Source organism: Arachis ipaensis, chromosome B7 (assembly GCF_059453495.1).
Source record: "Arachis ipaensis isolate K30076 ecotype BB chromosome B7, ASM5945349v1, whole genome shotgun sequence".
NCBI lineage: Eukaryota > Viridiplantae > Streptophyta > Magnoliopsida > Fabales > Fabaceae > Arachis > Arachis ipaensis.
This window is the reverse complement of record NC_142442.1, coordinates 1,485,481-1,610,174: the sequence shown is the minus strand read 5'-3', so window position 1 is coordinate 1,610,174 and position 124,694 is coordinate 1,485,481. Positions and strand designations below refer to the sequence as shown.

The window sequence follows — 124,694 nt, the reverse complement described above, 5'->3', positions numbered from 1 at the left end:
CAAGTTAAACACTGCAACCACACATACATGTTAAGTTTTGAGATAGAAATTGGAGACACATAGGTGGATATATTGTTAGTCACTCAGGTGTGCGATTAATATATAATGTGTGATGCAGCGAAGCTATAAGAGGGATATTTATTTAACTAATTGTATGTTGGTGTGAGTCAAACTCAAATTTTATATAATTTTCTTTTTTTGTATTGGAAGATGACATAAACCCCAAAGAAAACCTAATTACAAACTAAACGGGTAAGGTATATATCCCCTCTTTCATCTTAATAAGTTTTCGTTTCATGTTTTGGCGCTCTTTTTTTTTTTTTTTCTTGGTCATAATTCTTTCCTTATCTCTAATTTATGGCTTTTTCTTTTTTCTGTATTTTTGAACTTCTTTCCTGGTCTTTTCTCATTCTTGAATGATCTGGGCAAGTGGCAACTATAATATGGGCTTTCTTCAAGTTGGGATGAGTGGTATCTTGACATGGTATTAGAGCATTAGATCTGAAAGGTCAAGAGTTCGATCCTTGGTGAACTCCAAAATCAGTTTAATCTTTTGGGAAAATGTTTATTATTGCTAGTACTCGGATGATTATTCTAGATAGTATGGGGGATGTTCATTTTGTAACTCAATAGCCCATTGTACACATTGTACAAATACTCCATTGTCTCCCTAGCGAGATCCCTTACTTAAATAAGTGTTGGGAGTTCAAATCTCACTTTGTGCATGCAGCAACCCATTAATTAGCGACAGACTCGATGAATTAGTCATTGACCTATCGGGATGGAAAATACCGTAAACTCTATATACCACGGGTTGGAATGGAGTGGCAAGGGCTAGGATTCCGAAGTTTGGGCTTGGGTGCGTGTTAGTTGGTTTGAGCTTCTGTCCTTTTATCTGTTTTCAGATTCTATCAAAAAAATAAAAAAAATTAAAGTCATTATTTATATAAAATTATTTTCATGTAAAATTGATAGATGAGAATTATAATAATTTAGTTAGATATTTTAAATTATTTAATAATTTTTATTTATCTATAATTTTCATATAAAAACAACTTTATATAAATGGTGATCATCATTAACTAATTATTAAATTTTAATATGTAGATGACAAAACGAAACTTTGAAATAGTTTGTCACAAACCATATATATTCCGAATATTACCACTCATTGTTGCTAGGATCAAATTTTAGTTTCTATCGCCGCTAAAAGAGAAATAACTTAAAATAGGAATAATTTGGCGGTTTTCGCAATAAAATTCTGTTTTACATACAATAGTTATTTCAGTGGTTTATCAAAACCGCCACTATATTTGTCGCTATTTGTATAGTAAAATATTAATTGTTGCATTATTTGTTATATATTTAGAGCCGGTCTATAATTAGCATAGATATGTAATCCGCTTGTAAATATTTGGTATAATATGACCACTGACACTTATTACGTAAGTTGAAAAAGGAAAATGGTCATTGAATCCATGCACTTGATTACAATCACAGATCAGATAGATGTTTAGTTAAGCAACGTTATCTCAATCAATAATGAAGAAAATGATAGAACAACACCGAAAGGTTGTAGAAGACTTCCGACTTTACAAATAATATAAATATTAAATATGGATTTGATTGAAATGATGTTGTGCATGTTCATTTGAAATATATCAAATATTTTGGGGAAAGATTTTGACACCAACTAACAGTATGATGATGAGAAGCAGGAATATTAAATGTCTATAGTTAGTTGTTAGAGATTTTAAATGATGTTTGTTTTTATTATAGGTAGTTTTATATCATTTTTAGTATTATTATACACAATACACAATTATTATCTAATAATTAAATATTCTCAAATAAAACGATTTTATTTTTAGCTTTTTTTTTTAATATATAGGAGAAGTTCGATCTAATAACTTTTAAGAAAGAGAGAGAACTTAAGTGCCACTTTAACTAAAGTTCTTTGACGATAGATATTATTTTTATTTTAGCACAAAAGAAAAATCAGTTGAGATAGAATAGGGTGATTTAGAATGATATAACCAATTTGGGAGTACTTATTAATACTTAAGAGTGGTTAAATTCTTCCTTCCCCATTATTCTTGTAAGACCTAAAAAAATTATATAAGCACCACTATTTTTTGCTTCCTACACAAAGAAACATATCTATGGTAGGTCTTAGTTGAGATAATGTTATGGAATCCGGCATTGAATGATAAAGAAATTATGAAATTAGTTAAAATTTTGATTAGAAAAAATGACACACTTTTCTTAAAATATTTAAATAATAGTTTTTTATTTATAAAATGTACGCTCTTTTTTTTATTATAAACTTAAAATAATTATTCTTTTAGTTTATTTGACCAAAATACTCGTCAAAATCATTATAAATTGGTAATAATTATTATTATTTGCTTGAATCAAATAATAATGATAATAATAATATATGTATGATTAATGTAGTAAATTTATTTATTTTTAATATTTTATTATTAATTATGAGTTATATGAAAAAGTAAATTAAATATTTTATACTATATGATAAAATATTTAAAATAAATAAAATTCATTACAATAATGATAAATAAATATTTTATATTATTATTATCATTATTACACAACAGAGCATTTAAAATTATCTGAATCCTCCACTCAACAGAGCTACAGCTAACTCTATTCCTTTGTCACTCTAATCCTGCCACAAGTTACAACGACAACAACTTAACTATCTCACAGAGACTTTAGATAGCACTATCGTTATCAATGCAATTAAGTTATAGAAGCTCCTCATGCATATATCATATATATACTGTTTACCCATACTCATATATAAATTGTGTATGAGTTGACTTGAAATAATTGGTACAGTGCTTAACATTTCTTACTATATATAATTGATTCTAGAACAACCGCAAAACTTACATTATTTATATAAAAAAAAAAATCAGTAAATATTATTATTTTTTATCAATATTTTATTAACAATAATTTATATTCATATTTATAAGAATTTTACGTATAAAAATATATAATTTATATTTATATTTATTAAAATTTATACATATAAATTAATATAATTTATATTTAAAGTTTTTAAATTTATATATATAATTAATAAAATTTATTTATTAAAAATAATTTAATATTTATATTAATTAAATAATAATAAAAAATATTAAAAATTATTGACCTCTAAAAATTTCTCTTTATAACATAAAAACTAAGCTAAAACATACCGTAATAGTTACATGTAAGATGATAATTGAGAATTATTATATTATAATTTAATTTTTTTTAATAATTTTTAACTATTATTTTTATATAAAAATAACTCTATTATATCCATATATGATCACTAATATATATAAAATTAGGTGGAAACTCAGGTGCAGTTGACTTCACATTAAGTTGATACCTGAGAGTCGTTAGATGATTTGACTGATTTGATTAAATTTTTATCTAACGGTTCTCAAATATCAACTTCACATGAAGTCGACTTGACCTGAGTTTTCACCGTAAAATTATTAAGTATTATTATTATTATTCGATGGAATTGGAACTAAGATAAGATCATTCTTCCTTCTTGCTGTGCTTCCCAAATCTTCAATCATATCCAAGTCTCCATTATTCGGAACTTGCCAATCGAAATAATACAAAAGTTGTGCAACACAAACTTCAATGCTGGAAACAGCAAAATACAAGCCTGGACATATCCTCCTGCCAGCACCAAAAGGTATGAACTCAAAATTGGAACCTTTGTAATCAATGGAACATTCTAGAAACCTTTCAGGACGGAAACTCTCAGCGTCTTCTTTGCCTCCCCAATATTTAGGATCTCTTCCTATCGCCCATGCATTTACTATCACTGTGCTTCCTGCGCCTATTGTGTAGCCGTTGATCTCACATGTCTCTCTACATTCTCTTGGAAGCAGTATAGGAAATGGAGGGTGTAATCTCATTGTCTCTTTGATAACTGCTTTTAGATATGTTAGATTCTCAATAGATGATGATGATGATGATTCTTTGGCGCCAAAAGCTTTTCTAATCTCTTCTTGAGCTCTTGCCATTGCTTTTGGACTCTTCATTAGCTCAGAAATCGTCCATTCTATCACTGCAGATGATGTTTCAACTCCGGCAACAAACATGTCCTGAATCATGTAATAATCAGTTGCTAAACTTTTGTTATGGATATCTAATCATATATAATAAATTTTATTTTAACTCTACATGTATATATACAGAGGTAAAAATTTACATGTAGTTATCTTCGTATAAAGTTACTAATTAAAAATTATTATATATATAATTTAGTTAAACATAATAAATTATTGAGTAAAGTATTAAATTGGTCTTCTATATTTGGGTGTAATTCTGTTTTGGTACTTAAGGTTTAAAGTATTCTATTTGAATTCAAAAAAGTTTCATTTAACATCAATTTAGTCCCACAGTGAGGTCAAAGTTAAATAATTAATGGAATGTCCTACATAACAACAATACAAGAACAAAATCAATAATCTCGAGAACAAGTACAAGCTCCAGAGGCACAAAATCAACCATTGATGCATCAATACACTTATTTATCATTCTCTTTAGTTCTATAAAAAATATTTTATTTATATTATAAGAAAAATAATAAATAAATGTATTGATGCATTTACGGTTGATTTTGTACCTCTGGAGCTTGTACTTGTTCTTCAGATTATCATTTTGTTATTGTATTGTTGTTATGTAGGACATTCTATTAATTATTTAATTTTGACCTTACTGTGGGACTAAATTGATACTAAATAAAACTTTTTTAGATTCAGATAGAACACTTTAAACTTTAAGAACCAAAATAGAATTACGCCCAAATATAAAGACCAATTTAATATTTTATCCTAAATTATTTAATAATTTTACCCTAAATTATTTAATAATTTTCAACTAATTAATAACTTCGGTTAAAGACAGCGGCATATTTTTTATATATATAGATAATAGTTATACACAATAGTTAGAGAAACTATCATTTTTTCCTCTTATATATGCATGCATGTACTAGAGTCATAAATATGATGATGATGATTAGGTCCCAAACCCTAACTAACAGCTAATAAAAGGATAAAATAAAATATATGAAAATTTGCGTGTAATTATCTTCATGTAAAATTGTTAGTTGATGATTGTTAAATAATTTAATATGTTTGACTGAATTGTTATCTAACAATTCTCAACTAATAATTTTAGGTTAAAATAACGGCATATAAGTTTTCATCTATAAAATATAAAAATATGAAGAAGAAAAAAGATGTATACATACAAAAATAATAGCTTTGACGTTGTCCATTGTTAAGGGATACTCAAAGGCTTCATGATCTTCAACAAGATTTAGGAGAATAGAGAGAAGATTCTCTTCATTATTAGATTTATCACTTCCATTTCTCCTTTTTACTTTTTCTCCAATGATGTTTTCCACAATCATATCAAATTCTTTATGCAATTTTTCTGCTTCATACTGAACTCTACTTATGAGATGAAGCCACGTGTAAGATGGAAAAAGAGTAAACACAACAAATAAACGTTCGGCAATTTTTCCAAGATTCTTCAACAGTAAAACGAACTCTTCTTCATCCTTGCACTTTCCTCCAAAAATTGCTCTAGCAGTGATTGCACACGTCAAGGACACAACTTTCTTACTAAGATTAACACAAGATCCAGTGTTAGCAGAAACCCATGTTATCAAATTCGTTACCTCTTCTTCCCTTATTGATTTGAATGAACGAACACGCTTAGGACCAAGAAGTTCCACCGAAGATATTCTTCTTAATTGCTTCCAATACCCGCCATATCTTGCCATGGCTATGTCCGTGGAACCATAGAACAAAATATCTGCACCAATTAATTGTTTAGGCCTTTCAGCGAAAATGGTGTCGTAGGTTTTAAACACTTCTTCGGCAACTTCTGGAGAAGAAACCACCATGATTGATGCTTCGCCGAGCTTAAGGTGCATGAGAGGACCATGTTTTCGTGCTAAGTCTCTTAATCGATGATGGGATAATGATCTTCCAACGAAGTGGTGTATGCTACCGATTAAAGGTAGTGTCCATGGCCCCGGGGGAAGGTTGTTATTCCGTGTCGTTTTCTTGCTTGTGGCTTTGGATTTCTTAGCTAACAATTTGAGGAGTTGTGATATGAAAAGGATGATGCTTATTAATGAAAACAAAAAGGGTAAGGAAGAGATTAGTAATGAGGAGAAGTGATGATGTTCCATGAGGAAATTAAATGTTTAGAGAAAGAGATATATACTCATGTGATTATAATATGAAGTTCCAATTGATTAGTGCTTCTATATTTATAGGGTATGAAACGGATGATCCATGGATAAATATGATTTAATTTGTAAAAGGAATTATAATTCTCTTTTTATTAAATAAAAAATATTTTTTGGATTTATTTATTTTTTCATAAATTATGTCAACATATTTTTGTTGTGCACTTTATTAATATTTTATAGAATAGAATAAATATAAGAAAATTACTTAAATAAAGATGTCAAAAATATCTTTTTTTTTAAGTTTTTTTAAAAATTAAAATTTAACACATATAATTAATTAAACTGTGTTATTTTTATTAAAATTAGACCGGACAAATCAGTTTAGTCGAAAAATTAATAAATTAAATTTTGAACTGGTATAAATTAATATTTTTTTATAAAAAATTAACTATAATATTCCTATTATAAAAATAACTAAAATACTCCTATATATATATATATATATATTTTTTTTTTGAAAACTCTAAATCCTAACCCTATAACGACAGAGAAGAAAAGGGTTAGAATTTAAGATTCCCAAAATTAATATATATAACAAGAGTACTTTAGTCATTTTTTATAATAGGAATATTTTAGTCATTTTTTATAAAAATAATATTAATTTAGACCGATTCAAAATTTGATTCACCATTTTTCGATCAAATTAATTTGTCTGCCTTAATTTGGACAAAAATAACAAGATTTAATTGATTATATGCGTTAAATTTTAATTATTAAAAAACATCTTTAAAAAAAGATATTTTAGACGTCTTTTTCAGAGTGACTCCCTAAATATAAATATTAGAAAACTAACACTATAATAGTCAATTTCAACAATATTATAACAAATTATTAAATAAATTCATAATGAAATCCATTAAAAATAATTTTTTGTCGAATTTAAATTTTAAATGTAGGGGTGGCAACGGGGCGGGTAGGGGCGATTTTTGCTCTACCCGATTCCATCCCGCCGTACAACAATCCACATAGAACCCGTCCCACTTCTACCCACAGGTAGTAAAACATTGAACCCTAACCCGCCCCTGCAGGTACCCGTCCCGCCCCTACCGTCTCTATAATTATTAAAATCTAATAAATAAAATTAAATTTCAAAATTTATATAACTATCATCACATACATAACATAAATTAAAGTAAAAATTTAAATATGATACAATATTATTAATCATTTACTAATTATTTTATATATATTATACATATTATATATTAAAATCCTATTTATTATATATATAGCGGGGCAGGTATTACCTAAACCCGATTCCGTCCCGCCCCTCTCAAAAACTCACTCCGCTAAAAATTCGCCCCGATGCGGGACGAGTAATTACCCGCCCCAAGCGGATAGGGGCGGAATGGATACCCACAGATTCGAGTGGCATTTCCATCCCTATTTAAATGTTTCTTTGTTGAAAATGTTTTATGCCTTCTATTAAATGTTAGTCATAATATTGACGTAAAGTTGACTCCAAAGTTTTTTATCAGTTAAAGGTTAATTTATAGAAAAATTTATACGCACAAGTGTTTTGTAGACTCTATTAATTTGAATACTCTCACTCCAACTCTTTTTCTCCTTTGACTCATTCAAAGACTAAAATGAAATCATTTTCTAACCCATCCATAACGCTATATATTTTCATATGTAGTTTCCATTCATTGCATGCATGGATCTCTTTTGTCTTGGACATCTTTTATATATTTCCTATGCCCATTAATTTCCACATATAACATTTTTGTATTATATATTGACTTAGGTTTCAGCTTGTATTACAATAATATTCCCGTCTTATATAATTTGTTCCTTAGTCCTTGGAAGAGACACAAGAAACAAACATATAACTATTAACGTGAATTCATAGACAAAACGCTCGTTCAGTCAACCAAATTAGGATAGCCACAAAATGTCTTCGTGTTGAGTTTGAAAAAGAATAAGTAAATGTCATAAGAAAAGTCACAAAAATACAAAGAATAAAATTGATATTTAAAAAATAAAAAATAAATATACAATTCATTTTTAATTTATATATAGTAATACAAATATCGTATGCTAATGATAATAAAAAATAAAAAATAAAAAATTTAATGGAAAAAATCTTTACAATAATACATGGTTACTAATATATTTGTTCCAATAAAAAAATATTAAAACTCAATCTCTATTACAATAAATAAAACAGATAATATTACAAAAATTTTAATTACTCAAAAAAATAATTTATATTACTCATTTATACATATAAAAACAGAATAAAAAAGATAATAAAAAATACATACAAGTTAATAGTTCAGAAAAAATATGTCCTCACAAAAATATATGATAAAAAAAGAAAGAAATAACTTAAACAACAGCTAAAAATAAAAAAAAAAAGACAAATACTATATAAGAGGACTAAGTCCATCAATTAAAATACATGTGAAAACAAAAATAAATAAAAATATAACTATATATAACTTTAATATAAAAAAATTTTATACTTCAAAATATTTTAAATAAAAAATACAACCAAATTTTACATTAATTTATATATATTTTAATCAAATTTTAAATAATATAATAATTATTAAAATATAGTATATACTATCATCATTATTGGTATTGGATTACCATCCGCACATTGCACAAATCTTATTCTAGTATTGTAAAAATTTTACTCATATATGAAAGTATGTAGTCAATAATTAAAGGCAAAAATTAACAACACAGCTAAAGAAAGATTTGAGACAAACAATGCATGCAAGAGAATGGAGAAAATCTGATGAGATGGGTTAAGTGAAATTCCTTAATTAACTAATTGATCACATTATATTCCTTCCAAACTTTTTTTTTGTAATGTTAGTTTTTAAATCATTAATAAGAACGAACAAAGCATTTAATTTTAAATTGTTCTCCTAAAATTTCATCATAATTGATAATAATGTATCAAGCTAAGTTCATTTTCATGATTAAAGTATAACGGAAATGCTTAATTATCATCCAAGTTTATGAAAAGAACTTGCATTATTATAATGTTAACAACAAATCTTACATCATCGATTGCTTGGGGAATGGGAAGACTTGGGATTGCGTTGTTGAAGGGCTGGGAAAAAATTGTTCATTTTGAAATAGTCTTTGACATATATTATTGATCACGACGAAGCGATGAAGTATATATATAAAGCAATGTTTGTCTATTATATTGTGTTAATATAATGACCGAAAAGAGGAAGAAATAGTCATAACTCATATGTATAACCGGGTCAAAAATCTGACAATATGAAGTAAAATAGTTAAAAATGTAAAGTGATAATTAAGTCCTGACAATATGAACAAATTTGATCTTTTAGATCTTTACTATAGTAAATGGTGGGTATAAGATGTTTTTCTATCAATTTATCACATAAAATTTAATGGTGATGCTTATATTTATAATTTATCGTTATCTATTATGATGTATTTATCTATAAAAGATCATTATGTAGATAATAACTTTTGAAGTGAAATTTCGTCTATTTTGATAGGATTTATGATAAAGATTATATGAAAATTCAAAAAATAATAAATGTTTTACTATCCAAAATTATATTGTTTTTATACTCATGTGGTAACAACGGCGCACTATTATAGATAATAAAATATATAGATAATTCTATTTCGTTTCACAATATTTATTGGCAAAAGAACATATATATTCAGTATTTCACACTATTATGTGTGAGTTTCTTGGTCCAAAACTTCTTCACTTGCACCTTCCAAGTATGTAGAAGACTAGAACAACTATCATTATTATGCATGGGTATTATATGAGCACGCATCTGAGTTTTTGTTTAGCGGTTAGGAGGTAAGGTGCTTTGAATGTTCATTCTTTTGGTAATTATGTTAGAACAATTGCCAAACTATTAGGAATATCTCCAATACAATCTGATTGTTTTCTTCTTCTTTTTTTTAACTAATGTCAATCTAAAATAGTTTGATAAAAAAAATACTAAATTTCTAGTATCCATCATCAAGTAATAGCTGGTCCCAATTCTCAATGCTAAGTTGAAAATATTTCTATATTTAAAACGAAAATTAAACTATCTATACTTAGTTAGAAATAAGAGGATAAAATTCTGGTGAAGATGGAAAGTACTTTACATACTTTGATTCTTAATCAATTATTTGATTAGTCGGATTAGGTTGTTCACTAGAATTAAAATGTTGTGTCCTTTATAATAAAACTTGGAAATGGATGCTTGGTTGTGAAGTTATTACCAACAGGACCATAAAACTTATTGCCTCTTAAGATCAACACTTTCAAAGATGTCAAATTCTGAAGCCAGTAGAGAAAGGTATCCTCTATTCGATTGTTGCCAAGAATTAAAACCACCAGCTCTGTGCAGTTGGACAAAGATTTAGGCAATTGGCCTTCTACTTGATTTTCATACAGATTCAAATAAGTTACTCTTCATATGTACAATTACTTCCATCAAGAATAAGAAAAAGAAGAAGAATAACAATAATAATTTTTTTAATCCAAAGGTTATACATTTCCAATTTAATTTTCTTATTAACTTAATTAAATATATTAGTAGATGATAATTTGCATTAAAAGCACATAATTTTTTTATTTTCACCTTAATTTCATTTCCATCTCTATAACAAATCCTATGTTACTTTTTCAAAACAAATTGTAATTGAATTATATACTATATTACTATCAATGAATATTTTAAAAACCTCTACTATAAATAATACTCAATTAGTAATTTCCATGAAAGACTGACAGTTCCTAACAAAAAATAATTGATAAAGCGGTTTTAACTATTTACTTTCTTTTTACGCATATTGATTCTTTTTCACAACTAAAATGATATCGTTTTGAGAAAATTGATATTTACTCTAATAAATCAATGCCTTAAAAAAATAAATTTAAAGAAAAAAAAATCTAATTATTCGTTTTTATTTTAGTGACTGAATATTTGTTTATTCTAGTTTTTTATGTACAGTATTATAGCCCATTAGAACTAGTATATTTTGCTTCTTTTTCTTTATGGCGTATATTTCAGTGAGTATAATTACAACAAGAAATCAAAAAAAAAAAAAAGGAGTCAGGTTTCTTACTCCAAGACCCACGTACCACAGCTATCATAATTCATACCCATAAACAAATATAAACAACAAAACCAAGATTCAAAGAAACGATACCAGCCTCTCACTCCAACTATTTTCTCATTTGACTCACTCAAAGGCTAAGCAATATTCTAGCCCAAACAAAAAAGGCCAATAAAAATTGTCGAAAAAGAAAAAAGACTAATCAAATGGAATTATTTCTTAACATGGACCTGGATTGTGCCACTTTTGTCATGGACTTCTTTTTCTTCCCATGCCCATTGATTTCCATATATAATACCAATATTGACCTTAGTTTTAGCTTCTACTATCCATTTTAATTTGGACAAATTGAATGCTTGATGAGTCAAGCTAAGTTCATCCACAAATGCCTTCTATCATGGAAATAAAATTATCTGGGTCTCGGGTTAGAAGAAAACTAAACTTAAATTATGAATTAGTCTTGGACATTGATAGATTGGAATAGTATGAATATTAATCTACAAATCATGCATTGGCTGGGTATAGGTGCTTGTAATTCCAGCTAGAAAAAATATCTATAAATAGATGGATCCTAATTGATGAGTGACATACCAATCCCATTTTCAAGTAAGCCATATATACATACAATAAGCAATAATCAATGGGGTATTTGATGTTGTTGGTTGTTAGAGTGGTGTTATGTGTGTATATGTTTATGATGTTCCATTTTGCATGTTTGTCTTCTTCGCATCTATGCCATTCCCAAGACAGCTCTGCCTTGCTTCACTTTAAGACCCAATTCATTTTTAACCCTTCCTTTTTTGAATATAAATATTATTATGAGTATGAGTATGAGTCTGAGTATGAGTATGAGTGCCCCCATGTTTATCCAAAGATGAGTACGTGGGAGAATGGAACAGATTGCTGCTCATGGATGGGTGTCACGTGCCACTCTGTGTCTGGTCACGTGATTGGCCTCGATCTCAGTTGTGGTGCACTTGTAGGTAATATTCATCCCAATAGCACTCTTTTTCATCTTACTCATCTCCAAACACTCAATCTTGCTTTCAATTTTTTCAATTATTCTCCATTATCATCTCAGTTTGGTAGGTTTGTGAGTCTCACACACTTGAATTTATCTCATTGTCAATTCAATGGTGAAATTCCACCCCAAATCTCACACCTTTCCAAATTACAATCACTTGATCTCTCTCGGAATTATGATTTGATGTGGAAAGAAACAAGTTGGAAAAGAATGTTGCAAAATGCAACAGCTTTGCGTGAGATTGTATTGGATGAAACAGACATGTCTTCCATTAGCTTAACACCAAACCCTTTGTCCAATTGGTCTTTCTCTTTCTCTTTGGTTACTCTTAGTCTTGGTTATACTGAAATAAGGGGATACTTGACAAGTCACATTCTCTGTTTACCCAATCTTTATGAGCTCAAGTTAGATGGAAATGAAGACATTCAAGTCCATGTTCCAAAGTTGAATTGCAGTACTTCTCTTAGTTTTTTGGATCTTTCATCGTGTCAATCCCTAGGATCACAAATTCCTGATTCTTTTTCTAACCTCACACAGCTAACTTTTTTGGACTTGTCTGACAATGGATTCAATGGTTCAATCCCATCATTGCTCTCAAACCTTCAGCATCTCACTTACTTGGACCTTTCATTCAATGCATTCACTGGTTCGTTCCCATCATTTCTTTCAAACCTTCATCATCTTGTTTACTTGGATCTTTCACTGAATACACTTAGTGGTCAAATTCCAAATGTGTTTGATAGGCTAACCAATTTGCAATCCCTTGGCCTTTCGAATAATAATTTCCAAAGGAAGTTGCCATCCTCATTATTTGCCTTAACTCAACTCTCTTCCTTGGATTGTTCTAATAATGAAATTGAGGGACCACTACCTGACAAAGTAGCCTTTTTAAATCTCACTCAATTATACTTAAATGGCAACTTATTAAATGGGACAATTCCGCAGTGGGCCTTATCCCTCAAGTCTTTGAGATCTTTGGATCTATCAAACAATCGATTCACAGGCCACATAAATGAAATCACATCATATTCCTTGGAATATCTAGACTTGTGCAACAATAAGCTCCAAGGAAACGTTCCGGAATCGATTTTTGATCTTGTAAACCTTTCAAATTTGTGCTTATCACCACACAACTGGAGTGATACTGTCCACTTTTCACTCTTCTCTAGACTCCAAAAGTTGAGCCATCTTTCCCTTTCTGGCTGCAATTCATTAGTGCTAGGTTCTGAAACAAGTGTTAATTACACTTTCTCCAATTTGCAGGCACTACAGTTGCGTTCAAACAATATTATTGGTTATTCAACATTCTCTGGAAACTTTTCAGAGTTAGAGTTTCTTGAATTATCCAATAGTAAACTTGAAGGAAAAGTTCCCCAATGGATACATGGTATAGATTCATTACATCATTTGATTCTCTCAAATAACTCGTTGACATCAATGGGTCAATTCTCATGGTATCAACTTGAAGACCTTGATCTTAGTTTCAACTTGATGGATGATGACATTTCTTCCTTCTTTTGTAATGCAACAAGTCTGAGGGATATCAACTTGTCCCACAACAGATTCACAGGAACATTTCCACAGTGCCTTGCCAATAGCTCATCAACCCTTGAGCATTTGGATCTACAAATGAACAAACTTCATGGCAATTTTCCAGATACTTTAAATGGTCTTCAACTGGGGACACTGATTCTCAATGACAACCAGTTCGAAGGTTTATTGCCAAAATCTTTGTCCAATTCCTTGTCTCTTCAGGAATTAAATCTCGGTAATAATCAATTTGAAGATACATTTCCCTATTGGCTTCAGAATATATCACTTTTGGAAATACTAGTCTTGCGAAGCAATAAGTTGTACGGTCCCATTGCAAATTTGAAGTCCAAAATTATATTTCCAAGTTTGAAGATTTTTGACATATCATGTAATAACTTTAGCGGCTCATTTCCAAAAGCATACATACAAAATTTTCAAGCCATGAAGATTGTGGATGATGAAGTGCTTAGTTCGGATTATTACTTTGAGACCCCTGGCCCCTTTGGAGGAGAGGGAATTATTGAAGAAGACACAGATCATTCTATGACTTCAATAATTAAAGGAGTTAGTACCACTTTTACGAAAATTCCCAGAGTCTTTGTAAATATAGATTTGTCAATAAACAAATTTGAAGGAGAGATTCCAAGTATTATTGGAGAGCTTCAAGCACTCAAAGGCCTCAACCTTTCACATAACAAGCTTGTTGGTCATATCCCCTACTCTTTGGGAAATTTGACAAATCTGGAATCCTTGGATCTCTCCTCAAATATGCTTACTGGGAATATTCCTACTGAATTGACAAATCTCAACTTTCTTGAAGTCTTGAATCTTTCCCAAAACCAGTTGGTGGGACCAATACCCAAAGGAAAACAGTTTGATACATTTTCAAATGATTCCTATGAGGGAAACATGGGGTTATGTGGATTGCCATTGTCAATTCAATGCAACAACAATGTCCCTTTGCAACAATATCCACCTTCTTCTGAGGCTGAAGACAAATTTGGGTTTGGTTGGAAACCAGTGGCAATAGGATATGCATGTGGAATGGTGCTTGGAATTGGCTTGGGATGCTGTGTTTTCTCAATTGGAAAGCCTCAATGGCTTGTGATCATCTTTGGAGGCAAAAGAATCAAAAGAAGGAGGCGTGGAAATCGGCATGCAAGAACAACTTAATGGCCACAACTTCTTCTTCTTCTTGGGACCACTCTCAAGTTCATTGTTGCATGGGGAATTTGTTTCAGATGTTGGTTATTGCTGTTGTGTCTTTTTATATTTTATTTGTTTTGAGATTGTATTTTTTTTTTTCTTTAAATGTCTGCAAGTCTTGTTTTATAATTTGTAAGTGTGTTGCTACATATATATGATGATGTTGCAAGTAAATTATGTTTTATGGTAGTATTATAATTGTTTCCCCTATCTCTTTCACTTCATTCCACTGTTTCCTAACCAAGCACACACTTGTCAATATCTTTACTAATCTCTTTATTTAATATAAACTAAACCATCAGCTGAAAGGGAAAGCCTAAGACATATCACACTTGCATTCATTTGTGACTTGGAAACATAACAGAATACCCTGTAGTTGTTAATTAATTATATTGTTGTATGTTTATGAAGTATGGTGTTAATGTATACTTGATGACGTTGCAAAAGAATTCTGAAATTATATAATTGTTCTCACTTTATTCAACTGGTTTACAATCTGACTAGCGTTTCATGCTCATCATTCTTGTGTCATTGACAAGTTTTGATAGCAAAATTTATTTAGTAAAATGATGCTTTTTCATGTTCTAATCCGTCATGGATCTGTGGTTGGCCAATGGATCGGTGTATATAGCAAGTGGGATTCAAACCTTTAACACTTGTTTAAGTAGACGAATGAACTGACTATTCGAGTAACGCATCGTAATTTCTAACTTAATAAAGTTGTATGGGCCAACTATCAGTTTGAAATAGCATGCAATAACTCAAGTGACCCAACACCAAAAGCCTACCTAAGAAAGTGGTGTTGGAGTTGAAGTGCAAAGTAGTTGCAATTACATTGAAAGTGGTGGTTATGGCCCTACAAATACAATAAGCAACGTTGTACCACAATATCATAAGATAACAAGCTTGTGAACCTCACTGAATTGTGTTTGTCATCAGATAACCATGGTGGTTTTGTCAATTTTCCACTCTTCTCCAAACTTCAGAACTTGAGCTCTCTTACTCTTTCAGGCTATGAATCAATATCACTAAAATCTGATGTCAATGCCAATTACACTTTCTCCAATTTGTACATGTTGCGCTTATTTTCCAACACCATTCTTGACTTTCCAAAGTTCTCAGGAAAATTTCCAAGGTTGATTTTACTTGATTTATCCAATAACAAGCTCCAAGGTAAAGTCCCCAAATGGATACATGATTTGAATTCTTTATATCTTATGAACCTCTCAACAAATCAGTTGACATCAATAGATCATTTCTCATGGCATGGCCTGCAATACCTTGATCTTAGTTCTAACTTGATGACCGATGAAATTTCATTTCATCCTTTGCAATGTTTTTATAGTAGTATATAATTGGTTTCCCCTAATATATTTTTCTGTTTTCATGCAAATTAAACAACACTACAAGTTAGTTTCCACCTCTTTCACTTAATTCTACTGTTTTTACTTTTTAGTGCCCAACTCCTAAACAAGCACACACTTGTCAATATCTTTACTAAACTCTTTATTTAATGCAAACTAAGCCATCAGCTGAAAGCAGAGAAGCTAATTGCTATACTAAGAGATGTTAGTGTTGATCAAGAAAAATGGAAAGTAAGAAGCAGTTTTGGCAGTAAAGCTGGATTCTAACTTAATGTATTTGGTTGATAGAAAGGGAAAGCATAAGACATATCAGTATCACACACTTGCATGCATTTGTGAAACATAACAGAATATATACTCTTATGCTTCTAGTTGCATAAAGCTGCATTTCTGCTTGTAGTTTCTTAAGTATGTTGTTACCTATATACTTGATGAGTTGATGTTGCAAACAAAATTGTGCAAGTATATAATTGTCTCACTTTATTCAACTGGTTTACAATCTGAAATTCTGAATAGTGGTGCTCATGATTCTTAAGTTTTAAGGCATATAATGTGTTGTAATGTCTAACTTAAAAACTTGTATGGGCAAATTATTAGCTTGGAAACTGAAGATCAATTTCCCAATTCAATTATTTTGGACATATCATGCAATAATTAACTTCATTGACCCGTAACCAAACTGCAACTGCAACTACATTGAAAGTGGTTATGGCCCTACATTACAATAAGCAAGAGTTGAACCACAATATCATAACATCAATTCATCCCACCAAATACGTTCTTGTTACAAAGTCTTCAAATGTACAATTTTTTCCAACCCTTTTCTAAATGCATGCTTGACTATCAGGATTAGGGAGCTAATGTAAATAAATAAAATAATATAACTACTATTTGATCTCAATCCATATTGACAGATAACAATAATAATAATAATAATAATATAAACAAATCACAATTTATTTTGTTTGATCTGAAAAATATTTCCAATTTAATTTTATTATTAACATAATTAAATATAGTAGTGGATAATTAGTATATATACAAGAAAATTTGCATTGAAAAGCACATTAAAATTATTATTAAATTTTTGTCATATTATTTAATTTTTCAAGATTTATTTGTCGTTTGTATTTTTTGAATTATTTCTTTAGCAATATAAATTTTTGGTATCATTTTAGTAGTTTTTTTTTTTTTCACTTCAACAAATAATCCGAAAAAATTAAAGAAAGATTTGAAAAAGTAGACAATGTATGCATGCAGGGAATAAGGGAGAAAATATGAGATGGGTTGGGTGAAATTGATAAATTTGATCATCACAACAATATTATTATAAAAAAAATTCACAATTTATAATTTGTTTGATCTGAAGAATATTTTCAATTTAATTTTCTTATTACATAATTAAAATGATAGTAAATAATTACTAGATATAAGAAAGTTTTCATTAAAAAGCACCTTAAAATTAATTTTTTGTCATATATACATAATTTTATTTTCATTATATCTACACTAGAAAAAAAAATTATTTTTAGTAACAATTTTTTAGTTTTGATAACATAATGACCACTATATATCTTATTTAACTTATATTTTTGTAATAATTATATATTTACTGTTATTATTTTATGTTATAATAATTATATATTACATTTTTTTAGCGACAATGTATAAGACAACTAATGTTTAATTGTCGATAAATATATTGACGGTTATTTTTACTGCTGCTAACAGCACAAAATAAGGCTATTAAAAATAATTTTTTTAGTAATGATATAACTAATATTCATGTGTTATTTTTTAAGTAAATGGACATTTTTTTACCATCTAACAATTTTTAACTATTAATTTTATATGAAGACAACTACATATGAATTTTTACCATAAATTAATCCCGCCAAAGACGTTACGAAATCTTCAAAGTAAATGGTCATTTCTTCTACACATAGTGGGTTCTACTTTGTTGACTTTGCATGCGCTTGTTTAGTTGTTTTATTTCCACTTTCTTTCTCAATTGTCCATTCTATATGGACACCGATCCTGCACTTTTTGTCTTCTGCGCGTCTTCACCATTAACAATAATGAATGAGAGAGAAAGAAAAAAAAAATAAAACAGAATAGAATAAAATAGAATAAATTTACAATTCCGAATGTAAACAAAAATAAATTGGCTGGGTATAGGTGGCCGGTGTTGTAATTCCAATTAAAAAAATATCCATAAATAGATGGATCCTAATTGATGAGTGACATACCAAAACCATTTTCAAGTAAGCCATATATACATACATAAAATAAGCAAAAGCTTGAATCAATAATCAATGGGGTATTTGATGTTGTTGGTTGTTAGAGTGGTGTTGTGTGTGCATATGTTTATGATGTTCCATTTTGCATGTTTCTCTTCTCATCTATGCCATTCCCAAGACAGCTCTGCCTTGCTTCACTTTAAGACCCATTTCATTTTTAACACTTCATTTTTTGAACATGAGTATGAGTATGAGTGCCCCCATGTTTATCCAAAGATGAGTACGTGGGAAAATGGGACAGATTGTTGCTCATGGATGGGTGTCACGTGTCACTCTGTGTCTGGTCACGTGATTGGCCTTGATCTCAGTTGCAGTGCACTTGTAGGTAATATCAATTCCAACAGTACTCTTTTTCATCTTACTCATCTCCAAACACTCAACCTTGCTTTCAATTCTTTCAATGATTCTCCATTGTCATCTCAGTTTGGTAGGTTTGTGAGTCTCACATACTTGAATTTATCTTATTGTCACTTTGAAGGTGATATTCCTTCTCAAATCTCACACCTTTCCAAATTACAGTCACTTGATCTCTCTTGGAATTATAATTTGATGTGGAAAGAAACAACTTGGAAGAGAATGTTGCAAAATGCAACTGCTTTGCGTGAGATTATATTGGATCATACAGACATGTCTTCCATTAACTTAACACCAAACCCTTTGTCCAATTGGTCTTTTTCTTTCTCTATGGTTACTCTTAGTCTTCGTTATACAGGAATAAGGGGACACTTGACAAGTCACATTCTCTGTTTACCCAACCTTTATGCGCTCAAGTTATCTGGAAATGGAAACATTCAAGTCCATGTTCCAAAGTTGAATTGCAGTACTTCTCTTAGTTTTTTGGATCTTTCATGTCAATTCCCAGGATCACAAATCCCTGATTCCTTTTCTAACCTCACACAGCTAACTTTTTTGTACTTGTCTGAAAATGGATTCAATGGTTCAATCCCATCATTGCTCTCAAACCTTCAGCATCTCACTCACTTGGACCTTTCATTCAATGCATTCACTGGTTCGTTCCCATCATTTCTTTCAAACCTTCATCATCTTGTTTACTTGGATCTTGCACAAAATAAGCTTAGTGGTCAAATTCCAAATGCGTTTGATAGGCTAACCAACTTGCAATCCCTTGGCCTTTCTAATAATAATTTCCAAAGGAAGTTGCCATCCTCATTATTTGCCTTAACTCAACTCTCTTCTTTGGATTGTTCTAATAATGAAATTGAGGGACCACTACCTAACAAAGTAGCCTTTTTAAATCTCACTAAATTATCCTTACAAGGCAACTTATTAAATGGGACAATTCCGCAGTGGGCCTTATCCCTCAAGTCTTTGAGATACTTAGATCTATCATATAACAGATTCAGAGGGCACATAAGTGAAATCACATCTTATTCTTTGGAGTATTTAGACTTGTGCAACAATGAGCTCCAAGGAAACTTTCCAGAATCGATTTTCCATCTTGTCAACCTTACTCATTTGTGCTTGTCTTCAGACAACTGGAGCGGTATTGTCCACTTCTCAATGTTTTCTAAGCTTCAAAACTTGGAGTATCTTTGCCTTTCAGGTTGTAGCTCATTATGGCTAAAATCTGAAACTAGTGTTAATTACACTTTCTCCAGTTTGAGGGTACTGCAGTTGCTTTCTAGCAATATTACTGGTTGGTCAAAATTCTCAGGAAAATTTCCAAAGTTATATTCTCTTGAATTGTACAACAATAGTCTTCAAGAAAAAGTGCCCAAATGGATACATGGTATGGATTCATTATTTTATTTGAATCTCTCACACAACAATTTTACATCGATGGTCCATTTCCCATGGTATCAACTTGTCTTCCTTGATCTTAGTTTCAACTCGATGGCTGATGACATTTCTTCCTTCTTTTGTAATGCAACCTTTCTGCAAGTTATCAACTTGTCCCACAACAAATTCACAGGAACATTTCCACAGTGCCTTGCCAATAGCTCATCCCTTTGGGATTTGGATCTACAAATGAACAAACTTCATGGGACTTTGCCAGATACCTTTCAGTATCTTACTACACTAAATCTCAATGGCAACCAGTTCGAAGGTCTATTACCGAAATCATTGTCCAAATGCTCAAGACTTGTGGATTTGAATTTCGGTAATAATCAATTTGAGGATACATTTCCCAATTGGCTTCAGAATCTATCAAAGTTGGAAATACTGGTCTTACGAGGCAATAAGTTGTACGGTCACATTGCAAATTTGAAATCTGAAAACATATTTCCAAGTTTGATTATTTTTGACATATCATGCAATAACTTTAGTGGCTCATTACCAAAAGCATACATACAAAATTTTCGAGCCATGAAGATTGTTGATGATGATGTGCGAAGCCATATGTCTTATATTCAAACATATTGGGCTATTAGTGGCGACACAACAGAAGAATATGACAATTCTATGATTGCAACAATTAAAAGTATCAGTCTTACTTTTAAGAAAATTCCAGATGGCTTTGCAATTATCGATTTGTCAGAAAACAAATTTGAAGGAGAGATTCCAGATGATTTTGGAGAACTTGGGGCCCTCATAGGACTCAACCTTTCACATAACAGCCTCATTGGTCCTATTCCCTGCTCTTTGGGAAATTTGACAAAACTGGAATCATTGGATCTCTCTTCAAATATGCTTACTGGGGATATTCCTACTGAATTGGCAAATCTGAACTTTCTTGAAGTCTTGAATCTTTCCCAAAACCAGTTGGTGGGACCAATACCCAGAGGAAAACAGTTTGATACATTTTCAAACGATTCCTATGAGGGAAACATGGGGCTATGTGGATTGCCGTTGTCAGTTCAATGCAACAACAATGTCCCCTTGCAACAATATCCATCTTCTGAGGCTGAAGACAAATTTGGATTTGGTTGGAAACCAGTGGCAATAGGATATGCATGTGGAATGGTGGTTGGAATAGGATTGGGATATTGTGTTTTCTCAATTGGAAAGCCTGAATGGCTAGTGGTCCTCTTTGGAGGTAAAAGGACCAAAAGGAGGAGCCGTGGAAACCGCCGGCGTGCAAGAACAACTCTGTTTCAGCTTTTTGTTGTAATGTAAATGTGTAATAAGTTTATGTCTTGTGCTCTTGTCTTTTTTGATGTTTTATTTGATTTGGTGTCGTACTTTTCGTTTACTGTATGGATGTCTACAAATCTTAACGGTATTTAAAGTAAGTACTTGTTATATAGTTGTAAGATATGTTGCAAGTGAATTCTGTTTTCAAAGCCTATATATGTGTGCGAGAGTTTCTTGGTCCAAAACTTCTTCACTTGCACCTTCCAAGTATCTAGAAGACTATAACAACTATCATTATTATGCATGGGTTCTGAGTTATTAGGAGGTAAGGTGTTTTGAGTGTTCATTCTTTTAGTAATTATGTTAGAACAATTACCAAACTATTAGGAATATCTCCGATATAATCTGATTTTTTTTTCTTCTTCTTTTTTTAACTAATGTTAATCTAAAATAGTTTGATAAAAAGATATTAATTCTCTGGTATCCATCATCAAGTAATAGCTGGTCCCAACTCTCAATGCAAGTTGAAAATGTTTCTATATTCAAAACGAAAATTAAACCATCCATACTTAGAAATAAGAGGATAAAACTCTAATGAAGATAGTTCTTAGTCAATTATTTGATCAATTCGATTAGGTTGTTCTCTAAAATTAAAATGTTGTGTCCAGTAATACTACTTCTCTGTTTACAATACTAAAAAAAGAACAAATATAATATTAAAAAATATTTATCAGAATTTTCATGAGGCTAAGATTACGTTACATTAATGATTAAAGAATTCAATATGTATTATTTATAAAAGGTATGCTATATATTGTGAAAAAGTATTAGAGATGTGAAGTACAAATTTATATTGAGAGTGTTCCATGATCCCAAGAAGTGTGCAACAAGACATGCATCTATTAATTTATATTAAGATGGTTGCTGGAAAGAGTTTAGATTGGTCAATTCTTTTGGATTCCACCTGTGAGCATATTCGATGAGAGGTCTTATGATTTAAGTTCTGTCAAATATCCCATGGATTGAGGAATAGAACAAATGAGTGTATTATGGGAAAGGTTGAGTGCTATGAGTGGATGAAACTCTCCAATAACATTCGGAATCTCTCCTTCAAATTATAAATCAATATATACAAAATTGTGAGAGTATATAATTTTCTCACTTGATTCAAATGGTTTACAATCTGACTAGTGGTGTACATGCATGATTCTTGTATCAATGAAAAGTTTTGATAGCAAAATGTATTTAGTAAAATAATGATTTTTCATCTTCGATTGTGAAAAAACTTAAGTTAATATCTCTTTTCCCTTCAAGTTTACCTACTAAGGTATCGGTGTGAATATGATCTCCACCAGACAAATGTAACGCTTTAGCTAGTACACGACTAAGCCGAATATTGAAAACAAGCTATAGTCCTTAATTTCGGTAACCATATTGAAGCATAGAATTGGTTGAAGATCACATAGCGTCCACTCCATTAATGTAATAAACAGGATATGAATATATTAACCAAATCAAAAATGGAAAAAGTTTGGTAACAAAAAATTTTCAGCCATAATTAGCCAAAATTTTTCATAATTTACTTCATTTATATAACTTAATAATATTTTAATTTTCTATTTCATTCTCTTGTCAATCTACTTATCATATTCTTATTAGCCCCACTTATTAATGATATTAATTATAATATCATATCCCTAACTATTAGACATTCTTGTAATCACTATTTAATATTTTCTTTTATAATTTGAATGTTATAATGTCATATGATTCTCTCTCCCATACTTAATAAATAGATACCAACGGAATGGCATCTTTGGAGAGAAATTCAAATCTTAGACTTAAGAATACAATAATCATCAATAACAATTAAAAACGATAATAATATTAATTAAATGATTTTAATTGTAATTGATTTTTATTTCCTTTAATTCATTTATTATTATTGCAAACGTCAACAAATATGAAAGCTTGGTTTAATAGGTTTTTTATTGTTAATTTGGATCATGAAGGTTGTTATTCCCTCCAGCTAAAAATCACAACTCTATTTCAATTACAAGCACAATTGGGATATGACAAAGAAATTTACAAGAAGGAGTTGAAAAATAATTTGAACAACAGACAAACTCACCCGATGAGATTATTGTCCGTCAATCAATTTTCGAGAATATGAAAGACTACACTAGCTTTGATGAGGTATGGTAATAAAATGATTTAATTTTTTTATGTGCATCTATAGTTATACTATACTAACTAAGTTCATACACGTAGCATTCATAAGTTCATATACATAGCATTCATAAGTTCATATCCATAATTACATACAACTAACATCTAAAAATTAAATTCATGTTTATTAGATATTACATCCATGCACATTATTTTTTAGTTATTGCATAAGTAACTATCAAATTAACACATGTTTTTAAATTTTTTCATAATTGAATTTGAAAAAATGTCAAATTCTTAAATTAATTTATTCAATTGATAAATTTACTCATAACATCCATAAATTCATACGCATAACATCGAGAATTTCATATTAATAACATCCTTAATTTTGTACTCATAATATTTATAATTTCATACATATGATGTCTATAATTAATAAATGTTTATAATTAATATTACTAAATTTTAAACTATGGGTTTTATTGTATTTTTCAAATTATCTCATATATACACTAATAGGTCATAATTTTAATTATTTTAATATTTTTATTTAATATTCATATGTATGCTTATTTATTGATTTTAATATGATGAATTAATAATTATTTTAAAAAAATTTTAATTTTTTTTATATCTTATCTTTTATTTTTTTATTTTCTAATAGTTTATATGTAAAATATGAGTTGTGCAGTAGAAGTTGTTAAAATTTTTAAATTTAAACTCCATAATTTCTGTAGGAAAATTGCATTTTAATGGGTAATAATGTGAGTGAGGAATTTTAGGGATTTAATTTGGAAAAAACTGAAATTGATTTTGAAAAGAACATTAATAACTCCAAACACGCAGATAAATAGTAGGTGATAAGGAGAGTAAGTGATAAGAAAGTGTATGTCACTTGCTTATCAAGAGAGAATGAGAATTTTTATGTGACATCTATCTATTCTATTATATAAAAATCGGATGTCTGCACTTAATGATGGAGCTGACGTGGCATGCTCTGGAGAGTGTTTTCCAATTTAATTATTTTAACTCATTCAATACAATTTATTACCATGACTTAATTATATCAGCTAATTGATTTGATTAGATATTTAAATATTAATATAATTTATTATAATATATATTACTTAATTAATTTTACTACATTAATTATAATTTGTTATATTAGTTAATTAATTTATTTATTTATAAAGTCAGAAATAAAATAAATAATTTATTATTTATTCTAATTGAATTTATTAAATTTAATTATACATTATATACGAATTAATAATAATTTGTAAATCACTTTATATTATATATGTATTAATAAAATATTATATATGTCTTAATGTGTTAATTAAATATTATATACGCACAGAAAAATAAATACAAAGATGATTTATATAATATTAATAATATTATATTAACACGGTAATTTTTTTTGTTTTGATATCATATAGTATTAATAATATTATTATTATTATTATATAGTATTATATAAACTTTCTAATATTAATATAGAAAATTGGAAAATTATTCCTTATGGCAATCATTGTTAGTAGAATAGTGTGTCCTTTATATAGTATTGATAATTGTTGCTTAATTTAAAGTAATTGTATGTTAGTATCTTAAATTTATTTTCAATAATGACCTAAATAGATAAATCTAATTGAATTGAATGATTATATAAAATATTTTATATTATTAATATACTAAAATTAAATTCATTTTTTGGTACAGAATTTTATAGGTAAATTTTATACAAGATTAAGTAATTTTTTATTTTTTTTATTTGTTTTATCTATGTTACTTTATTTAATTTTAAGTAGCGTCATATTTATAATTACTGCCAGTATGATATTTTATAAAATATGAAAATCAATTTTTTTATAATTTAAATATCAATGTTTGAATAGAAGAACTTAACACACTCACAATGAGAGAGAGAGAGAGGGGGGGAAATACATAGAGAAAAGAAACTCGGCATGAGAATGGTGGCGGCGGGCTCAACAACGATGGTAACGGGATGAGCAGCGATGATGACATAAACTGTAAACAGTGACGGACTCTGAAAAATTTAGTAATGCGGACAAAAATATAATAAAATTTATGTATAGATAATTTTTTTGCTTCCCACGATATTCAACAAGTTAAGGACTAATCCGTCATGAATTTGAATTCCATTTAAGAATCTACAATTGGCCGGCAACGAGTTGCTATACATACGAGACATAATTTGAACCATCAATACTTATTTAAGCGGATGACTAAGTTGATCACTTGATCAATCTAAATTGGTTTAGATATATTCAAAATTTTAAATTAGAACTATCTAATACATATTGATAAGAACTGGAAATATACACACAATCATTATTATAATATTTAAAATAATAAAAATATAATTTCATACACATAGTATAATATTTAAAATAACAAAAAAATATTTATAAGGACTTTTTTATTTTTAACGTGATTAAATATTATTTTTTATATATATTTTTAAACAATTATTTTACTTAATTGTCAAATCTACTTATTATAATTTTTATAATATAAATAAATTTTTTAACCAAAATAATTACAGTATACTAATACATAGATAATATATTTTTTTATCTTAAACAATTTTTAAAAAATCACTAATAATTTAAGTTGTATTTAATTAGAAAACTAAATTTCAATTTAATTATTAATTAATTAACTAATATAATATAATTAATTATCACTAATTTTTTAGTGTATTTATATATTTTTCATACTAAATCAAATTTAACAATATAATTATTATTATGTGTTAAGTTTAACAAAATATTTTTTAACATAAAATACAAAAGAACTATTTATATTTTATTTTGAGACAAATATAATATAATAAGTGGTATATATGTATATAAGTATTATTTTTTTCAAAAAAATTTGTGAGGACAAATGCCCCCTCTATATTAAACGTGGGTTCGTCTCTGACTGTGAAAGAAGATGGGAGTTGTGAATAGGTAAGCGGCGATGGACTCAGCAACAACATGACAAGAGCTATGTGATTTTTTTGTGAAGAAGTCGAGAAGAAGAAGATTTTAGGTGAGGATTGAGTTTATCTTGCATGGCTATAGAATATAGACTGAAGCTATGAATTATGTGTGATGTGAGGCAAATCTTAATTACTAAAAAGTGTTTATATGTATATATTCGGGGCGGGTACACCCTAAACCCGATGATACCTGTCTTAAGCAAAATTTGTCCCGACTCGAGTCAAGTTATTACCCTTTTCATCCGGGTATAGACGGGTCGGGTATCTGCGTATTCAAAAACTCCTGCCAAGTCTAACCATGTATTGATACTCCTTTTATTAAGGGTTTATCGCTAGCCAATAGATTGTTATATACACAAGGCGAGATTCTAATTCCTAATAGTTGTTTAAGCGGACGAGTGAGATGATTACTTAACAAACTCAAATTGATTAAGATAAATACTAATTATTTTTAATATTTTAATATTAAAAATTTTAAGAGTTTGATTTTAATTATAACTTTATAAAATATTTATAATAATAATTATTATATATATTATTTAATTTTTTAATAAAATTTTTAATATAATTTTATGTATTATCCTATACAAGGTATGGGAACATACACTAGTTTTTATATTGTAATTAATTTTTGGCTACCTAGCACTGCTCATTAAAAATACTATTCGTACACTAAAATTAGCCACTAAAATCAGCTATTAATATATTTGTATATAAATATATGTTTAATTTAATTTATTTTTAATGTGTATTTATATTTTAATATGTATTTTACATTAGAAACTGATTTTAGTGACTGATTTTGATACACGTATCATAGTCCTAACTAAATTCAATGGTTATGGAAAAGAAAGCAACACATTGAGAGTGGTTATGGCCCTACAATAAGCAACATTGAACCACGTTATGGTAACATCAATTCATCCCAGCAAATAAGTTCTTAAAGTCTTTATAAATGTACAAATTTTCCAACCCTTCCTTCAATGCATGCTTGATTATGGGGATTGGGGAGCTAATATAAATAAATGAAATAATACAAGTATTATTTATAAAATAATATCTAGTGCTCCAAAAAAAGATTTTAATTGTTACTCTTAATCTTAATCTCTAGTAATTAACAGGTAACAATAATAATATGAAAAATTCACAATGTATTTTGTTTGATCCGAAGAATATTTCCCATTTAATTTTCTCATTAACGTAATTAAATTACTATATAATAAGAACATTTTCATTGAAAAGAACATTAAAATTATTTTTCGATTTTTGTCATGTTTTTAATTATTTTTTCGTCACTTATTTATTGGTTGTATTTTTTGAATTATTTTTGTCAATAATATAAACTTTTGATTTAATAGTTTATCTTTTTCTTTTACTTCAACAATGAATCGGCGAAAATTAAAGAAAAATTTGAAAGAGATAATCTATATATACATGCAAGAGAATGGAGAAAATATGAGACGGATTGGGTGAAATTGATAGACTTGATCATCACATTATATTCTTTACAAATTAAATATATATATTTTTCAATTTAGTTATAAAATAATAGGAATAAAGCATTTAGATTATTATAATAGCATTCGATCATAATTGAACTAGTGCATATCGTTGTTGATCACAAATCCTATAGGTCGATTTGGGAATATAATGGGGGAAGACTTGGGATTACGTTGTTGAAGGGTCGGAATAAAATGTTCATTATATATATATATATATAGAGAGAGAGAGAAAAATCTTATATATAGTTTTGCTTACTTTATAAATGGTCTTTAATTTTTGTGACGAAAAACTTAGAGTGATATATAAGGAATTACTTTTTAGTTTCTTAATATTCGTTAATTTTTTTAAATTCTAAAAATTTTATTTTTTTTTTTAAATTAGAGTTTAGAATTTATAATTTAAATTTAGAATTAAAAATTTATGATTTAATATGATCTATAATTTAAAAAAAATTAACTGATATTTTTTGTGGTGACTGAGATTTAACTGATATTGATATTGCGTGAACAAAATTGATTTGCTAATATTGCTTTGTATAATATATTAAGTCTAGAACAAAGGTCCAGTTTGGATAAACAACTTAATTAAATTACTTTTGAAAAAATAGTTTAAATAATAAATGTTTATATTAAAAGTAATTTATAAATAAGTTATTTATGTTTGATTTTTTAGTTCTAAAAGTACTTATTTTAAGAGAAAAATGATAAAAAACTTTTTATTATAAGAGAAATTTTTTTTTAACTTCTCCTTAAACATTAAGATAGCTTTTTAAAAAGTTACAATTTTGTTTTGAAAATTGTATCAGACATTAATATTATACCTTTTTATAAGTTAAAAATTAAAAAAAAGTCACTTATGAACCTATCCAGACGGACCAAAATCTTTTTCTAGATTCATATTGGGACAACATCAATTTATCCTAACAAATATGTTACTCTTGATATGTACAATTACTTCCACCAAGAATAAAAAAAAGCTTTAACTATCTATTTTTTTTACTCATATTGATTTTTTTTTCCACAACTAATAAAAATGATATCGTTTTGAGAAAATTGATATTCACTCTAATAAATCAATGCATGGTGGATATTATGGGTATGGTTCAAACATATGGCATATTTCAGTGAGTATAATTACAAGAAGAAAATAAAAAAGTCAAGTTTCTTACTCCATGACCCACAGACCACAGCTATTATACCCAACAAGAAATAGAAAACAACAACAAAAATAGAGAGAAATTATACAAGCCTCTCACTCCAACTAATTTCTCATTTGACTCATTCATAGGCTAATTAATATTCTAGCCCAAACAAAAAGGCCAATAAATGTTCTGTCCAAAGAAAAAAGACTAATCAAATGGAATTATTTGTTAACATGGACCTGGATCGTGCCGCTTTTGTCATGAACTTCTTTTTCTTCCCATGCCCATTGATTTCCACATATAATACCAATATTGACCTTAGTTTTAGCTTGGTGAGTCAATCACTCAGGGTCAGTTTTGCTAAACTTCTTAAATAAGTTCTTTTGAAAAAGGAGCTTAAAATATAAGGACTTTTATTAATATTAACTTTTAAATAAGTTATTTTGAGTTTGGAAAGTTATTATGGAAGTCATTGTTTTAAAGTTGTGCATTAAATAAGAGTGATAAAATAGCTTTTGAAAATAGGAGAAGTCACATTTTTTAACTTCTTCAAAAGCTCTTAAATAACTTTTTGAAAAGTTAAAAGTTTATCTAAAAATTTGTACCAAACACATTAATATAACTTTCTATAAGTCAAAAGTTGAAAAAAGTAACTTTTTGGTGTTTCCCAAACGGGCCCTCAAGCTAAGTTCATCCACAAATGCCTTGTATCATGGAAATAAAATTATGTGGGTCTCGGGTTAGAAGAAAACTAAACTTCAATTATGAATTAGTCTTGGACATTGATAGATTGGAATAGTATGAATATTAATCTACAAATCATGCATTGGCTGGGTATAGGTGTTTGTAATTCCAGCTAGAAAAAATATCTATAAATAGATGGATCCTAATTGATGAGTGACATACCAATCCCATTTTCAAGTAAGCCATATATATATACATAAAATAAGCAAAAATCAATGGGGTATTTGATGTTGTTGGTTGTTAGAGTGGTGATGTGTGTGTATATGTTTATGATGTTCCATTTTGCATGTTTGTCTTCGCATCTATGCCATCCCGATGAGAGCTCTGCCTTGCTTCACTTTAAGACTCAATTCATTTTTAACACTTCATTTTCTGAATATTTTTATGAGTATGAGTGCCCCCATGTTTATCCAAAGATGAGTACGTGGGAAAATGGGACAGATTGCTGCTCATGGATGGGTGTCACGTGCCACTCTGTGTCTAGTCACGTGATTGGCCTCGATCTCAGTTGTGGTGCACTTGTAGGTAATATGAATCCCAATAGCACTCTTTTTCATCTTACTCATCTCCAAACACTCAGCCTTGCATTCAATGATTTTGATGGTTCTCAATTGCCTTCTCAGTTTGAAAGGCTTGTGAGTCTCATACACTTGAATTTATCCAGTTGTGGGTTTGAAGGTGATATTCCTTCTCAAATCTCACACCTTTCCAAATTACAATTACTTGATCTCTCTTGGAATAATGATTTGAAGTGGAAAGAAACAAGTTGGAAAAGAATGTTGCAAAATGCAACAGCTTTACGTGAGATTGTATTGGATGAGACAGACATGTCTTCCATTAGCTTAACACCAAACCCTTTGTCCAATTGGTCTTTTTCTTTCTCTTTGGTTACTCTTAGTCTTGGTATTACCAGAATAAGGGGACACTTGACAAGTCACGTTCTCTGTTTACCCAACCTTCATGAGCTCAATCTATACGGAAACATTCAAGTCCATTTTCCAAAGTTGAATTGCAGTACTTCTCTTAGTTTTTTGGATATTTCATCGTGTCAATTCCCAGGATCACAAATCCCTGATTCCTTTTCTAACCTCACACAGCTAACTTTTTTGTACTTGTCTGAAAATGGATTCAATGGTTCAATCCCATCATTGCTCTCAAACCTTCAGCATCTCACTCACTTGGACCTTTCATTCAATGCATTCACGGGTTCGTTCCCATCATTTCTTTCAAACCTTCATCATCTTGTTTACTTGGATCTTTCATGGAATAAATTTAGTGGTCAAATTCCAAATGTGTTTGATAGGCACACCAAGTTGCAAACTCTCTTCCTTCATGATAACACTTTGGAAGGAAAGTTGCCATCCTCGTTGTTTGTCTTAACTCAACTCTCTTCCTTGGATTGTTCTAATAATAAAATTGAGGGACCACTACCCGACAAAGTAGCCTTTTTAAATCTCACTCAATTATACTTAGATGGGACAATTCCTGAGTGGGCCTTATCCCTCAAGTCTTTGAGATCCTTAGATCTATCAAATAACAGATTCAGAGGGCACATAAGTGAAATTACATCTTATTCCTTCGAGTATTTAGACTTGTGCAACAATGAGCTCCAAGGAAATTTTCCAGAATCCATTTTTCATCTTGTCAACCTTACTTATTTGTGCTTGTCTTCAGATAACTGGAGCGGTATTGTCCACTTCCCACTCTTCTCTAAGCTTCAAAACTTGGAGTATCTTCATCTTTCAGGTTGTAGTTCATTATTGCTAAAATCTGAAACTAGTGTTAATCACACTTTCTCCAATTTGATGGCACTGCAGTTGCTTTCTAGCAATATTACTGGTTGGTTGGAATTCTCCGGAAAATTTCCAAATTTGGATTATCTTAAATTGTACAACAATAGTCTTCAGGAAAAAGTGCCAGAATGGATACATGGTATGGATTCATTAACTTATTTGAATCTCTCACACAACAATTTTACATTGATGGACCATTTCCCATGGTATCGACTTCAAAACCTTGATCTTAGTTTCAACTCGATGGCTGATGACATTTCTTGCTTCTTTTGTAATGCAACCTTTTTGGAAATTATCAACTTGTCCCACAACAAATTCACAGGAACATTTCCACAGTGCCTTGCCAATAGCTCATCCCCTGTAGATTTGGATCTACAAATGAACAAACTTCATGGGACTTTGCCAGATACCTTTCAGGATCTTACTACACTGAATCTCAATGGCAACCAGTTCGAAGGCCTATTACCGAAATCATTGTCTGAATGCTCAGAACTTGTGGATTTGAATCTCGGTAATAATCAATTTGAGGATACATTTCCCAATTGGCTTCAGAATCTGTCAAAGTTGGAAATACTGGTCTTACGAGGCAATAAGTTGTACGGTCAAATTGTAAATTTGAAATCTGAAAATATATTTCCAAGTTTGATTATTTTTGACATATCATGCAATAACTTTAGCGGCTCATTACCAAAAGCATACATACAAAATTTTCGAGCCATGAAGATTGTTCATGATGATGTGCAAAGCCCTTTGTCTTATATTGAAGCAGATTGGCAAGTTATTCACGGCACAACAGAATATGACAGTTCTATGGTTGCAACAATTAAAAGAGTCAGTCTTCCTTTAACGAAAATTCCAAGAGTCTTTGTAATTATTGATTTGTCAGAAAACAAATTTGAAGGAGAGATTCCAGATGATTTTGGGGAGCTTCATGGACTCATAGGCCTCAATCTTTCTCATAACGGACTTGTTGGTCATATTCCCCACTCTTTGGGAAATTTGACAAATCTAGAATCATTGGATCTCTCCTCAAATATGCTTTCTGGGGATATTCCTACTGAATTGATAAATCTGAACTTTCTTGAAGTCTTGAGTCTTTCCCAAAACCAGTTGGTGGGACCAATACCCAGAGGAAAACAGTTTGATACATTTTCAAATGATTCCTATGAGGGAAACACGGGGTTATGTGGATTTCCATTGTCAATTCAATGCAACAACAATGTCCCCTTGCAACAATATCCATCTTCTGAGGCTGAAGACAAATTTGGGTTTGGTTGGAAACCAGTGGCAATAGGATATGCATGTGGAATGGTGCTTGGAATTGGCTTGGGATATTGTGTTTTCTCAATTGGAAAGCCTGAATGGCTAGTGGTCCTCTTTGGAGGTAAATGGACCAAAAGGAGGAGTCGTGGAAACCGCCGGCGTGCAAGAACAACTCTGTTTCAGCTTTTGGTTGTAATGTAAATGTGTAATAAGTTTATGTCTTGTGCTTTTGTGTTTTTCATGTTTTATTTGATTTGGTGTCGTATTTTTCTTTTACTTTATGGATGTCTACAAGTCTTGTCGATATTTATAGTAAGTACTTGTTCTATAGTTGTAAGAAATGTTGCAAGTAAATTCTGTTTTCGAAGTATATATATATATGTGTGTGTTTTCTGATTGTTGATTCTTTTAGTAATTATGTTAGAACAATTGTCAAACTATTAGGAATATCTCCAATACAATATGGTTGTTTTTTTTTTCTTCTCTTTTTTTTATGATGACAATCTAAAATAATTTGATAAAAAAAAATATTAATTCTCGTGCAATAATAAACAAAAGTCATTGATTGTGGTATCCATCATCAAGTAATAGCTGGTCCCATATTCAAAACGAAAATTAAACCATCTATACTTAGTTAGAAATAAGAGTATAAAACTCTGGTGAAGATGGAAAGTACTTTATATACTTTGATTCTCAATCAATTATTTGATTAGTCCGATTAGGTTGTTCTCTAGAATTAAAATGTTGTGTCCTTTACAATCAAATATAATATTAGAAAATATTTTTTAGAAAGAGAAAGTTTAGGGGCCAGCAACTTTTGTGTTTTGTGACCAGTACTTAACTATAAAAAAAAAGTGAGTGATTTCCCACCATTTGATATAATCTCACACCATTAAAAACACTATTGATGGTCAAATGATGGTTACAAAACACAAAAGTTGCTGGCCCAAAACACAAAAGTTGCTAACCCCTAGCACTCCTCAGTTCCATATACATATCCTATTGCCACTGGCTCCCAACCAAATCCAAATTTCTCTTCAGCTTGATTTGTTCCAGAGGATAAAGGTTCTTCTTCAAGGTTCTTGTTGCATTGTATTGACAACGGAAATCCACATAACCCCATGTTCCCTTGGTAGGAATCCTCTCGAAATGTATCAAACTGTTTTCCTCGTGGTATTAGTCCTACAAGATGGTTGCTGGAAAGATTCAAGAATCCAAGAAAGTTTAGATTGGTCAATTCATTTGGGATCCGACCTGTGAGCATATTTGATGAGAGGTCCAATGATTCAAGTTCTGTCAAATATCCCACGGATTGAGGAATAGAACCAATGAGTTTGTTATGGGAAAGGTTGAGTGCTATGAGTGCATGAACCTCTCCAATAACATTTGGAATCTCTCCTTCAAATTTGTTCTCTGACAAATCAATATATGCAAAGATGGCTGGAATTTTTGTGTAAGCTCTGCTCACCCCTTTAACTGTTGCTATCAATGAGTTAGCATACTCTGCTTGAGTTTCATAACTTATTGCAGAGTAAAAGCGACTATTCATGTAACTCAAAACTCTTCCCACTTCAGCATGAACAACATTCTTCATGGCTTGGAAATTCTCAATGAAGTCTTTTGGCAACAGGCCACTAAAATGGTTGCCTGATGCATCAAAGATAATTAAACTTGGAAATGGATGCTTGGTTGTCAAGTTATTACCAACAGGACCATAAAACTTATTGTCTCTTAAGACCCAACACTTTCAAAGATGTCAAATTCTGAAGCCAGTAGGGAAAGGTATCCTCTATTCGATTCTTGCCAAGAATTAAAACCTCCAGCTCTGTGCAGTAGGGAAAGTTATCCTGTATTCTATAAAATATTATTAGTGTAAATGTAAAAACAAATCAAGTATTTTTTAGTATATCTTACAGAAAATTTACCAATAACTCATTTTATACATCATAATTGAACTGATAGAGACAAATTAAAAAAAAAGGAACAAAATTCTTGTCAAAGTCAAAGTCAAAGTTCGAAAGTAGTGCTACTTTAGTACTAAACTACTAATAGTAAATTCCGAGAGATTAAATTTTATTATTATTTTAATTTTTAATTGTTTTTTTCTTTTTGGCCTAATACTCTATGGATTCTTATATGTCTCTATGTAGGTTAAGCTCACTAGTCCGCTTAAGCAAGTGTCAGGAGTTCGAATTCCGCCTTATGCATGCAGCAATCCATTGGCCAGCGACAAACTCTTAAATGGAACTTAGTACTGCGACAAATTAATCCTTGACTTGTCGGACTGGAGAATACCGTGAAAAATTAAAAAAAAGGTAAGCACAAATTTATATTATTATATGCCATAGAGTCTAAAATTTCAAAAAGAAAAGAAAATAACATACATAGAAAACATTACCATATCATCAATTAATAATAATATATAATTAAAGTAAATTGAATTATTTTAGTGATTAGCTCACTAATTCGCTTAAACAAGTGTCCGAGAGTTGGAATCTCCCTTGTACATACAGCAACATTGGCCAATAACAAATCCTGGAGCTAAATTGTTATTAGTTATTATTACTACTATTCCATGGAATGGGAACTAAGATAAGATCATTCTTCCTTCTTGCCGTGCTCCCAAAATATTCAGTCATATCCAATTCTCCTTCAATGTCTCCATTTTTTGGAACTTTCCAATCGAAATAATACAAAAGTTGTGCAACGCAAATTTCAATGCTTGAAACAGCGAAATAAATGCCTGGACATATCCTCCTCCCAGCACCAAAGGGTATGAACTCAACATCACAACCTTTGTAATCAATGGAACATTCTAGAAACCTTTCGGGACGGAATCTCTCAGCATCTTCTTCGCCACCCCAATGATTAGGATCTCTTCCGATCGCCCATGCATTTACTATCACTTGGCTGCCGGCGGCTATGGTGTAGCCGTTGATCTCACATGTCTCTCTGCATTCTCTTGGAAGGAGTAAAGGAAATGGAGGGTGTAATCTCATTGTCTCTTTGATAACTGCTTTTAGATATGTTAGATTCTCAAGAGATGATGATGATGATGATGATGATTCTTTGGTGCCAAAAGCTTTTCTAACCTCTTCTTGAGCTCTTGCCATTGCTTCTGGATTCTTCACTAGCTCAGAAATTGTCCATTCTATCACTGCAGATGATGTTTCAATTCCGGCACCATATAGATCCTGACAATCCATGTAAATTAAATGAGTTTTAAAGTTTTATCATACAATAATCCTGTTATTTGAACTCTAATGTTGGTGATTATATCATGTTAGAATTTTAAATAGTAAATAAAATTACAGAAAATATTATATATATAGTTTAGTTAAAGTCTATCTCTGAAAATAAGAAAGTAAAGTAATAATACTTTACATAAAATTAAAGGTGGATACTACAATGAAGATTTTATAAGCTTTTTATTTTTATTATGGAGAAGGGATTGGAGTAGGACCTATATATGGAGAGCGTGTGAGCTTTATAACGGTGTGGGATCAGGTAAGGACAAATCGGACGGTCCGAAATCTCCATTACAAAACGGACGGTCCGATTTGCTACATCTAAAATTCGAATTTCTCTCTATGCAAATCCGACCATCTGATTTGTCTCTATTATTTTTCTTCTCATGCAATTCACATGGTCCGTTTTGTGAGCTTAGCATGTCAGAAAATTCTGCCCCACATTGATGTTAAGCACCACTATAGTAACATAACTCAGTACAACACATTCATCACTCCAATTAAAAAAAATGAGCCGATTATATAATTGTCTTCATGTGAATATATTTTTTTTTACCTTTAGATAATGGATTGTATAGTTAAATTTTGATATTTAAAAAAGTGTTATTTTTGTTTAAAGTGTGGCTAAATAAATAAACCACACTTTTAAACAAAGTATCTTCATGAGAAGATATTTTTGTCATCTTCATTTGAGTAGTTGCCAAAATTAAATACTAAATATATATACTAAATACCTCTAGGTACTTAAACTAATTGGATATATATATAATCCTTACTAATAAAAAACAAGATTTAATTACTCTATTGGTCCTTATAGTTTTGTAAAATTTTTAATTAGGTCCCTATATTTTTTTTTAATTGGATCCTTGCACTAATTTTTTTTCAATTAAGTCCCTCTTAGTAGTAATTGGCTTAATTTTATAGAGACCCAATTAAAAAAAATGGTATAAAGACCTAAATAAAAGGAAAAAAAGTGTAGAGACTCAATTAAAAAATAATTTGTATAAGAACTCAATTAAAAGAAAAAAAAATATAAAGATCTAATTAAAAATTTCGCAAAATTATAAGACTAAACAGAGTAATTAAAGCAAAAAACAATAACACTACTCTCAATATAAATATATCAACGAGGAAGAGACTTTGAAGTGACATACATGAAGACATTTAAATTCTGAGGGACTAAACTATTTAATTTCTTGATTGGTGTTAGGTTTCATACCTGGCTGCCACTCACCATCAAATATTAAATAACCAATCCCTTAATAGCTAATACGTTAAACAACTTTATGTGAATAGTAATAATAAAGAAATGGAGAGCACGATTTTGGTGCAACATATCCACCTACTCCAACCTTTACTCTATGGTCCAAGTAAGTAGACTAAATTATTATGCATGCACGAGTGTATATACATTAAGGTAGAAACTCATGTGCAGTTGACTTCACGTGAAATTGATACTTGAAAAGCGTTAGATGATTTAACTGATTTGACTAAATTTTTATCTAACGGCTCTCAAATATCAATTCCTCAAATATTAATTTTACGTAAAGTCGACTTCACCTGAATTTTCACCGTATAGTAAATGATGATCATGTCACAAATAATCCTAACTCCCAATAAAAGGATGAAAAATAGAAATATCACAAACAAAAAATAAAAAACAAAATGTATACTTACAAAAACAATAGCTTTGACATTGTTGATTGTCATAGGATATTCATAAGCTCCATGATCTTCCACAATATTTAGGAGAATAGAAAGAAGATCCACCGTGTGAGATTTATCCTCATCATCCTCATTATTTTTCATCCTTATTATTTTATTTTTTATAATATTTTTAATTACAATATCAAAATTTTTATGCACCTTTTCCGTCTCGCGTTTCGCTCCACTTATATAATGGAGCCATGTGTGAGACGGAAAAAGACTAAATACAACAAAAACACGTTCCACAATCTTTCCAAGATTCTTCAACAATGAAATGAATTGTTCTTGATCCTTACACTTTTCTCCAAAAATTGCCCTAGCAGTGATTGCACTTGTCAAAGAAGCAACTTTCTCACTAAGATTAACACAAGATTCAGTATTATCAGAAATCCATGTTATCAAATTCATTACCTCTTCTTCCCTTATTGATTTGAACGAACTCACACGCTTAGGGCTAAGAAGTTCCATTGAGCATATTCTTCTTAGTTGCTTCCAATAGCCACCGTATCGCGCGGTGGCTATGTTGGTGGAACCATAGGTCAAGATATCTGCACCCAAATGTCTAGGTCTTTCGGCAAAGTTGATATCAAAGGTTTTAAATACTTCTTTGGCAACTTCTGGAGAAGAAACTACCATGATTGATGCTTCACCGAGTTTAAAGTGCATGAGAGGACCATATTTTTTTGCTAAGTCTCTCATACGATGATGGGGTAGAGATTTTCCAACTAAGTGGTGTATGCTACCGATTAGAGGTAGTGTCCATGGCCCCGGAGGAAGCTTCTCTTTTTTCTTGCTTGTGACTTTGGATTTCTTATCTAACAATTTGAGAAGTTGTGATATGAAAAGGATGAAGATTATTAACGAAAATAGAAAGAAGGGTAAGGATGATGATGAGGAGTAGTGATGATGCTCCATGAAGAAATCAAATGTGTAGAGAAAGTGAGAGCTAAGTGATTATAAAATTAAGCTAGTGCTTCTATATTTATAGAGTATGAAACGGATGCATGTATAAATATGATTAAAAACTCAGATCCAGTCGACTTCACGTGAAATTAATAGACGAGAGCGGTTAAATGAAAATGAAGTCGACTGCACTTGAGTTTTCATGAGTAAATTTTTAAAAGGAATTATAATTTTTTTATTAAATAAAAAATATTTTGTGTATTTATATATTCTTATTTCATACTTAATGTTAACATGTATTTTTGTTTACTATATATATATGATGCACTTTATTGTATCGAATAGAATGGATACAAATAATAACTCGAGTAAAGTATTGTTTTTGTCTCCAACGTTTGGGGTAAGTTCTAAAGTTGTCCCTAACGTTTCAATCGTCCTATTTAAGTCCCTAACGTTTTAAAATTGACTCAATGTTGTCCTGCCATTAGGATCCGTTAATAGAATTGATGGCAGGACAAAATTGAGATGATTTTGAAACGTTAGGAACTTAAATAGGACGAAAACATTGGGAATAAAAACGATACATAGAAATAAATTTTAATTTTATCCTTCAATAATATTAATTTTTACTGTACATAATATTCAATTATTTTTTAAATTACAGTTAATCACATTACTTTCATTCTAAATAAATTAATTTTTTTATAATTTTATTCTTAAAGTAATGTAACTTTTTTATAAATAAATAAATTTTACACTTTCATTCTAAATAATGTAATTTTACTTTCATTACTTAATCACATTACTTATAATTTTTTTTAATAATTATACACTTTCATTCTAAATAAATAAATTTTTTTTATAATTTTACATTTAAAGTAATGTAATTTTTTTTATAAATAAATAACTTTTACACTTTCATTCTAAATAATGTAATTTTACTTTCATTACTTAATCATATTACTTATATTTTTTTATAATTTTACACTTTTATTCTAAATAAATTAATTTTTTTATAATTTTATGCTTAAGTAATATAATTTTTTTATAAATAAATAAATTTTATACTTTTATTCTAAATAATGTAATTTTACTTTCATTACTTAATCACATTACTTATAATTTTTTTTATAATTTTACACTTTCATTCAAAATAAATTAATTTTTTTATACTTTTACACTTTCATTTTAAATAATGTAATTTTACTTTCATTAATTAATCACATTACTTATATTTCTTTATAATTTTACACTTTCATTATAAATAAATTAATTTTTTTTATAATTTTACACTTAAAGTAATATATTTTTTTATAAATAAATAAATTTTAAACTTTCATTCTAAATAAATAATGTAATTTTACTTTCATTACTTAATCACATTACTTATATTTTTTTATAATTTTATACTTTCATTCTAATCACATTACATTATTTATTTAGAATGAAAGTGTAAAATTTATTTATTTATAAAAAAATTACATTACTTTAATTGTAAAATTAAAAAAATAAATTTATTTAAAATGAAAGTAATGTGATTAAGTGTAAATGTGATTGAAAATAATTGAATACTAAGTACAATAAAAAATTGATATATAGAATAAAATTAAAATTTATTTCTATGTATCCCCAACGTTTTTATCTTATTTAAGTCCCTAACGTTTTAAAATCGTCTCAATTTTATCCTGCGGTCAATTTTATTAACGGATCCCTAACAGCAGGACAACATTGAGTCAATTTTGAAACGTTAAGGACTTAAATAGGACTATTGAAACGTTAGGGATAACTTTGAGACTTACCCTAAACGTTGGGGACAAAAATGATACTTTACTCTAATAAGATCTTTTAAAATAAATTAAAGGTTAATTTATAGGAAAATTTTACACGTATTAGTTTTTTGGAAAAATTTATTTATTTGAAATTAAATCATTTCAATTGAAGAAATAGACTCATAATAACATCTTTAAAACTTGAAAGTTAACCTAACTAATAATAATGATAATAAAAGAAAATAGCTGTATACAACAACAATAATAATAAAACCACATGGCTGCGTAGGTGTTATAATTTATATATTGCTTGTATAGATGCAGGATTCTTTGATTGACTTAGAAGTTAGAACCTCTTCCATGCCATATTTTTCATGTTTCTTCAGTACAAAATATTTATACTATGCGTGTGTATATATAATAATACAGAAATGTTTGGTAACAAACAATAATTAGCTAAAATTAGCTAATTTTTTTTATTTAATATGTGATTAAATGTTAAATAAAAAAAGTTTCGATTATTTTTTTGTTTCCTAATATTACCGATGAGAATATAATATAGATAGGTGCCTTCTGCTGTGCTCCCAAATCAAGGGGGCAGGGTCCCATAATAACGACTGAAATAGGTAAATATTATTAGGTACTCTAAATGCACATGTTATCTTTGGTGATAAGTGTTAATTGGTCAATAACGTATAACTTGGATTTCGGTTAAACAAACGTGAGGTATTTAAATATCGTCGGATGCAGTAATTTATTAGTCAATAATAAATTTTTAATAAAACTCTAATTAACTTGTCAAATTGGAGATTGATAATTAACTTGTCGATTTGGAGACTAAATGAATCAGTGGATCATCAAAATTAATTGTAGGGCCGTTAAAATGGGTTAAATTTATCAGGTTAGTCTTTTTATCTATTTAAATGGACAGACTTTGCCTCTAAAATTAAACCTGTTTAAATTTTAGGGTAGACCCGATTAATTCAAAAAAAATGACGAGTTAAACAGGTTAGCTCGCGGGCTAAATTGGTAGCCCATTTATTTTTTTTACATTTTTTTCAAAAAAAATAGCACTTTTAGCTAATATTTCTTCCGATCCGACCCAAAAATCCGATCCACCAACTAAAAAAAATATTATTTTTAAAGATTTTTGACTTAAAAGTGGTATTTTTTGTCAAAATATTTTTTAAAAAATAAAATAAAATGATAAACGGGCTGACCCGTTTAACCCGTCGAACTGACCATAAACAGTCCAGACTAAAAAAATAAAACCTGCGAATAAAGCGGACTTAAACGAGCCAACCTATTTAACCTGCAGGCTTAATGGTCCGGGCCTAAATGGGCCGGACTAACCCGTTTGACGGCCCTAATTAATTGTTATTAGCACTAAATTCCGATAAATTAACTTTTGTTATTATTATTTTTTTTTTGGTCCAACACTTTCACACATTCATTACTATGGGTTCTTATATTTCACTGCCATGGTTAGGCCCATGTTCCAAACCCGGTTAATTACTTGAATGGATCCTTAAGGAGTTGGGCTTCAAATATAAATTTCAGTGCAAATTATTCAACCTAACAAAATTAAGCACAAATTTGTATGCAGCTAAGGCCTAATTGAGATTACGCATTAGCATACTTTTTAATATGCTGCACTGGGTTTGAAGTTGAACTTTGGCAATACCAAGTGGTGGATAAGAACCCTTAAAAATGTTGGATGTATGAGTGGATAGTTTGTGAGTTTGTGATATAATGCTTAGGATTGGGAGCAGAAGGTCTAAAATTCAGAAAATGAAAGAGAAGTAACATACAAAACATGGTAGATACTACTATAAAGATTTTACAATTGTCTTTATATGAAGATGCTTCTTTTTTACCATTAGATCATGAATTGTACGGTTTGATTTTGATGTGCTACAAAAATGTTTTTTTTTTAAGTGTGGCTAAACAAATAAAATACACTTTTAACACAAGAATCTTCATAAGAAGATATTTTAGCATCTTCATTTGAGTAGGTGCCACAAAACATTACCATATCAACCAATACTATATACATTATACAATGAGTGCAAACATTTTCAAGACTAAGAACTAACATAAACTTCCATGTATTAGACTAAAGAGAGCAATCTGCACATCATTGTTTTCAATCCATGAAAGGAGAAGTTAGAAGTTTAGAACCACATTTGACTTGCTTGAATGTGTATAGGAACAATTATACCTTAGAAAAGAGTCTAACAATGCAGGACCTATGTACCTGAGTTAACCAAAACTACCACTCCTACTGTCAGAACAAGATTGTGAGAATGGGAGCTTTCTTTTGCGTGATTCAGTAGTTTTTGCTTGCGTTACTCGTGAAATAGGGATATCATCATCATCATTGTCGCTGTCACTGATCTCGATGATATTTTGCAATTTGGATCCTCCCTCAGCTGCATCAAAGGTATGGAAATTGAAGAATTCTAGATTGGATAATGGAATGAAATATATATCTATAGTTATTGCAACATTTTTTAGGTAACATCAATCATAAGCATTTCATGTAATTGAAAGTCTATTGGTATAAGAATAATGCATTCAACAAGTTTGGATAACATATACAATAGGAAACTCTGTGATCTTGCTTGTATAAATTGATCAATTTACTTATCTACTCAACAATGGTAAAGAAAATTTAAACAATAGTATTTTAGAATTTTCTGATACTCACAAATCTCATGTAATTAAGATTTTCCTAATCAAGACAAGAAGTGAACATCAAAGAGAGTAAATTGGAACAATATTCTATTTACATAGCACAAATAATCAATCTTATCCTATTCACATAATTTTGTTTGGTAAACTTGGTAGTTATGAACTTAATACTTGTGGAAGCACCAACCTGATAAACTTCACTAAGCACTATGACATTTTGATTTCAAAGTAAATTGAAATCTGTATTGAATTTATGTTGGCAATGTGTCATAGTAAAATCACTAGAAGAAATTTCCCAATTCTTTCAAAAGTTATTTAAAATATATATGAAAGGGAACATGTTCTGTTAATGCAGCTTCCAAAATACTAGTTCAATGTGTTGAGACTTGAGACTAATATATTGCTCTTAAGAGTTAAGACTCAATCAAACATAATCATGACCTACACACCTAAAAACCTGACAAAATTATATAATTAATGCAAAGATCACTATAGAGTAATATTTTCAGAGTACTACCAATAAAAAAAATGAACATTACTAATTGATTTAGCCATAAGAGAATTTGAAGTAGAATTTCAATACCAGCTGCAGCACCATAAGATTGATGAAAATCTTTGTGTTGCAAAGGAAGAGAACCATCATTAACTTCATCATTCAACTCCTTCACTTCTTCTTTGACTTTAGAAGGAAAACCAGGATCATCAGCTTCATTAATATCATGCTCTCCATCAAAAGAAGCATTACTCATCAAAAACTTTGCACTTTCCTCCAATTTCACAACCCTATCAAGCAATTCCAAAAACTTACAATCAGACTTCAATTTCTCGTCCACCAACTTCCCATTCTTATCATTCAACTCAGTAATGGTATCCAAATTATTCTTCTTTTCAGCCTCTAACTCGGCCACTTTCTTCCTTAATTCATCAAAAGCATTGCCATCAACCTCACATTTCTTCTTCAACTCCAACAACTTAAGATTCTCACACTCTAACTCTTTGTTCTTCTTCCTCAAATTCTCAATGGTTGCCTTGTCCAACCCACTTTCCTTCACTCCTTTAAACAACGTCTCATAAAGCCCCTGTACCTTCTCACACTCTTGCTCTTTCTTCTTCAATTTATCCTCAGCATCAATCCTTGCTAGACTCTGAAGCTGAAACTTCTCTTCAAGTTGACCAGCCTTGGTTTTAAGTTTTTTCTCTCTTTCTACCAAAACCTCTTCAACTCTGTCATAATCCTCTTTTTGCCACTTAACTCGAAGAATTTGAATGAGCTCAGGAATGCTCATCGTCTCCAAGCTTTTGTTACTGGTTGATGAGAGAATGGGGGGTGACCCAGGTTCGGTTTTTGGTTGAATTGACATAACGAGGGCAAAAAATTCGAACTTTGGAGAAAAAGGGGAGTGGGGTTCGAAAAAGTTATTGCCTTCTCGGTGTCTGAAGCGGAAAAAATTGGAGCGATGACACTGTGAACGAGGAACAGAGGAAGATGAAGAGAAGAAGCATGCTTTTCTTTTTTTGTAACAGTGAATAGTGAAATTGTTACCGGTCTGCACTTTGAAACTTGGAAGGGAAGTGTATGAAAATTGATGTTTGATTGTTTGGGAAACTCAGAAGACATCTCTGTAATTAAATGCAAGGAGGGTAGAGTTGGAACTACAATGCAAAATGAAGCAGTATAAGAAAATTGAGAAAAAATCTTATGGAAAAATATAGGTAAACAATGAAAATGTTAAACAATGTAAATAATAGATATATCGGATGTTTATTTTACTAGTGTACGGATGGTTATTTTAATATTAAAATTTAAAAGATTAATTTAAAAGTATAATGTATTTTTATTTGATTAGTAGTTGTTCATATTGTTCAACAAAATTATTGTCCCTGGCATTTCTCAAATCTTATATACACTCTAGAATTTAGATAGTAGATGACTAGATGTCAAAGAAATTTCTTTTCTCTAGGTTAATTTAGTATCATAAAATAATTAAAGGAAAAGAGATAAAAAAAATTCAATGAATTGTTGTTAAACAATAAATACTAGATAATAGAATCTCTCAAAAATTGAATGAATTTATATTGTTTAGAATTTAGATTGAAAAAAAAAAGAGATGGTCAATGATAATACTAAAAAAATGTATACTCTCTGTGTAACGTATAGTACTTTTTTCCTCTAGATATGTTCAATAGTTATAACTAACTAAAGATTAGATTAAGCTCCTAACTTAATACATAGTTACAGAAATAAATTTTGTTTTTTTACCAAAGATAGGAGACTCGAATCTGTAACCTCTTAATTGAGTATAGAGAGACTATGTCATTTGAGCTATTACTCATTAGCAGTTACAGAAATAGATTATCACTATAATAAAATGAAATAAAATATGAATATATATTCTAGTAAAATTTACATTCAAAACTTTAATTCTACTTAATCAATTTTAAATACTTAAAACGTTCTAAACAACATTTTTTATACTAGTTATCTATATAGTCAATCACAGCATTTTTATTCGTATTCAACTCTAATAATTCAGCAACAGATAACAACTTAAAAGGCAACATATTATGGTGATATCCTCTTTTATTAACTACTCGAGTTTTATCCATATTAAATTTTATTGGGAATGGATTTTTTTGGTGAAAAAAAAATTAGATGGTATCAATTGTAATTTTTTATTCTCTCTTTTTTATATTTAATTTTAATCCTATTTATAAAATTAAGTATAAAAGATGACACTGTATTTTTTTAAATATTAAAAAAACTGAAGAGAATCCATTTCTAATTTTATTAACTACTTGGGTTTTATCTCATTAAATTTTAGTAGAAGAAATTTTAACGAGATACATCTACCGCATCTTAATCTCAAAGGTCATCTATTAAATAATATTTTTTATAATTTTTGTTTTTATTATATTTTATTTTCATGTCTCTTTAATGTTAGAAAGTAGAAACTAGAAACACAATCTGACCTAAGCCAAAGCAAAATCCATGCTAATCCACATTATATACGCTATTTCAATCCTCATTAATTACTACTAATCATACCTATTCAATCCTGCAATTTTAAGAACAACACATTCATTACTTTATCTTTTATAATATTTATACTTATCTATAGATATCTGCAGAAGTAAATCACCATTTATTCTTCTATATTTTTTCCACAACATATTTTAGAATAACAAAACAATTATCATGCAAACAATCAAAATATGAAACATTTTTCAATTATGTTCATCTAAAACACTTCAAATATTGAAAACTGTTCCCAAAATAGCAAACATGTTATATTTGACCTGGTTAAACTCAGAACATAAATCTACCAAAATATTACAATCAAAACTCATCCAATACCATATATTTAAACAGAAACAAAAAATATATTCTTTCACATAGAAGTATAGAACAAACATCAAGAGACTGCCACATCTTCACTCTCACTCTCTTGATCCTGATCATCATCAACCAGCTGACCATTAATGACCACCTTGCATGGATCCATGACAGCAAAGTCCAATGTTGGCGCAATAAACCTCACCTGTTCCACAGCTCTATCAAACCCAAAGATAAACATTTCAAATCCATGATTCTCCTTGTCAGTCTCCAAACTCTTCTTCTCCATCGTCAACTCCATCACTTTTGTCTGCAAATCGACTTTATCTTCATCTAATTTTTTCTCCTTTTCCTCTAATTGTAACATCTTCTCCATCAAACCTTTCATTTTTTCATCTTTTAATTCTATCTGTTCTAAAGCGACCCGGAATTTCTTCTCTTTTTCTAGATTCTCCTGCATAAGTTTTTCCATACTTTTCTTGTCAAAAGTATCACTTGCATGTTTTAATTCTTGAGTTCGACCAATAGATAACAATCGACCTCCAATAACCTACAAAAAAAAATTCAATTGCCTTTATAGTCTCATTAAAAGTAATAAATAATTTAATACATTATAAACAAAACTAATTACCTGTAAGTATTGAGCTATACCAACATCATCCACATCATGAACTAATTTTACATCAGTAGAACATTGTCCATACTCATCAGCCATTAACATAAAAGGAAAGTGCTCACTCCACATGGATAAAGGATCAATATTTCTCTTGTACCCATGAAGTTCTTTTTGATTTTTGATAAACTTTTCTATCTCTCCCAAACTAATCTTTTTTCCCGCAACTTTAAAGTTGATCAGATCTACAATTGTATTCTTCTGAGTATCAATCTCCGCTCTTTTTCTTTTCAAGCTAAAATTTTTCTTGCGAGCAATAGGCTGATCCTCTATTTTCTCATCTACCAACTTTCCATTCTCATCATTCAACTCAGTAGTGGTATCCAAATTATTCTTCTTTTCAGCCTCTAACTCAGCCACTTTCTTCCTTAATTCATCAACAGCATTGCCATCAACTTCACATTTGTTCTTCAACTCCAACAACTTGCGATTCTCGCACTCTAACTCCTTGTTCTTCTTCCTCAAGTTCTCAATGGTTTCCTTATCCAATCCACTTTCCTTCACTTCCTTAAACAACGCCTCATAAAGCCCTTGTACCTTCTCAGCATCAATCGTAGCTAGACTCTGAACCTGAAACTTCTCTTCAAGTTGACCAACCTTGGTTTTAAGTTTTTCCTCTCTTGCTACCAAAACCTCTTCAACTCTGTCATAATACTCTTTTTGCCACTTAATTCGAAGAATTTGAATGAGTTCAGGAATGCTCATCGTCTCCCAGCTTTTGTTGCTGGTTGATGAGAGAATGGGGGGTGACCCAGGTTCGGTTTTTGGTTGAATTGACATGATAAGGGCAAAAGATTCGAACTTTGAAGAAAACGGGAAGTGGGGTTCGAAAAAGTTATTGCCTTTTCTTTGTCTGAAGCTGAAAAAATGGGAGAAATGTCACTGTGAATGAGGAACAGAGGAAGATGAAGAGAAGAAGCATGCTTTTCTTCTTTTGTAACAGTGAATAGTGAAGTTGTTACCGGTCTGCCCTTTGAAACTTGGAAGGGCAGTGTATGAAAATTAATGTTTGATTTTTTGGGAACTCAGAAGACATTTTTGTAATTAAATGCAAGGAGGGTAGAGTTGGAACTACAATGCAAAATGAAGTAGTATAAGAAAATTGAGAAAAATTCTATATATACACTCTAGATGAGTAGATGCCAAAGAAAATTTTTCCTCTACGTGAATTTATTATCATAAAATAGTTAAAGGAAAAGAGATTTAAAAAATGAATGAATTGTTGTTAAACAATAGAAGATAGAATCTCTGAAAAAGTTGAATGAGTTTCTATTGTTTAGAAGTTAGAATTTAGATTGAAAAAAAAAATAAAAATGGGGGTGGTCAATGATAATACTAAAAAAAATTATATTAAATATCTTGTTTTATTAAAATTTGTAGTTTCTCACTATGTATAACGTATAGTACTTTTTTTCCTCTAGATATGTTCAATATTTGTAACTAATTAAGATTAGATTAAGCTCCTAACATAATATATAGTTATACTCTACTAAAATTTTTACATTCAAAACTTTTATTCCTTAACTTGAGAACTTGTGTTAATAAAATTACATTTTATTCTGCTAATATATATATATATTAGTGAAGATCATGGGAGGAATTTGGTGCTTGTTGGTGACTGGTGAGTGATATGTGATAGGAATCAACTCCAAATCATATTTTCTTACAGATAAGCCAAAGGATTCAGCCATGTCAAGTTCTTCAGGTTTGTTCCCATTAGGCTCCACCTTCCAATCAAAATGGAAAAGCAAACATGCAAGCGTGAATTCAACATCAACAGCCCCAAATGTGATCCCTTGACAAATCCTTCTTCCACCACTAAATGCTATAAACTTGTATTCTGAATCTTTGTAATCATCTGATGAGTTATCATCATCATCAATGAAAATGAAAATACTAAAAAAACGAGTGATCTTAAGGGAACTCTATTACATGCAAGGCTTCATATTCAAAAGAATACTAATCAATGATTGCTTTGACAAAACTGTAAAAGCTTGAAGAGAAAGAATCATACGAGTGTCATGACATCAATTCAATTTTTGCATGATTTTTGAACTGAAACATACTAACCAAAATGATTGCTTTGACAACACTGTCAGATAAGGGATATTGGAGATCATTCTGCTTTTGAAGCCTTAAAAGAATATCAACAATATCTTCTCCTCCTCCACCACCACTGTAATTTTGTCCCTATGATCTGTCACAATGTTCTCAAGTATCCTATCCACTTCTCGGTGAAGCTTGTCGATTTTTTTCCTGAACCCGGTAAGAACCTCAAGAACTCCAATGGAAGGATACAGATCAACAACAGAGAACTCTGAAACTGCCTCCATGACATCCTTCATGAATTCTATATACACTTCTTGATAAACTCAGAAGATGCAAAAGATTAGATGAAGAGTGGTTTTGTGTGGTACTCACACTCTATCTAATAACATGGTATGTATCAACTTGGTACGCCAAACAAATAATACATCTCTGATAAGTATTTTTTTTTTTTTTTTCAGTATATTTTAGTCCGATAAGCTAATGTCTAATGCGTCCTGAATTGGAACTCCATTTAAATTGGTTTCAAGAATTTTAGATTAAATACTTTATATTTCTAATAAATTTTTATTATTTTCCGCCAGATAAATTGGACATTTATTACTTAAAAGAAATTAATATAATATTCAATTTAAATGTTTACTAAAAACGATATTTTGAAACTAAAATATCCGATCTAAAATTTGAAAAAGTGCATCTCCGTTAGTCTTTTATAGAAGTGTCGTCTAAACGTTGATGATGTGACATTTCATCTGTATGTTAATGTGTACCAAACTTGAATTTGATTCAAATTGGTACCTGAAATTGCTTAATAATATCCAAATTAGTGCATTTTCAATTATAAAACTCTAATCCCCAAATTATTGTCTTCTCTTCTTCGATCTCTCTGTTGTCTTCCTCTCTTCTTCGTCCTCTCTGCTATCTTCAAGTTCATATTCATCCTGAACTACAACATCAATATATTTACCTAAAAACTATTTTAATTGCAAATTAATGTGGTTGGATTAATTTTAAGTTCAACATAAATTTAAATTATATGTATTCTTGCAAGTTCGTCCATTAAGCTAAAATATATTTTTCACTTTTAAGAAGATAACTATTGTCATCATCTTCAAGGTCTTAACATTACCTTTTAAGTTTGTCATCTTCCAATTGAACTCATGCAAAATTTTTTGTGAAATGGATGTTGCATAAACGGGTTCTTCACCTCCATCAACCCAACAGAAAAAAGTACAATGGATTTCATACTGCAAAGTAAAAAATGCAAGTGAATCCAAACTCAAAGTGAAACTATCTTAACATTTTCCTTAGAGTCATAACCTTACCTCATAGTTTGGACAACCATAAAATAATCTACCAGGATTCTCTGTCGTCGTTGAGTACTTCATCACCATCCAAAGTCTGCAATTATAAAATTCAAGTTTGGTACACATCACCATTTAGCTGGAATGCCACATCATCGACGTTTAGACGGCACTTCTGTAAGGGACTAACGGAGATGCACTTTTGGAATTTCAGGAATTTAATTGGTTATTTTAAAAAGTCGATGGCTAAATTGAATAGCGATTTAAAATTCAGAGACCATTTCCAGTATGGAAAAGTATATGGAACCAAAAGGTAATCAGCTAAAAAGTAAACAAAACCGTTTAATTAAAATCACTTTTTGAATATGTTTGAAAACTGCTCCTGGGATCACGGAGCACAAACCAAAACCCGATTTTTCATGGAGCCCAAACACATTTTGGCTGATTTTTGGCTGATATGCTTTTGGTTCCCTAGTTGTTCTGAGTATTTACTCGATATATATCTATATATAATAATCTCTAACATAATTCATTTAAATTTAGCTAATTTTTTCATTCAAAACGTTTTTAATAATCTCCTAACATATTTTTATAAAGTTTTTTTTATGTACTTTTATTTAAAACTTGTCACCTTAATTAAACAATAAATTTTTAAGTACAGCATAAAAGTGTCTCTAATGTTATTTATGAAAATTCTTAGTTGGTAATTAGTATCTATGCAAAGATAAATTACCAAACATCTTTTTAACTACTTACTAATTATTATTATTCAAATGGCAAATGATGATGTGAAATAGGAACCACAAATAGATCATTTTTCCTTCTCATAGTAATGCCAAAATCTTCTATCATGTCCAAATTCTCATGACTAACTCCAAAGGGAAGATCCCAATCAAAATAGTATAGTAATTGTGCAAGTGGAAGTTCAATGTTTGGTAGAGCAAATAACATGCCAGGACACATTCTCTTTCCTGCACCAAATGGGATGAATTCAAAATGGGATCCTTTGTAGTCAATTTCACTATCCAAGAACCTCTCAGGATAGAATTTCTCTGCTTCATTCCAATACTTGGGATCTCTTCCAATTGCCCATGAATTCACAAGCACTTGGGTTCCTGCTGGTATTGTGTATCCATTGATCTCACAAGTTTCACGACATTCTCTTGGAAGTAAAGCACCACCTGGAGGATGTAGTCTCATACTTTCTTTAATAATTGCTTTTAGAAATTGAAGTTCCCCAAGATCATTCTCGTCCACATAACCTATTTTTTGCATTAACATAATACAAAAAAATAAATAATTAAAAATGTATCCGAATAATTTAAAAAATTTTTGAATTTTATTATTGACAAAAATATTTTTAAATAATTTAAAAAGTAACAAAAATACTCCACCTATATTTATAGACCAACTCCATTTTTTTGTCACAGTTGAACATTTTTGTCATGTTATAAAATAATTTGAGAATATTTTTGTTGATAACAAAATTTAAAAATATTTTTGTTAACACAAAGATAATTCAAATATGTTTTTTTTGTGGTTTACCCTATATAAATATTACATAAATATTTAAAGAGTAATATTGTATAAAAAATAAGAAAAGATAAAAAAAATTCTTCTTATACCATAAACAATGTATAAAAATATAAAAAAATTTATGTAAATATTATTTTTTAGGAGTTTTCGACCTCCTACCACAATAGATAGAAAAAGTAAAAATATAATATTTATGTACAACCTTTGTTACCGAAAACTTCTCTAATTTCTGCTTGTGCCTTTTTTAGCACTCTTGGATTTTTTAGCATCTCTGAAAAAACCCATTCCATAGTTGAAGATGATGTCTCACTCCCAGCAAGTAGCATGTCCTGCAATAATAATAGAGTAACAACAATTAAGAGAAAATAAAGCACTATACGCTTATTATTATAGATTCACATCACCTCCCATATATTAATCATGAAGTGCCAAGATCAATAATAAAACCTTAGTAATATCTAACCTAAGCATAATATACCGAATAAAAAATATTATATATACACAAAATTAACTATATATTTAATATATATTATTTTATATATTTTTAGTTTAAATAAATTAGAGGAAGTATAGGAAGCTAATAGAACTGTACAATGGTTATAATGGACTTCGATTCAGTAAGATATAAGATGTTTATTACCTATATCCGGATGGTTATTCTGGATAATATGGGTGTATTGTGTTTGATAAATTAGTAATATTTTATTTTGGATGTTCATTTTTAACTCATACTTGATCAAATAAATAGCCCATTGTACACATTGTACAAATACTCTATTAGTTCCTTAGCGGAATTCATTTTTTAATAATGACATATTCACGTAAAAATCACGTTTTAAACAACAGATAGATAAATTAACATATTTAACTAAATATATTTAATCGAATCATAATTTACCGTATAATATTTAGGTGAAGATATCATTATTATTGAGGTATCCATCTATATACTGATTTGGACATTTAATTTGGTCATAAATCGTACCTGAAGAAGAGCTTTAACGTTGTTTCTTGAGAATTGAAATTCAGGGGTGCAGTTATCTGCTTCGAGACTCAAAAGAAAAGAGAGAAGAGTGCCATCTGCATTACCAGTCTTGGATTTTGCTGCAGCAATGATATCATCAAGAATTCTATCACTTGTTCTATGCATATCCTCCAATTCACGCATGGCTCCGTTAATCCTATGCAGCCACTTTTGGGAAGGGAAGATGTTACTAACATTGAAATTCTCATTCGTTCTCAAAATCCTCTTCATGTAAGAAATAAACGCTTCCTGGTCACCGCTTTTTGAACCCAACGTCGCCTTCGCAGTAATGCTATACGTCATATTGAGAAGCGTATCGCTAAGGTTGATAACAGAACCGATGTTTCTAGAAACAGATCTTACTAATCTAGAAACTTCTTCGTTTCTTATGGATTGAAACGATCGCACGCGCTTTGCGCTGAGCAATTCTTGCGTGCAAATTCTCCTTATGCGCTTCCAGTAGTCTCCATAGGGTGAAAGCGTGAAGGTGATGTAACCGTAAGTTACAGCTTCGGCGGCGACGATTTGAGGCCGTTGAGCGAAGGCGGTGTCATGTGTTTTCAAGATCTGTTTCGAGATCTCCGGGGAAGAAATAACGATGACTGATGTCTCTCCGAGCTGAATATGCATCAAGGAGCCATGTTTCTTGGACAACTCTGTTAGGCGGCGGTGTGGAAGACCACCGAGGAGATGGTGTAAGCTGCCGAAAATTGGAAGCTTCCATGGCCCTGGTGGAAGATTCTTTGAGGAGGCTTTGCGGTTAGTTTTGATGAGTCTCTTTCTCAATTTTAGGATCAAAGATATTGAAATGATGATGATAAGACTTAGCACCATGGGAGATGATGAGAAACGAAACTCCATGGCAGAATACAATATTCGAATTCTGTAAATAAAAAAATTAAAACAAAATCTTAAATTCTAAAAATAAAACAAAATATTATAATTTAAATTTAAATATTCCATACTTTCCCTTAATTAAAAGAATTTAATTACATTCACTATACTTACTCTCTTAATTCATGTTTGCCCTTGAAGCTTCTTACAACTGAGTACGGATTCAAGCTCACACCACCACCCTTCCCACTAACAACACACATATATACAGAAGATGATAAAATGGTCAGGAATTAAGGTCTTTTCTTGTCAACGAGTAATAGCTCAAATGGCATAGTCTTCCGTACTCAAATAAGAGGTTACGGGTTCGAGTTTTCTATTTTTGCTAAAAAAAAAATTAGCATCCTTTCTTTTCTTTTCTTTTTTTTAAATAAAAAAGTATAAATAACTAACAATATTTTTGAACAATGTGTAAATAATATGAATTAATAAGATTAAAAGAATAAATTAATCTTAAATTTAATTAGTAGTATTAAATTAGGATATAATGTATTTTTATTTAATTAATAATTATTTATATTATTTAAAATGGTCATTGTTTACTTAGCAATTTCTTTTTTAAATTAATTTCTTATAATAAAATATCTTCGGCTAATCCTTTTATTTAATGACAATACAACGCTCTTTCGTCATCTTGTAATTATTATGTTTCAAAAAGTCTTCTCCTAATTTTTGTTGATCAAAACAACAGTTTTGGAATAAATCCTAACAGTTGTTTTTTTATATTTACTATTTTTATTATTTTAATTTTTTAAATTTAAAATTTATTAAATTAATTTTTTATATTTAACTCTAAATATTATATTAATTTTTAAATTCTTTTATGATGCTACATTCGTTTTATTTTGCCACTTAAACAATAAAAAAATAAAAAGACAAATACAAATTTATATGATGTATAAATTATTTTATCTCATTTTATTTTATAAAATAATATTATTTTTACCTTATTTAAATTCTAAAATAATATTTAATCATGTATCTAGTATGATCAGCATAATCAATTTAGCATTTTGTTCGTTAACTCATCGCTAAAAAGAATTTAAAAATTAATATAATATCTAAAATTAAATAAATAAATATAAAAAATTAGTATAATAAATTTTAAATATAAAAAATTAAAATAGTAAAATTTGTGAAGTTCATAGACCACTATTAAAATTTAATCATACTTTTATTTCAACATTTTCAACTTGCGTCACAAAAGAAGAACTATATATATTTTATATATATATATATATACACACACGCACACTAAATTAAATTAATTAAATTATTGTAAAATAAATAAATAAATAAATATAAAATAAAAAATATAAAAATAAAAACTTTATAATATTTTTTAATACGTGCGTGTTTCTCGAGCTTTTCTCCAACATAGTTAATAACATTTAGTCAACCTTACAAACTGAAACCGTCCAAATTAATTAAAATAGTTGAAAAAAATCGGAAATCATTAAATTATACACTTTTTTTTTTTCATATCATAACACTCTCCTATCGTATCAATAATAATTAATTAAATTTTATTTGGTAGATAATAATTTTTATAAATAATATAAATAATAAATTTTAAAATTAATCTAATAAAATAAAAAAATATTCCATCTTCAAATTATTTTTTAAATCTTAATATTATAATAACTATTTGTACATCTGATAAATTGAATATTCAGTCATTGTTAACTGTGCATGAATAAATCGAATAAAAAAATAGTTATCTAACTAAAAATAATAAACTAAATCATCTACATATCTATTAAATTAAATATCTGACATATTTATTATTTATATTATTTAATATTTTTATTATCTATCTATACTTTTTCTAATTATATTAGCTCATGTGATGCCAAACCCAACTAAATTTATCCATTGCAAGTCAAAAATCACAGTTGTACATAGCTCACATTTGGTTAGTTTTGTTATTCTTAGGGACGGCTCTTTATTGCCAAAAAAATATATTTATTGTCATCAAATTTTTTTTTTTTTGAGAGATGAAATAGGTAATTATTATTCATAAATAGGACTCATAATATTAAATAGGGCCAAATTACAAATGTAAAGAGGTGCTTCTTCTATCTACATTGAATTTGGATTGGTAAAACTAATTGAGCCAATTCATGTGTTATCCTATTACTAGATCTCTTGACATAAGAAAACGAAATTGATCTAAAAAAGCTAGAATAATGAAAACAATTAGCAATAAAGTTACCAAAATAATTTCTGCCATGTTTCTTATTATTTAGAGCATTGATCACCTAAATATTATCATTATCATGTTCCAGGATTACTTCAAAAAGACAATATTCATAGACTAGTTTAAGATCCATTGCACACATATAAGCTTCAGCTTCAAAGAGTAGGAGTGACAATTTCATATTCTACGTGACCGTTACAGCAATCCTTTCACACCAATTCCGGATAACTGCCCCTATTTCATAATTGATCCTTCTCCTCTTTTACCTGCATAGACATTAATTTTCCACAGATTGGATGGTGGGCATTCCCACTTCTCAGCACTTAAAGTCTCAAGAGTGGTTGGTGAGTGAAATTAAACTCTGGATTCTGATCCATACAGATTTTTTAGAAATTTTCATTGGCTTTTGACATTCTTTCTACTATCTCTTGAAGAATTCTCCACTTATCTTCGAATACTACTTCATTTTGGACTTTTCAGAGAGCAGCCAGACTATAACATAACAGAAGAGACTTTGATTTGTATAGCTGAGCTCAGCTATAGATAATCTGATCCAGTACGAGGGAAAATTGGCATGGATAGAAAATATTTTTACCGTTAGAGAGTTGCAGAACCCATAGTTATAAAAATCGGATCGAATCGACTGGTTCGATCGAAAAACTGAAAAACCGGACTTTACACTGATCTAGTCCGAAGTTAGGACCGTTCAAGGCAGAGAACCGGAACGAACGTATTAATATTTAATAACAACTAACGTCCCAAAGTGGATTGCTTTTATACGTATTTCATACGCATCTTTTTATATGTATATATTTTATATGATACAATAAAATAAAAATAATTATAGTTTAGTAATTAAAGAGTATATAGTTAGAGAATATAATCTGAAAATATCAGATTTAATTTTTTATTTTAATTTAAATTTTAATTTTTAAGACTAACAAACACACAAACTAAACCAAATCAGTACTTTTGCATTTCAATTCAGTCTAATTTAATAATAATAGTAATATATAGGATCAGAAGACATTATTGTCATTTTAAGCAAAATTATATATATCATATTCTCATGTAAATTAATTTTTATTGATTTAATAGTTCTATTAATTACGATCATATATCTATAATAAAGACTATTATATTTTACACTAACTTTTTTTAAATTTAATATTAATAAGATTGTAATCTATTAGTTTATTTTCGTACGTATATTTTAAACTTTTCACAGTATCAAGTTCTTACTAATTAATAAAAAAAAAATATGTCAAATAACACTGAATTTAATGTTAAATTTCATAAACATAAACTACGGTGTATAAATTTCTAATCCAAGAATAAATTTGTAAATAGAGTTATTCAAGTGGCACATTATGGTGGACAATGGGAATCACAAATAGCTCATTTTTCCTTCTCATAGTACTGCCTAAATCTTCAGTCATGTCAAAATTCTCATGACTAATTCCCCAGGGAAGTTCCCAATCAAAATAATACAACAATTGTGCAAGTGGAAGTTCAATATTAGGTTCAGCAAATGAAATGCCAGGACACATTCTTTTCCCTGCACCAAATGGGATGAATTCAAAATGGGATCCTTTGTAATCAATTTCACTATCCAAGAATCTCTCAGGATAGAATCTCTCAGCTTCACTCCAATATTTTGGATCTCTTCCAATTGCCCATACATTTACAAACACTTGAGTTCCAACTGGTATTGTATATCCATTAATCTCACAACATTTAAGACACTCTTTTGGAAGTAACACTGGAGTTGGAGGGTGTAGTCTCATACTTTCTTTAATCACTGCTTTTAGAAATTTCAATTCTTCAAGACCCATCTCATCAACAAAATCTATGTGGCACAAATACAAATACAAGTATATATTAAATATAATATAGTATGATATATAAATATAAAAAATTTTACTATACAAAAAAGAGTTTAATTTTTATATAATATTAATATAAGAATTTTATATAACTAATTTTTAAATTTATTATTTAAAAAATTATCTAAATACATAGATGTGATTAGTGATTAGATAACCGTATAAAATATTTTCAATTCATCTAAATTATTTTTTTTATGGATATACAAATATATACTTTTTTCATGCGAGTCATATTTAAAAATGAAAAATACTATGAGTCATTAAAATTTATTATTTTTAGTCATCACTTAATCATCAACTTCCACATTATTTTTTAATTCGACAGATCAAGGATTAATCCGTTGTGTAACTTAGCTCCATTTAAGGGCAGGGACGGACCTAGAGGGGGCGAGTAGTGGCCTCGGCCCCCAAAATTTTTAGAAACTATATTTATATATGAGATATGTATTTAAAAAAATAAAAAATATTATATAATTTAGTATTTTTATATGTATTATTTTTTATTATGTAATAGATTTATGTCTTAATTGTTTAATTTACTAATATTTTTCACTTAACTAATTTAATATCATATGCTCAAGTCTTTGTAACTTTCAAATTAGTTTTTATATAATCATCTCTATATTTATTTAAAAAACATCATTTGTTTATTTGATATCAACATATTTAAAATTTATATTATTATATTAATAATAACTTGCGTAGTTATATTTTGGTAATCACATTATATACTTTAGATATTCTTTTTTTATAAAAAATACTTATTTTTCTTTTAAATTTACGTTGTTGAAAGAAAAATTTTTATAAAAATATCTTATATCTTGTATTCTATAAAAGTATTGTGTCTTTTAAATAATCAATAATTTATCATTTATTTTCAAATTTTTAAAATTTTTTGAAAGAATTAATTTTAATTAATAAAATATGTAATCATTTTTAACTAAACACGCTATAAATTATTGGTACTTTATAATTTTATAATGTACTATTGATATTGTTATATTTTTTTATGTAACTATCATATTAAAAATAAAATTGTGAAAAATTTTATAATTATATATATATATATATATATATATATGTTTTGATAAATTTTTTGAAAAACTAACTCTAATAACTATATATTAATTATTTTTATAAAATGAAAAAAAAATTATCTAAAATTCGGTCCCTCCATACTAAACTTTCTGAATCCATCCCTGATTAAGGGTATGTTATTGGTCAACCTCTAACACTTGTTTAAGCAGACCAATGAGCTGACTACTCGACCAAATCTAAATTAGTTTAACTCAATTCATTTAATCTAGTAATCTAATAACATATTTTATCTCTTACTTTTAAACATTGATAGCCAACTGATGACCAAAAATAATAAATTTTGATGATCCTTTAACATTCTTCCAGTAAAAATATTTATAAAAAAAAATAACCTTTGTTGCCGAAAACTTTCCTAACTTCTGCTTGTGCTTTCTTCAGCACTCTTGGATTTTTTAGCATCTCAGAGAAAATCCATTCCACAGTTAAAGATGTAGTTTCACCTCCCGCAATTAACATGTCCTACACCATATATACTAAGAAAAATTTTAAGTGTACCGGAAACACCAGTATTTCAATTGTTTTAACCGTTGATTTCAATTAATATATATTATATATATTTTTTATAATTTAGATCAACGGTTAAAATAACTAGAAAATCGGTGTTTCCGATACACTTGAAACACTTCCTATATTATATATTTTCAAAAACCTTAATAAACAAACATGAAATTAACCAGATAATACAGAGAAATTAAACTAATACTAACCTGAAGAATAGCTTTAATATTGTCATTTGTCAATTGAAATTCACAAGCACCATTTTCTTTGAGTTTCAAAAGAATACCCAGAAGAGTACCATCTCCATCTCCATCTATCTTTGATGTTGCTTCATCAATGATATCATCAAGAACCCTATCACATGTTCTATGCATCTCCTTCACTTTACGTTCCACTCCACTAATCACATGCAACCATTTCTGAGAAGGAAACAAGTTACTAACACCAAAAGCAAGTGACGAAGATGTTAAAGTTTCCTTGATGATTGAAACATATGCGTCTTGATCCTTCGTTTTCTTTCCGAATGTGGCTCTCGCTATGATGCTGTATGACATGTTCAAGAACATCTCAGTGAGGTTGATGGATGAACCAACGTTCATGGAGACAGATCTTACTAAGCTTGAAACCTCTTCCATTCTTATGAACTTGAACGATCTAACGCGCTTGGCGCTCAACAATTCGACCGTGCAAATCTTCCTTACCTGCTTCCAGAAGTTTCCGTATGGCGAAAACGCAAGATCTGTCCAACCATAAGTTAGAGCTTCAATGGCGGGAAACTGAGGCCGTTGAGCGAAGGCGGTGTCATGGGTTTTGAAGAGCTCTTTGGCGATCTCCGGTGAAGAAATGACTATGGCTGGTGTCTCTCCGAGCTGCATGTGGATTATGGGGCCATGTTTTTTGGATAGTTTTGTTAGGCGGCGGTGTGGAAGATCGCCGATGAGATGGTGGATGCTTCCGAGAATTGGTAGCTTCCATGGCCCTGGTGGAAGATTATTACTTGATGCTCTGCCATTAGTTTTGAATCTCTTTCTTCCCAACTTGAGGATCAAAGAGATTAAGATGATAATGATAATAGGACTTTGAAGGATGATAGAGAATGATGAGAAATGAAACTCCATCATGGAAACATGTTTTAGAATTTAGCTTATGTGTAAGATATATACAGGTGGAGACTCGCATGAAGTTGATAATTGAAAATCGTTAGATAACAATTTAGTTAAACTTGTCGAATCATCTAATGATTCTCAACTATTAATTTCACTTCATATAAAAGAAAAAAAAAGGAAAAAGATGATCTACCAAATAATAAAAGTTAGGCACTTTCTTAATCAATCTATTTTGGATTTGGTCCCTCTTCACCAAACTAATTAATATTCCCTGTGACACAAGTTATACAGCTTTACCAATCAGTACAAATATTTTCATGCAATTAGAAAATCAAACCTGTTATAATATATTTTGAGTTAATTATTGTTTTTATAACTGATTTATCAATATTTTTTGAGTTAATTTGTTTATATAGAGTTGGTCTTTAATTAGAAGCAGGGCCATAGCTAGCCAGAGATATTCAAATAGATATTCAATTCAATCTTATATGCAATATCCACAAAGTCTACTCTTAATTATTGAAGCTGCTTTCCTAAATTGATATCAGGAAAAATGGTGTTAGATTATGGACTTGGTTGCTCATTGATATATCAAACAACTGATCTTCAAGTTTGTTTTAGCTTAGCAAGTAGAGAAATTGAATCCCCTGCCCCTTCATTCACATAAATTTTCACTTGATGCAGAATAACTATTGTTTGAAAGCTAAATTATCTGCAAACAACTGAGATTACTGCACACATTTATATGCTTAGCTGTTGTGCATATATATATATATATATACTCCATGATTCCATCCTCTAGACCTTAACCAGGCTTGGATTTTAAGGCTGCCTTGTAGGAAATGGGAATCACAAAAGGGAGTTTTCATCAATCAAAAGACAGAAGACTACCATCTTTTATCAACATTCTTGGTTGTTGATTTTGTCTTGATATATTATCAAGAATCATATCACTAGTTCTATACATCTCCTTCACTTTATGCATCACTCCACTAATCAGTAATCACATGCAGCCACTTTTGTGAAGCAAACAACTTCTGCGGCAAGAAAGCAAGGTCACTCTGGAAAGGCAGTGTCTCAAGACCTCTTTGGCAATCTCCGGCGAAGAGAGAACTATGGCCGATGAAGTGATGTATGCTATCAAAGCTTGATAGTTCCTATGGTCCTAGTGGAAGATTATGTGAGGCTGCAATTTTTGACCTATGATTGTTACTGATCTTATTACATAACTGCACACAATTTGGTTGCAATTTAATTAAAACAAGCATGTCTCACAAGGAGAACCACAAAACAAGAACATACTATGTAAGATACTATATAAGCAACACAACCTAAATTATTGTAGTAGTTATTACAGAAGGATGGTTCTGAAACCTTACAACAACACTTATAGATACAGCTTTGTTGTTCTGCATACTAAATATTTCTGATAGACTAATACAATGGTCCTGAGGGCACTTTGCTGTTATTATTTTTCTTTCGTTTATTGTTAGCAGGAGAACATGGATTCACTCTTACATAACAAACAAGAAGCCACCCTCCCCAAAATCAAGAATACAAACCTAAACCATGTTTCAAGCTTCAACTCTAAGCCAACTTATTCAGTAATTATCTCAGGACAGAAATACAGAAACACATGGAAATCGAACTTATTCGGAGAAATAGGCAAAATGTCTCTATCTCAGAGACAATTTATCAGAGACAGACAGAATTCTATCTTTTCTTGTTCCTGAATCCTGTTTTCATATGTTCTATATCCTGAGAATCCTACCGAAGAGTAAATGCATGCTAAAATCTAAATACAGTAATCATAAAATTCAGTAATATTTGAAGTATGATCCATGGTGAAGCTAGGCATCTTGTCCAGCTTAACAGGGTTGTTCTTGCCTCCAATCAATTTAGCAGGATTCCCAACAACAGTAGTCCTAGGAGGAACATCCTTAATCACCACAGAACCAGCACCAATCTTAGCACATTCACCAACCTTAATGTTCCCCAAAATACAAGTCCCTGCACCAATCAAAACCCCATCACCAATCTTTGGATGCCTATCACCAGAAGCTTTACCAGTTCCACCCAAAGTCACACTATGCAAAATTGACACATTGTTACCAATCACTGCAGTTTCACCAACCACTAATCCAGTTGCATGATCAAGCAGAATCCCACTTCCAATCTTAGCACCGGGATGAATATCTACTGCGAAAACCTCGGAAACTCGGTTCTGGATCATAACTGCCAAGACTTTTCTTCCTTGAAGCCATAGCTTATGAGCAACTCTATGAGATTGGCATGCTAAGAAGCCTTTGAAGTTCAAGAAGCAATGCACATGGCTTATGCAAGCAGGGTCTCTTTCGTTAACTGCTTTGAGATCTTCCTTCACAGAATCCATGATTTCTTGGTCAGATTTCAAGATCCCAACAAAAAGATCAAAGAGTGTGTTACTTGGAAGGCTTGCACTGCTTAATCTGTTAGCAAGGTGATTGGCCAAAGCAGATTCCAATGAATCATGAGACAGAATTGAAGATTGGTAGTAACTATTCAGAATAGGTTCCTCAGTTACATCAAGTTCAGCCTCTTCCTTCATCTTCGGCCATAGATCCACAGCTTCATTTTCTTGAACTTCCTCAACAAAAGTAGGGGTAGTCTGAAGAGTTTTCACCTGGTACTTGCAAACACCATCAGTGAAATTGTTTCTGAAGATTCTGGAGAAACCCCTTGAGTTATTTTTGGTCAACGTTGAACTTGAAGCATCAATTGAAGCAGAAAAAGAAGCAGAAGACTTAGAAGGCAAGGTTTTAGGTGAAGGAAGAGGAGTGAGAGGAGAAAAAGGGGTGTGGCAAGTTAAGAACTTTGGATTGAGAAGAAAAAGAAGAGAGAATTGGGTTGGTGTTGGGTTGACAAAGGAAGTGAGGGAGCGTCCTGCCATGAGCACCATGATTTTCCTGGAAAAGTTTTGAAGATTTTCTGGGAAAGTAGGTTTGGCAGGAAAAGAATGTTTATGAGGAAATGATTATTAGTGTTTGGAGATTGGTCAATGATTTGTGATCCAAAAGGAAAGTTCACAGAAGAATGAATGAATGAGTTGGTGAGAGAGATAGTGGAGACAAGAATCTAGCACTCTAGATTATATAAAACATCATATGTAAACTGTTTGAGGATTAATAAAAAAACAATATTTACCCAAAAATTAAATAAAATATTTTTTTTTTGTTTTTTATACTCAACATTTATTCGATAATTTTGGAGATAATATATCTACTTATGTTTATGACTGTTAGATTTACTCAAAATACTGAATTAATAAAACACATCTTCCATCAATAAATCATTAATCCAATCATTTATAATAAATTTTAGAGAAAGTCTAGGGAGCCAATGGCGTAAGCGTACAATGTGTACAATGAAGGTTTAGAAAGTATTAGAGATATCATTATTAGTGTTACATTATCCTGTCAAGTTACGTTTTTGGGATGAGTGGTTTCAGAACATGGTATAAGAATTCCAGATGCGGAAGATCAAGAGTTCGAACCTTGGTGAACCCAAAATTAACTTTTTATAACATGAGATGTTTATTATCCCTGGTATCCGGATGGTTATCCTTGGTATCCGGATGGTTATTCTGCATAGTATAAGTGATGTTCATTTAATTCATAAACCAAAAATTTAGCCCATTGTACATATTGTACACTTAGGCCATTGGCTCCCTAGCACTACTCTAAATTTTAATATGTATTGAAGACCTTGAGTCTTTGATGATTAAAAGAAAAGTTCATTTTTGCATCATAGAGTCAGATTGTTTGACCACTATATCCAAGGCACTTCTAATGTAACCCCTTACATCACCATTGTTCATATTCCAATTAAAATAAGTGATAACAAAGTTTTTTATTCTATCATTTATTTTTGGGTATTGATAGAATAAATAATAATATCTTCCATACAAACAAAACAAGACTGTGTATGGGTCAGAATGCAATGTATGAAAATTAATAAAAGTAAGCTATACTATAATAGTGTGCATCCTATACAAAAATATATGGGTAAATTACACCAATTCTTTTTTAAAGAATAAGCAATATTATATATTAAAAATATATACAAAATCATAAACTTTAGATAATATATATTGTAAATTTGTAATATCATATAATTTAGGGGGATCGAAATTTGATTTATCTAAAATATATTGATATAATATATAGATACATATATATCTTGAATATAATAATGAAACATATTAGATGACTCTGTTTATTTTTATGTGAAGATAATAATTAAAATTTTTTTAGATAATTTAGCATATTTAATTAAATAATTTAATATAATATGTATCAATATTTTAGTTATTATTTTCACATAAATTTATTGTTATGTAAATAATTTTTTTTAATTATAATAATTAAATATTGTACCTTTTTTATGTTATATCTCATGTCCCATTTCAGGTTTTAAGCTTTATTCTTTGTATATTATGGGGACATGGAATCGTGGATAGCAGCCTCTAAAAATAAAAGATTCTCCACTTGGAATTTTGGATATACAAATAATGTTCTCATTTTATTAATTACCAAAAAATGTATTATTTGATGCTTTATGTTGTATATACTTTTTATATAAGGTCAGAAAGGTCTAGGACCTACAAAATCGTATAATAATTTCGTTTGCACAATCGTTGAATTAGAAAGCAAGCTTATCTTGTTCTTGACCGGAACATCAATATAAACCAACCCAAAAAAAAGCAGCAGCAATAATTGGGGTCAAGCAACATAAAGAAGAAGTAGCTACAAACTTGTATATGTTTTAATTTTTGTCCTCTTTTTTATTCGTAAATTCATAATTATATTTACTTCTTTTAAGCACCATCATTTTATTTTCTTCATTTACTAAAAGGTTAGTGAAGGATTGCTATGATAGAAGACAAGAAAAGAAATAGACAAAGGCATGTGTTCTGCATTTCTTACCTTTTCTATAATGAAATCTCACCGATGTATTCATCATCTTTAGACCAATCTTCATAGCGAAAGAAAAATACTTGCTTGTTTTCATAAATTTTACGTGTATTATTATATGATTATAAATTTATAACTTCAGTTATCGATAAGTACCAATGTACAAACAATTATATACTCTAATTATTAAAAAGCATGTTCCATGTAAATTCAAAATTCAATATTAATGAACCTCTTTTTTATAAAGATTATTTTAACCAAAATATTATTGTAATTCATTCTACAAGCATTGGAATATGAAATGTTTAAATGTTACAACTCTGTGGACTAAGTCTATAGGGCTGAAATAAATGACGATATAAATAAATAGATATAGGTAAATACAGGCTTTAGTAACTTGAAAAAATAAAATATTCTAGGATTCCTTCATTATAAATTACACTTGATTTGCATGTGGATCAATCATATTACATACATAGAATAAAAATTCAACAAAGCTCTCTATCAAGGGAAGAATCAACCGTAAGAACTGCATGCATGTTTATGCCTTCAACTTGGAAAATCAGGTTACTACTCAACAAGCTTGTCCAAACAATAATTTGGAAGTGTCTTCCCCCAGATAATTTTCTCAGTAACATAATCCAATCCTTGAAACCATAATAAAATTTGACATCAATAGAAAATCAACAATGCCAGAAAGTGTAAAGGAGACAACATTTGCAAGGGAATAGCATCATGCATAGCTTTTCAAAATTCAAACCAATAAAGGTAATACACCACTACAACAAAGTAGAGTCTATACAAATATCTATGCAACAAATGTAGGTACTTTTTGAAAACCTTGCTAGGGTATATACAAATGTAGTGCAGAAAACAAAATGACAATTGAAGGCGAAATGCCCTGTATCTTTTAAAAAATCACATTTCTTAACCATTGATGGGTGAAGTGAAGCTTACTCGGGTGCAATATGGATTAAGAGCCGTAAAATGTCGATAGCTCAGAGCTTGACCTCTACATCCACACCAGCAGGAAGATCAAGCTGCATCAGAGAATCTATTGTTTGTGCTGTAGGATACAAAATATCAATGAGACGCTGATGTGTTCTGATCTCAAAATGGAATCGAGCATCCTTATGTACATGTGGCGATTTAAGAACACAATAAATTCTCTTCTTCGTTGGCAATGGTACAGGACCCATGGTTTTTGCATTGGTATTCCTTGCTGCATCTAGTATCTGCTTGCAAGAATCCTCTATCAAGGGCACCCAGTAAGACCTAAGTTTGATTCTAATCTTCTGCTTAGGCGCCATCTGAAAATGGAGGGAAAACTTCAGGTAAACTGAAATTGATAAGGAATTAAGGAAAACAGTTACGAATCGGGAACAAGATATAACAGAGTTGATGAATATACCATATCTGGATCACCACCAATGCTAATTGAGGAAGTGGTACGAGTGTCTGAATCTCCAACCTTAGAAAACAACACAACAAAATCAACAAAATCACCAAATTGATTCAGGAGAAGTATGAATGGATATCATTCATTCATAGCTAAGCGAGATATCATTTTCTTTTTTTTGACAGAATATGATTTTTTATTAAAACTCTCTTGGAAATTCAGTTCCAAAAACTGTGAATTTACAAAGACCATGAAAGGTACCAGGCCTGAGTAGAGAAGAGGAAAGAAAGAAGAGTAGAGAGAGAGTTTTGTGATTGAATCTGATCTTAATCTTATTATTCAAGTTAATTACAATGTTACAGTGCTCTGCTATATATACAGACACGGAACAGAAATGTGAATGGAAGGTTGTAACTAACTGAAGAGCCAACCTGGCACTCTTAACAGACTTCTCTAACTAACTCTAACTGAAAGCTAAAGCATTACTAACTTCAAACTGTTTTAACTGAATTCCAGCTCCTTTGAGTAGCTGGATTCAATCATTACTCTATCAGACCAAATAGCATTGTTTGATTCATATATACAACTCAATCTAGTGAAAAAGGATTATATTTATAAATCACTATTAGTAACCTCAACAGAAACTTGCCTTTGTTAAGTGTGTCTCTTAGCTTGAACTATAAAATTTTATCCTAAACATTTGCATAGTTATCCTTTTGCTAGAACATTATATCCACCTAATGGTAGAAAAATTCTATCCAGGCTCCTTGTCCTAATCCATAATTGAATCCACAAAACTAAAGAAAAATCATAGAGCTAAGTTCATTCATTCATTGTTAAATTCAATCTCATTCTAGTGACCAAGCACTCTGAGAAACAAATCAAACAATATACATAGATATATACTATATTACATTGCACAATTTCCAATTATCATTTTCACCATCCAGAAAACTCAAGTTATCCGAATTCGAATGAACAAAAATGAAGAAATGCGATATGCACAGACCTGAAAGGTGGTCGCCTCAGATTCATCATCGCCAAGGGTTTCTGGAGGTACGTCTAGCGGTTCCTCAGAATCCAAAACTTCAGGCGCGGCATAAACCCTAGTTGATGAGTGAAGCAGCTTAGGGGTTCTGAGCTTGAAGGTGTTACCAGATTGAAAGCACAAAGACGCAAACTTTGGGTTGGAAGAGAGCGAGGAGGAAGAGGTAGAGAGAGAAAGAGGAGGAAGTAGTGCCGCAGAGAGAGAAGAAATCATCGCCATCGAAGAAGCTCTGAGGTGAAGAAGCTCACTCTACACTATCTGAAAAATTTTATCCATTTGTTTTTTTTTTTTTGGTCAGGTGGATCCATTTGTTTTCTAAATTATTATTTAGAAAAATATTTTGGGCCTAAGTTACTGTTCGAGGCCCATAATGAATAAGTACTCAACTTCATATGGATCATTGTTGAAGATACGATCCAATTTATTGACCAAAAACAGTAGGCCCAATTTCAATTTTTTTTTACATTCTAATTTTTTGGCAGTAACAATTTTATTTTTTAACAATTACACTCGGCTTCTTTAAATAAAAACTTTTGAAAACTCTTAACTCTGTAAAATTGTTCATATTAAATTACATATTTTCTTGTTGTATACTCAACTTTGTCACTTCACACCAACGCATGGTGTTTCACTGTTTTTGTTTTTTTTTTTTTTTATTATTGGTCACTTGAATCCAATGTAAGGGTAGGTTTACCAAACAATATTTAAACTTCTAAAATGTCGTCTCGAATATATATACACAGGTATAAATGAAGAAAAAATTGTGGCCTAACAAAAAACAATCACATCAGCGCAGCTTTTGGTATATGGAATTAAGAAAAGGTAAATAGTTACATTAATTCTTATTTATGGTCAAATGGACCATATGTGTTAATGAGGTGCCAGTTGAAAAATATGAACCTCAAGCAATTTTTACTTTTTTTTTTCTTTAATTTCTTTTATCGATATAAATCATACTATGATAATTTTTTTTTTTTAACCAAAGATAGGAGACTCGAACTCGCAACCTCTTAATTGAGTATGGAGAGACTATGCCATTTGAACTATTACTCATTGGCCATACTATGATACATTTAAAAGTAAAGTAGATAAAGTTAAATTGTGAACCTTTATATATAAAAGTGAAAAATAAGAATTTATATATCAAAACATAAATCATATTGTTAAATATGATTTTTTTTTTCTTCCTATATATCATTTAAGTAGGAGCCAATTGAAACTATATAGTTCAATCGATGTAGATTTTTTAAATATTAAATTTAAGTATCATATCTTTAGAAAACCATTTTTAGTGAAAAAAAATAAAAATTTAGCTAATACCAATTTAGATACAAGGAAAAAATGTTAATTAGCTAATATTTTTATTCTTGTTAAATAACTTTTTTAATTATTAGAAAAAAAAAAGAGATTAATTTAGCTAATATCCAGATTAATTTTCTTTGTGCCTAGCTCTATTACTGGTTAATCCATATTACTTATTAACCATATATAATTTCTTTTTTCTTCACCGAAGAAAAGAAAATATTGTTTTGCATTGAATGTGCCTATGTTAGTTTCATGAAGCTACAACCGCACTTGTTGCTGAGGAGTTCTTTCCAACTTCTAACAGTTTCAGTCCTTCATTAATTATTTGCCTTATTAGCTCATTCAATTATCTTATGCTTAATCTTATTAGCCCTCCTTAAATTAAACCCAATATATATTGGTTAATTATTCCTAGCTATTAATTCCGTTAAAACCATTATTAATTATATCCTCTTGTCATAGAGGAGTAGTGAACTGGTGATGATGAATAATGGTAGACAAGTTATTGTGGTTGATCAAGGTGGTAATGGAGATTTAACAACAGTTCAAGGTGCTGTTGATATAGTTCAACAAAACAAGAAAGAGTCAAGATTTATATTTTTTCTGGAATTTATAGGTACATAATTATTGCCATTTTTACATTCAATTTCAACTCTTTCTTTTTTTGTTAGCATTGTCATCATAATTCTAATATGTTTTTCTTTTCTTATTGTTAACTTTTATGTATGTTTAATATTAGAGATATAACTATTTTATGCGTTTTTTTATTAATTTATTTTTTTTAAAAAAAATTAGAGATTAATAAAATTATGAAAGAATAGGAAAAGCAAAGAAAGAATTTTTATTGATTATTGATTAATTGAATTGAACATGTGTTGTAAACTATGAGGGTAAAACTAAATATATATAGAGCATTGTCCTATGAAAGATAAAAGTAAAGATAAGATAAGAAGAGAAGATAACATAAAGATAAGATAAGATAAAATAATAAAGACTAAAATTGTAATTGAATTTATGTATTCTGTTGGGCTGAATTTGTGGGTCACGAGACTTCTTTATTGTTGTCATAGACTAATATAGAAGAATAGTTTAATAGAGATCAATTTTTGTATGGTTTTGAATTTATCTAATTACAAGATCAATTTTTATTGAAAATCTTTTTGAATAAAATATATTTTGAGTTTAGTTTTAATGCACTAAGAATATAAAAAGATTTAGACAAATTCAGTTATAAAAAAAATTACCTTCGTTTTTTTATCACTATTCACGCTGTTATTATAATAGTTATTTTTAATAACATGTTAAATAATTGAATGTACCAATAAAACTGTTTTACAATAATAATATATCAAAATTAAATTCATATTTTTTATTTTACTAGTTGGCTTACTAATAGAAATGACTATGAAAGTTGAAAGATGTTTGATTTACAAGATTGTTATATTGTTTGATTAATAGTAGAATTTGGTAGATAAAGTTGTATTCTACCAAGTTAGGGTTGTTGGGGAACAAGATACTCTCCTTGATAACACAGGAACCCATTATTTCTACCAAACTTACATCCAAGGATCTGTTGATTTCGTATGTGGCCAAGCAAAATCACTCTTTCATGTAATCACTTGTTAGTTCTTACTTTATTTTCCTTTTCATTTTAAAGTAATAACTAATTATTCACTCAGAGAATTATTGGCTTAAACATTTATATTTGAGTAGATTTTTGGTGTAATGTCTCAAACCTTGCACTTTGCGGGGAAAAAAAATCTCTTTAAACTTTTTTAAAACCTTTTTTCTGTTTTTGGTAATATGCGAGAAGCTTTTATATATATATATATATATATATATATATATATTCCCCCTTCAATATGCGAAAAATATTGAAATAGTGATCAATTTCTTGCATTTTTTGAAATGTCTAGACAAATTACTTTTGTCCCATGTACATAAAATTAATTTCATGTTTTATTAAGGAATTAATTACAAATTACTTATATATATATATATATATATATATATATATATATATATATATTTCAGCTCTATATGAAAATTAATTTCAGGAATTATACTCCCATATTTCTTTCCAGTTTTTTGGCTATAACTTTATTAAGATAAGAATTGAAAAATTTCTTATTTGAAAAGTTCAATGTAGGAATGTATACTATACTCAGTAGCTGAGAATCGGGGAGCAATTGCAGCTCATCATAGAAATTCAGCAGAAGAAGATACAGGATTTTCATTTGAAGATATTTTCATGGAAATTAAAGTAAATACAACATTTTCATATTATATTTTTTCTTGGTTCACAAGTTTAAGGGGATGTTTGGTTTATATTTTTTGTTTTTAGAATTTTATAAAGAAAAAAAAAATCAAAACACAAATTAATAACAAGAATTCTAAAATCTCAAACAAATTGTCATAAGAATCAAAATAATGATCATAAATGTTGATAATTTTTGTTTAAAAATAAAATGCTCTGCTCCTTTTGATGACTTGATATTAGGAACTCTGTTAGAGCATGAAATCTATACTTACTATCACAAAAATGGGTTAGATTGAAATAAATAAATAAATAAATAATTTTGACCAAGTAATCAAATACAATGTCTTACCATTGAGGAATAGTAATGGTAGAAAGTAGCAACACCACCATGACTTTAGAGATACATACACATTTGTGCAAAAATTGATACCAATTCAGTGAATCACTCTATGATCCTAACCAAGTTATCATAAATGTGGAGAGGTGAGAGGTGATGGAACCATGTGTGTGCTATTATTATTAATAATTTAATTTTAATATATAAAAATAATTCAATTACATAATATTATATCAATAAAAATAATTATATTTTATATTAATTACATGAATAATTATCTAAAAAACAAATGTGATGTGAGAGAGAGAAAGAGAGAGAGAGTAAGGCATGGCAATGGCACTCATGAACAAAGACTTTGAAGCAGCCTCATGCTACATAGTAATTATTTGTTACCTTAAATTGCCAATGACAGTAGTGAAGAATGGAGAGTTTTGAAATGATTTGGTATTGTACAGTCCCATACATTAACAAGGTACTTAAAGAACAACCCACACCAAATATTCTTCAATATTCTTCAAGATAACATATTGTAACTGCTACACTCATCATTATATGATAGCTACATTTATTGTCCATATTTTTATTCCAATTATGATTCACTTTACAGCTTCAAGTTATCTCTCAATTTTCTTTCTTAATTTTTATTTTTTTAGCTATTAATATATTGTCATTTATTTCAGAAATTATCAATTTTTTAGGTATTTTTTTTACCACCAATATCGACTATTTGCATGAATTATTATTTTGTTAATCTAGTGTAAACAAATAGAATGAAATAATGGTTTAATTACTCTACTGGTCTCTATAGTTTCGCAAAATTTTCAATTAGGTTCATATACTTTTTTTTCTTTTAATTGAGTCCTTGTACCAATTTTTTTTTATTTGGGTCCCTACACTTTTTTTTTTCTTTTATTTAGGTTCATGTACCAATTCTTGTTTTTTAGTTGGGTCCCTATAAAATTAAGTCAATTACTACTAAGAGAAACTTAATTGAAAAAAAAATTGGTACAGGGACCCAATTAAAAAGAAAAAAATATAGAGACCTAATTAAAAATTTTACGAAACTATAAGAACCACAAGATTAATTAAACCTAAAATAATTGTATAAATATCATTTTCCATTAAAAAAAAATGGTCCTACCAAATTGTCTATTTTTTTTTTTTGGTGACTACCAAATTGTCTATTTAAAGCTAAACAACAGTGTCCACCGCAATTTTTCTGTGTTTCTATTAGATCAAGTTAAAATTCTTTGGTTCACAATTTCTTCTTTTATTATCTTCCTAACGAACCAGAAAAGAGAAGCAAGGACTAAAAATAATAATAATAATATTAATATTAATAAAAAAAAGCAGGGTCAAATGCTTATAATATAATCATTGTTTTAAAGACCAGAAACATTCTCAATGGTAGTTTATCCAATTATTTCTCATTCAAAAGCACATTTTAATATTAGCATTTGTAGTAGCTCAACCATAACTTCCAAAATCATATCATCTACCAAATTTAAAAAATAAAATCAACAAGTCAACAAAATTCATTATTGAAACCCATAAAAAGGAATGAGGCTATATATACTCTACTATTACTAATTTGCTATCACACACACATGATACATTTACGGTAGAAACTTAGTTGCAGTCGACTTCACGTGAAGTTGATAATTGAGAGCGATTAAATGATTTGACTGATTTGACTAAAATTTCATCTAACGGCTCTCAACTATCAACTTCATGTGAAGTCTACTGCACCTGAGTTTCCACCTACATTTACACGGTATAATTTAATTTTTTCTATATTAGCAATATAAAAAACTTCTATATAACAAAAATAAGTAAATAACTAACTTGTAAATTTATTATTTAAATACATAAAATAATTAAATTATCGTATAAAATTATTTACATATACTTTTTATTTTATAAATTTAATTTTGATGTATTGTCTGCGTAAAATTATTTTACACGTGTATTCAATCAGTAAAGCTATATTAATAAAAATTACTTTTTATATTAACTACGTAAATAATTATCTAAAAAAAACAGTTATAATTGCACGAGTGTGTAAAATGTTAAATTAAACTCAAAATTGCATTCATGTGAATGCAATTGATGAAGTAAAGTAAATAATAAGATCCAATTCCAATATAGCATAGACATAGTGGGAGGCAGTTGCACCCAATGAAGCTATAACCGCTCTTCTTGTTGCCACTAATGTAATGCAACTTCTTCTTCCTTTTAAGTTTTAATTTTCAACTCTTTTTTCTTTCTTTTTTTCTAAACTAATAATATCAAACATTGGACCAAATTAAACCAAGCATCTCTTATTCTTTCTATGTGACTCAACTTTAAAAACCATACACACTTTATTATCTAGTTACACAACACTCTTTCTGCTTCACCACTTAGCACATTCATATGCTTGCATTTAATTTATTCATTCATTCATTCATTTATGTTTATTGCCTTAATTAAACACAAGTACAAAGTCTCTTTATGTTCCTCTTTCAATTAAACACAATTAAAACAAGCCCATGTTTTCATATATATTATTATTATTTATTAATAATAAAATATTATGTTATTTTCATGCACCACATACAACGCTTCCTTATTTATTGTATTCAGCTACTCCACGCTTCAACTCAAATAAACCGTTACCATTATAAGCTTTATTTATTCTTCTTCATTCACTTTCTCACTAGAGTTTCTTGAACAACTAAAGAAACCTTCTTCTTCATGATCATGGGGTTGTTTCCTAGAGTTATTATGGTCTTGTTTGTTGTTATGGTTTTGAGTTTGAAGGTTCAGGTGAATTTAGCAGCAGCAGCAGAAGAAGAAGAAGGTTATTTCAATGGGAATGTTGATGATGATGATGATGATAATGTGAAGAGCTACATTAGTTGGGAGGATTTGGAAGTGGGGGAGGAGAGTTTGGAATTGAAATCAAAGAAAGAGGTTAGAGTTATTGTGGTTGATCAACATGGTAAGGGACATTCAAAAACTGTTCAAGGTGCTGTGAATATGGTTCCAGATCACAACAAAGAAAGGGTCAAAATTTACATTTATCCAGGAACTTATAGGTCAGTCACTAACTTCTTTTTATTACTTTTATCTACCATAAATTCTCTTGAATGAAAAAGATAAGCTTTTGGTTTTTGGGTTAATGGCACCAATTATATTTGGTTTCTCAAATATTCCTCTGTTTTGAAAGCTATATTCTTATATCATCAAGTGATTAAAAATTTTACCTACATTGTGTTGGTCAATTGGTATGAGTTTCTGTTAGTTTTTTTTATAGTCCGGATCCTCAAAATTAGTCCTTAAAAAGATTTAGACGCTTCGAAAAAAATCGATAAAATTGAGGGACTAAATTGATTTTTGCCTAATTTAAATATTACCCTTTGAGTTTGAACTCTAAAAAAATAATAACAAAAGATGAGCTATGATCTTTTTTTTTTAAGCCTAACTAGTAGATATCAATAAAAAAAATTTGACTTTCTATACTTTGACTTAGTTTATATGAAAATTATGCAGGGAAAAAGTGCTTGTGCCAAAGAGCAAACCTTATATTTCATTTATAGGTAAAAGAAATGAAACATCAAGTGCTGTGATTACTTGGAACAGCAAATCATCTGATCAAGGCCCTAATGGCCAAACATTGGGAACCTATGGTTCAGCAACTGTTGGAATTGACTCTGATTATTTCTGTGCCTCTCAGGTCACTTTTGAGGTAAATTCAGGACACATTTTTCTATTTTACTTTTATGGAACAATATCAGAATATGTAACAAAACTTTAATTTGGTTTGTTTCAGAATTCAGTGGTTGCAATGCCTGGTGGAAATGGAATGCAAGCAGTGGCACTAAGGGTAAACAGTAATAGAGCCATGTTCTATAAAGTTAAGATCAAAGGAACACAGGACACTCTCTTAGACAACACAGGAACACATTACTTCTATAAATGTTACATCCAAGGAAAGATTGATTTCATCTTTGGCAGTGCTAAATCACTCTATGAGGTACCAATAACTTTATGTACTCTTTTCCTTTCCTAGTTTATTAGTTCACTATTCACCTATGTTGCAAAAATACTTTATTTTCACTCATATATGCTAATAATAAATAGTTTTCTAGCCGTTCGATTTTCAGAACCTTGATATTGTTTTTAAGATTGAATTAGATCTACTCGATTCGAAATCTGACAAAATGAACAGAAATGTAGGCTTGAGTCAATAGCTGAGAGCTTTGGAGCAATTGCAGCACATCATAGGGATTCAGAAAAGCAAGACACAGGATTTTCATTTGTAGGATGCAAGATTAGAGGGAGTGGGAGTGTGTACCTTGGAAGAGCATGGGGTAACTACTCAAGAATTATATACTCCAATTGTTACATGGATGATATCATCAATCCTCAAGGCTGGTCAGAATGGAACCATCCAGAAAGAAAAAGGTATATATTCAAATATGTGACTAATATTTTCATATAATTTAATTGTAGTAATATTGGATTCAATATTAATTAGTATTTGTAATTGTATGCAGGACTGCAGTGTTTGGTGAATATAAGAACATGGGAAGAGGAGCAGATAGAAGACAGAGAGTGGCATGGTCAAAATCATTCAACTATCAGGAAGCAAGGCCTTTCCTTGGCAAGAGCTTCATCAATGGAGATCAATGGCTCAGACTCTAGCATTATTCTATATATATAGAGATGATATGTTATGTTATGTAATATGTATATGACTTTTATTAGTATATTATTGTTCTAACTCGTTTATCTCCTTACACATTAGCAAATGAATTTTTTTTATGAATTTTATTTGAGTGTGTGTTCAAGTGTTGCAAACAAGTACAAATTAAAGAAAACTAAATGTTTATTATTATTATTATTATTAATGCTAAACCGCAATATGCTTTTTTTTGTTGAAAGAATAAGAAGAAAAATGTTGAAGTGAAAAGAAATAAAGAATGCAAAATGGAGATGTTATGTTTGTTATGGATAAAAAATAGGTTTTGGTTTGGGACAAAAATAGGGTAAAAGTTTTCATATTTGAGTTTACAGCATTGTTTTAACGATTATGTTACATGTACACTAAAATTAGTCACTAAAATTAGCACGTATAAATTACATGTTGGAATATAATTTGATATTTTAATTATGATGATTACTTTTAATTTATTTTTTCACTCATCAAAATTTGGCTCTTTTTTTTGGTTGGTAAATTTGGCTCTTTTTATTTTTTGAACAATACTGCTTACGCTTTTTCTTGGGTATTGGCCCATGCTTTTTGTTAGGGCTCTTTTTGGTTATGGGCCTGTTAATTTTTAATGAGGTCCGCTAAAAAACGTAAGTTAAATGGATGTTCGTTATGACCAAAATATATTAAAAAATAAAAAGCCCATTGTTTTTGGAAAATGTGGATGATTCGTCCATACCAAAAATAGGTAAAGAAAATAGAAAAGGTATGTAGGTTGGGTCCTCCTAGCCCATACCCATGACCAAAAATATAAAAAAAAATAAAAAAGGTAAATGATTCAGACATGTTAATTGTTAACAGTGAAAATAGATTTAGGGTGAGGCAACTTTGACTTTTAAGTTAGGCTTTAGGGTGAAAGTGAAACCAACATTTTTTTTTTATTTGGCAGAATATGTTTGTTGGATGGATTTTATTTGACTTTATATTGTGAAATGAAATTATAGAGAGCATAAAAGCCGAAGGCCACGGAAAAATATCAAGGAGGTTCTATTTTTCTTATGATTTTATGTGCTTTATTTTTGTCTCCGTAATTTTAGGATGAAAAATAGGAAAAGATTAAGTTTTGGATGTGAATCAATGACTCAATGTATATCTGAAAAGACCTCATATATGTGTTATCTCTAGAATCTCCTATGAGTACATGTAGTACATCAAATTATAGGTGACATTATATGTTTAATTTAATTTCTTAGGAAATACCATGCAATTAGATAACATATTGCACATATTATTTAAAAAAAAAAGAAAGAAAATTATTCCAATATTTTCTCTAAAATTTAGACACTACAAAAAATTATCAGCATAACGATCGATTTAGCGACGAACGATTTTCAATCAAGAATACCAAACTCATACTAAACAATATCAATTGCTAACAAAATCGGTCGTTAAATGGCGACTAGTATTTCAATTCCTAAACGATTGCTATTAGCAATCAATTTTATTTATTGTTAAAATCGATTGTTATTCTAATATTTTTTGTAGTAAAAAAATATTACACTATGTCCTTAATAATATTTAGTAAAATGTGAAACTAACACTTTTATTTATTATAAACATTACTAATTGTGGAAGTTATTATTATATGCCGAGAATTTCGGTTATTTTTTTTATATATTTATCTTGGTTGTTTTTAACAAAATAAATAAAAAAAAAAAACTAAAACAAAAAACAAAAAAACAAAAAAACAAAAAGGAAAAAAGGAAAAGAAAGAGAGGGTTCCAAAGTTTCTTTTACATACATATCCCATTCATTCCCTTCCTTGTCATGTAAGAATATGGTACTTTAAAATATATAGATAATAGAACTGAAAATTAAAAGTCCTATGATCGATGTTGTAAAAAGATTAGATAGGGAACCAGGTTCTCCAAGCTTTATATACTTTTTCCAATCCAATACTTATCTATTTATCTTAAAATTTTCTTTTTTGACATTATCTATTATTCTATCCTTTTTCTCTGCGTGTAGTTTCGACAACATTTGTAGTTCTTGTTAGGTGCTGTAGAAAATTAATAATAATAAACATTGACATTAACATTAACAATTAAATTAAAGTATTATGTTTGTAATGTTTTCTTGAATGACTTAGAATGCTCCTTCCGTGACAATAATCATGAATTATTCTTGTACCAAAATACTTAATCATCATGTAAATTCCCAGAAACTATAAGAAAGTTTGAATAATCAACTATAAACTAGCCAAATCATTTGGATTGATATAGAAGCAATAATGCAGTATTAGATTTTGAGCTGTATGTTAAATTTTAATTACTATGTATCAGGTAATTAAGATGGGTTGAATTTGATGATTGGCACCGTTTTTATTTATGAAAGTTTAGAATACTGATAAATTTAATTATAAATGAAGGAAATTAATTTTATAAATAGATTTTGAGAAACAAAAATATCAAACATAAATTTTCATCATGGATATAGGTTTGTTAGTATTTTAAAACTTTTATAGAAATGATAATTTTTTTGTAAGTATAAATTTTTTGTCATTGCAAATCTTTTATGTTATTTTTTGTCAGTCCAAATCAACATGTTTTGCCACTTAAATTTAAAAAGATTAATTTTGATATATATAATAATATTATAAAATATTTTATATAATTATCTAACCATATTTATTTTTTTAAATGATTATTTATGCGTAATAAAAAAGTTATTTTTTGTTAATACTGTATTTTTATATATTTAAATACATGTATAAAATTATTTTACACTAACAATATATTAAAATTAAATTTTAAATTAAACTAACTTTGATACAACATTTTTTTATTGTTTTGTCGCTAACACGTTCAAGTTTAGATATTCAACAAAACATCACCAACATATTTTTATGAAATAAAACACAAATCCAAATACACAAACACACACACCCACCACTTAACACATATCATTACTTAAGTGATTATTAAACTATCTAACTTAACACTCACCATAAAATATCTAATAATTTTTAATTACCATTGTAATTCAAACCTCATAAGATTGCCACATACATGACAAGTCCAACTCAAAGAGGTGAACAATGAAGATAACCATTGCCAATTTGTGGGGGCAAATAGTGATTTGAAAATTGGCCACTACTTACCATTCAATTCAATTATATAACTATTTTTCTATCTTCATTCTATGACAAAATCCCTGAAGAGCAGGTGATGAGACTTTAGCACAACATCATCCAACGTTGCCATCTGCCTCACAATAATTTGCCACACACTCACACAGGGTCATTTTAGTAAAATCACAAAAAAATTAATCATACATATATCAGAAGGATGTTCCCATAGAGACGCGTAAAATTTTTTTTTTGTAAAAACACTTATGTATCGTATTATTATTGGATATATTAATGAACCGGTTATTTTTAAATTTCTTACCAAACTAAAATAAAACCAATTTTTTTTATAACAATAACAATAACAGTAATTTGCCACACACTCATAAAGGGTCATTTTAGTAAAATCACAAAAAAATTTAATCATACATATATAAGAAGGATGTCCCGTAAAAACGCGTAAAAAGTTTTTTTTGTAAAAACACTTACGTATTGTATTATTATTGGACATATTAATAAATCGATTATTTTTAAATTTCTTACCAAACTAGAATAAAACCGATTTTTTTATAACAATAACGATAACAATAATTTGCCACACACTCATAGAGGGTCATTTTAGTAAAATCACAAAAAATTAATCATACATATATAGCTACCCACCACTATATATATAACCCGCTCATAGCACTCAAATTCAATATCACCAACCACTTCACCAAATTGGAAATTAAAAAAAAAAAAAAATTAAAACCAACCTTCCTTAGCTTGGTTTTAATTTATTTAATTTAATTTCCCATATCTTATATTATATCAAATCATCACAATATGGATCAAATAAAGTACCAAAAGATTGCATCTTGTGTGACAGAAAGCATAAAGTGTCATCAAAATGTGTTTAAGATTACACAAGTTTTGGTGTCTTTATCTGTTTGTTCATTCATATTGTTTTCATCACCTTCTTCTTCTTCTTCTTCATTACATGTTTTCTTGCATTACTTCAAATTCTACTTGTCAACATTCCCATTCCAACTTTTCACACACAACATAGACAAGAATTCCATGTTTCTACTCTGCAATGGGCTCCTTGTCTTTGTTGGGATCACAAGATCTTTCTCTGGATCAAGAGATCATGATGATCAAGATTCTGTTAAGTATGGTGAAGAAGTAGGAGAAGAAGAAGAAGAAGAAGAAGAAGTGATGATGATGATGGAGGAGAAAACTGTTATTGAAGAGCATAATATTATTGTAGCAGAGGATGATGAAGTATTAGAAATCAAGCAATATGATGAAGAACAAGAAGAAGAAGCTGAAGATGATGGTAACATTGTTGAGCAGATCATTGTGGTAGATGAAGAACATCATCATGATCATGATCATGATCATGATGATGAACAAGTAGAAGAGGAGAAGAAGCTTCATGAAGAAGAAGAAAATAATGAACTATTTGATGATGCAGAACAAGAAGATGAAGAAAATGTATCAGAAAGTGATGATCAATTTCTGAGTGAAGGAAACTTTGAAGAAGAAGAAGAAGAGGAAGAAGAAGAGAGTAACATGTTAAGCACAGAAGAATTGAACAAGAAATTTGAAGATTTCATAAGAAGGATGAAGCAGGATCTAAGAATTGAAGCTCAAAGGCAATTAGTCATGGTTTAATTAATTACCAATAATCATTATTATCTTTTTTTTTTTTCGTTTTTTCTTTTCAAGGGAGGCATAGTTATTTTGTAGGTCTTTTTTTTTTTTTTTCTTTCTGTTTATTAATAACTTAGTTTAGTTGTAATATCCAATATGCAATGCAATTTTTCACTATGTGGTTGCATGCACAAATTAAGACCAAGTCCTAGTCCTACGTACAATATTTTTAATAATGTTTTTCAATTAAAGTCATAATCCAATCACATAAACAAGATAGAACAACATTAGAAAGCTATAAAAGAATAAATAAATTTATACAATTTCATTTATTCTAACAATCTATTTTCACAAAAATAGTAGTAAGCAATAATATAAAGATATAATTACAATCAGGGGCGGAGCTTAGTTCAGACAAGGGACCATGGTCCCCTCCAAACTTTTTATAAAAGAATTAGTAGTACTTTTTCAAAAGATAAAAAATAGTTTAATTGACTTAAATATTTTACTATGACTTAAAGTACCCAATAAGTTCAATAAGCAACACTCCCTCTATCTTTAAGTTCAAATATAAAAAATTAGATATTTTTTATTTATTTAATTTAATATTATTTTATATTTTACTATTTATTTAATTTAATTTTTATATGATAAAAATAATAAAATATTCAATAAGTATTAATATTATTGTATTTGTATAAATTGATAAAAAAAATCAATAAATATTATAAATTTTAATATTTGTTCTTCTAACTTCTTCTTTACATATTTTACAGGATATATATTCAAATTTTATATAAAATAATAATAAAAAATCAAAGAATTGATGCATTTTTTAAGAGGAAGACTAATATTTAAGAAGGAGAACATATAACTTTTACAATATTAACACATGTAGATAGTTCTTCTACTTTAATGAATCACGACAAAAGTGAGATACAACCTTTAAAAGTTCAAAAAGTTACGTCTGATGAGTTTGACCTTAATTTTTTGGAACGAGACCCTGGAAAATGGCTTTAAATCTAGCAATATCACCTAAACCAGAGAGATGAGATTAGACGAGTTTATCTTAAATGAGGTCCATATCAAAAGCATATTGATAATTATCCTCTATTTGTCCCCCAAATTTTGTTTCAAGTTCCACCTCTGATTACAATCCTTATTAGATGTGTTTAGTAGAATGATAAGCAAGGATAAGACACTAATATAAAGATATAATTACAATATATTTCAATGTTACTATAGTTTTCTTATAATATTTATTTAGAACTATCAAATATTTCTCTATACTCTTATGCCTATGTATTTTTGTTTTAAAATATTAAATAAACATAACCATTATATATGATGACATAAAAATTAACATATGCTCGGTAACCCTTTTTTTTCACAGGAAAAAAAATCAAAGAACTTAAAAGTTATATCTTACTATGATAAAATTATTAGAAAAACATTATATGAATAACAATAAATTCTTATAATGTATTGATAATTTATTATGCAATGGATTTGTTGCAAATTTACAATATTTTAGTAATTTGACGCCATGCATGATGGAGGGAAGTATTTGGATTAATCAACATGGAAAGAGAAAAACAAAACAAAAAACAAAAAAAACAAAAAAATCAACATGAAAAGATAGAAATAGATTCTTAAGAATAAATGTTTTAGCTTTGATATAATTCATTCATTAAACTAAAATTAGCTATCTGAATATTGTTGACAAAAGACATAATCAATTTAATTAGTCCGCTTAATTAAGTGTCCAAAATTTAAATTTAGTCGTATTAGTTTGTACATACAATAATTAATTCGTCAACAATAATAAATATTTAAATAAAATTTTAATTTGTGATGGATTAATTATTCATCTGTCGTATTAAAAAATTCGTGTGCAACAAAAAAAATTAATTAGTGGGCCATTACTAGGTATATAATATAGGAAAAATTTTAAATGTATCGAAAACATTGGTGTTCAAATTATTTTAACCGTTAATCTGAATTATAAAAATTATATATAATATATATTAATTAAAATCAACGATTAAAACAACTGAAACACCGGTATTTTCGTATATTTAAAATTTTTTCTATAAATATATGAGTTTAATTAGCTGTCAAAAGTGCACATGGAACCACTTGTTTGGTGGTTGTTATTCATGTAATGTCTGGCTAACAAGTGGTTTTGTATGAAAAACATTATTAACTCTGTTTTCAACATACATCTGTATGATTCTACAACATTCCAAATTCCAAATAATTGAAAATAGTAGTTTTCTAATTCTATGAGCCAGCTCATACGGTATTGTCCAAAATATGATTGATAAAGTTGAGACAATCAGTGATTAACAACTGATGTTACTGATAATGATAACTATCATCAACCATAATTAAAAACACCTATTTAATCATCCCATCAGCAACATTGCAAAGTGCAAATATTTTTGTTTATATAAGCATGCATCATCATCCATTTCTTTATTTATGCTTGTTCCTTTTAGACTAGTCCCATTATTTTTTGAGTAAATTAAATATTTTTTTATTATTCGGCTTAAATTGGCGGTTATTGAATCCAACCTTAGATCATTCTTAAAAAGTATAATATAGAATAAAATAACAAAATAAATTTTTAAAAATTTATATTTTAAATGATTAAATTTTAAAAAGAATATTAATAAAATTTTTAGAATAATAAATATAAATAAGTTAGTTTAAATTAAGATTTTTTATCCTAATTATAGAAACTAATTTAAAAATTGTGTATCCACCTCTATTATCGTAAAAAAAATTTATTGATATATTTTTTTAAAAAAATTAATTTGTTCAAAATATAAATTCTGAAAGATTTATTTGTGATTTTACAATAAAATAAACAATAAACTTGTACATAGCCAAGATGATTATTTACTTAAAACTTACAAAAAATATATATTACTGAACATTATTATATATAATTCAAAATTTTTATTAGTATATATCTGTGACTTAACCCATATGATCAAAGCTTAATTAGCTGGCTAACTATTTCCTTTTTCTTCTCCCTTCTGGTGTGACTTGTAACTAACCCAACACGTGAGAACTGATTGCTAGGTTCCCTAACTGAATTAGTTTAGACTATAACCTAATCCTCTAAGTGATAGCTCTATCCAATGTATATATACCTGCAGTGTAAGATCAGAAAGATAATTTTGATCAACCAATTTTATTTTGCTCTGTGTCTTCTCTGCCAAAGTAAGAAAAGACTGCAGAAAATTCCTCTCTTTCAATGTTTACTCTTGAGTCACTCCCTTGTTCTACAACCAGCTCGATCACCTTTCACATGGTGCGGTGAGCGTGGAGCTGGGAATCAAGGTCGAGAGATTCATAATCAAGAGAGCAGGTTGATCTGAAAATTCTCAAGGTTCTGAATTTTTTCTTCCCTTTCACAAATTCTTCATTCTTCACTTAATCGTTCTTCTTCTTCCCTTTTCTTCCCTCTTCTCCCGAACTCACGCAGTAGAGTTTTGATGAGAACTTGATCGCTTTGCCGATTCCGCATCAAGGTCAAAGTGAAATTTCCGATCAAACGAGATCGTAGAGAAGAAGATCTGGATCTTCAACACCGAGATCCATTGATAATTCACTAAACTCAAGAAAGGTTTGTGAGATTCAAGTCCAGTCATGGAGCCAGAGCAAAATCAAACCTTCACAAACATTGACTTGCGAACTATCGCAAATCTGATGAATCAAATCAACACTATGCAAGCACAGGCGGCAAGAAACAATGTCAATCCCCTCAGCGATCCGAATGATCCGTATTATTTGCATCCTGGTGAAAGTCCAGGAACACCATTAATCTCCATCATGCTAGGTTTCAACAACTACCACAGCTGGGAAAGAGCAATGTTGAGAGCATTGACATCCAAGAATAAAGAAAAATTTGTGGATGGAACAATTGTGAAACCAGCTCCTGATGATCCTCTAAGCAAAGCATGGAATCGTTGCAACAATTATGTAGTTTCTTGGATCAATTTGGCATTGAGTCCAGAAATTGCACAAAGTGTAATGTGGCACAATGTAGCTTTCGATTTATGGCAAGATCTCAAGCGCCGGTACTGTCAGGGAGATATTTTCAAGATTGCTGAGCTTGATGATGAACTCTCATCAATCAAGCAAGGAGACCTCACAATAACTGCATACTTCACAAGATTAAAGGTGATTTGGGAGGAGCTTGAAAACCTAAGGCCAATTCCTCAATGCGTAGCATGTGACTCAAACAATTGCTTATGTGGATTGATGAAGGTCAGAAAATATCAAGATGATGCATATGTAGTAAGGTTCCTGAAGGGATTAAATGAAGCATACTCAAACGTGCGGTCACAAGTCATGATGATGGAGCCAGTTCCGAAGATTGATCAAGTCCTCTCAATGATACTCCAACAAGAGAGACAACTGCATACACTTGAACCAATTGACTGCAAAGCACTGATCAGTGCTTCAAACAACTTCAGCTACCCAAATAGAGGAAGGGGAAGAGGCAGAGCACCAGGAAGAAGCCATGGAAGGGGCAGAGGAGCCACAAAGCAGTGTTCATTTTGTGGCAAACTAGGTCATTTAGTGGATGTGTGCTACAAAAAGCATGGGATGCCTCCCCATCTCAAGCAAGGTAACCAGAGCCTGATCAACAACATGATTGCTGAAGAGAATGATGAAAAATTCAGCACCACCCAAGGAGAGGCCAGTAAAGGTGAGTTAGAATTCACTATAGAGCAAAAACGCGCATTGATATCATTACTGCAGCAGCCGGATATGCAGCAGAATCAAACAAACCAAATAGTTGCACTTCCATCTAATCAAGGTATAGCTTATGTGATGTCTCTAAATGTTTTCAAATCTAACTCCTGGGTCATCGATTCAGGAGCAACAGATCGTGTTTCTTTTTCTCTAGAGTCATATCAATCGTATCATCAAATCAAACCTATAATTGTAAAATTGCCTGATGGTACTCACACTTCTACCTCCATTGCAGGAACTATAGTTTTCTCAAAACAATTTCTTCTCCTTGATGTCTTGTTCATACCACAATTTAAATTTAATTTAATATCTGTTTCAAAACTAACCAAATCTCTTCACTGTGAATTGGTATTTGATGATATGACTTGCAAGATTCAGGATTGCCTTTCTCAGAAGATAATTGGTCAAGCTGAGCAAAGAAAGGGGCTTTATGCATTTGAGGATCTAAACCCAGTTGGCACATCGAGTATAGCACCAGCAAAGGTTTTATGCATGCACAACACAAATTCACACAGCATACATGAATTAGGCACATTATGGCACAATAGGCTAGGACATCTACCTAAAAGTAGAATTGATGTAATAAAGAGATCATACTCATTCATAGACAACTCTGTTTGTAACAATCCATGTGACTCATGTCATTTTTCAAAACAAAAAAGATTAGCATTTGGTTACAGTTTGTCAAAGGCAAATGATATATTCGATCTGATTCATTTAGACATATGGGGACCAATCAACCATGTATCAACTGCTGGACACAAGTACTTTCTCACAATCGTTGATGACATGAGTAGATACACATGGCTGTTTTTTATGAAAGCAAAATCTGAAGTGGCAGAATTGATCAAGAATTTTGTAAAACTAGTTCAAACACAATTTCACAAAACTGTAAAAAAAATTAGATCTGATAATGGACTAGAATTCAAAATGCCACAATTTTATGCAGCCATGGGTATCATACATCAAACAAGTTGTGTTGCTTCCCCTCAACAAAATGGCATTGTTGAGCGAAAGCACCAACACATCCTTGGCGTCACTAGAGCACTTATGTTCCAAGCAAATGTACCTCAGTGTTATTGGAATTATGCTGCTGCACATTCCATCCATATCATAAATAGGATTCCAAGCCCAATTTTGAAAGAAAAATCCCCATATCAAATCCTATTCAACAAATTACCTTGTATTGACTACTTTAAAGTGTTCGGATGCCTTGCCTATGCTGCTACACTTTCTGCAAATAGAAAGAAGTTAGATCATAGAGCAAGAAAATGTGTTTTCTTGGGTCACAAGGATGGAGTGAAGGGTTACATCATGTACGATATCAATACTAGAGAATTCTTCATCTCTAGAGATGTACACTTCTATGAATCAGTTTTTCCTTTCAAAATACAAAATAACAATCAACATACTCATCATACATCTGATATTCAACACTCACAGCATATCAATCATGCATCAGTTTTTGAAAACTCGCAGCACGCATTCTTAGATCCTTTTGAAAATGAGCAGACTGCACAACACACTTTGCAACAACTAGTAACTCAAAATGGTAATCAGCCACATCCAGACACATCACCACAACCATCACTCATAGGCATTCCTGCCCTTCACACACAAGACACTGAAACTAACATTACAACACAACATGCATCACAAACACAAACTAGACACAATGCTGATGCTCCTACTAGAAGGTCAACTCGGGAGAGGAGACCTCCCTCTTATCTTAAGGATTTTCACTGCTCACTGATGAATAAGATCTCAACTCCCCAATTTACTTCAAATCCTAAAATTCATTGTAAGTATCCATTGTCCAGTGTCATTAGCTATAATTTTCTGTCATGTCCACAAAGGAACCTATCACTAGCATTGTCAGCATTAGTTGAACCAAATACATATGAAGAGGCTGTTACACATCCCTGCTGGCAGCAAGCTATCAATGCAGAATTAGAGGCTCTAAAGCAGAACAACACTTGGTTTCTTACTACTCTACCAAAGGGCAAGAAAGCTATAGGGTGTAAATGGGTATTCAAAACAAAATTGAAAGCTGATGGCACGATAGAAAGGCATAAGGCAAGATTGGTTGCTAAGGGCTTTACACAAGTGCCCGGCCAAGATTACTTTGACACATTCAGTCCTGTGGTCAAAATGAACACCTTGAAAATTCTCTTGGCAATTGCTGCTGCAAAATGCTGGATTGTACACCAGCTTGATGTAAATACGGCGTTTCTCCACGGCGACCTCCCTGAAGATGTATACATGCGCGTTCCACCTGGCCTTCATGTCTCGAATCCTTCTTTAGTTTGCAAACTTACGCGCTCTCTTTACGGTCTCAAGCAAGCCAGTCGCCAATGGCACACAAAATTGGCATCTACCCTCACAGCCTATGGATACTCACAGTCTAGACATGATGATTGTCTTTTCACTAAAGGTACAACTAATTCATTCACTGCCATATTAGTCTACGTCGACGATCTTGTGCTAGCAGGAAACAACATGAATGAGATAAAGTCTGTGAAGAAGCATCTCCATCAACTATTTCAGATTAAAGACATTGGTGAATTAAAATATTTTCTTGGCATCGAATTTGCAAGAAGCAGGGAGGGCATTACCATGTATCAACGACAGTATTGTTTGGAACTTTTAGAGGACTATGGAATGCTAGCAGCAAAGGGGGCCACAACACCCATGGATTACTCAACACAACTCTCTAAATCAACGGGAACACCACTTGCCAACAACACTGAGTATAGAAAGCTAATAGGGAGACTACTCTACTTAGCAAATACAAGACCAGAAATAAGCTATGCAGTAGGAAAGCTAAGCCAATTCCTCGAATGCCCCACTGACAAGCATTTTGATGCAGGATTGAGAGTGCTGCGTTACCTAAAGTCTGCACCAGCTCAAGGACTATTTTTCTCTACAAAGTCAGACCTTGAAGTGACAGGGTACTCAGATAGTGATTGGGCAGCATGCCCAGATTCTCGAAGATCAGTATCTGGCTATTGTTTCTTTTTAGGAACAAGCTTGATCACATGGAAAAGCAAGAAACAAAACGTGGTAGCACGCTCTTCAGCAGAAGCAGAGTATAGAGCCCTGGCAGCAGCTACTTGTGAAGCTCAGTGGATAACCTTCATAACAAAGGAACTGAAACTAAACTTGGCAAAACCAATAGCCATATACTGTGATAGCCAAGCAGCTCTGCATATCGCAGCCAACTCTGTCTTCCACGAAAGAACGAAGCACATAGAGGTAGATTGCCACATTGTGCGCGACAAATCGAAGGAGAATGTAACAAAATTGTTGCCCATTAGAACTACAGAGCAAACAGCGGATATCCTTACAAAAGCTTTGAGTCCAAAGCTGTTCTCGGCATGTCATAGCAAGCTTCGGCTCTTGGACATTCACACGCCTAGCTTGAGGGAGGGTGTGACTTAACCCATATGATCAAAGCTTAATTAGCTGGCTAACTATTTCCTTTTTCTTCTCCCTTCTGGTGTGACTTGTAACTAACCCAACACGTGAGAACTGATTGCTAGGTTCCCTAACTGAATTAGTTTAGACTATAACCTAATCCTCTAAGTGATAGCTCTATCCAATGTATATATACCTGCAGTGTAAGATCAGAAAGATAATTTTGATCAACCAATTTTATTTTACTCTGTGTCTTCTCTGCCAAAGTAAGAAAAGACTGCAGAAAATTCCTCTCTTTCAATATTTACTCTTGAGTCACTCCCTTGTTCTACAACCAGCTCGATCACCTTTCACAATATCTGTTGTCTAAATAAAAGATTGCACTTTCTTTTACCTGATATATATAGACACAAAAACATGATTAATTTTTATGCTTTATACCGCTATTTTCACATTTTCACCACCTAGAACTAAAAAGCATCTCTTCTTTTTTTAAAAGGTATGCTGCCTAAAAATGTTTGAGATAAGAATGCTTTTGCAGTTGAAAAGATTAAGAAAAATAAAAAATAAAAAATAAAAATCTCATGAACCCGTAAAAGAGTTGACTTGCAATTAAATTTTTTTTTTATTTTAAAAAAGATTACCTCCTTCTCTGGAATTCACCTTTTATGCATATGAATAACTGAAGTACGTACGGATAAGCATTAAGTTAATGATTGCACCAAACATTATTATGAAAATGAAGCATCACACAAATATCACCCAAATGGCCCATGAATATGGATAGAGACTTCTTTATAAGCTTCAAATAATTGCCAAATTATGAGGGTCCAAAAAGCTTATTAACTTTTGGAAAAATATATAGAATCAAGACGGGATAAGCCCAAAAAATAAATAATTTAATTAATTTATAATTATATTTAATTAATTTTATTTATTTTTAATTTATAATATTTGATATTAATTGCTTCTCATCCTAAATTAAAATTCTGAATGATACGTTGGAGAAATAGAGGCGAAAATCACAAAATTTTCAACAATTTCGATTCTTAATATATAAAAAAATTTATAAAATATATAAAATAACATCTATTTAGTATGAAAAAGAAATATTCTGATACTTAGTAGACGAAAAATTTTAATATCTAGCATAAGCACCATCCGCGTAATGATTGGATTTTAATATGTAACAAATAAAATAACTTGAAATTGCATAGAAGGCACCTCAAACAATTCAAAGTTCCAGCTATGTTTCAAATTTTATATATCTAAATTTTTCAAAACAAAGAAGGGTACAATAAGAATGTATGTGTGAATAAAACCAATTAAGAAGCTTGAAAATTGGAACAATCTTAAAAGAAAAAAAAAAAAAAAAAAAGGCATAGACTACTCTTCTTATTCTTATCTCTGAAAGTGACTTATTAAGATTTTGTCAATTAATTATTAGCATGCAATGGTACAAATGGCCAAAAATTAATAAATGCCTTTACACTGATATGGCAGAAAACTATGGACCTTTCATTTTCATTCTCTTAGATGGTTTTTTTCATGACAAACAAGTTCTTCTTAAATAGATCCTCTATCTAAATCATGGTGTGGTCAATCTCGAAATTCAATGTACTTGCATTATTTCCCTTATTATATGGAGGAATAATTAGTAAGGCTGCATGGAACATTGCATGTATTATGCTTAAAATAACAAATAACAAAATGAAATTTAAGATAAGAATTTAAATTGGTGTGGTAGGGTATATAATGTTATGTTTTTATTGATCATGATTATATTTTAATTAGTAGTGTATGTTTTATATATGTTCATTCAAGGAAATTTTTTATGTATTATTTTTTCTCCAATTTCAACTTATGATCATTAACATTTGAATTATATTACTAAGAATTTAACTAATTCAATTATCTAATTGAAATAATAATCACACGGAAAATGAAGTTATTATAACAACAATTTTGAATTTTCCGAATTTGAATATCAAAAGTATCATGTATATATATATATATATATATAAAAAAAAACAGTCATTAAATTAGTTATAATGTGTTATTTTACACATTTTTTAATTAAATAATTAATCATCAGAATAATCAAACAGTTTATTAAGTGCCAATAAGTTATAGTTCAAATAGTATTTCTATCTTTTTAAAAAAAATTTGTTATAGTAGAATAACTAAATCTAAATAAATAATTAAATTTGTTTATAGTAATATAATAATAAAAAATAATTATAAATACATATTTTATATAAATAAATAATTAATTAATAATTAATTTTTAATGTACATATAACATGATTATTTTAATATCCAACCTCTTATTAATTATTTAAACCAATATCGGTGGAGCAATATTATTGTAAATGGAGGAACCTTCCAAACTTGATGAGACTAATCCTAAGGGACAAAAGCTACATAACATTAGTATATAGTATAGTCCATATATATTAAGATAATATAGTCCTACAAAAAATACTAAGACTGTCCTTGGTGTCCTACAAAGTACACCGATTCATGCATGAAATAATAATAAAACTAAAGCAATAATACAAAGAGAGAAAATTCCAAGATGTGCAAGAATTAGTAAGAAATAAATAAAGGTGGAGATTGTTACATGTCAAGGGTAAGAAAGAGCATCCACGTGAGTTCCTATATATAATTTGGTAGACAAAATTATTGATCAAGCTAAGCGTACGTGGATTTAGAAGAAGTCACATTTGATGTATGTGCATTAATCACATTGATTAAGACATATGATAAGGATTGTCCATTTTTGTAGCAATAATGCATTCTAGCTAGCTATATATTTATATATGCTCAATAATGAGAAATAGGAGCTGTATATGTTTGAAATTGATTTACATCACATATTTTAATATCAATTATGTGAGTAGATTTCCTTAGTCTTTTTCATGTCACCATAAGATACTGTTACATAATATTATTTGATATACCGAGTCACATGATGAGTTGGATGCAAAACTTCAGCTACCTATTTTGACATTGATCTTAAAGTTTGTTTTTTTTTTTTTTTATATGATCAAGGAATTTCTAGAAAGACCCTTCCATTGGATATAAGGCTTTTTAAAAATAAAAAATAAAAAATTATGGTTTAATTACTCTGTTAGTCCCTATAATTTCGTAAAATTTTCAATTAGGTCCTTATACTTTTTTCTTTTTAATTGGGTCCCTGTACTAAATTTTTTTTTTCAATTAAGTCCCTTTTAGTAGTAATTGGCTTAATTTTATAGAAACTCAACTAAAAAAAAAGAATTAGTATAGGGACCTAAAAAAAAAAGTGTAAGGACCCAATTAAAAAAAAATTTTGGTGCAATGACTCAATTAAAAAAAAATATAGACCTAATTGAAAATTTCGTAAAATTATAGGGATTAACAAAGTAATTAAACCAAAAATTATTTACCATTATGTGTTGCCACTTAGCAGTGACTCTATCCACAATAGTTGTAGTATTCTAGATTCATAGTTCTTTTTTCCATGGCCTCTATATATCATAAAAAAATTCTTGGTCTTAGTGTTTCCCTTCTACAATTATAATAATGTTCATAGGACACTGTAGAAGCTACTACTACTAATTAGAGAATTCAAGTTTGATGTAGGTGACACGAGTTTAGGAAAAATTATTGTTAGGATATAAGTACAGAAAAATTCATGTCTAGAAAACAACATTATTATTCATGAAAGATTGGCATCACCATTTCATTTACTCTATAGTTATTGGTATTTAAAACGAGATCCTATAAGATAAAATAAAATAAATCCTAGATATTAAATCAAATCAAAGCAAACCAAATTTGATATCAGCATCTCAGCGTATTAATTAAGCGTAGTCAAGCGCCAAATCATCTTGATATTTCTTTGATTTTGGTCGTATCTAAAATGGTGACTAACTAATTAACAAGTAGCAATATTTCTTTTTTCAAAGTTAGAAATGATAGAAAGATTATGCCATTTGAACTATAATTCGTTGACTGTTTGATACGAGAATTAGTTGGTGAGTATTGTGTCAATAATATTTCTACTATAGACTAAAAAGAAGGGTTACTTTAGTACAACCTATTTCACAAATATAATATATAGTTTATATAATCATGTGACAAAAGTGAGTTCAAACAAGAAAGCAAATAGAATAAAACCATGCAACATATATAGCATGAGGATCAATTGTCCCACAAAATAAGAGAACAAAGAAATTATCAATCCCCTCTCTGATCCTAATTATAATATCTTTAAGGCAGAAATTTGAACTATAATTTTCTGTCTTTCAAAACCAATTATCCAAAGTATCACAAAATAATTACAAAATTCAGTTGTAATAAGAGACACTACATTATTGCACAAGAATCTTCTGTTGCCATTTTATTTGGCCTAGGGCAGAAAGGCGGCAACGGCGGCGGCGGCGGCCAATAAGATGTTAAAGGAGGAGGTCCATAAGGCCGCGGCCAAACCGGTGCTGGTGGAGGAGGATATAATGGTACTAATTGAGGATGGTATTGTGGTGGTGGTGGTGGCGGCGGCAATGGCAGAGGTAGACTTGCTTGGTAACATAAATGTGGAGGATATGATCCCATAGAATAGGGAGCATAAAAATCACCACCACCACTACCACCTCTTCCTCCATAATAATAAGGAAGAGTTCTTCTATCTAAAACTTCACCATCAAACTTTATATATTTGACTTCAGCATGTTTACCATATTTCTCTAGTAACCCTAATATTTTACTTGGATTCACTCTGCCAGTAACTCTCACCGTTCCTCGTTCTCCATCAATGGTGATGTTGTACACCCCTGAAATCAAATTATTGCGTGTGGAAATATAATAATGCGTTATTACTAGGTGGAAACTCAGGTGCAGTCGACTTCACATGAAGTTGATACCTGAGAGCTGTTAGATGATTTGACTGATTTGACTAAATTTTCATCTAACGGCTCTCAGATATCAACTTCATGTGAAGTCGACTTCACTTAAGTTTTCATCTTATTACTATCTTATAGAAAGTGACTGAATAGACATATTTTTGTCCAAACTAGAATTTTATTCATACATTGCATGTGTGAAATAATCGTATATTTAGACGTGTTTGTAATAATTTTCTATGGAAAAGTACAACTCATACTATGGAAAGATATTCAATAATTCAAATATCTAAGAGAGAAAAAAAAAGAAACAAAAAGTGTACCATTGATGTTCCTCAAAACTTGCATCACCTTCATTTTACATCCATCACATTGTGTATTTATTTTTAGAACACAAATCTGAAAATAAGAGGAGAAAGAAGCTATGGTAATGGATATTAAATCAAAACAAAGGTAAAATATAATTAAAAAAAATTGCTTATAAGAAATGAATATATATTTTGATGTTACCATTTCAGCAAGAGAGTTCTCCATATTGCCTTATGATGATGACTCCTTTAGGAATTTGCAAAGTGAATGTTCTAACTTCTGCTCCGAGAACAATTATGGAGGGGCATCAACTTCAGGCTCCTTCTTCAATGCACAGGTTGTCCCGAGAAATTTTCTTTTTTTTTAATTGGGACCTTATGATATGATCGATTTCTTCCTTCTTTAACTCAATCAGCAATTAATTTGTATATTACGGAAATATTAATTTGTATGCTTAATTAATTAATAAAATTTGAATAAAATAAAAGAAAATGATAGTGTATAAATAATGAGAATTAATCATTATTAATATGATTAGTTATTCTATTTGACTTGTTGTCGATGGTATCTCTCGTCCCCACAGGTTAAAAAAACAAAAATTAATTCATTGCGGATTATAATTTCATTTAAGTTACTCTATTTGATTGGTTGATTATGATTACTCAGAATTATTAGTGTGATTAGTTACTCTATTTGATTCCACATTCTCTTCAGATATTCGTATGATAAGCATAATATTGCAATTTATTTTTTTTAACAAATAATTAAATGTTGAAGAGAGTTATTAATCCCGAAAATTTGTCTCGCCTTCAAGCAATAGAAATGTTGGAGAAATTGAGGTCTCCACCGAATTAAATTGATCTAAATTAAATACTACTCATTTTCTTTTGGTGACTAAATAGTAAATACTACTCATTTGTTGCTGACTTAGTGGCTAGTGGATAAAAACAAAAATAATTACTAAAACAAAGACTGAAGGACATCCATCTGTGATCCGTTAACGTCCATTCACAAACTAATTACATTAATTACTCCATCATTAGCACAAAGCGAAAATGATTTTTTTTCGCCCAAAAAAAGGAGACAAAATTGATTAGTTATTACCGAGTATTGTATTTATTTCCTGCCAATACGAAATTAGATAAATTTTTAATTTTGGCAACAAAATCACGATAGTCGTGGATATCATGTATCATGAGGGGTGTCCATCGATCGAATCGGATATGATATCCGCACTTTTAAATGTCGGATCCGATCCGATCCGCACATTTGCAGATCGGATCGGATCGAATATCGAATATCTCTGCATAATTAAACCTTTTCTTTTTAATCATATTTTTATGTAAAAAAATTCGATAAAAATATTTCTTTCATACTTTTAAATTTATCTATTCCTAAAATATTTTTAATCAAATTCTCTCTAAATAACAAAAATAAAATAATACAATATATGAATAATAATTACTAACTAAAACATACAAAATATAATACCAAACATATATATATTTATTATTTTTTAATTATTATAGTGCGGATCTGCGGATCCGCGGATGTAGAGCAGTCCGCGATCCGATCCGATCAATTTGCGGATCGGATCGTATCCGCAATTTTCGGATCGGATGCGGATATTTACCGCGGATCTGTGGATACGATCCGATCCATGGACACCCCTACAGTATCATCCCCAAGGTAATTCAATCTTATTATTGGCTTAGAACTTAGAAGGAAAGTAAACATAATACAAATTTTTTTTTTTTGGTCGGGAACATAATACAAAATTGTTAACTCTGAAACTAGACAAAGAAAAAGGTTACAAACAAAGCTATGAAAGTCAAGTCTAGTAATCTGTCTCTTTAGCTAGCTATTAACATGGGCCCAAAGATTCCAGACAGACCCACTGCCCCTGATGAGCCCACTCCCATAAGAACTATGGATCAGACCAAAAACATATCCGAACTTGGACTGAAGCCTAATAAATGTTACCTGATGAACTGAACATGCACTGAGCTCAACATTTTATATCAAAAATGCTAAATGATCATTTTACCTTGAATTTTAGATGGCAGGTAAGACACTGACAAGAATGAAAGAGCATGCACAGATAATGCTTCAATCTCAAACTTCACTCCTTTCTCCAGCATCATCTTTAGCTCCAACCTTCAAAAGCAACAATAAGACAAGGCACAGTTCAATTGAAGGTAAAAGACAAATGTAAGGGGGGAATGTAAAAGGAATATCACCTCCATTGTGGCACATCCCTTTGCAGGTAGCATCTAAGCAACATGGCTTCAAGTTTCCTCTTGTCTTCCAAGTATATTGTAGGCACGGTATTGATTAGATCAGGTGTATAACTATGTCCTCATGCACTAAAATTAATATACTTATTCCTTACCTTCAGCAGTTAGAGAAAGTAGACACTGCTTTGGAATAAAATATCTCTCAGCATCTGAAGGATAAGCTCCAAGCCATTGTATCTCCGGGACACGAAGATGTTTTGTGTCATAAGCCATTTGCTAACAAAACATCAGGGAGTAGATTAGTCTACCAGTATCAGAAATGTAACTTGGCCATTAGGCAGAGATTCAATCCAATCAATAATCGTGTAATTTCATATTCAGAACCGTATCATGATATGCATGTTTAAATAGTTGCAAAATGATGCGTTTTAAAATGCTAACCATGGAACCAAATCTGTAAGTGGTTAAGATGTCAAAGCCATAGGGATCACAATCAACCAAGCAATATGCAGGCAGGTGCAAATCCTCAACTAGAAGACGCAGAAACCTGTTAGGATACAAAACTTTTAAAACCATAGCTGATCAGAGACATCGGTAGCATGATATCTTGGGGGTGTCACACCTTCTTGTAGGAATATCCGGGTAGCCTCTTCCCTGTGCAAACGCAAAATTCAAACAGAAATATTGCTGTATTTAGAAATAATGTAGAAAGATAAAATTCAAACACAAAAATAGTTTTGTAACAAAGCTAATTTCCTCCGAAAAGTACTTACAGTGATCACAATGCAGTGGTTTGCACTGCAGAACTGGTCATTTGCTAGTCTTTCGAAAACTGTAAGTCAAGTTCAAGTGTTCAACATGGACCTGCTTATCAATAAGAACAATACCAAGAAAGAACCGTCTTTTTGATTAACTGTTTTCCCCTTTTCTTCAAGAAATATTACCTGATTCTTTCTCAACGACTAATATGTAGTGAGCAACACTAATGATATCTATGTACAAGAGTTAAGCATTGTTACTTCCCATCTCTGATCAATTTGTATTATAACTCATGAATTAAAAAATATAATTAGAAGAAGGAAACAAAACAATTGCATTATATTCTTCCAGAAATTAGGATACCTTTAACTTCTTCAACATGAACAGGAATAGGGTGGACCTGCAAAAAAGCCATTAAAATTTTAGAAGTTAATTACTACATTAATGTTAGTTTTTGGTTCTTACCTTGTTCGGAGAACTGATGCAGTCAAACAGCCTTTTTCCTTCAAAGAATCTTATCCATCCCATAACTAACCTACAAGAAACAAAATTTGTCTGTCTTATCAGTTAAACATATTCGAACACGGCATGATTATATGAGGAACTGAACCAGATATTAGAAAGCATCAGCTTTGAGAAAACTAATTGACAATTGCTAATGCCGCAAGAGATAAGATCTTAGATGGCACAATTCCACAATTGCTAACCTTCTTGATGTACAGCAAATATAAACTACAGAAAGAACAATAAATGTAATCAATTTTATCAATGTCATTAAGTGTGATATTGGTATTAACTGTTAAACCTGCTGGAGATACATATGCTGTAAGGCTCTTTTAGACATGAAAATTGCAATATTTTTATATACAAAAATGTATACAGTTTCATAAAATAGCACCACATCAGAAAAATAAAGCTATTATTATGATTCATAGAGAGATTTCAGACAGCAAATTGCTTTTTCCAAGATAGAGTATAATCTCATACTGTACCCCTTCCCAGCAGAAACCTGCAGCAAAAGAAAATGTGAAAATATTAGCACCCAGAACATGGTTGATGTCTATTTCAAATGAACAAGCAGCAAGTGAAAAATAATTCTTAAACAATTTACAGCCAGTAAACCATCCCTTCATAGTTGTTTACTAGCATTTTCCTTACCCTTGCGTAGACAAAAATTGTAGATATCAAAAGCTGGAACATGAAATCAACTAACCAAGTAACATTATGAATATGCTTTATTTCAGGGTAGAAAAGTTACTAATGGAAACTAATACCATGGTGAGTATTGTTACCAGAAATTCAGAAACAAGTTTAATTCACCAAAATCCACAGATTGTACAGTTCAACAATTTAAAGATAGCCAGACCAAAAGCAAAGCAGCAAAAAAGGATGGAGTACAAAAAGTTTACCACATTAAGGTTATGGCGACTGCACTGCATAAGGACACATATATCATTAATTGCATGGTCTACAACTGACTGATCTGCAAGAAAAAATAGAACAAATGGTTAAGAAGGCATCATGCTGTGCAATGATGCATATCAGAAATGTAGCCCATGACCAACAAAATTGCAATCATACACCATATGTTTTCAAATCAATATAACTTTCAACAGACGAATCTCATTCTCCAGCTAAGTTTCACGAAACAATATAATTTACTCATCCCAAGCTCCTTACCTGAAAACACAGAAGGATGCATGTAATAAATATCCCTCTTGGAACAATGCCTGTTCTCTTGCAAAAGTTTCTGAACAATGAGTAGCACTCTCAACATCACATCTGAAAGATACTCAGTGAGTAAAATTCAACAACAGATCTAAAAAATCTACAATCACATAACTCAACATTGATCAAAACACACAGAGAATTCAGTTTAGAAAATTCAAATTAGCGAAAAATTGAAAGATAGAGACCGAAGAAGAGATGAAGTGACCTATTCTGTGTACGTGCGATTCCCTGCAGAGAGTGAGAACATCCTTCCCGCATGGTAGATTGGAGCCACAAAAGCTGCATCGTCAAAATTTCACAAAAGAACAAACATAAAAATTTTCAATTGAGAAGAATTCAAAAATTGGAAGCGATGCGGAACCATACCAATTGGAATTGGGATTAGTGCAGTGATTCCTGAACCGGTGGATGAGGATTACCGGCGATTGACCGTTGCTCAGGTCAGTGACGATAGATAGAGTGAACTCTGCGCATGAAAGCGAATAATTAACTAACTAGTATAACTGATTAACTAACTCTGTTGAGATTCGTTATGAGCTGAGATGAGTTTTATTTAATGAAGAGAGTGGATTGGATTGTTTACCTTTGATCTTGGCGAGTAAGTGGAAGTTCGGTGACTGTGATTGGGAACTCATCCACTTTCCCTCCATTTTTAGCGTTTTTCTTCTTGCGCCTTTCTTAGTTTTTCTCCAGTCTCAATTTTAAAGTAGAAATATTCCAGAATATAGAAGAAAAATATATATGATGCGTATTGGAATTATGAGAGCTTTTTATTTTTAATATAGAAGAAAAGTAGTAACGGTATTTTTTTAAAATGTGGGTTGTTGGAGTGTTATTCTCAAATGTGTAGCTGTTTAAATAGAGAAGTAGAAATTGAACTGTCCAATTTACTAGAAATACAAAAATTGGATCGTCCGATTTCTAGAGGTATACAAATTGGATCGTCCGATTTATGTTTGAAAAAAAATTAAAAAACTTAGAAGTACAGAAACCGGATCCTCCAATTTGTCTACTTTTCACAATTTTAAAAAACACAAAAATTGGCACTGGATTCGATGGTCACACAACGTTTGGACCATTAAATGGTCCCATAATAAAACATGTTTTTTAAATTTTTTTAACAACTGTTAAATAGTTCTTTTCTAATTTTAATTACAAATTAACCCCATATATTTTATTTAATTATAAAAACTATTTTTTATTTTATAAATTATTATTTTATCATTCATCTATTATGTTTATTAACAATCAAAATAAAAAACAATAACGAATTAGATCTTCTATTGATCGTAATAAACTTTTTGGCAATTCCAATTGATTAAAAGTTTATATTTGATCGGTGACGTTTGTACAGAGCTGTGAAATCATGTTTTTTTGAAAATCAATCGATTGGACTACAGGTTATCACAAAACAATCGATTGAAAATTGTAAGGCATCATGGTTTTCGTAAAAATCAATCGATTGGTTATATTACCGAGTCGATTGAACGATGACTAAAATGTTGGCTTTTTAAAATTCAATCGATTTCTTATACTACCCAATCGATTGAATGTTCCAAAGCAACTTAAGGTCTCACAATTCAATCGTTTGGTTGTGTTACCCAATCGATTGAATTGTGTATTACGCCGTTTTCAATTTTCTTATCATTTTTATAAATTATTATCTTATTATTCATCTATCTTAACTTTAAAATTCTATCTTCAATTTTTAAGACTTTATTTTGATTTAGATACTCTAATCTTATCTTTTCTTTTAATATTTTGATTTTGAATAATCTATCACAAATTATTCAATCCCACTATTGGAATCGTATATCAATTTCTTTATGTATCATGAGAGAGTGGTGCAGGCTTATGACTCGTAGCTATAATGTCTCTTGACTTACCCTTTTTTGAAATCATGTATTGGCTGGTAATGAATGTTCTTATTTTTTACAGGGAATTCGTTGCTTAAAATGTTTCTCCTTTTTGAGAAATTCATATCAAACACCCCCAACTGGAAATACCGGTGGTGCAGGGGATATCATATATTCAATATTCTCCTATTTTAACTGCGTTTTATGTCTGCTCAAATGTTTTGTATTGAAATCAAATTATCCTTCTGTCCTCTTCATCGTGCAGAATGGCAAATTGCCGAGTGATGCTGGTGTTATCTCCAGAGCTATGAAACAGATATATTGGAGGCTCAGAATGTAGAGCACAACATGAAAGTAATGCTATTAAAGCTTTACAATGAAGAAATAACGGATCGTGTGCCTCTTGAGAAAACTATAGATGATAAGTCTAAAAGTCCTATCGTTCTAATGGAGAATTAGAAAGGGGCCTTCCATTGTTAATCTAGGAAGAATTGATTAAAAATTTGCAATATATATACTTCATATATGTCTTAGCAATATATGAACATATTATTAAAATGCTTTGATATATATTGCATGGTGTTTTTTTTTTCTAGTCAAGATTCAATAGAAAGGTCAAATCTTGAACAAATGAAAAGAACAAAATAGAATGCAAACAAATAAAAAGATATGGAATTTTTTTACATAAATTAATTATATAAAATAAAATATAATTCACAAGACATAAAATTTGTATGGCATTGTTGTTGAAATAATAAATGAAAATGACATTACTTCATCATAAAAATAAGTTTTTTAAACTAAAATATCTCTATAGTGCATAGAAATAGAGAAAAATTATAAAAGCTTTCAATCGATTGGGTAACACAACCAATGAATTGAATTGGGCAAATTCATATTGCTTTGAAGCTTTCAATCGATTGGGTAACACAATCAATCGATTGAATTGGGTAAATCCATATTATTTTGATAACTTCAATCAATTGGATAACACAACCAATCGATTGAATTGTGAGACCTCAGGTTGTTTTGAAACATTCAATCGATTGGATAGTATAAGCGATGCGAAACCATACCAATTGGAATTGGGATTAGTGCAGTGATTCTTGAAACGGTGGATGAAAATAACCGGCGATTAACCGTTGCTGAGGTCAGTGACGACAGATCAAGTGAACTCTGCGATGAAAGCGAATAATTAACTAACGAGTATAACTGATTAACTAACTCAATTGAGATTCTTTATGAGCTGAGATGAGTTTTATTTAATGAAAAAAGTGGATTGGATTGTTTACCTTTGATCTTGGCAAGTACGTGGAAGTTCGGTGACTTTGATCGGGAACTCATCTACTTTCCCTCCACTCTCAATTTTAAAGTAGAAATATTCTAGAATATAGAAAAAAAATATATATGATGCGTATTGGAATTATGATAATGTAAACTTAATCAAAGAAAATTATGTATAAAGTAGAATATTGAATATAAGTCGAGAATTTACAGTTAATTTTAACGAATTCTATTCTCTAAATCATTTTGTATTTTACTCTCTCATTTATTTTGGCCTAAATAGTTCTGATAGTTCTATTATTTATAAGCTAATACTTATTTTTACTCTTACAAGCATGTCATTTGTTGGCTCAAGACTGAAGAGTTTTATTTTAAAAAACATCAGTTATTAGAATAATTAAATATATCATAATAAAATAATTAAATTTATAATAGATAATAAATTTTTTAATGAGATATAATATGTAATTTTATATGCAATGACTAATTAGTAACTAACTTTTTATGTATATGTAATATAATTATTTTATTTTATTTATTAGCAAAATGAACTGATCTGAAAACTGAAAGCATGTCATTTTCCTTCTGTGGCCAGCCACCATCAACAAACCTCAAAAGTCAAATCCAGTTGAAACAAAACAAGTGGATATAACTTTTTATTTAAATATAAAATAAAAAAAATTAGTGATTCATTAACGCGGAAGGGAATGGGATCCACACATGCACCTAAACCTGCGCCTTCACTGAATCAAAACTTTTGGTTCCCCGAAGCTTTCAGAAGACACCACCACACTGTAACTGTAACTGTAACTGCAACTGCATCATCATCCATCTCTTCCACTTCAAAAATTTCAAGGTCAAAATTTAAAGCTTCTTCCATCACTTATTGTTCATTCATAATATGCGTTTACTTTATAATATTATTGTTATTGATTTGTTTCTGATTTGGATATCAGCTGTTTTGTTAAGTAATTGGCGTGTTTAGTTTCTGTGAAGAGGGTTGAGTTTATGTATCACTGTAGATATATTGGTCAAGATCTAGTGCTCCTTCAATTGGACTGCAATTGCACAAGTTTTTTCACATGATGAAGATTAGTAATGTTAATGATCATGATCAAGTCAGATCCAACTTGTTGATTCAGTTTTTTCCGAACAATTAAGGCATCATTAGTATTTTAGTTAAGGACACGTTTATTTTACTTTAATTGGGAATTTACTTCAAAGCCAATTAGGAATTTAGGTAATTAGGGACAAGTTGATTTTTGAACTGATATGTTAAATAAGGAAATTAGGTAATATTGATGTAATGTTCATCAGAATTCTAAGTACGATGGATTTAAGGCTGGGAGTAATTTGCAGATGAGAGGTTCTTGTTCATTAGTTTGTTTCTGGCTTTCTGCCGAACATTTTCCATGTTTAAGTTATCGTATTTTGGTTCCGGAGAGAAAGCTAAACCAATTTTCTTTGACTCTTGATGCTTAGAGGTTATTAGTTATTGTACTTACAAAGTCAGAAGATGCTGCATCTTCCTTTTCTTCAATTGAAGGAATAGAATTTAGGAGATCCATATGAGCTGTAAGTGGTGATCCAAATGAATAAATCTTGGAACTTGAATTGTTTCGCTCATATTCTAGTATATGCTTGAACATACATACGTGTTTAATTGATAAAAAGTGTATTTTTAGTATGTTACTATGTTTTTATGACTTTGATTTTATGAATTTATATGTGGACATTGTATTATATCCTTTTATGTAGTTTCTTTTCCTTCTTATTTGATTGACATTACTAGTTTGGATTGCCAGGGAACCAAATCAGGTGGTCTATTGCTGATCCTTGCTTCTTAAGATCATCTGCATGGCGAACAGGTCGAACACAGAAGCAACAGAGCCCTTGCTATCAGGATCAGAGGATCTTGAAGCTCAAAAGTTCAGAAGGCAGTTAAAGAAGAGAAGGTTCCGCCGTGCTAGAAGTGCACCTTGCAACGATGTTGATCCCCAGGACACCAATGGCAATATACCAATTCCAAGATCTGATTCAATATTTGGGAATATACATCCAAGCTTTAGAAAAGTTGCTATATACCTTGTAGTGTATATAGGAGTAGGTGCTATTGTATTCTACCTTGTTGGGAACCAGATCAAGGGGCTGAAAACAGATGGGGTTCTTGATGCTGTATACTTCACAATCGTAACAATGACCACAGTTGGTTATGGAGATATTGTTCCGAATAGCAACCTTACAAAGCTACTTGCATGCGCTTTTGTTTTCACCGGAATGGCATTGGTTGGACTAATCCTAGGCAAAGCAGCAGATTACTTGGTTGAGAAGCAAGAATTCTTGCTAGTTAAAGCTTTGCACATGCACCAAAACGTTGGTCAAAGAGAAATTCTAAAGGAGGTTGAGGTGAACAAAACAAGATACAAATTCCTTTTGGCCTTTTTCCTTCTCTTGATTATGATCATAGCGGGGACAGTTTTCTTGATCATGGTTGAGAAATTGGAATTCGTCGATGCGTTTTACTGCGTTTGTTCTACTCTTACAACCCTGGGATATGGTGATAAGAGTTTCTCAACTGAAGCAGGAAGAATATTTGCTGTGTTTTGGATATTGGCAGGTACAATTTCTTTGGCTCAGGTGTTCCTTTACATTGCTGAGCTTAACACTGAAAGCCGACAAAAGAAAATTGTGAAGTGGGTTCTTTCGAAGAAGATGACCAATTTGGACTTGGAGGCAGCAGATATTGATGATGACGGCACTGTTGGGTTAGTTCTGCATTCTTTCAAAGCCTTGTTTTTCCCAGCTTATTAAGTCCTAATGATGACACATAAACATTTTTAAATCAGGTCCCTCTAAATGTTCTGTGATCAAGTCTTTATACAGTCACAAACATTGATGATTACTAATTTAACATTGATGATTACAGATTTTTAAACTATATAGATGAATTAAAATTACATAAAACTATAGGAACCTATAGAATAATTTTACTGACCATGCGTTAACACAGAATGTTTGTGCACTGGGCTGCCATCTTTTATTCCTATTTCTATGAATCATTTATATAGCTTCATTGTTTGTATAATATATCTTGGATCTTTGCTGATAGGGCTGCTGAATTCGTTGTTTATAAACTCAAAGAGATGGGGAAGATTAGTCAAGAAGATATATCACTTTTGATGCAGGAGTTTGAAGAACTTGATGTTGATCAAAACGGTACCCTTTCAATTTCTGATTTAGCACTTGCTCAGTCATCCTAGACTGACAAAGACACATTGTATATTTGTATGTAGTATTCACAGAGTAGAGTTTTTGTAGAGTTCACATTTTCAACTTCAATGATAAAATGCACACTAGAGCTTTCAAGAGTGTAGAGTCTGAAATTTCTTAGACGCGGTTTAATTGTAATTAAATGTTTTGTCTTCCTTTTTCATAAGATGAGAAGACATCACGTCCAAGTCTCTCATCTTATAAACTCCTCACTTCTCTTTGTTCTCTCTGATGTAGTGAGAATAATTTCATGCATTCCTCACACTTGCAACATTAACACATTAATATTGAATTCACTTGGATTCCTTTCCAACTTAAGTTACATGAATGAAGCATTTAAAGCATTCTGTTCAGCTTAGCTCAAACTTTCTCATATTTTGCAAAGTTTGGAAGTAAAAGGTAATCAAGGGTAGTTTGTATGTTCTTTTTCCCAGTTATAGTTCTTCCAGATTAACAAAGAGTTTGTCCAGAATGTATGATATCATGTTAATGTATTAGATAATGAATCTTCCATTCTTTTAGCTATCTTGTCTGTTAGTCTATCTTATCTGTTAGTTAGTTAACATGATCAATGCTACACCTTCAATCACTTAGCCATAACCTCATCAATATTTTCAAGCCAATGTAGTACCATTCATGCATCAACCAATTACTAGAATAATTATCAAATAAGATAAAAGAACAAAAGTGTATCTATTTATTCAGGATAAACAATATTATTTCAACAAATTTTTCAATTCCATATGATGTTCCATCATTTTTCTTTACAATACATCAAGAAAATCGAGTGACTCACTATGATGGAATGTAATCACACCAAATTTAACAGTATAATAATTAAATTGTAAGATGCAAAATAATATAGTTACAAAGATACCAACTAATAGCAGAATTAGATGTACAATAACTTGTGCTATTAATTATTTATTTATTAGCCATTCATGTTAGAGCAGAGTTTTAATAGCTATATAACCAGTACAACAATTGAGAGGGATGAATACAATGAATTTACACACCTATATCTAGAAAGCATTCACACTTAGGACTTATCTATGATTTGTGTATGTGATTGTAGTCAATTTCAAAAAGACTCAAATGGCCCACAATGCCATAAACTATTGAGTAGCCTACGAAAATTTCAAACCAAACATTATCAAGTTTTTAAGCATAGTTGTTGCCCATTTCTACCATTACTGATTTGCCTATTTTACTCCCCAACTTTACACCTCTCTTATCTCATTTGAAAGGACAAGAGAAAACAACAGAACAGATTCAATTTTGTAGTGTAAAAATAGTTAATTGAGTTGTTCAATTCAATTCAAATTCTTCAACTTTGGTAAGAGTTCACTTGATGACATTAAAAGTAGATGTTATATAGTGTGTTGACTCTTGAATTAATTCGTATATTTTTCTCTTAGGATCTTAGTCTTGTTACTAATAAGTAATTTTAGTGCATTAGTTAAGAACATAAAAAATAGTGGATATACTCGAGTTGCGAAGATTTTTAAAAATTGACATTACAGAAGATTAATTACCAACAATAGTGGGTATACTCGAGTTGCGAAGGAAAAAAATCATATCATATTTGATATATATTATTATGGTTATGAAAATCGGATCAAATTGGTTAGTTAGATCTGATTAACTAAGAATCAATTATTAAATTAATTTAGTCGAATCGATACAATTTTTTAACGATTAGCCAATTTAAAATATAATGAATTAAAAGAATTATATATTTTATAAATAAATATATTATTTTATTATATATAATTTGATTCTAATTAAATCTCGATTAAATTTTTTGAATCTTTAAACTACTAATTCCATAACTTGATCGGTTTTCAGAACTTTGTATATTTTTGAAAGCAACAAAAGCTATGAATAAAATTGGTTTTTATTAATCACGGAATACATAGGAAATACAGTAACAACATGAATAATGCAAACAATATCTCCGTCCTTAATATACAAACTGTCACAAAAAATATGGCGAGAAAGTTCTAATTAGATCGAATGCAACATAAAATACTCCCTTCAAGTTGTTGTGTTTAATGTATTTCTTTAGCATTTTAGTACGTTTGACGTATCTAAACAAATATTAGTTTATATATAAACGTACCAAAATTTCAAATAAGAGACGGACTAAAAAAGAATAAGAAGAATATATGAAGTAAACTCTAAAAATTTGATTAGAAAAGAACGAATAGGTTTCTGATCTTTTGTCCTGCGGACATTTTTATCTCTAACCATTTAAAAATACTTTTAAGTCCCTAATCTTCACAAAATTTGGACGGATCAGTCCCTAACGGAAGTATTTGGACGGATCAGTCTCTGACGGAGGCATTTGGACGGATCAGTCTCTGACGGAGGCATTTGGACGGATCAGTCCCTCATTTGGACGGAGGGACTGATCCGTCCAAATTTTGTGAAGGTTAGGGCCTAAAAGTATTTTTTCAATAGTTAGGGACGAAAATGTTCGCGGGGCAAAAGGTAAGGGACTTATTTGTCCTTTTCTCAAATTTTATTTTGTTAATTGTTGAGTGTTCACGGGTGAAATTTAATTTGTATCATCTTCTCCTCCATGATGATGTAAGCCAAGAGGGGAAGGTCTTGGAGGTGCAACAGAAGAAGGAAATGAAGGAATGGCATTATTAGATGGTAAAGTAGGAAAGGGCATAATTGGAAGAGAAGGTAAAGGAGGCAATTTGGGTAGAGGTGGCAATGTTGGAAGTGAAAAAAGTGGTGTGTTCATGAAACCATTGTTGATGTTATTGTTACCGATTGGTTGTGGTGGCAAAGATGGCAATGTTGGGAGCATAAATGAAGGTGTGTTTTGTTGAAGTGGTGCAACTGGGAAAATGGGTTGTTGAGGAAGTGAAGAAAATTTTTCTGGCTTATTATTGTTTTCATCTAATAATACTAATCTGCTTGTTGCATAGGTAAATTTGATGTTGTTGCTGTGGAAGAGAACTAGTACAAAACCAATGAGGATTACCAGAAGGTTATTGTTAAGCCATTTTTTAGAGGTAATGAATATGGCGATAACTGAAGATTGATGGGATAGATAATTGAAGAGTACAGTCTGAGATTTATATAGCTGGTGATGGTGATGAAGAGTGTTGTTACTTTTTAATATAGATAGATGTGGATAAAAAGTAGAATGCATACATTTTTTAGTTTAATGTGTGATTGAGCTTCAACATATATACATGGTACTTCTACTTAATACCTAATTTTTCATTCATGCTAAACTCCTTAGCTTATTTCTTCGTATAGGATTTATTGGGAGAAAAAATATTAAAAAATTATCAGAATTTATTGTTTTTGACTATCACTTGATCATTAATTCAATTTTTTTAGTCTAATAATCTAACTAGGGATAGCAAACGAGTCGGACTGGCACATATAACCCGCCAATATTTACATTAACCCTAATTAGATTCATCGTCTTCTTCTCCTGGTTCACCATCCTCCTCTTTCAATATAGTTTTCTGATTATCATCGAACTCGTCTTCTTCTTTTTCATCGCCATTGACCCCATCTTCTTTTTGAAGATCGTCATTATGTGGTAGTACAACAATTGAGAGAGATGAATACAATGAATTTACACACCTATATCTAGAAAGCATTCACACTTAGGACTTATCTATAATCTGTGAATGTGATTGTAGTCAAATTCAAAAAGACTCAAATGGCCCACAATGCCATAAAGAATTGAGTAGCCTACGAAAATTTCATACCAAACATTATCAAGTTTTTAAGCATAGTTGTTGCCCATTTCTACCATTACTGATTTGCCTATTTTACTCCAACTTTACACCTCTCGTATCTCATTTGAAAGGACAAGAGAAAACAACAGAACAGATTCAATTGAGTAGTGTAAAAATAGTTAATTGAGTTGTTCAATTCAATTCAATTCAAATTCTTTAACTTTGGTAACAGTTCACTTGATGACATTAAAAGTAGATGGTTTAGGATCTTAGTCTTCTTACTAATAAGTATTTTTAGTGCATTAGTTAACAACATAAAAAATTAAAAATTATACATTAAATATATAAAAAAATAAAAAATATTATTATATTTTAACAAGTGTTTTAGGATTTTTTGTTTTACATAGATTTTCTTTTAGTTTATTTTACAATTATACTACATATACACTAAAAAATAATGATCAAGCATAAAGTACATATTGAAAATGTGTAAAATAATACATATATTTATACATAAATATATAATAATTAATTTAATTATTATTTTTTAGTGTGTAAATAATATACCAGATTTAATGAATCGATCGAACTAGTTAAGAACCTTTTCCTTTTTTGTGGAAACGATCGTATGATACTATTAAGAACCCAGTTCAATTCAAAAGCTATACATACATGGAAGTTTACTTCATCGATTGTCATTTTGTTCAAGTTTAAAATGCCACATATATTATAAAAAGAAATATTCTGCAGGGGCAGAAGGATGAAGTAGGACCCCAAAAATAATAATAGAGTAATGGACATTTGAGGCAGTGAGAATCTAATCTAATCTAATATGGGTGGCACATGCTGCATTGTACCATGGTTCTAACTTCTACGACTTTCAAGACTTTTTTCAAATTCCCTTCGCTCAAAATAAAATAAAATAGTATATCCTTGTATTTTTACGGTATTATTCTTTTTATCTCCTAGATGCTACACTGGTTATAAAGTAGCGTTTGTTTTGAAGTATTTGGATTGAGAGATTAAAATTTAGTAGCATATTTATTAGTTCAAAAATTAGTACTAAAATTTTAATTTTTGTTTCTAACATTTTAGTATTTTAATATCTCTAAAAAATAGAAACACAAGCAATTGAAATTTTTGGAGATAAAAACTAAAATTTTAATAACATTTTTTACTTAAAATATCGTCATTTCAATTAATTAATTTTAATTTTATTCTTTGTATAAATTAAATTAAAACTTCATTCTTATTTCAATCTCTAACTTTTATATTACACCAAATACAATACTAAAACTTATTTTAATTTATCTCTCCGTCTCTATCTCTTTTTCAAACGCTACCTAAATTCTTTTGAAGAGACAAAAATCTAAACAAAAGATTATTTTTCCTCAAACCATCATTTAACACTTTTCCCCAGCTAACTAAACATAGGTCACTACCAATAAGGAGATTTTAAAAATTTTTTAATTAAAAACCACTTATATATTCTTACACTTGGTAATAGGCATCTAATACAAATAGTTCATATAATTCCTCGGAATTTTTCATAAAATTCTTAGCAATATTCCAATATAGCTTAATACATGTCATGTCATTAATTCTCGAGTCAAATGTTTTCAATCAATATCAATCACTTTTTTTTAATTATTTTAAATTTTCTAAAAATAATAGTTAAAAATTATTTTTATAATAAAGAATTAACTAATATTAATTAATTAAAAATTAATTCTAGTACTTATTTTTAATTCGTGAATATTATCATGAAATATGAAATACATATGAAAATTCGTTCATGACCTAAGCATAACGTCATCAATCATGAGAAATAATTGTAGATTATGTGTTAAAAAAATAAAAAGAGAGAGAGGGTTTGAATTATCAATTATGTACACACAAAATCATTGCATTTATCCAACCCGCAACCTAAAAAAAAAGAAAAAAAAAAAGATCGAAAGAAAAAAAGCATAGTAGGTTCAAGGTTGCATCTTTCACAAATCACAATCACACCAACGCTATCAACTTTGAACGGCACCTGCGGCAACCCCGAACAGCCAAAACATCCCTCATTTTAATAATTGAACCAAGCTTCAATCAATTCACATGCAACAATAATTATTGAAATCTAGCTAACAATAATAATTTTCAGCTCAAACTTCAAACTCAATAATAATAATAATCATAAAACAAAAATTATTGAATTACAACACTAACATGCAACTCAAGCATAAAAATTAAAAATAATAACAACAATAGTACAAGGTAATAAAGCTATCAAATTGTAAGTAGAAGTTGTTAATAACTAATAAATAATAATAATAATACACATGATAGAAGTGAATAAAGTAGTAAGAGCAGTTGAGTAGTTTTGTATCTTATTATTATTAATATTATCTAATGTTGTTGTTGGTGGGTTTGGTTTATTCTAAGTTGTTCTAACCTTAGGCTAATCGAACTTGTTGTGAGCAGAATCCAAAGGTGGATCTTGGGGGCCAGCAACGTAATCAAGGAGGGAGTTGTCAAGGGAAGAATCGGTAGCCGGTAAAGGAGAGGTCTTGGCGAAAAAGAAGACTAAGGCAAGAACAAGAGCTGTGGAGAGTAGAAGTGGCCAGAAATATGCCAAGAGATTCATGAATCTTGGTGCCACCGTTATGAGGCTCAAGATTGTTGCTGACAAAATAAGTGTTGCAAGGATATGGTATCTCAACTTCACCAACTTTTCTGGGATCTCCATGAATCTTGATCTGAGGTTTGGTGAGTGAATGAGTGTGTGAATGAGAGGAAAAGAGTCTCTCTCAGGTTGAGATTGGTGTTTTCTGTGCAGAGATTCTCTCAGACAAAAAAGGTCTTTGTTTTTGGGAAGGATGAGAGAGAGTGTTTTTTTTTTTTTTTTTTTTTTTAACTCTGGCACCGTCACTATAGTCTATAGGGGGATTTACTTTCAAGTTTCAATTATTTTTTATCTTCAATTTCATATTTCATGTTAATATGAAAATTTAGTTAATTCTTACTAATATATTTTAAGTTTTAAAGAGTAAGTGTTATTATATGTTAAAAATGTTCACTTATGCTTTCTGTTCAGCTCGTTTGTATGATTATTCTCACTTTTTTTTTTTTTTTTTTTTTTTTGGACAATATTCTCACTTAATAATAACATTAACAGCGATGAAAATAATCCTATGAATTAAAAGTGGGCCATTACTGAAAATTGGGCTCAGCCCAATAGTACTCTAGCCCACCTTCATTAAATCCCACCCCAAAAAAAAAAAGAAAAATGCACTGTCCAAAAAAAAAAATGCTACACGCTATGAGCATTTAGCAGCAAGCCAGCAACATAGGAAAAGTCTAGAGAGCCAGTAACTTTATCAAATTCTGACCAGCATGTAATCATCAAAGAAGAGTGAGCTATTTAATGAAATCTCACACTAATTTTACACTATTAAAAGTTTCATTGATGGCTATTTGATGACTATAAATCCTAAAAGTTACTGGCCCTAACATTTCTGCAGCAACATATTAATTGGTAATTACTAATTTAATTTAATTAAAACTACAATTAAAAGAGTACAATAACTTTCAGTCTTTCACAATGTTAAGATTAAGATTACGTTAAAAAAGAAAAAGAACTTATAGTTAATAATTTTAAAATTTCGGAGATGAAGGTTGATTAGTAAACAATTATTATGAGTTTATGACATGATTAATCTACATCTCTGAACTCTAGTAGAAGTGTCAAAAAAGCGAGAGAAGAGAGAAGACGCGAGTGGCATCTGAAGAAAAAATGGCGCGTGTTGGAGGCACAAGCGCCGTTGGCTTCGGTGGCGCCATTTTGGTGTGCGTAGCTTTTGCCTACTTCATCTCCGACCGTCGTTGGAAGAAGAAGAAACCGATAATGAAGAAAACCAGAGGAGGAGTGGTTGATGCCATTGGCAACACTCCTTTGATTCGAATCAACAGCCTCTCCGATGCTACTAACTGCCAAGTAATCACAATCATAATGAAATTCATTCTTTCTTCTCTCTCTGCTTTCAATTCACCTCACATACTTGCTTTTCTCTCTTCAGATTCTTGCCAAGTGCGAGTTCCTTAACCCTGGTGGCAGCGTCAAAGATCGTGTTGCTCTTCAAATTATCCAAGAGGTACAAATCTTACTGTTTTTTAGGGTTTCATTTGTCATATTCATATTAAGTCTGAATGAATAAGATTTTTAGATAAATTCATAGTTTGTGACAAATTAGGTGTGAGATCAAAGTCTTCCACTACATATCAAACTCTCTATGATTGATTATGTAGGCCTTGGAATCTGGCCAGCTAAGTCCAGGTGGAATAATCACTGAAGGGAGTGCTGGTAGCACTGCCATTAGCATCGCCACGGTTGCTCCTGCATTTGGATGCCAATGCCACGTTGTTATACCCGATGATGCTGCCATTGAGAAGGTAGGTACTTTTGTTATTCTAGTTAAGCATGCTAATTATGCACTATTAGGACTCATTAGCTTGTAACATTTTGTATATCATTATAGAGCTGCTAGATTAATCTTGACAAAGTGTAGTTTCTGTCTATCAAGTTAATTTAAATCAACCATGTTTCTTCTTAGCCTCCCCACTATTACTGAAGCAATTTGTTTACTCTATTGGAATCAAATTTCAGTCTCAAATAATTGAAGCCCTTGGGGCAACTGTTGAAAGAGTAAGACCAGTGTCAATTACTCACAAAGATCATTTTGTCAATATTGCAAGGAGAAGGGCATCTGAAGCAAATGAGTTCGCATCAAAGCTCAGAAATTCACAATTGAATGGCAAGGACACATACCAGATAAACGGTCACAAATCCAATGGTTATGATCACAGTTCACTCTTTCCTACTGATTGTAAAGGTGGATTTTTTGCGGATCAGTTTGAGAATTTGGCGAACTTCAGAGCCCATTATGAGGGTACAGGGCCTGAGATTTGGGAACAAACCAATGGAAATTTGGATGCATTTGTTGCAGCAGCAGGCACTGGTGGCACTGTGGCTGGTATTAGCAGTTTTCTTCAGGTTTATACCCCGTTCCTCCATCTTCACCTTTGCAACAATGTGATTCCGATTATGGAACCTGCTTGACATTCTAGTTTTATGCACAACAGGAAAAGAATCCAGGGATCAAGTGCTTCCTTATAGATCCTCCTGGTTCCGGTTTGTATAATAAGGTAACGAGGGGAGTTATGTATACAAAAGAGGAGGCAGAAGGACGAAGACTTAAGAATCCATTTGACACCATAACAGAAGGAATCGGAATTAACAGGATAACAAGGAATTTTGCAAAGGCAAAGCTTGATGGCGCTTTTCGAGGCACAGATCTTGAGGCTGTTGAAATGGCTAGGTTGTAGTGTATATCTTACATATCACTTATTCATCTTATATATTTTCCTTACTCAGATGGTATTTTGTTTCTTTCTTCTTCTTTATGTTCATGCCAACCAGAAGACATGATGAAAGAATTGAATCATGGACATGAATATTTTACTGAATGTCGGCTTTTTAATGTATTAGGTTCCTCTTGAAGAATGATGGGCTCTTCTTAGGAAGCTCTTCAGCAATGAATTGTGTAGGAGCAGTTAGAGTAGCGCAGGCATTGGGCCCTGGTCACACAATTGTGACAATCCTCTGTGACAGTGGAATGCGACACCTGAGCAAGTTCCACAACGACAAATACTTGTCTCAGCTCGGATTGATGCCAAAAGCAACTGGATTGGAGTTCTTGGGCATCAAATGAGGAGTCAAGAGATCTCTTGTTTTGAAGTTTAAATGCACTAGCAGCTATACTATCGGCACCCCAGTTTCTAGTGATCTTTCGGTTTCAGCTGAGTGGCTAGTTAGATGTTTGAAGAAGGTTGAGTGCAAGATCAGAGTATATTTCATCTCAGGATTTTGACATGGACAAGGACGGGTAGTTACATTCCACAATCATATTGAGGGCGTTACATTTGATTGATGTAACATTTAGAATGTTGTACGGTTCATTCTTTGTTAGACTAATTTATTTAGTTAATAATTAGTTTAGTGAAATGCATGTTGACCGATTCTTAGTTGACAAAATACAAATTCACTTTGGGCAGAATTTCTTGGTAAGAGAAGTGTTGCTACTTTTAATTATTTTTCACTTTTATTCTTGGCAAATTATTAACAATTGTTTCAAACTTGCACACAGTATATATATATATATATATATATATATATACCGGTATAAGGCCTTCTCTTCAAATCTTTTTCGTAAAAGATAGGAGACTTTTAAATATCATCTAAAGACCAATTGATACATTTATTATCTGAGTACATAAAATCCAAAACTGTATGTCCCAAGAGATAATGCATTAAACTATAACATAAGACCAGAAGTTCTACTTCAACAATGGCTGGAGAAACTATCATCTTTAATTGTTTCATTACCTCCTCTCAAATTGAGATTCATGGCAATGTGGATCTAACCATTCCTTTGGGGACCCCTTTGCCATGTTAGCATTCACTTTCCCACCACCAACAAGCTCCCTTAGGTTATCCACTTTGTTTTCCCTACCAGTCCCACTAGTTCTCTTATCAGCTTCTTTCAGCTTTTGCTTGAGCTTCTGTTTTCGGTTTGGTGGATTTGTCTCTTGTTGTTTTGATTGTGAAGGAGGGGCTCCGTGTGGTCCGAGATATATGTTCTCTTCTTTCTTAACCTACACAAACAAATACAATTACTTAGCTTAAAACATTCTACCCAAGTAGTTCTATCCAAAGCAAAAAGCTTATGAAATTTTCACAATAAGAAATAACACTTTGAGCTGACCTTTGCGGCAGAATTTGAGGATTCTATGCTTGGAACATGCGGTTTACTTTGATCCGAGTCAATTCCCAAACTTGGAATCACAAACCCATCAGTGTCTACGAGTCAAAAATCACTCATTGAATATCAGAAGCAGAAAATCTGTGTGTTTGGATGCATGTAACTTTAAGGGCAGAGAACTCAACCAATCAAATAAGTATATAGAGTGCAAAAAATGGAAACCAACGTCAAATCAATCACTCTAACAATTCAGTTAAAACTTGAAAAGAAGCAGTTGAATCAAAGGAGAATAGCAACTCATGCCTGAGCTATGAGCATTCAACAGGAGACTCACACAAAAAGTAGGGGATGAGATCCAACAACAATTACCTATCTAATTAGCAGAATTTGCATCCCGATTCACATGATATCCACCCGCAAATGCGATAAATCAAAACAATATTCAACATTCAATTTTCAATATTAGCATCATAAAAATCAATCCTTGATCCAACCCAACCCAAGAGAGAAACACGGTATAGAAGGAAAAAAAACATGGAAACATCATTATTTCTTCTACCTTCATAGTTCTAAGATAATACATAAAAATAGGAATAAAAAAAAGGAACTTTGAAGGAAAAAATAGCATACCCCACTCATCTTCTTCTTGTTCAATGGGAGAAATTGTGGGCATTTGAGAAGGGTCCATTGGAAACTGACGACCATGGATTTGATGGCAAAGTGGGCGATGAAGCCCCAAATGAAGAAAGCGCAGATGAGATCTCAAGAGAGAATCAAATCGAAACTATAATCTATTATGCTATCGATGAATCAAGAGATAAGATGCTTTGGGGAAGGGAACAAATAAACCCTAACTCAAGTCTAGGGTTTCGGTCCCTGAATTGCCCCTGCTGTTTTGAGCGGAAATTGTTTGAAGGTTGCACCATTAGTTCTCCACATATCAAGGGTAGTTTTGTTATTAAATCTATGAAAATATAATTTATCATAAATTATAATTCTAATTCCTTCTCTGGAACATTTATTTTTAATAGCTAAATTAAAATAATATTTTTTTAAAACGATAACATGTTAATTTATCTAATTTTTTATTAATACTTAGATACTGATTTATTTCAATCCATATATATATATATATATTATATTTAACCGAGCATATAATTTAAATATATTTTAAAGATAGTATAAAAGTAAAATAATTTTATTCATATAGTAACACATAATTAAATTATGAATTATAGTTCAAATGATATAATATTTTCGTACACATCTAAGATCAAATCTTTCTATCTTTAATTAAAAAAAACTACACATAATTAAAATTTAATAGAAAATACTTATATTAACATTATATTAAATTTAAGTTTATATATATATTTTTTTGTCATATAAGAAGTTATTATTTTTGTCATAATTCATGGAATAACTTGGAAGTTTTACCCTCTATTATGCAAATTTTTGCTTAAGTAAATTGCCTCTAACCAAAAAAAAAAAAAAATCACGAGTGTCTTTTTTTTTTTTTAAAACATTAAACATATTAATTTTTACTGATAAAAAATAATTATTTAAAAAATAAACACTTTAATTCTTTTATCATGTTATTATTTTTAAAAAACATTATAGACTAACTCTTCGCTTTTATAAAGATATTAAGACCAAAATTATTTTTTATTTTGTTTGAAGCTATCAATACATGTAATCTTCTCTAATCTTCTAAAATATTAAGGATCAATCTATAAATTTTAATTTATTTTAGCACTAACATGTGAAGGGAGATGTTAGCTAATCTAAACTTCACACTCTAAACGAGGTCGTTTTGCAAGGAATAAGGAGAAACAAAGCAGAGAATCTCTAATTCTCTTTGCGGATAGATTCTAAATTCACCTCCGCCGCTGCTCCTACTACCGCGGCTTTGCCTCAACCCACCGGAGCTTTGTTCTGCTTCCGCAAGCTCTTCTGTTGCTTCCCGTGGCCTGTTAGGGTTCGTTTTTCTAACTTTTTATTTTGTGACTTTTTTTTTTTTTTAATTAGTTACTTAGTTTCTAGGGTTTAGTTCATGTGAAACTTGTTCATGTAATAATTTTTATTAAATTGAATTCCAATAAGTTCAAATCCCCGATTAGAATCCAAAATCTGACACGCAAAAGAATCATTAAGAGATTGTTTGCTTTGATCCGTCAAATAGAATGGAATAATTTGTTGTTTGCAATTGCATAGTAAAAAGACAACACTAAAAGATCAAGGATTGCATTTTGAGATTGAATTCTTTTGATAAATAACTTCTGGGAGCTCTGTTGTTTTATTCTTCAAGAAGTGCATTTTACTCTTTTCTGGAAGATTTGTTGCATTCATTCTACTGAAATAGCTTGAATACAGGCATATACTAAGATTGGTAATTACAATTTACAGACCAATAGGGTTTGTTGATGTCCCAAAAGTGAAGTCAGTTGAGTTGAATATCTGTTATGGCTGATAACGATGAGGATTCAGCAATGCCAAGGGATGCAAAGATTGTGAAGTCTTTGTTAAAATCAATGGGCGTTGAAGACTATGAACCTTGTGTTATACACAAATTTCTTGAGCTCTGGTATCGCTATGTCGTCGACATCTTAACCGATGCACAAGTCTACTCAGAGCATGCCTCCAAGTCTGCAATTGACTGTGATGATGTTAAGCTTGCTATTCAATCCAAGGTTAACTTCACCTTCTCCCAACCACCACCCCGAGAGGTATTTCAATTCAATTCTTTCCATTTTTTTCAATTTCTATTCTTCATTCCTGGTTGTGGTTGAGATTGACATTGACATTCGCTTATTGGTATTGTTTAGGGTTAGCTTGTAGAACTTAATCTTGCATTTATTTTAGATTCATGGGGACTGTCAATTGAAGTTAGAAAATTAGGAAGCTAGGGCTTCGATCTGTTTTGAGATGTAGTGGATAAACATTGGTTAACTTGAAAGTAAGGTGAGAAAATCGAGATTTTAGGTGAAATCGAGAAAGTAAATTAAGTATGTAAAACATGAAATGGTAACAAGATTTAAATCGTAAAATCGTTGGACCTAGTACAATTTTGTAAAATCGATTGACTCATTTAAAATTGTAATATCGAAATATTTTAAGAGTTGAATCGAGATTCTTGTTACTATGCTTGAAAGGATCCCTGTCAGTTGTGTTGAGTAATGAGTAACGAGTAATGCTAGAAAATTAGTAAGATATGATATTTGTAATGTGACGGCAGGTGCTTCTGGAGTTGGCGCAAAACCGCAACAAGATACCATTGCCAAAGTCTATAGCAGGGCCTGGTCTTCCACTTCCACCTGATCAGGACACATTAATCAGTCCCAACTACCAGCTTGCGCTTCCGAACAACAAAAGGCCTGCAGAGCCCATGGAAGAAACAGAGGATGAAGAACCTGCTAATCCCAACCCTTCCCAGGAAGAGAAGACAGATATTATGATGCAACAGAATCCTCATCAGAGAGTGTCTTTTCCCCTCCCCAAACGCCAAAGGATTGATTCCCCATCCACCACTTAAATGTAACAGAAATGTATTGACTTGTAGAGTGAATCCACTGGGTTTTCAGATTGGAACAAAATCATCAAGAAACTGCTCATGTTATAGTGTGATCAGTGTTCATCTCAGCTGTATGACTGTATCTGTTGTGATTGGATACTTACAACTGAACTGAAAATGCATTCAATCAGTTCATTTAGTCTGTATTTGCAATTTATTAAATCCTTGTTCCACCAGGCCACTAGTTAATATTCCAAATTCATCAGAGTAATTAGGAGACTAGTTATTTATTCGTATTTTGTGGCATTTGTTTAGTTTCATTTCTGTTTGAAGGGTTATATATATATATATATATATATATATATATATATATATATATATATATATATATATATATTAACTTTTCTCTGCAAATTTCCTATATTAATACTCTAAACCATTGCCACTTGTGTTAGTTAATAATAATAATAATAACAACAACAACAACAACACAAATCTTTTAATATCATAATTCATTTGACAAATCAAATCACGGGAAAGCATTATTTTCAGCTATGCAGTGACTTTTTGTAAAATCTTCTCTATCTAGCATCATTTCGTCATAGGCACGAGCAATGATTAGGAGTGAGATTATATATTAGAGCCAAGAATTATCCATAATTAATTTCAAAAAGGGACGGAAAGCTGACAACGACATTCACAATTCTTGTGCACATGAAAATGATTTTCTTACTTTCCTGATATAAAATAAATAAAAAAAAGCTAAGAAATGAGTTGCATCTTTTTTTGTGTGACTAAATTAGTTGCATTACCTATTGATCATTCATTTTTTTTTCCATTTTGTATTTTAATGTTACAATCATCCTTTCAGCAAGCTCCTAATTATCAGAGAAGAAAATTTTTTATTTGATTCCTCACTCATGATGTCAGCATGATCACCTAGCACTTTATCTTTTGTTTTAGTTTTTAATTCGACAATTTAATAATTAATCTGTCAGAGATCGAAATTATATTTAAAAATTTATTACTCATCAATAAATTACTACATATACAAGACAAAATATGAATATGTATACGTAACACTTTCTTATTACAATGGATTAGGATAGTTTATTTCATTCACAATGGGCCTCCACTCCATCAAAACATGCATCACATGCTGTCATGCTGAGGATAGAAATGGAACTCTGAATAGTTACTCCTTCATGGCTTTTCCCTCAAGACCCAAGACAAGAGAAAATGGGTCAGTTTGCATTGCATTGCTCATTTCATTTATTATATATAATAAAATTTGCAGGGTGTAAATTTCTTTGTTGACCAACACACATAAAAAATTATACATTGCTGCAGAAAGCTATTATTCTGGATTTGTACGTTTCTTTTTATGCTTCTTGTGAAAGTCTTGTCTTGAAAAGAAATCATTCAATGCAATTCCATATATATATATTCATCTGAAAAATATTTGTAAGATCTTAAAACACACCTTATATCTATACATATATATATATATATATATATATATATATATATATATATATATATGTTGCATAATTGTAAATAATTTTAGAAAATACACTAAATATATTTTAAAGGCATGCAAGTATTTATTGTATTAATTCGAGAGTTTGGTTTGTTTGACTCTGAATATAATATAAGGAGAATCAAGAAAGACCTTATTCTTAGGTATAGATTACCAATGTGTCTTTAATAGTTTAATTAATGAAACTTGTTTTGTTTTGAGGTTTCTGTGCTACTTATATTGCCATGTGAAGGATACTCAGATATAAATGGCACATGCACTCGATAATTCCAATGCTTTTATGTTCCAAACATCGATGAAAAACAAACATCATAGCCATCTCCAAGATATATAATCATCTCAGTTTCACATTAACCAATTACTAAATATATATAACCAAAACAGGTTGGTTTTAATTGTCAGAAAAATATTGAACAAACAGTTGCTCAGAAGTAGGAAAAAAGAAAAGGAGAGTTAAAAAACTCACCAAATCTCAACTACTTGTTTGAAGCTATAATAATGAAGAAAAAGGGTATGATCCTTTGGATCTTATTCACACATTTGTTGTGGATAAAATTAAACCTTTTTCTCCTTAGCTTTCCCTTTTCTTTTTTTTTTTAACATTTTTAGCAACAGTTCTACAAAATGGTATCAATTTTTTTCTTAAAAGGCTCTTTTTTTGGCACCCCAAATTCCTTTTTCCCATGCTAATAAAAACCATGTATTTTACCACAGATAAAGACTACAGCTTGAACAAAAAAAATCAGGTACTTTTTAACTTTCTCTGTATGTTTTTTCTTTTTTCATTTTCTTCCTCCATAGATCTTCATCTCTTGTTTTCCATAGTTTCTACATACATAAGTAAATTTCAGTGAGTGAATATGGAGAAAGTATCAATTCAACAAATCTTTTGCAAGCTGTGTCCTTTGCTACCTTTTGTTCTTGTTCTTGTTCTCTTTTCACTCTTATACTTCTTTTCAGTTTTTGAATCCTTTCCTCATTCTCTTTTTACAACACTGGTTGCTCTTTTCACCACTTTGTTTCTTGTCACATTGACAAGGACAAAATGGTCCATAGATGAAAAGAATTTAGTCCAAGATAATAACCTGAAGAAATTGGAGTCTTCACTTCCTTCATTATTAGGAGATGTTACCAAAGAAAGTGAAATCAATGCTGATGAGAAGTATGAAGAACAACATGCTGATCAAGATTCAGAAAGTCAAAGCACAAGTAGTTTTGAGAATGATCAAGAAAGAAGTGAAAATTATGGCATGATTTCTAATAGTGATGTTGATGATGTTGATGAGGAGGAGGAAGAAGAAGAGGAAGATAGCTTGATTGAAATCAAACTTCCAAACAGGTACTTGGTTGAGGAACCTAAGCAAAAATTTGAGTCTAATTTGACAGAGTTGTTCTTGCCAGAATACATGTTCAAGCAGAAGGGTCTAATGGATCTATTAGAAGAAATCAATGAGATAAATGAGGATGAAAATTTAATTGAAATTGATATTTCAATGGGATCTACCAAATGTCAAGATTTTAGACTAAAGAAGGAATTGGCATATTATGGAGCAGATCAATGTGTTCTTAGTGATTGATAGAGATATTTCAATCTTATGCTGCCATTATTTCAGGTCTTGTTGTGTAGCAAATTTTGTTTTCTACTTCTATTCTATTAACTTGAAACTCAATCTTAAGCTGCTATTTTTAGGATGAGTTTAATCCTAATTCTAATCTTAGTTAAATTTCTTGACTTATTACCATTTTCCACTTTACTAATTTTTGCACCTAAATTAGAAAATTGGAGTCCTTTTTTCTTAATCTTTTTGCAGCTAAATTATGTAAAAAATTTGATCCCACAAAACATAGTATGATGATATTTTGTTTGTAGTCATGATTCTAATCCGAAAAAGAAGAACATTATTAAGTGGGTGTATGAAGATTGTGTTGTTCTTTTTCTCTTTATCTTTCTGTTTTTTTTTTTCTTTCCGCAGTATTCGGTCAATTTGGTAAACTAATAATTAATTCGCCGCGAATTAGAGTTCTATCTAAAAGTCTATTTCTGTCCAATGAGTCATTACTTACACAAAGCAAAATTTAAATCTTTCGACATTTACTTAGACAAATGAGTGTGCTAACCACTCATCGATCTGCTTTATATTTACTTTTTATGCAGTTTGCAATATGCAATGCTAGTGTGCTACAATCGAATAAGGTTTCAATTTTATATTTCACAGGTATTTAAAGAAATGAACCTAATAATTTTGATTATGCCGATAGTGAAAACTCAAGTGCAATCGATTTCAGGTGAAGTTGATAACTAAGAGTCGTTAGATAATTTGACTTATTTGGCTAAATTTTCATCTAACAGCACTCAGCTATCAACTTCACGTGAAGTCGACTGCACCTGAATTTTCACCTGTGCCGATAATATTCTTCAGCTTTCTTTCTACAAATATTGGAGCACCAACAATC

General features: G+C 30.4%; 21 protein-coding genes and 1 pseudogene across 27 annotated transcripts; 9 read left to right on the top strand and 13 right to left on the bottom strand.

Annotated features, from left to right (window-relative positions):
- Positions 1-3,424: 3,424 nt before the first annotated feature.
- Positions 3,425-6,279, bottom strand: LOC107606457 (premnaspirodiene oxygenase-like). Its single transcript, XM_016308520.3, has 2 exons — positions 5,297-6,279; positions 3,425-4,142 (listed from the first exon to the last, which is right to left on the bottom strand). Exons 1-2 carry the CDS (start codon positions 6,245-6,247, stop codon positions 3,519-3,521), a joined length of 1,575 nt encoding a protein of 524 aa, XP_016164006.1. The 5' UTR covers positions 6,248-6,279; the 3' UTR covers positions 3,425-3,518.
- Positions 6,280-12,136: 5,857 nt separating this feature from the next.
- Positions 12,137-15,311, top strand: LOC107610073 (receptor like protein 27-like). Its single transcript, XM_088494514.1, has 2 exons — positions 12,137-12,357; positions 12,464-15,311. The coding sequence occupies exons 1-2, from the start codon at positions 12,284-12,286 to the stop codon at positions 15,102-15,104; spliced, it is 2,715 nt and encodes a 904-aa protein (XP_088350640.1). The 5' UTR covers positions 12,137-12,283; the 3' UTR covers positions 15,105-15,311.
- A 3,424-nt stretch (positions 15,312-18,735) lies between these two features.
- LOC107609682 (receptor-like protein 6) lies at positions 18,736-22,082 on the top strand. The gene has a single exon (XM_021106880.2). The coding sequence runs from the start codon at positions 18,817-18,819 to the stop codon at positions 21,877-21,879; it is 3,063 nt and encodes a 1,020-aa protein (XP_020962539.1). The 5' UTR covers positions 18,736-18,816; the 3' UTR covers positions 21,880-22,082.
- An 8,420-nt stretch (positions 22,083-30,502) lies between these two features.
- Positions 30,503-33,845, top strand: LOC107609683 (receptor-like protein 6). The gene has a single exon (XM_016311701.3). The coding sequence runs from the start codon at positions 30,623-30,625 to the stop codon at positions 33,662-33,664; it is 3,042 nt and encodes a 1,013-aa protein (XP_016167187.1). The 5' UTR covers positions 30,503-30,622; the 3' UTR covers positions 33,665-33,845.
- Positions 33,846-34,433: 588 nt separating this feature from the next.
- LOC107606458 (receptor-like protein 34) lies at positions 34,434-35,411 on the bottom strand (annotated as a pseudogene).
- Positions 35,412-35,872: 461 nt separating this feature from the next.
- LOC148550127 (desmethyl-deoxy-podophyllotoxin synthase-like) lies at positions 35,873-39,358 on the bottom strand. Its single transcript, XM_088494197.1, has 2 exons — positions 38,389-39,358; positions 35,873-36,657 (listed from the first exon to the last, which is right to left on the bottom strand). The coding sequence occupies exons 1-2, from the start codon at positions 39,331-39,333 to the stop codon at positions 36,016-36,018; spliced, it is 1,587 nt and encodes a 528-aa protein (XP_088350323.1). The 5' UTR covers positions 39,334-39,358; the 3' UTR covers positions 35,873-36,015.
- Positions 39,359-43,071: 3,713 nt separating this feature from the next.
- Positions 43,072-45,378, bottom strand: LOC107608116 (uncharacterized). Its single transcript, XM_016310002.3, has 2 exons — positions 44,368-45,378; positions 43,072-43,522 (listed from the first exon to the last, which is right to left on the bottom strand). Exons 1-2 carry the CDS (start codon positions 45,143-45,145, stop codon positions 43,353-43,355), a joined length of 948 nt encoding a protein of 315 aa, XP_016165488.1. The 5' UTR covers positions 45,146-45,378; the 3' UTR covers positions 43,072-43,352.
- A 1,600-nt stretch (positions 45,379-46,978) lies between these two features.
- On the bottom strand, positions 46,979-50,160 carry LOC107608770 (uncharacterized). 5 transcript variants are annotated; one of them, XM_016310501.3, is made up of 5 exons: positions 49,862-50,160; positions 49,459-49,649; positions 48,754-48,862; positions 47,750-48,650; positions 46,979-47,668 (listed from the first exon to the last, which is right to left on the bottom strand). In XM_016310501.3, the coding sequence occupies exons 3-5, from the start codon at positions 48,825-48,827 to the stop codon at positions 47,198-47,200; spliced, it is 1,446 nt and encodes a 481-aa protein (XP_016165987.1). In that variant the 5' UTR covers positions 48,828-48,862; positions 49,459-49,649; positions 49,862-50,160; the 3' UTR covers positions 46,979-47,197. The 5 variants fall into 5 exon arrangements, with proteins under 5 accessions (XP_016165987.1, XP_020962537.1, XP_020962536.1 ...); XM_021106878.2 differs by lacking the exon at positions 48,754-48,862; XM_021106877.2 differs by lacking the exon at positions 48,754-48,862 and having other exon boundaries at positions 49,459-49,518.
- A 1,639-nt stretch (positions 50,161-51,799) lies between these two features.
- On the bottom strand, positions 51,800-54,843 carry LOC107608768 (desmethyl-deoxy-podophyllotoxin synthase). Of its 2 annotated transcripts, none has more exons than XM_016310498.3 (4): positions 54,710-54,843; positions 53,663-54,584; positions 52,880-53,006; positions 51,800-52,403 (listed from the first exon to the last, which is right to left on the bottom strand). In XM_016310498.3, exons 1-4 carry the CDS (start codon positions 54,796-54,798, stop codon positions 51,907-51,909), a joined length of 1,635 nt encoding a protein of 544 aa, XP_016165984.1. In that variant the 5' UTR covers positions 54,799-54,843; the 3' UTR covers positions 51,800-51,906. The 2 variants fall into 2 exon arrangements, with proteins under 2 accessions (XP_016165984.1, XP_088350322.1); XM_088494196.1 differs by having other exon boundaries at positions 53,663-54,556; positions 54,706-54,818.
- A 3,297-nt stretch (positions 54,844-58,140) lies between these two features.
- LOC107608769 (desmethyl-deoxy-podophyllotoxin synthase) lies at positions 58,141-61,403 on the bottom strand. Its single transcript, XM_016310500.3, has 3 exons — positions 60,490-61,403; positions 60,115-60,241; positions 58,141-58,644 (listed from the first exon to the last, which is right to left on the bottom strand). The coding sequence occupies exons 1-3, from the start codon at positions 61,399-61,401 to the stop codon at positions 58,148-58,150; spliced, it is 1,536 nt and encodes a 511-aa protein (XP_016165986.3). The 5' UTR covers positions 61,402-61,403; the 3' UTR covers positions 58,141-58,147.
- Positions 61,404-62,704: 1,301 nt separating this feature from the next.
- Positions 62,705-64,515, bottom strand: LOC107608772 (serine acetyltransferase 1, chloroplastic). Its single transcript, XM_016310505.3, has one exon. The coding sequence runs from the start codon at positions 64,322-64,324 to the stop codon at positions 63,182-63,184; it is 1,143 nt and encodes a 380-aa protein (XP_016165991.2). The 5' UTR covers positions 64,325-64,515; the 3' UTR covers positions 62,705-63,181.
- A 2,161-nt stretch (positions 64,516-66,676) lies between these two features.
- Positions 66,677-69,063, bottom strand: LOC107608773 (small ribosomal subunit protein uS10c). Its single transcript, XM_016310506.3, has 4 exons — positions 68,747-69,063; positions 67,750-67,809; positions 67,296-67,648; positions 66,677-66,985 (listed from the first exon to the last, which is right to left on the bottom strand). Exons 1-3 carry the CDS (start codon positions 69,002-69,004, stop codon positions 67,337-67,339), a joined length of 630 nt encoding a protein of 209 aa, XP_016165992.1. The 5' UTR covers positions 69,005-69,063; the 3' UTR covers positions 66,677-66,985; positions 67,296-67,336.
- A 6,354-nt stretch (positions 69,064-75,417) lies between these two features.
- LOC107608771 (pectinesterase QRT1-like) lies at positions 75,418-77,461 on the top strand. Its single transcript, XM_016310504.3, has 5 exons — positions 75,418-75,767; positions 76,222-76,417; positions 76,502-76,705; positions 76,901-77,136; positions 77,229-77,461. The coding sequence occupies exons 1-5, from the start codon at positions 75,424-75,426 to the stop codon at positions 77,374-77,376; spliced, it is 1,128 nt and encodes a 375-aa protein (XP_016165990.1). The 5' UTR covers positions 75,418-75,423; the 3' UTR covers positions 77,377-77,461.
- Positions 77,462-81,215: 3,754 nt separating this feature from the next.
- On the top strand, positions 81,216-82,399 carry LOC107608100 (uncharacterized). Its single transcript, XM_016309992.3, has one exon. It carries the CDS (start codon positions 81,339-81,341, stop codon positions 82,167-82,169), a length of 831 nt encoding a protein of 276 aa, XP_016165478.1. The 5' UTR covers positions 81,216-81,338; the 3' UTR covers positions 82,170-82,399.
- Positions 82,400-94,656: 12,257 nt separating this feature from the next.
- LOC110264446 (hydroxyproline-rich glycoprotein family protein) lies at positions 94,657-95,581 on the bottom strand. Its single transcript, XM_021106651.2, has 2 exons — positions 95,548-95,581; positions 94,657-95,155 (listed from the first exon to the last, which is right to left on the bottom strand). The coding sequence occupies exons 1-2, from the start codon at positions 95,579-95,581 to the stop codon at positions 94,692-94,694; spliced, it is 498 nt and encodes a 165-aa protein (XP_020962310.2). The 3' UTR covers positions 94,657-94,691.
- Positions 95,582-97,258: 1,677 nt separating this feature from the next.
- Positions 97,259-100,981, bottom strand: ATSPO11-1 (Spo11/DNA topoisomerase VI, subunit A protein). Its single transcript, XM_016311862.3, has 15 exons — positions 100,844-100,981; positions 100,627-100,726; positions 100,466-100,539; positions 100,210-100,311; positions 99,939-100,012; positions 99,522-99,538; positions 98,995-99,064; positions 98,893-98,929; positions 98,715-98,762; positions 98,544-98,602; positions 98,393-98,424; positions 98,212-98,317; positions 97,926-98,046; positions 97,774-97,837; positions 97,259-97,690 (listed from the first exon to the last, which is right to left on the bottom strand). The coding sequence occupies exons 1-15, from the start codon at positions 100,908-100,910 to the stop codon at positions 97,564-97,566; spliced, it is 1,098 nt and encodes a 365-aa protein (XP_016167348.1). The 5' UTR covers positions 100,911-100,981; the 3' UTR covers positions 97,259-97,563.
- Positions 100,982-104,093: 3,112 nt separating this feature from the next.
- Positions 104,094-107,028, top strand: KCO1 (Outward rectifying potassium channel protein). Its single transcript, XM_016311596.3, has 3 exons — positions 104,094-104,256; positions 105,206-106,165; positions 106,510-107,028. Exons 2-3 carry the CDS (start codon positions 105,258-105,260, stop codon positions 106,658-106,660), a joined length of 1,059 nt encoding a protein of 352 aa, XP_016167082.1. The 5' UTR covers positions 104,094-104,256; positions 105,206-105,257; the 3' UTR covers positions 106,661-107,028.
- A 5,202-nt stretch (positions 107,029-112,230) lies between these two features.
- On the bottom strand, positions 112,231-113,275 carry LOC148550126 (uncharacterized). Of its 2 annotated transcripts, none has more exons than XM_088494194.1 (2): positions 112,824-113,275; positions 112,231-112,418 (listed from the first exon to the last, which is right to left on the bottom strand). In XM_088494194.1, the coding sequence occupies exon 1, from the start codon at positions 113,115-113,117 to the stop codon at positions 112,830-112,832; it is 288 nt and encodes a 95-aa protein (XP_088350320.1). In that variant the 5' UTR covers positions 113,118-113,275; the 3' UTR covers positions 112,231-112,418; positions 112,824-112,829. The 2 variants fall into 2 exon arrangements, with proteins under 2 accessions (XP_088350320.1, XP_088350321.1); XM_088494195.1 differs by lacking the exon at positions 112,231-112,418 and adding an exon at positions 112,453-112,471.
- A 746-nt stretch (positions 113,276-114,021) lies between these two features.
- LOC107609209 (Pyridoxal-5'-phosphate-dependent enzyme family protein) lies at positions 114,022-116,492 on the top strand. The gene is made up of 6 exons (XM_016311082.3): positions 114,022-114,365; positions 114,448-114,522; positions 114,677-114,820; positions 115,035-115,421; positions 115,511-115,746; positions 115,917-116,492. Exons 1-6 carry the CDS (start codon positions 114,165-114,167, stop codon positions 116,137-116,139), a joined length of 1,266 nt encoding a protein of 421 aa, XP_016166568.1. The 5' UTR covers positions 114,022-114,164; the 3' UTR covers positions 116,140-116,492.
- Positions 116,493-116,630: 138 nt separating this feature from the next.
- LOC107609210 (Na-translocating NADH-quinone reductase subunit A) lies at positions 116,631-118,124 on the bottom strand. Its single transcript, XM_016311083.3, has 3 exons — positions 117,820-118,124; positions 117,193-117,287; positions 116,631-117,082 (listed from the first exon to the last, which is right to left on the bottom strand). The coding sequence occupies exons 1-3, from the start codon at positions 117,875-117,877 to the stop codon at positions 116,810-116,812; spliced, it is 426 nt and encodes a 141-aa protein (XP_016166569.1). The 5' UTR covers positions 117,878-118,124; the 3' UTR covers positions 116,631-116,809.
- Positions 118,125-118,856: 732 nt separating this feature from the next.
- Positions 118,857-120,958, top strand: TAFII21 (TATA binding protein associated factor 21kDa subunit). The gene is made up of 3 exons (XM_016311524.3): positions 118,857-119,167; positions 119,596-119,915; positions 120,425-120,958. The coding sequence occupies exons 2-3, from the start codon at positions 119,652-119,654 to the stop codon at positions 120,719-120,721; spliced, it is 561 nt and encodes a 186-aa protein (XP_016167010.1). The 5' UTR covers positions 118,857-119,167; positions 119,596-119,651; the 3' UTR covers positions 120,722-120,958.
- A 2,142-nt stretch (positions 120,959-123,100) lies between these two features.
- LOC107608121 (uncharacterized) lies at positions 123,101-123,950 on the top strand. The gene has a single exon (XM_016310009.3). The coding sequence runs from the start codon at positions 123,101-123,103 to the stop codon at positions 123,815-123,817; it is 717 nt and encodes a 238-aa protein (XP_016165495.1). The 3' UTR covers positions 123,818-123,950.
- The last annotated feature ends 744 nt before the right edge of the window (positions 123,951-124,694 follow it).

What these genes read in the sequence shown, in the direction of transcription:
- LOC107606457 (XM_016308520.3), bottom strand. Translation starts at nt 6,247, where the DNA reads ATGGAACATCATCACTTCTCCTCATTACTAATCTCTTCCTTACCCTTT. An exon ending in ACGTCAAAGCTATTATTTTT is followed by an intron (nt 4,143 to 5,296) that starts GTATGTATACAT and finishes TACATGATTCAG; the next exon opens with GACATGTTTGTTGCCGGAGT.
- LOC107610073 (XM_088494514.1), top strand. Translation starts at nt 12,284, where the DNA reads ATGGATGGGTGTCACGTGCCACTCTGTGTCTGGTCACGTGATTGGCCT. An exon ending in CAGTTGTGGTGCACTTGTAG is followed by an intron (nt 12,358 to 12,463) that starts GTAATATTCATC and finishes TCAGTTTGGTAG; the next exon opens with GTTTGTGAGTCTCACACACT.
- LOC107609682 (XM_021106880.2), top strand. Translation starts at nt 18,817, where the DNA reads ATGGGGTATTTGATGTTGTTGGTTGTTAGAGTGGTGTTGTGTGTGCAT.
- LOC107609683 (XM_016311701.3), top strand. Translation starts at nt 30,623, where the DNA reads ATGGGGTATTTGATGTTGTTGGTTGTTAGAGTGGTGATGTGTGTGTAT.
- LOC148550127 (XM_088494197.1), bottom strand. Translation starts at nt 39,333, where the DNA reads ATGGAGCATCATCACTACTCCTCATCATCATCCTTACCCTTCTTTCTA. An exon ending in ATGTCAAAGCTATTGTTTTT is followed by an intron (nt 36,658 to 38,388) that starts GTAAGTATACAT and finishes ATGGATTGTCAG; the next exon opens with GATCTATATGGTGCCGGAAT.
- LOC107608116 (XM_016310002.3), bottom strand. Translation starts at nt 45,145, where the DNA reads ATGTCAATTCAACCAAAAACCGAACCTGGGTCACCCCCCATTCTCTCA. An exon ending in ATCTTATGGTGCTGCAGCTG is followed by an intron (nt 43,523 to 44,367) that starts GTATTGAAATTC and finishes CCTTTGATGCAG; the next exon opens with CTGAGGGAGGATCCAAATTG.
- LOC107608770 (XM_021106877.2), bottom strand. Translation starts at nt 49,911, where the DNA reads ATGATCTCCAATATCCCTTATCTGACAGTGTTGTCAAAGCAATCATTT. An exon ending in CTGAATCCTTTGGCTTATCT is followed by an intron (nt 48,651 to 49,458) that starts GTAAGAAAATAT and finishes CCATTTTTTCAG; the next exon opens with CTTCAGACAAAGAAAAGGCA. An exon ending in GTATAGCTCAATACTTACAG is followed by an intron (nt 47,669 to 47,749) that starts GTAATTAGTTTT and finishes TTTTTTTTGTAG; the next exon opens with GTTATTGGAGGTCGATTGTT.
- LOC107608768 (XM_016310498.3), bottom strand. Translation starts at nt 54,798, where the DNA reads ATGTGTGTTGTTAGTGGGAAGGGTGGTGGTGTGAGCTTGAATCCGTAC. An exon ending in GGCAAACATGAATTAAGAGA is followed by an intron (nt 54,585 to 54,709) that starts GTAAGTATAGTG and finishes TTTTATTTACAG; the next exon opens with AATTCGAATATTGTATTCTG. An exon ending in AGAAGTTTTCGGTAACAAAG is followed by an intron (nt 52,404 to 52,879) that starts GTTGTACATAAA and finishes TGCAAAAAATAG; the next exon opens with GTTATGTGGACGAGAATGAT.
- LOC107608769 (XM_016310500.3), bottom strand. Translation starts at nt 61,401, where the DNA reads ATGATGGAGTTTCATTTCTCATCATTCTCTATCATCCTTCAAAGTCCT. An exon ending in ATATTAAAGCTATTCTTCAG is followed by an intron (nt 60,242 to 60,489) that starts GTTAGTATTAGT and finishes TATATGGTGTAG; the next exon opens with GACATGTTAATTGCGGGAGG. An exon ending in GAAAGTTTTCGGCAACAAAG is followed by an intron (nt 58,645 to 60,114) that starts GTTATTTTTTTT and finishes TGTGCCACATAG; the next exon opens with ATTTTGTTGATGAGATGGGT.
- LOC107608772 (XM_016310505.3), bottom strand. Translation starts at nt 64,324, where the DNA reads ATGGTGCTCATGGCAGGACGCTCCCTCACTTCCTTTGTCAACCCAACA.
- LOC107608773 (XM_016310506.3), bottom strand. Translation starts at nt 69,004, where the DNA reads ATGGCGATGATTTCTTCTCTCTCTGCGGCACTACTTCCTCCTCTTTCT. An exon ending in CTGAGGCGACCACCTTTCAG is followed by an intron (nt 67,810 to 68,746) that starts GTCTGTGCATAT and finishes TTGTTTTCTAAG; the next exon opens with GTTGGAGATTCAGACACTCG. An exon ending in TTGGTGGTGATCCAGATATG is followed by an intron (nt 67,649 to 67,749) that starts GTATATTCATCA and finishes CTCCATTTTCAG; the next exon opens with ATGGCGCCTAAGCAGAAGAT.
- LOC107608771 (XM_016310504.3), top strand. Translation starts at nt 75,424, where the DNA reads ATGATCATGGGGTTGTTTCCTAGAGTTATTATGGTCTTGTTTGTTGTT. An exon ending in GTGCTAAATCACTCTATGAG is followed by an intron (nt 76,706 to 76,900) that starts GTACCAATAACT and finishes CAAAATGAACAG; the next exon opens with AAATGTAGGCTTGAGTCAAT. An exon ending in AACCATCCAGAAAGAAAAAG is followed by an intron (nt 77,137 to 77,228) that starts GTATATATTCAA and finishes AATTGTATGCAG; the next exon opens with GACTGCAGTGTTTGGTGAAT.
- LOC107608100 (XM_016309992.3), top strand. Translation starts at nt 81,339, where the DNA reads ATGGATCAAATAAAGTACCAAAAGATTGCATCTTGTGTGACAGAAAGC.
- LOC110264446 (XM_021106651.2), bottom strand. Translation starts at nt 95,581, where the DNA reads ATGAAGGTGATGCAAGTTTTGAGGAACATCAATG. An exon ending in AGTTTTGAGGAACATCAATG is followed by an intron (nt 95,156 to 95,547) that starts GTACACTTTTTG and finishes ATTTGATTTCAG; the next exon opens with GGGTGTACAACATCACCATT.
- ATSPO11-1 (XM_016311862.3), bottom strand. Translation starts at nt 100,910, where the DNA reads ATGGAGGGAAAGTGGATGAGTTCCCAATCACAGTCACCGAACTTCCAC. An exon ending in GCATCAGTTCTCCGAACAAG is followed by an intron (nt 98,930 to 98,994) that starts GTAAGAACCAAA and finishes GCTTTTTTGCAG; the next exon opens with GTCCACCCTATTCCTGTTCA. An exon ending in ACTTTCTCTAACTGCTGAAG is followed by an intron (nt 97,838 to 97,925) that starts GTAAGGAATAAG and finishes TATACTTGGAAG; the next exon opens with ACAAGAGGAAACTTGAAGCC.
- KCO1 (XM_016311596.3), top strand. Translation starts at nt 105,258, where the DNA reads ATGGCGAACAGGTCGAACACAGAAGCAACAGAGCCCTTGCTATCAGGA. An exon ending in GATGATGACGGCACTGTTGG is followed by an intron (nt 106,166 to 106,509) that starts GTTAGTTCTGCA and finishes CTTTGCTGATAG; the next exon opens with GGCTGCTGAATTCGTTGTTT.
- LOC148550126 (XM_088494194.1), bottom strand. Translation starts at nt 113,117, where the DNA reads ATGGAGATCCCAGAAAAGTTGGTGAAGTTGAGATACCATATCCTTGCA.
- LOC107609209 (XM_016311082.3), top strand. Translation starts at nt 114,165, where the DNA reads ATGGCGCGTGTTGGAGGCACAAGCGCCGTTGGCTTCGGTGGCGCCATT. An exon ending in CTCTTCAAATTATCCAAGAG is followed by an intron (nt 114,523 to 114,676) that starts GTACAAATCTTA and finishes TTGATTATGTAG; the next exon opens with GCCTTGGAATCTGGCCAGCT. An exon ending in ATGATGCTGCCATTGAGAAG is followed by an intron (nt 114,821 to 115,034) that starts GTAGGTACTTTT and finishes ATCAAATTTCAG; the next exon opens with TCTCAAATAATTGAAGCCCT.
- LOC107609210 (XM_016311083.3), bottom strand. Translation starts at nt 117,877, where the DNA reads ATGGACCCTTCTCAAATGCCCACAATTTCTCCCATTGAACAAGAAGAA. An exon ending in ACAAGAAGAAGATGAGTGGG is followed by an intron (nt 117,288 to 117,819) that starts GTATGCTATTTT and finishes TTTGACTCGTAG; the next exon opens with ACACTGATGGGTTTGTGATT. An exon ending in CCTCAAATTCTGCCGCAAAG is followed by an intron (nt 117,083 to 117,192) that starts GTCAGCTCAAAG and finishes TTGTTTGTGTAG; the next exon opens with GTTAAGAAAGAAGAGAACAT.
- TAFII21 (XM_016311524.3), top strand. Translation starts at nt 119,652, where the DNA reads ATGGCTGATAACGATGAGGATTCAGCAATGCCAAGGGATGCAAAGATT. An exon ending in CCCAACCACCACCCCGAGAG is followed by an intron (nt 119,916 to 120,424) that starts GTATTTCAATTC and finishes ATGTGACGGCAG; the next exon opens with GTGCTTCTGGAGTTGGCGCA.
- LOC107608121 (XM_016310009.3), top strand. Translation starts at nt 123,101, where the DNA reads ATGGAGAAAGTATCAATTCAACAAATCTTTTGCAAGCTGTGTCCTTTG.